This window comes from Melanerpes formicivorus, unplaced genomic scaffold (assembly GCF_026170545.1).
Source record: "Melanerpes formicivorus ecotype bairdi unplaced genomic scaffold, bMelFor1.0.p_v2 SCAF_171, whole genome shotgun sequence".
Taxonomy (NCBI): Eukaryota; Metazoa; Chordata; class Aves; order Piciformes; family Picidae; genus Melanerpes; species Melanerpes formicivorus.
Window position 1 is genome coordinate 1 of NW_027142523.1, and position 137245 is coordinate 137245.

At 58.2% G+C, this 137245-nt stretch overlaps 2 protein-coding genes across 3 annotated transcripts; one reads left to right on the forward strand and one right to left on the reverse strand.

The window, feature by feature from the left end:
- Positions 1 to 28008: 28008 nt before the first annotated feature.
- LOC137457332 (lipase member K-like) lies at positions 28009 to 44609 on the reverse strand. The gene is made up of 9 exons (XM_068169197.1): positions 44586 to 44609; positions 44317 to 44431; positions 40023 to 40221; positions 38876 to 38985; positions 36395 to 36531; positions 34704 to 34841; positions 34526 to 34597; positions 30313 to 30381; positions 28009 to 28376 (listed from the first exon to the last, which is right to left on the reverse strand). Exons 1-9 carry the CDS (start codon positions 44592 to 44594, stop codon positions 28143 to 28145), a joined length of 1083 nt encoding a protein of 360 aa, XP_068025298.1. The 5' UTR covers positions 44595 to 44609; the 3' UTR covers positions 28009 to 28142.
- An 18123-nt stretch (positions 44610 to 62732) lies between these two features.
- On the forward strand, positions 62733 to 106453 carry RNLS (renalase, FAD dependent amine oxidase). Of its 2 annotated transcripts, XM_068169195.1 has the most exons (7): positions 62733 to 62853; positions 62940 to 63045; positions 64040 to 64182; positions 66334 to 66492; positions 82218 to 82391; positions 93365 to 93540; positions 105973 to 106453. In XM_068169195.1, the coding sequence occupies exons 1-7, from the start codon at positions 62742 to 62744 to the stop codon at positions 106123 to 106125; spliced, it is 1023 nt and encodes a 340-aa protein (XP_068025296.1). In that variant the 5' UTR covers positions 62733 to 62741; the 3' UTR covers positions 106126 to 106453. The 2 variants fall into 2 exon arrangements, with proteins under 2 accessions (XP_068025296.1, XP_068025297.1); XM_068169196.1 differs by lacking the exon at positions 66334 to 66492.
- The last annotated feature ends 30792 nt before the right edge of the window (positions 106454 to 137245 follow it).

The following is a 137245-nucleotide window of genomic DNA, read 5'->3' on the forward strand; positions in this document are numbered from 1 at the left end:
AGTGCCAGGGCCTGAGGCAAGGCAGTTCCAGGCCTGGCCAGCCAGAATCCAGCCAAGCAATGGTGGGGGCAAGAGGGAGCCCTGGGGTGTATGTTAGACCCCAGGTGAGGAGAAAATGAGAGCTGGGGTCTGTGGTTTGGTCTGGTTGGGGGGAAGGTTGTTGGGGATTTTCATGCATCCTCTATGTAGACTCACAGAGCTGGCAGGGCTGGAAGGGACCCCAAGGCTCAGCCAGCCCCAACCCCCTGCCATGGGCAGGGACACCTCACACCACAGCAGCTTGCTCACAGCCACCTCCAGCCTGGCTGCAAACACCTCCAGCCAGGAGGCTTCCACCACCTCCCTGGGCAGCCTGGGCCAGGCTCTCACCACCCTCCTGGCCAACAACTTCTTCCTCACAGCCAAGCTCCAGCTCCCCACTTCTTTTGCTCCATCCCCCCCACTCCTATCCCTCCCTCACCCCCTCCACAGTCCCTCCCCAGCTTGCTTGCAGCCCCCTGCAGATCCTGGAAGGCCACCAGAAGGTCTCCTGGGAGCCTTCTCCTCTCCAGCCTGCACAAGCCCAACTCTCTCAGGCTGTCTGCAGAGCAGAGCAGCTCCAGCCCTCTGCTGCTCCAGCTCATCATAGATCAGGTGCTGAGGGTTCATCTATTCTCTGTTTTCCTGTATCTTTCTGAATACAGTTTCTGTCCTTCCCTCCAAGCCTCTTGAGTTTGCTTCCTCTGGGAGCAGAAGATTTTCTGTCTGCTCTTTAAACCAGGACACCTGGGCATGGATCAGCCTGGGGTCTCACATCCATGCCTGCCATGGCCTACCAGCAGCATGTGGGTTGTGAAACACAGCCCAAAGCAGGGAGCTGTTGCTCCATCCCCCAGGCTGGAATTGCCTATCAGCACTGCAGCCAGCTGGCACCGCGGGAGGCGGCGTGGGGACACTGCCTCCCACACCACGGGTGGGGCCACAGCCTTCCCTCTTTCATTACCTTGTTCCTGTCCTTGTGTCACAGGCTCACAGGATGGGAGGGGAAGCTCTGGAGAGCTTCCAGCCCAAGCCCTGCCAGAGCAGCACCATAGAATCCAGCACAGGTCCCACAGGAACACATCCAGACAGGGCTGCAAAGGCTCCAGAGCAGGAGGACTCCACAACCTCTCTGGGCAGCCTGCTCCAGGCCTCTGGCAGCCTCCCAGGCAAGAAGTTCCTCCTCCTGCTGAGCTGCAACCTCCTGGCCTGCACTTTCCATCCCTTGCCCCTTGGCCTATGCCAGGGCACAGTGAGCAGAGCCTGGCCCTGGCCCTTCCTTCCTGCCCCCCAGCCCTCAGCTCTGGAGAGACATTGAGCAGATCCCTCTCAGCCTTCTCCTCTCCAGCCTCAGCAGCCCCAGGGCTCTCAGCCTCTCTCCACAGGGCAGATGCCCAAGTCCCCAACTCCTCCTCCTGGCTCTCCCTTGGGCTCTCCCCAGCAGCTCCCTCAGCCTCTCCTCACAGCCCAGGGGCTCCAGACCCTTCCCCAGCTCTGCTGCCCTTCCCTGGACAGACTCCAGCCCTCAATGTACTTCCTGCAGGGAGGGCCCAGAGCTGAACCCTGCACTTGAGCTGTGGCACAGGGGATGGTCACCTCCTGGCCCTGCTGCCCACCCTGGTTCTGACCCAAGCCAGCTGGGCAGGGAGGGGGGAGTGGAACAGACTCAGCTTTCCCAGGGGGGAGACGCCCTTCAGGGAGTGTAAAGTACCCGCAAGCCCTCCACCCTGCTTTCTTCTTTTGTTTTCAGAAAAAGGTGTTAACCCACCACAATCCACCCCTCTGTTCCACTTCCTCTTTTCTTCCTCCTCCATCAGCCGGTAACATGGGGGAGAGATCTCCTGGCTTTGGGCCTGGCTAGGCCCAAGGCCACGGGGGGATGGGCAGTCTCAGATCTGGCCAGCTGAGACTAGCCTAGCAATGGGAGGGGGAAGAAGGAGCCCTGAGGGTCTTGGGTGTACCCTCAGGTAGGGATGGGTTTCTCTGGGTCTGTTTTTGGGTTTCTCTCTCTTGTCACTGTATTTTTAGTTTTTTTTTCCTGCACGCACTCACTGTTCTGTTTAAACTTTCCATCACCTTTGCAATCCGTTTGTCTGAGTCGTTATTTCTGCGCTTGGTGGGGAGGGGGCCTGCCCCAACCCATTACATTTTGGCGCCCAACGTGGGGCTGGCTGTTGTGCCCACTCTGCAGATCGATTGCAAAGGATGGAGAGTTTAAATTCAGTTCTGGGCGTCGGTTTGGGTTTGGCAGTTGGGGGCTCAAGTGATGTTGCCGGGGCGGCCGTGTAAGCTCTTGTGGATTGTGGGGGGATGACTGGTGCGCTGCCGGTGGCACGGACCCTCTGCTATTTCAGGCAGGGGTGGTTCTCGACCATCGGCATCGGGGGGGTACCGCTTGAGAACGCGGAACCTGCCCCTCCTCCGCGGCGGGCAGTGAAGTGGGGGAGGGGGCAGCGGCGAGCAGATCAGAGTCAGGTCCATTCTCGCTGCGGGGATAGAGCCAGCCGCTGCGAGCGGGCGAGCCAGCTCCCGAAGCCCCGGGGGGCCGACGGGGACTCCAGCTGGAAAGCCGTTTTCAAGGGCTCTGAGAACGCGCGTATGGCTTTCGCTGGAGAAGCCGTTTGAGTGTCCGAGGGGTGGAGGTGATTTTGATTCTGCGCCGCGGCGGCAGAGGTGGGCGGAGCCCTGCTGCGGGGCGAGCGGCGCCGGCGGACCCGGCCGTACGCTCGGGCTGCGGCGGGCCCAGCCCTAGTCTCTTCCCCGACTTTTTCGGACGAGTTCCGAAACTGGCGCCGAGCACCTGGCTCCACCTCCCTTCTTCTCAGTGAGCTGTGGTGCAGCCCCTCCCTTTCTTGTGGGGGGGGGTGTGCAGCCGGATGCTGTCTTGCTTTGGTACGGGTACGCCTAGTGGGGGGGGCGGAGTACCTCGGACAAGCATCCGTTGTAGTGGGACCGCAGTTGGAAGCGGTTGGTTGCGGCACCCTGGTTGGATTGAAAAAGGCAGTCGTGGGTTGGATGGTTTCGACTGGCCTGCCCCAGGGGTGGAGAATATGCCGCCGAGTGATGATCTGTGAAAAGTAGAGGCTTGGCTGAGAAGTCGTGAGGCTGTTCCAGGTGACCAGGATGCCCAACGGATCCATGGAGAACTTGCACCGCAGGAGAATGAGTTCTGCATCGCCGGGAGGTTCCACTGGATGAAGGAAGAAGAACTGGAATGAACAGACACTAGAGCCTGACTGAGAGACTGAGTGGACGCCCAGATGAAGACACGGACTTCGCCGGACATGTCATCAGTTTTCTGATTTGATGATGTGTTTGGGTGCAGGCATCATGGTTTGAAATAAAGGGGTGGCTCCTGTCGTAGTTTGGGCTGGGTGCCCTTCTGCTACAGGGGTGCTTCCTGTGTCCAGAAGTCCAGCCCAGTGGGTGGACACAGGAAATTAGGTTATTTCCTACCATGATCCCTTGCACCACTATAAGTTTCGCGGCGGGGTCTGGCACTTCCTCTTTCCTTCCTCCTCGCCACCGGGTAACTGGGGTGGAGATCTCCCGGCCATGGGCCTGGTTAGGCCCAAGGCCACGGGGGGATGGGCAGTCTCAGATCTGGCCAGCTGAGACTAGCCTAGCAGTGGGGGGGGGGAAGGAGGAGCCCTGGGGGTTTGGGTGCACCCCCAGGTGGGGATGGGATTTTCTCTGGGTCTGTTTTTGGGTCTCTCTCTCTTGTCACTGTATTTTTAGTTTTTTCTCCTGCACGCACTCACTGTTCTATTTAAACTTTCCATCACCTTTGCAATCCGTTTGTCTGAGTCGTTATTTCTGCGCGTGGTGGGGAGGGGGCCTGCCCCAACCCATTACAGATGCCATTGGCTTTCTTGGCCCCCTGGGCACTGCTGCCTCATGGTCAGTGGCTGCCAACCAACACCCCCAGGGCCCTCTCCAGGCTGCAGCTTTCCAACCACATGTCCCCAAGACTTGAACTCCCCATGGGGTTGTGGTGACCCAGGTGGAGGCCCTGACACTTGGCCTTCAAACAAGTGGCCTTGGCCCATGGGGCTTACATGCCCAGATCCCACTGTAAGTCTTCCCTACCCTCCAGCAGATGGACACAGCCACCCAGCTTGGGGTCACCTGCAAATCTACTGAGGGTGCCCAAGAGGCCTGGCCAGGGTCACCTGAATGTGACATGGAAGCCTTTGGCTGCCAGCTCCTCCTGGAAGCCTTTGGCTGGCAGCTCCCCATGGAAGCCTTTGGTTCTCAGCTCCTCATGGAAGCCTTTGGTTCTCAGCTCCTCATAGAAGCCTTTGGCTGAGAGTTTCTCATGGAAGCCTTTGGTTCTCAGCTCCTCATGGAAGCCTTTGGCTGCCAGCTCCTCCTGGAAGCCTTTGGCTGGCAGCTCCCCATGGAAGCCTTTGGTTCTCAGCTCCTCATGGAAGCCTTTGGCTGAGAGTTCCTCATGGAAGCCTTTGGTTCTCAGCTCCTCATAGAAGCCTTTGGCTGAGAGTTCCTCATGGAAGCCTTTGGTTCTCAGCTCCTCATAGAAGCCTTTGGCTGAGAGTTCCTCCTGGAAGCCTTTGGTTCTCAGCTCCTCTAGGAAGTCCTTGGCTGAGAGTTCCTCATGGAAACCTTTGGCTGTCAGCTCCTCATGGAAGCCTTTGGTTCTCAGCTCCTCATGGAAGCCTTTGGCTAAGAGTTCCTCATGGAAGCCTTTGGTTCTCAGCTCCTCATGGAAGCCTTTGGCTGAGAGTTCCTCATGGAAGCCTTTGGCTGTCAGTTCCTCATGGAAGCCTTTGGCTGTCAGGTCCTCATGGAAGCCTTTGGCTGTCAGCTCCTCATGGAAGCCTTTGGTTCTCAGCTCCTCATGGAAGCCTTTGGCTGAGAGTTCCTCATGGAAGCCTTTGGCTGTCAGCTCCTCATGGAAGCCTTTGGTTCTCAGCTCCTCATGGAAGCCTTTGGCTGAGAGTTCCTCATGGAAGCCTTTGGCTGGCAGCTCCTAAGTGCTCCCAGTGCTCTCTGGGTTATGCTTGAGGCCCAAAGGCCAACTGTTCCTTGGACTCTAAGGTGCTTTAGGAGCCAGGACTGACTGCAGCCTGGTGTTTTGCTTCCCCTTGGTGTTAGCTTGGTGCCTCACCTCCATCAGGCCAGCCTGCTGCTCTGCTGTTGTTTGTGGTGTCACTGGAGTGCAGCCCATCCCGCCCTCCAGATCACAGGAAGAGAATCAGCCCTGAGGGGTGCTGTGTCACCACTGCTGCCCCTCTGTGAGCAGTCTCAGGTGCTCTCTCCTCTTGAGTCACCTTCTGTGTGGTGCCTCCCAGTGCCAGCAGCACATTCCTGAGCGCTTAGCAGCCTGTGATCGGTGGTAATCATGGCCTGGGCAAGCAATGCACAGCATCGCCCTAGCTCCTGCTCTGCTGCTGCTCCTTGCTGCTCTTGCTTGGACCAGCCACCAGAATGTGTTGCCAGGATGCTGGTGGCTACCTCCTGTCCATTACCTCTTGCCAAGCACAAGGGTGAGCCAGTCACCAGCACACTTCCCTGGCTGTCACCACCTCACAGAGTCACAGAGTCACCGAACACAGCTGGTGGGCAGAGCCCTCCAGGCTCCCCCAGCCCCAACCCTCCAGCCAGCACTGCAGGCTCAGCACCAAACCCTGTCCCTAAGCACCAGGGCCACACACTGCTGGAACACCCCCAGGGATGGGGACTCCAGCACTGCCCTGGGCTGCCTCTTCCACAGTTTGGGAACCCTCTCTGGGAAGAAATAGTTCATAACATCCAGCCTGGGGCAGCTTGGAACCATTGCCTCTGCTGCTGTCTCTTGCCACCAGGAGCAGAGGCTGCCCCCTCCTCGCTGGGCATCCTGAGCTGGGAAGGGACACTATCCTGACTTGAGCAGGAAGGGAGCATCAGCTCTTAATGCCTGCTGGAGAGCCTTGGAGAACTCAAGTAAAGAGCCTGAGAGGGACAGCAGTGGCATCTGCTTGTGCTTCTCCTAATTTAAAGCTCCTCAGCTAGGCTGGGATATCACCAGCATGAAATCACAGACTCACAGAGCTGGCAGGGCTGGAAGGGACCTCAAGGCTCAGCCAGCCCCAACCCCCTGCCATGGGCAGGGACACCTCACACCACAGCAGGTTGCTCACAGCCACCTCCAGCCTGGCTGCAAACACCTCCAGGCAGGAGGCTTCCACCACCTCCCTGGGCAACCTGGGCCAGGCTCTCACCACCCTCCTGGCCAACAACTTCTTCCTCACAGCCAAGCTCCAGCTCCCCACTTCTCCTTTTGCTCCATCCCCCCAACTCCTCTCCCTCCCTCACCCCCTCCAAAGTCCCTCCCCAGCTTGCTTGCAGCCCCCTGCAGATCCTGGAAGGCCACCAGAAGGTCTCCTGGGAGCCTTCTCCTCTCCAGCCTGCACAAGCCCAACTCTCTCAGGCTGTCTGCAGAGCAGAGCAGCTCCAGCCCTCTGCTCCTCCTCCTGGCCCTGCTCTGGACACCTTCCAGCCCCTCCAGAGCCTTCCTGAACTGGTCCCAGAGCTGCAGGTGGGGTCTTGCTTCCTGACCCCCTAAAATATCCCTCCTCAGTACTAATACACAACCAGGAGAGAAGTCCAAATACACAACCCCCCCAGTGGCATGGACACCAGAGCCCAGGGCTCTCTGCCAAGCATTCATTGAGCAATCACTAAAGAAATTGTGGGAACAACATGGAAAACAACACAGGAATTGCTCCTTGCTCCTGGAACTGCTCCTTGCTCCTGGAAGAAGAAAGAGCTGGTGGGCCAAGTTCAGTGGAGGCTACAAAGATGTTCCAGGGGCTGGAGCAGCTCTGAGAACAGGCTGAGGGAGCTGGGGCTGTGCAGCCTGGAGAAGAGAAGGCTCCAAGGGGACCTCAGAGCTGCTGCCAGGACCTGAAGGGATCCTGCAGGAAGGCTGCAGAGAGACTTTGCCTGAGAGTGCCTGGAGACAGGGCAAGGGGGAATGGTTTGGAGCTGAGGCAGAGCAGGGTCAGAGTGGAGCTGGGGAAGAAGCTCTTCAGTACAAGGGTGCCCAGGCTGCCCAGGGAGGCTGTGGCTGCCTCCTGCCTGGGGGTTTTCAAGGCCAGGCTGGATGAGGCCTTGCGTCACCAAGTGTAATTCAGAGGCATCCCTGCTCATGGCAGGGGGCTGGAGGAGATGATCCAGGGCTCTGGGCAACCTGGTCTAGTTGGGGATGTCCCTGTGTCCTGCAGGGACTGTTGGACCAGATGAGGTCCCTTTAGAGGTCCCTTCCATCCCAAACCATTCTGTGATGATCTCTGAGGTCCCTTCCATCCCAAACCATTCTCTGATGATCTCTGAGGTCCCTTCCATCCCAATCCATTCAGTGATGATCTCTGAGGTCCCTTCCATCCCAAACCATTCTGTGATGATCTCTGAGGTCCCTTCCAACCCAAACCATTCTCTGATGATCTCTGAGGTCCCTTCCATCCCAAACCATTCTCTGATGATCTCTGAGGTCCCTTCCATCCCAAACCATTCTCTGATTATCTCTGTGTTCCCCTTCCAACCTGAGGCATTCTATGATTCTAGGACATGTCCTCAGCAGAATAACCTCTGCATGTCCCCAGCTGTGCCAGTGACTGCTGGAAGCTGTTGTCAGGCTTGCTGTCACAGGCCAAACCCACCAGGAAATGTCAGAACCTCATCTGGTATAGCTTGATGAAACCTAATCCTGGATTAGTCCTGGTGCACAGCAGTTTGCAGAGCACAAGGCAGGCCAGCAGCATGCTGCTTAGAGCAGACGGCAAAGAAACATTAGGGCTTGCTTACAAAAGGCACAGCTCCAGTTTAAGGAAGAAGGATGCTGCAGTAGACCTGCCCACTGCTTCTCCAGTGTGAACACAGCCTGGAGCTCCCTATGTGCTTCCTGTTCACCAATGACATGGATGAGGGGATAGACAGACCCAGTCTGCTCAGCAGGGTTGCTGATGGTACCAAGCTGGGAGGCTTGGCTGAGACAGCTGAAGGCTGTGAGGCCATTCAGAGCCTTGGACAGGCTGAGAGCTGGGCAGGGAGGAACCTGCTGAGGCTCAGCAAGGATGAGAGCAGAGCCCTGCAGCTGGGCAGGAAGAATAACCTGCAGCAGCACAGCTGGGAGGGGATCTGCTGGAGAGCAGCCCCAAGGAGAAGCACCTGGGAGTGCTGGGGGGCAGCAAGGTCTGCAGGGCACAGCAGTGTGCCCTGGGGGCCAAGAAGGCCAAGGGGCTCCTGGGCTGCACTCAGCAGAGTGTGGCCAGCAGAGCCAGGGAGCTTCTCCTCCCCCTCTGCTCTGCCCTGCTGAGGCCCCAGCTGCAAGATTGCAGCCAGCTCTGGGCTCCCCAGCTCAGCAGGGACAGGCATCTGCTGGGGAGAGGCCAAGGGAGGGCTGCAAGGCTGCTGAAGGGCCTGGAGCACTGCTGCTGAGGCTGGAGAGGAGAAGGCTGAGAGGGATCTGCTCAATGTCTCTCAAGAGCTGAGGGCTGGGGGGCAGGAAGGAAGGGCCAGGGCCAGGCTCTGCTCACTGTGCCCTGGCATAGGCCAAGGGGCAAGGGATGGAAAGTGCAGGCCAGGAGGTTGCAGCTCAGCAGGAGGAGGAACTTCTTGCCTGGGAGGCTCCCAGAGGCCTGGAGCAGGCTGCCCAGAGAGGTTGTGGAGTCTCCTGCTCTGGAGCCTTTGCAGCCCTGTCTGGATGTGTTCCTGTGGGACCTGTGCTGGATTCTATGGTGCTGCTCTGGCAGGGGCTTGGGCTGGAAGCTCTCCAGAGCTCCCTCCCAGCCCCTCCCATCCTCTGAGCTGTGGTATGCCTCAGGAGCTGGTGGAGCTGGCCACATGCTCCAGAGCTCAGGCAGATTTCTTTGCATTGCTGGTGCTGATGACAGAGAGTTCTAGGTCAGTACAAGGTGGTGCAACTCCTGTGTCTGGCAGGGGGTGTGACAGGGTTTGAACCCCTCCTGTGCTCTTCCTAAGCAGGTCACAAGTGGCTTTCCATGACCACATCTGGAAGAAGATGAAGTAATGGCTGAGACCAACACCCTCCACAGGTGCAGAGGTCTGGCTGAGGCTGCTTTGCTCCCACACAGAGCCTGGAAAGGGAGCATTGCTGTGCCATGAACCCAGCCACCAGGAGGGTGAATATCTCTTGCTGCATTGCAGAGGCCAAGGGCAAGAGGTGGAGTTGATCTAGAGCCTGACCACAAGGGCTGAGGTCCCAGGGCTGACCTTGAGCCTGTGCCATCAGCACAGGCCTGCCCTGTAAGAAGGCAGCTCCAGGGCAGAGCCCTGCAGGGAGTGATGACAGAGAAGATCTCATTGCCAATAGCCTAATGGAGGGAGCTCCACACTGCTGCTCTGGACAGATCATTTCCAACCTCTGTCCCAATTCTTAGCCCTCTGTGACTGCCTCCCCTGGTCAGCTCTGGTTGCAGAGAGGGAAAGTAACACCCCTGTACAGCTGCTCCTCTTGGGTGACCACTCAGACAGAGCCCTACCCCCCCTTCTGAGCCCTGCACACTGCTACAGACCCCTGGGGCCCTCTGCAGACCCCTACCGACCCCTGTATATGCCTGCAGACCCCCAAAGACTCCTGCAGAGTCCTGCAGACCCCTGTGGACCCCATCAGAACCCCTACAGACCCCTGTGAACCCTTGCAGACCCCTGTGGACCCCTGCAGACCCCTGTGGACCCCATCAGAACCCCTACAGACCCCTGTGAACCCTTGCAGACCCCTGTGGACCCCTGCAGACCCCTGTGGACCCCATCAGTAACCAACCCCCACCTGGCTACAGCCTCCCTGCAGGTAGTCTCCCCTGAGCCTTCTCACCTCCAGGCTTCCATCTCTGTTTCCTGCCCTCCTCCAAAAGACTCTTGGTCCCCTTCTGTTGGAAGTCATGCCCCAAAGAGCTGCCTCTGCCCTGGTGCTTCCCTGCCAGCTTTGCCCTTTCTCTTCAACACAGCTCTGCAGGGTGAGCAGGGAAGGATTACTCCCAAGTTATAGGGAGGTGATTAGACCCGAGGTCGAGGGAGGTGATTCTCCCCCTCTACTCTGTTCTGGAGCTCTGGGGCCAGTGCTGGAGCCCCCAGCACAGGAAGGCTCTGGAGGGGCTGGAAGGTGTCCAGAGCAGGGCCAGGAGGAGGAGCAGAGGGCTGGAGCTGCTCTGCTCTGCAGACAGCCTGAGAGAGTTGGGCTTGTGCAGGCTGGAGAGGAGAAGGCTCCCAGGAGACCTTCTGGTGGCCTTCCAGGCTCTGCAGGGGGCTGCAAGCAAGCTGGGGAGGGACTTTGGAGGGGGTGAGGGAGGGAGAGGAGTGGGGGGGATGGAGCAAAAGGAGAAGTGGGGAGCTGGAGCTTGGCTGTGAGGAAGAAGTTGTTGGCCAGGAGGGTGGTGAGAGCCTGGCCCAGGTTGCCCAGGGAGGTGGTGGAAGCCTCCTGCCTGGAGGTGTTTGCAGCCAGGCTGGAGGTGGCTGTGAGCAAGCTGCTGTGGTGTGAGGTGTCCCTGCCCATGGCAGGGGGTTGGGGCTGGCTGAGCCTTGGGGTCCCTGCCAGCCCTGCCAGCTCTGTGAGTCTAAGTGTGGCAGTCCAGGCTGGGTGCCTTTAGAAAGAAACCCTACAGGGCTGAGACCTGCAGTGCCCAGAGTCTGCAGCCCCGTGGGTGGATGCAGGAAACGAGAGTTATTGCCTCCCCTAACTCCTGCACCCCTATAAACCTGGCTGAGAAGACAGTTCCCTTCCCCTTCTTCCCTCTCTCCTCACCTGGGAGGCATCTCTCTCGCCTCCTGGGATGGTGACTGTGCAACTATGGCCTGGCCATGGGGGCTGCAGTGCAGCCCTGATGGGCCCCTGGAGGGAGAAACAAAGTGAGGCAGTTCAGGCCTGGCCACCCTGAAACCAGCCTAGCAATGGGGGAGGGGGAAGGAAGAGCCCTGGGGGCTCATACTAAACCCCAGGTGGGGAAGAAAGAGCCCTGGGGGCTGATGGCAACCCCCAGGAGGGGAAGAAAGAGCCCTGGGGGCTGATGGCAACCCCCAGGAGGGGGAAGGAAGAGCCCTGGGGGCTGATGGTAACCCCCAGGAGGGGAAGGAAGAGCTCTGGGGGCTGATGGTAACCCCCAGGAGGGGAAGGAAGAGCTCTGGGGGCTGATGGTAACTCCAGAAGGGGGAAGGAAGAGCCCTGGGGGGTGATGGTAACTCCAGGAGGGGAAGGAAGAGCCCTGGGGTTTTGGTCTGACTTGGTTGGCCTGGTGTAAAGGGAGCTCTGTGTCAAGCTTTGGCTCAATGCTTTGTGTGCCAAGGCCAGAGTGTGGCTCTCTCTGTGCCTCCTCTGCTGTGCCTTGCTCAGCACTGTGGAGCTGCAGCCCTGCAGCTGCTGAGCAGCCTTCCCTGCACACTTGCCATCACTTATCCAACTGCTGTGAACAGTCTGCCTTTGCCCCCCCTGGAGCAACACAGCCAGCTGCCTGCCCCTTAAACCCCCACCCCAAGCATCCAGAGGAGGTCCTTGGCAGCTGAGGGAAGACCTCCTGGGCCCTGCCTGCAGCAGTTAGGCTCACCTGGTGCCAGTGCAGGATGTTCCTGAGGGAGGGCGAGTCAGGGTAGTGGAACAGGTAGACATCCACACAGCTCGGCAAGAAACCAGGGGAGACATTTATTGACTGCAGGGTGGGGGCAAGCCCTGTGGGAAATCAAGCCAGGCAAAAATCTTGCTCACACAGGCTGGCTGGAGCTTCCATTTGTGCCAACTGCTTTGCCTTAGCTCTGTGAAGCTGCAGCTCAGCCATGTGTTGTATGGACACCCACCACAGAGAGCAGTGTTCCTCCCTGCCCAGCTCTCAGCCTGTCCAAGGCTCTGAACGGCCTCGCAGCCTTCAGCTGTCTCAGCCAAGCCTCCCAGCTTAGTATCTTCAGCAACCTTGCTGAGCAGACTCTGTCTGTCGCCTCATCAATGTCATCCAGTTCACAGAGCCACAGAGGGGTTTGGGTTGGAAGTGACCTCCACAGCTCATCAACCCCTGCACTCAGCAGGGACATCCTCCACTAGATCAGGTTGTCCAGAGCCCTGTCCAGCTTCACCTGGAACATCTCCAGGGATGGAGACAGAAGAGGTTTCTGCTAGGAGGAGGGACTCTAAACCAATGTACAGAACCAGCTGTGGTTAGGGCTGGGCAGGAGGATGAGTCAATACCCTGCAGGAGCTCAAGAGCACAGGCAGCAGAGTACCTGCCCAGGGCCAAGGGCTCCCAGAGGGCACAGAGGGAAATGGAAGTGATGTGCAAGAACCACATGCAGCAGGTGAGGAGCCCTTCCCCTTCCCTCCTTCCCCTTCACACCAGAGGAGCATCTGGCTAGGACCTACTTTAATCAGCCCTTCAGGAAGGTCAAACACCCTCACCAAGGATGTCTTCATGTTTGAGTTTATGGTGATAGGAGCCAAGGCAAAAAACATCTTGATTCTGGAGTCCAGCTCAGGCATGGAGGAGAAGGTAATGAAACCTGCAGGGGAGGGGGAGCAAGCACACCCTGACTGCTTCTGTAGGAAGGAGCTGGTGGCTCCAAGCTGTGTGTGCCTGTGGTGAAGGCACATCATGCCCAGATGTTGGATCTTGTCCCAGCATGTGGACAAGTATCCCCTCCTTCAGGAGGAAGACAAAAGCCAAGGCGTTGGCCAGGCCAGCAGGCACCCAGCGCACGCAGTGCTGGTGCAAACACCAAGGATGGCTTAATTCCAGCTTCACACTTCCTATAGGCTGAAGCCAGTTGTTTATGACAGTGCCCAGTGGTCCAACCCAGCCTCCAGGAACCTATAAGGATCACCCCAGTGGGTAAACAAGTGCCCCCCTCTTTCACTTTCTCTCTCTCCTTGCTGGAGAGGACAACGCCTTAGCCTCTGCCACTGAGCTCATTGTTGTTAGCTTCTCTCATCCATCCTTGCAGGCATACTGGAAGCCTCTGCATCCTGAGAAGGAGCCCTGAGGATCATCTCCAGAGGGAGGACCTTGTGACTGTTTTAGGCTGTACCTTGTTGTGAGAGGCTAAAAGCTTGTCCCTCTTGGTGTGACTCAACAAAGATAAAATCACTTGATGCTTGCCCAGACAATGGCTGAGATGTGTTGGGCAGAGCCACTGGAAGGAAGGTGCAAAGACCAATCCTGGATGCAGATCAGCTTGTGATTGCATCCTGATAACACGGGACTGCAACAGTGGACCCAAGGACCCAGCCGTCACGCCTTTAGAGCAAGATAATCTCCACCCATCAGGTACCCTGGCCAGGGTGACACAATGGATTCAGCACCTGTTTCCTGATGTGTAAGGAGTGTGGGGGCTTGTCTGGATGGAGACGGAGGAGGCGGAGGCCCCCCCTCCATCCAGATCTCTTGCCCAAACACACAGCAATGCACAGAAAGATTTCTGGGGGGAACAATACCTGGACACTTACCTAAGGATTATTTCCTGCCCCTGGAATTCCTGAGGGACAATACTTGGGCACATACCTAAGGACTAAAAACTGTATAAAAGACTGGAGCCACTACTGGCTACTTTGGAGAAAAACGGAGATGAAGGAAAGCACAGGAGACAGAGCATGCTGCTGAGGAGGGAAAGCCGGGACAACGCTGCTCCGGAGAAAAGAGGCTGCCCAGAGGACCACAGCTCTTCTCCAGCCAGAGCCTCAGCACCCTTTCTCTACCCAGGCTGCCCAGAGGACCACAGCTCTTCTCCAGCCGGAGCCTCAGCACCCTTTCTCTACCCAGGCTGCCCAGAGGACCGCAGCTCTTCTCCAGCCAAAGCCTCAGCACCCTTTCTCTACCCAGGCTGCCCAGAGGACCACAGCTCTTCTCCAGCCAGAGCCTCAGCACCCTTTCTCTACAGACCCAGGCTGCCCAGAGGACCACAGCTCTTCTCCAGCCAAAGCCTCAGCACCCTTTCTCTACCCAGGCTGCCCAGAGGACCGCAGCTCTTCTCCAGCCAAAGCCTCAGCACCCTTTCTCTACCCAGGCTGCCCAGAGGACCACAGCTCTTCTCCAGCCAGAGCCTCAGCACCCTTTCTCTACAGACCCAGGCTGCCCAGAGGACCACAGCAGCCAAACCTCCAAACCTCCCAGGGACCTCCCAGGGACCTCCAAACCTCCCCAAGACCTCCAATCCTCCCCGAGACCTGCAGGACAGGCAGCACAGGGAAAGCAGCATGGTGGCAGCGCAGCAGCCAGAGCCCCACTCCTGGCACAGGGAGGGTTCGCTGCCCAGCCCGGGCTGGCGGGGCAGCCTGCGCCGTGCCGCCCGGCAGCTCCGCGCCTCCTTACAGCGCACTGCTGCTGCCCTCCACGCCCGGAGAGGGGCACCCGAGCGGCAAGGCGGAGGTCCAGGGGCTGCAGAGGAGCAGCCGGGGTGGGAGGTTGTCCTTCCTGACGCCCCCCGAGCAGGAGGTGCTCTGCTCACCCCCCAGGCCGGTCGCCGCTCTGCGCTGCCCCTGCCAGGCTGCCTCGCAGCTGAGGGCTGGAGCCTGCTCGGCAGGGGCACGCCCGGCCCAGCCCCTCCGGGCCCTTGGCACTGCTGGTGTGGCGCTGCAGAAGGGCTGGGAGCTGGAACACATCCTGCAGCTACCTGCAGGGAGGTTGGAGCCAGGTGGGGGTTGGTCTCTGCTCCCAGGCCCCCAGCACCAGAACAAGAGGACACAGTCTCAAGCTGTGGCAGGGGAGGTTCAGGCTGGAGGTGAGGAGAAAGTTCTTCCCAGACAGAGAGGTTGGCCCTTGGGATGTGCTGCCCAGGGAGCCCCCATCCCTGGAGGTGTGCAAGAGCCTGGATGAGGCCCTTGGTGCCAGGGTCTGGTTGCTCAGTCAGGGTTGGCTGATCTGTTGGAGCTGATGATCTTGGAGGGCTCTTCCAACCTGGGAGATTCTGTGGCTGTGATTCTGATTCTCTGATTCTCTGAATCTGTGTTCTGGGCACAGGACAGGGCACAGCAGCAGCTGATGGCAGATGGCTGGCACCTGGGGGCTGCAGAAGTGGTCTTGGTGCAAGGTGGGAGGTGTTGGTGCTGAGGGTGCATGGGGCAGAGCCAGGTTGCCCAGGCTCAGCCTAGCTCTTCCCAGCTGGGCACCCTGCCCATCTCTGGTGTTCCTTGAACCCCCCCTGGCAGCTACCAAACCACTGCCTGGAAGCAGAGAACCTCCCAGACCCCACAGGGACTGCTGAGGGCTGCTTAGGAAACAGAGAAGAGATCCAGCCCCAGGGAGAGAAGCTGGGGATGAAGCTCCCTGATGGAGACCTGCCAGGACCTGAAGAGGCTACAAGAAGGCTGCAGAGAGACTGCTCCCAAAGGCCTGCAGGGACAGGAGCAGGGGCAAGGGCTGCAGAGCAGAGCAGAGCAGATTGAGATTGGCTGTGAGGAACAAGTTGTGCCCCAGGAGGCTGCTGGAACACTGCAGCAGGCTGCCCAGGGAGGTGGTTGAGGCTCCCTGCCTGGAGCTATTGCAGGGGAGGCTGGAGAGGGCTCTGGGCAGCCTGCTCCAGTGGAGGATGTCCCTGCTGAGTGCAGGGGGCTGGGCTGGCTGAGCTCTGGAGCTCCCTCCCAGCCCAGAGCACTCTGTGACTCCCTGATTCTGTGATTCTTTCTCTGCCACCTCCTGTGGGTTGCCCTTCTGCTGGCACAACGTTGCCCTCTTGCTGAGCTCCAAGGATGCTCATCTGGCCCACAGTAAGAGATGACTTTCCCTGATCTGGATGCCTGTACCACCCTCAGCCCACCCTGCTCAGTCATCTCCCTGTGAGCTCCTCACAGCCCCCCTTAGGGAGGGTTTTGCCCCCCTGCACTCCCCCCATTGCCTTCACCTCTTCCCTGCTTGCAGTGCCTGCTGCCTGAGGAGCTGCCCTGGGGGCCAAGGGGTGGTGCAGACCCTGGGTATCACTGCTGGCAGCTCCTTGCCCAGGTGCCCAGGGGCAGGCCCAGGGCAGTGCCCCAGTGCATGCTCGGTGTGCCAGGGGCACCTGTGGCTTCTGCTGCTGCTAACAGCTGCCAGGCCTGGCCAAGCTGCTTCTGCTGGCCAGGAGCAAACCTGCATTGCTTTAGAGAGCAGAATGGTAGGGGCTGGAAGGGACTTCCAGAGGTCATCCAGTCCAACCCCCTGCCAGAGCAGGGACACCCAGGGCAGTGCACACAGAACACATCCAGGAGGGGTTGGAAAGTCTGCAGAGAAAGAGATTCCACAGCCCCCCTGGGCAGCCTGCTCCAGGGCTCTCTCCACCTGGGTCTGGAGCTGCAGTGACTAAAGGCTAGCTGGAGGCAGTGCCAAAAGCACTTCCCAGCCTGCCTCAGCATCCTGGGAGCACTGACTCAGACCTCAGTCTGATTTTACCCTGCAGGGAGAGGAGGAGAGGTGGAAAAACAGGATCAAAGGCAAGGAAACACCCTGCCCTTCCTGCCAGCAGGGACTGCACCAATGCATCACAGACTCCCAGAGCTGGCAGGGCTGGAAGGGACCCCAAGGCTCAGCCAGCCCCAGCCCCCTGCCATGGGCAGGGACACCTCACACCACAGCAGGTTGCTCACAGCCACCTCCAGCCTGGCTGCAGACACCTCCAGGCAGGAGGCTTCCACCACCTCCCTGGGCAACCTGGGCCAGGCTCTCACCACCCTCCTGGCCAACAACTTCTTCCTCACAGCCAAGCTCCAGCTCCCCACTTCTCCTTTTGCTCCATCCTCTCCACTTCTATCTCTTCCTCACCCCCTCCAAAGTCCCTCCCCAGCTTGCTTGCAGCCCCCTGCAGATCCTGGAAGGCCACCAGAAGGTCTCCTGGGAGCCTTCTCCTCTCCAGCCTGCACAAGCCCAACTCTCTCAGGCTGTCTGCAGAGCAGAGCAGCTCCAGCCCTCTGCTCCTCCTCCTGGCCCTGCTCTGGACACCTTCCAGCCCCTCCACAGCCTTCCTGTGCTGGGGGCTCCAGCACTGGCCCCAGAGCTGCAGCTGTGGGCTCAGCAGAGTGGAGCAGAGGGATGGAAGTGGGGGCTGTGGATGTGGTCTACCTGGCCCCCTGCTCCCTCAGCCTCTCCTCACAGTAGAGCTGCTCCAACCCCTGAGCATTTCCATGGCCTCCTCTGGAGCCTCTCCATCAGCTCCAGGTCCTTGCTGTGCTGAGGGCTCCAGCCCTGCACACAGCCCTGCAGGTGAGGTCTCAGCAGAGCGGAGCAGAGGGACAGAGTCATGACGAGTGCAGTGTTTTGCTCTGTTCAACCCACCCTCCCGCAGCCCTCCCCGCTCAGGAGCTGTCCCCTGCGGCGGTGGTTCTGCAGCCGGCCGTGGGCGCCACGGGCAGGCAGCCTGCAGGGATGGAGCCCTCTCTGTTGGCAGGATGGGAAAGTGCACTCCGGCTGGCTCCAGCCCTCTGCTCCACCCACCTGAACGACCTTCGTGATGCCTCTGCTGGGGGAGTGTTGTGTTTTCATTACCCTCATCAAGCCCTGCTCCTATTCCAGGCCCTCAAAGGCCTGCTGGGGCTGTGAAGCAGTGTCCCCCAGGGAGCAGTGCTGGGCCCCAGCCTGATCAATATCTTCATTGATGATCTGGAGGAGGGGATGGAGTCCATCAGCAGTGAGTTTGCAGCTGACACCAAGCTGGGGGCAGGAGTTGAGCTGTCAGAGGGTAGGAGAGCTCTGCAGAGGGACCTTGCCAGGCTGCACAGATGGGCAGAGGCCAAGAGGATGGCACTGAACAAGTCCAAGTGCCAGGGGCTGCACTTTGGCCACAGCAACCCCAGGCAGTGCTGCAGGCTGGGGGCAGAGTGGCTGAGAGCAGCCAGGCAGAGAGGGAGCTGGGGGTGGTGGTGGAGAGCAGCTGAACAGGAGGCAGCAGTGTGCCCAGGGGGCCAAGAAGGCCAAGGGCATCCTGGCCTGCAGCAGGCAGAGTGTGGCCAGCAGGAGCAGGGAAGTCCTTGTGCCCTGTGCTCAGCACTGCTGAGGCCACACCTGGAGTCCTGTGTCCAGCTCTGGGCTCCTCAGGTCAGGAAAGAGGTTGAGCTGCTGGAAGGTGTCCAGAGAAGGGCAAGAAAGCTGGGGAGGGGTCTGGGGCACAGCCCTGTGAGGAGAGGCTGAGGGAGCTGGGGTTGCTTAGCCTGGAGAAGAGGAGGCTCAGGGGAGACCTTCTTGCTCTCTCCAACTCCCTGCAGGGAGGTTGGAGCCAGGTGGGGGTTGGGCTCTGCTCCCAGGCAAGCAGCACCAGAACAAGAGGACACAGTCTCAAGCTGTGCCAGGGGAGGTTCAGGCTGGAGGTGAGGAGAAAGTTCTTCCCAGCCAGAGAGATTGGCCCTGGGGATGTGCTGCCCAGGGAGGTGGTGGAGTCCCCATCCCTGGAGGTGTTCAGGAGGGGATTGGATGTGGCCCTTGGTACCATGGTTTAGTTGTCATGAGGTGTTGGGTGATAGGTTGGACTTGATGATTTCTGAGGTCTTTTCTAACCTGGTTGATTCTGTGCCTGTGTTCCATGGTTCTACGCTGGCCCTGCTGCAGGCTGAAGCTGTCTCACAGAGCCCAGAAGCTGCTGTCAGCCATCAGCACTGGGATGTCCTGCTTCAATCTGTGCTTAATTTCCTTTCCTCTGTCGCTGTGGAGGGGCAGGAGGTGTCGAAGCAAAGTCTTCCCTCTGGCCTGCATGTTTCTCAGCTGCTGTTCCCCCTGATGGAGAGGAGAAGCTCAGCAGGAGCCAGCAGGGAGCACTTGCAGCCCAAAGAGCCAAGCAGAGCCTGGGCTGCAGCAAGAGAAGTGTGGCCAGCAGGGCCAGGGAGGGGATTCTGCCCCTCTGCTCCACTCTGCTGAGCCCACAGCTGCAGCTCTGGGGCCAGTGCTGGAGCCCCCAGCACAGGAAGGCTGTGGAGGGGCTGGAAGGTGTCCAGAGCAGGGCCAGGAGGAGGAGCAGAGGGCTGGAGCTGCTCTGCTCTGCAGACAGCCTGAGAGAGTTGGGCTTGTGCAGGCTGGAGAGGAGAAGGCTCCCAGGAGCCCTTCTGGTGGCCTTCCAGGATCTGCAGGGGGCTGCAAGCAAGCTGGGGAGAGACTTTGGAGGGGCTGAGGGAGGGATAGGAGTGGGGGGGCTGGAGCAAAAGCAGAAGTGGGGAGATTTTTCCACTGACAACAGTGTGGCCCCTTCCTCTTGACCCCCAGCCCTCAGCTATTGATAGACATTGATCAGATCCCTCTCAGCCTTCTCTTCTCAAGGCTAAACAGTTCCAGGGCTCTCAGCCTTTCCTCACAGCAGAGATGTTCCAGGCTCTTCATCATCCTCACAACCTCCCTTGGACTCTCTCCAGCAGGTCTCTGTCTCTCTGGAACTGGTGAGCCCCAAACTGGACACAGTATTCCAGGGAGGGCCTCAGCAGGGCAGAGCAGAGGGGGAGGAGAACCTCCCTGGCTCTGCTGGCCACACTCTGCTGAGTGCAGCCCAGGAGCCCCTTGGCCTTCTTGGCTCCCAGGGCACACTGCTGTGCCATGGATAATACCAGGAGCAGAGCTGCTCCAACCCCCTGAGCATGTCCATGGCCTCCTCTGGAGCCTCTCCATCAGCTCCAGGTCCTTGCTGTGCTGAGGGCTCCAGCCCTGCACACAGCCCTGCAGGTGAGGTCTCCCCAGAGCAGAGCCCAGTGGCAGAATCTCCTCCCTGGACCTGCTGGCAATGCTGCTTTGGATGGTTGTGCCTTCGGAGATGAGCCTTGCAGTGGCCAAAGCCATGGATCTATTTGCTTGTAGCAGCAGAGCAGCCCAGTACCAGGTATGGATGAGTCCCCTTTACATGACTTCTACTTGCTGAGAGGAGCACCTTTGATGCTGGGGGTGGGAATGGCAGAGTACTGCAATCTGAAGAGATGAAAGCAACAGCAAGAAGAAGATGGAACTGGATCAGCAGTGAATCCTTCTTGGTGTGGCCTGGTGACCAGCAAGAAGAGGTTTAGACACAGAGCAAGGGAGGTTTAGGTTGGATATTAGAAGAAACTTCTCCCTTGAGAGGGTTCTCAGCCACTGGCCCAGGCTGAATCCCCACCCCTGGAGGTGTTTCAAAGCCACAGAGCTGTGGTGCTGAGGGCCAAGGCTTAGCCCCAGCCAGGGCAGAGCCAGAGAATGGTTGGAGTGGATGCTCTGAGGGGGCCTTCCCAGCTGGCATGGTTCCATGATCGTAAAGGGGTGGGCAACCAGAAACAGCAAGTCAGGGAAACCAAAGGTTTGCAAGGAACAGACACCATCCTCTCCCCACCTGCCTGATCCTTGCCCAGCCATGGGGTGGGGTGGTGGCACCCTGTGAGCCAGCCCCATCCATTCCTTCCTCAGCAGCAGGTAAAGCAGTTGCTTGCCTGCAGGGTTGGGGCTGGTTCTGCCTGCCAGCCTCTGCAGAGGGTAGAAGGTGCCTGCAGTGATCCTAAGAGCAGAAGGTTTCAGGACCTCCAATCCTATTGAGAGAAGACAAAAGCCCCTGGCAGCCTGGCTGGATTGAGGCTCAGGAGAGATTAATTTGCATCCCTGGCACTCCAGCAGAGGGAAAATATGGTTAAAGGATAAAGAGCTGCTCTCTGTAGCCCACACTGACGTCAGCCAAGCCGCCTGGGGGGCCAGAAAGCAGGTCTCAGAGCATCACTGGCTGGAAGGCATCAGCAGGTCTCAAAGCATTCCTGGCTGGAAGGGGTCTGGTGGCGCCACCAGCAGGAGCTGCATCGCAAGCTGGCCAGGAGCAGGCAGTGTGAGCCTGCAGCACAGGAGGCCAAGGGCAGCCTGGGCTGCACCCAAAGCAGCACTGCCAGAGGTGCAGAGAGGAGATTCTGCCACTGGGCTCTGCTCTGGGGAGACCTCACCTGCAGGGCTGTGTGCAGGGCTGGAGCCCTCAGCACAGCAAGGACCTGGAGCTGATGGAGAGGCTCCAGAGGAGGCCATGGACATGCTCAGGGGTTGGAGCAGCTCTGCTGTGGGCACAGGCTGAGGGAGCTGGGGGTGTTCAGCCTGGGGAAGAGAAGGCTCCAGGGAGACCTTACTGCTCTCTACAACTACCTGAAGGTCGCCAGGTGGGGCTTGGGCTCTTCTCCCAGGCACCCAGCACCAGAACAAGAGGACACAGTCTCAAGCTGTGCCAGGGGAGGTTTGGGCTGGAGGTGAGGAAGAAATTCTTCCCAGACAGAGTGGTTGACCCTTGGGATGTGCTGCCCAGGGAGGTGGTGGAGTCCCCATCCCTGGAGGTGTTTAGGAAGAGCCTGGTGAGGCCCTGGGTGCCATGGTTTGGTTGGTTAGATGGTGCTGGGGGATAGGTTGGACTCAGTGGTCTCTAAGGTCTTTTCCAGCCTGGTTCATTCTGTGATGCTGTGATGCACCTCCAGCACCAGGAGTTTGGCTTAGGAAAGTGCCTGCCCCCCTGCTGCCTTTTACCTGGAGCCATTGAACTATCTGCTGAGTGCCCTCAGAGAGGGCATCCCAGTCCCTGGGGCTCCTCAGCCACAGTGTCCTCATCCAGGTGCTGCTGCCCCCAGAGCTGTGCCTCTGCAGGCACCCCAGGCACTGGAGCAGGTGCCAGTCACCATGGAAATGACTGAGTGGAGAGGGTGGGGGCTGGTGAAGCTGCTGGGGCCTGGGCAAGACCAAGTGGTCTGTGTAAGATTGTCTCCTAACTCCCTGGGTATGGCTTGGGTCAGAGCTGATGGCTGCCAGGAAGGGAAGGACAGCAAGAGCTGGGGTTGCTTGTGCCCACTGGGGAGAAGCCAAGAGGGCAAGCTGGGGCTGTGGCAGTGTTCAGCATGCAACCAGACCACTGCTTGCCCAGAGCTCAGCCAGAGACATTCAGGGGACCAAGATGGATGGCCTCTGGTCACCAGCTGCCTGTGACCTGCCCTCCAGGATGCCTGATGTGGAATCAAGGAACTAAGAGCAATGCAAGGCATTGAGTGCACCCCCAGAAGGTTTGCTGATGACACCAAGCTGTGTGGTGCAGCAGACAGCTGGAGGGAAGGATCCATCCAGAGGCACCTGGGCAGGCTGCAGAGCTGGGCCCAAGCCAACCTCAGGAGGCTCAACAAGACCAAGGGCAAGGTCCTGCAGCTGGCTCAGGGCAACCCCAGGCACCAACACAGGCTGGGCAGGGACTGGCTGGAGAGCAGCCCTGCAGGAAAGGCCTTGGGGGTGCTGGGGGAGGAGAAGCTCAGCAGGAGCCAGCAGGGAGCACTTGCAGCCCAGAGAGCCAAGCAGAGCCTGGGCTGCAGCAAGAGAAGTGTGGCCAGCAGGGCCAGGGAGGGGATTCTGCCCCTCTGCTCCACTCTGCTGAGCCCACAGCTGCAGCTCTGGGGCCAGTGCTGGAGCCCCCAGCACAGGAAGGCTGTGGAGGGGCTGGAAGGTGTCCAGAGCAGGGCCAGGAGGAGGAGCAGAGGGCTGGAGCTGCTCTGCTCTGCAGACAGCCTGAGAGAGTTGGGCTTGTGCAGGCTGTCTGTCAAGGTCTCTCTTGTACATTGTGACAGTTTAAGCCCAGCCCAGAAGGAGTGAACTGGATAAACCTAGCCCCAGGTGAGCAGGGAGACCTGGCCTGCCCCCTACCAGGGAGATTGCACCCCACTGGGACAAAGTTTATTCCACTCCCATTCCTGTTCACAGCCCTGCCCACACTGGCCCAGGCTGCCCAGGGAGGTGGTGGAAGCCTCCTGCCTGCAGGTGTTTGCAACCTGCTGTGGTGTGAGGTGTCCCTGCCCATGGCAGGGGGTTGGGGCTGGCTGAGCCTTGGGGTCCCTGCCAGCCCTGCCAGCTCTGGGAGTCTATCTCCCACTTCTGGGGGCTGATTTGTTTTAATCTCATCAAGGATTTAGGTCATGGCTTTGTTTCAGGGTTTTAGGAGAGAAAAAAAAACATTCAGGCAGGAGAAAGGAGATAAAGCAATCAGGGGAAAGCTGGCTTGGACCTATGGCAAAACCCTGAGAGAAGCTAGGGTGGGGTTGTTGGGGGGTTGGGCTGTTTGGGGGTTGGGCTGTTTGGGGGTTGGGTTGTTGGGGGGTTGGGTTTGGGGGTTGGGCTGTTTGGGAGTTGGGTTGTTTGGGGGTTGGGCTGTTTGGGTTGTTTGGGGGTTGGGTTGTTTGGGGTTGGGTTTGGGTTGTTTGGGGTTGGGTTTGAGGTTGTTTGGGGTTGGGTTGTTTGGGGTTGGGGTTGGGTTGTTTGGGGTTGGGTTGTTTGGGGTTGGGGTTGGGTTGTTTGGGGTTGGGTTGTTTTGATTTGGGTTTGAGGTCGTTTGGGGTTGGGTTTGGGGTTGTTTGGGGTTGGGTTTGGGTTGTTTGGGGTTGGGTTTGGGGTTGGGTTTGGGTTGTTTGGGGTTGGGTTTGGGGTTGGGTTTGGGTTGTTTGGGGGTTGGGCAGTTTGGGTTGTTTGGGGCTTGGGTTTGAGGTTGTTTGGGGTTGTGTTTGGGGTTGGTTGGGGTTGTGTTTGGGGTTGGTTGGGGTTGTGTTTGGGGGTTGGGTTTGGGGTTGTTTGGTGTTTGGGTTTGGGTTGTTTGGGTTTGGGTTTGGGGTCGTTTGGGGGTTGGGTTGTTTGGGGTTGGGTTTGGGTTGTTTGGGGGTTGGGTTTGGGGTTGTTTGGGTTTGGGTTTGAGGTGGTTTGGGGGTTGGGTTGTTTGGGGTTGGGTTTGGGTTGTTTGGGGTTGGGTTTGGGGTTGTTTGGGGTTGGGTTTGGGTTGTTTGGGGGTTGGGTTTGAGGTTGTTTGGGGTTGGGTTTGGGGTTGTTTGAGGTTGGGTTTGGGTTGTTTGGGGGTTGGGTTTGGGGTTGGGTTTGGGGTTGGGTTGTTTGGGTTTGGGTTTAGGTTGTTTGGGGTTGGGTTTGGGTTGTTTGGGTTTGGGTTTGAGGTCATTTGGGGTTGGGTTTGGGGTTGTTTGGGTTTGGGTTTGAGGTCGTTTGGGGGTTGGGTTGTTTGGGGTTGGGTTTGGGGTTGGGTTTGGGGTTGTTTGGGGTTGGGTTTGGGGTTGTTTGGGTTTGGGTTTGAGGTCGTTTGGGGTTGGGTTTGGGGTTGTTTGAGGTTGGGTTTGGGCTTGTTTGGGGGTTGGGTTTGGGGTTGTTTGGGGTTGGGTTTGGGGTTGTTTGGAGGTTGGGTTTGGGTTGTTTGGGGTTGGGTTTGGGGTTGTTTGGAGGTTGGGTTTGGGTTGTTTGGGGGTTGGGTTTGGGTTTGTTTGGGGTTGGGTTTAGGGTTGTTTGGGGGTTGGGTTTGGGGTTGTTTGGGGGTTGGGTTTGGGGTTGTTTGGGTTTGGGTTTGAGGTCGTTTGGGGTTGGGTTTGAGGTTGTTTGGGGTTGGGTTTGGGTTGTTTGGAGGTTGGGTTTGGGTTGTTTGGAGGTTGGGTTTGGGTTTGTTTGGGGTTGGGTTTAGGGTTGTTTGGGGGTTGGGTTTGGGTTGTTTGGGGTTGGGTTTAGGGTTGTTTGGGATTTGGGTTTGGGTTGTTTGGGGTTGGGTTTAGGGTTGTTTGGGATTTGGGTTTGGGTTGTTTGGGGTTGGGTTTAGGGTTGTTTGGGATTTGGGTTTGGGTTGTTTGGGGTTGGGTTTGGGGTTGTTTGGGGTTGGGTTTGGGGTTGTTTGGGATTTGGGTTTGGGGTTGTTTAAGGTTGGGTTTGGGGTTGTTTGGTGTTTGGGTTTGGGTTGTTTGGGGATTGGGCTGTTTGGGGGTTGGGTTTGGGGTTGTTTGGGGGTTGGGTTTGGGTTGTTTGGAAGTTGGGTTTGGGGTTGTTTGGGGTTGGGTTTGGGTTGTTTGGGGTCGGGTTTGGGTTGTTTGGGGTTGGGTGGGGGGGGTTTGGGGTTGGGTTTGGAGTTGTTTGGGGGTTGGGTTTGCCGTTGTTTGGAGTTGGGTTTGGGGTTGTTTGGGGTTGGGTTTGGGGTTGTTTGGGGTGTTTTTGTGTGCTTTATATTTTTTCTCTCTGGGCTACATTATTGCTGCAGAACTGGAAAGAGTACCCACAGGGAAAGTCTGAACCAATAAAAAGAAGATGATGTGCTCCAACAGGATTCATTTGAGCAAGAATCTGAGCTAGAGAAAGAGGCTTAGAGCATTTCTTCAAGGCTGAAAAGTAAACAATTGCCTAATCTCCTCATCTGATGACATTTCACACAAGCACAGAACAGCAGAGGCTGGAAGGGACCTCCAGAGAGCATCCAGCCCAGCCCCTGCCAGAGCAGGGCACCCAGGGCAGGCTGCACAGGAAGGCATCCAGGGGGGGTTGGAAAGTCTCCAGAGCAGGAGACTCCACAACCTCTCTGGGCAGCCTGCTCCAGGCCTCCAGCAGCCTCACCCCAAAGAACTTTCTCCTCCTCCCCTTGAGCTGAAACCTTCTCTGTTCCACTTTGCATCCACTGCTCCTTGGCTCCTGGCTGTGCACCACCCACAAGAGCTTGGCCCCCTGCCCTTGCCCCCCAGCCCTCAGCTCTTGACAGACATTGAGCAGATCCCTCTCAGCCTTCTCCTCTCCAGCCTCAGCAGCCCCAGGGCTCTCAGCCTCTCTCCACAGGGCAGATGCTCAGGTCCCCAACTCCTCTTCCTACTTGAAGCACTGCTTCACCCCAGGGGATGCCCTCCCAGGGCTGATTCCTGCAGCCCGGCTGGCTCCTGGGGGCACAGAGAGTGCAGCACAATCTGAGGGACTCAAGCTTAGGACCAAAACCTCTCTGCTAAGCCCTCGCCCCGTGGGGCTGCCTGCACAATCCCTACAGCCCCTTTTGGAGGTGGGTTTTGCACACTGTGTCAGCAGAAGCACACAGACAGGAGGCTGCCTGCCTCAGAGCTGCTTCTCAGGACTGATTGCTTTCCCAATTCCTCCTTTTCTTTCTGCTTCTCAGTCGCTGAGAGGCAAAAACACCCCAAGGCACCCCTGTCCCAGCTGTGGTTAGGGGCAAGAGCTGGTGGAAAAGGGAGGAAAACAAAAAGAAGGAAAAGGAGAAGAAAAGAGAGGGAAAAAGGAAAAAGGGAGGAAATGAAGTGTTGGACACAGATTTTAGTGAAAAGGGAAAAATGAGGAAAAAGGAAGCTGAAAGAGGGGGGAAAAGAGAAAAATGAAAATAAAAGAGAGGGAAAGGGAAGAAAATGAAGAATTGGTCACAGATTTTAGGGAAAAAGGGGGAAAATAGAGGGGAAAAAAGAGAAAAGGAAATAAAAGAGAGGAGGAAAGGAAGGAAATGAAGTGTTGGACACAGATTTTAGTGGAAAAGGGGGAAATAGAGGGGAAAAACAGAGAAAAACAGAGAAAAGAAAATGAAAGAGAGAAAAGGGAAAGAAATGAAGGGTTGGTCACAATTTTTAGTGAAAAAGGGGAAAAAAGAGGGGGAAAAGAGAAAAAAAGGGGAAAATGAAATAAAAGAGAGTGGAAAAGGAAGGAAATGAAGTGTTAGTCACAATTTTTAGTGGGAAAAGGGGAAAAAAAGGGGAAAAAAGAGAAAAGGAAAAGAAAAGGGGGGAAAGGAAGTCAATGAAGGTCACAATTTTTAGTGAGAAAGGAGGAAAAAGAGAGAAGAAAAAAGAGGAAACGAAAGCAAAGGTAAAGAGAGGGAAAAGGGGGAAAGGAAATGAAGTGTTGGTCAGAATTTTTAGTGAGAAAGGGGAAAAAGAGGGAAAAAGGATTAAAAAAAGTGTGTGGGGAAGTCAAAAGGAAGGAAATGGAGAGTCAGACACAATACTGAGGGGAAAAAGGAGGAAAAAGAGGCCAAAAAAAAAGAGGAAGAAAGGAAACAAGAAAAGGAGGGAAAAAGAAATGAAGTGTTGGTCAGAATTTTTAGTGAGAAAGGGGGAAAAAGAGGATAAAAAAGAGGAAAAAATGGGAAAAAAAGGAAAGGAAAAGAGGAAAAATGACAAAGAAAAGAGAAAAAAAAGGTTAAGGAGGAAAATGAAGGATTGGTCACAATTTTGAGTGGAAATGGGGAAAAAAGAGGGGGAAAAAGAGAAAAGGGGAAAGGGAAAGAGAGGAGGCAAAGAGGCAGAAGGAAGGAAATGAAGTGTTGGTCAATTTTTAGTGAGAGAGGGGAAAAAAAGAAGGAAAAAGAGAAAAGGAAGGGAAAAAGAAAAGAAGGAGGGAAAGGGAAAAGGAAATGAAGTGTTGGTCAGATTTTACAGTGAGAGAGGGGAAAAAGGAAGGGGAAAAGAGAAAAAGGAATAAAGGAAAACAAAAGAGAAGGGGGAAAGGAAGGAAACAAAGTGTTGGTCACCATTTTTAGTGAAAAAGGGAGGAAAAGGGGGGAAAAAGAGACAAGAAAGGGAAAAAGAAAAGAGGGGGAAAGGGAAAGAGGAAATGGAATGAAAAGCAAAAGGAAATGGGTCACAAATTTTAGAGAGAAAGGGGAGAAAAGAAGGGAAAAAAGAGGAAAAAATAATAGTAATAAAAGAAAAGAGAGGGCAAAAAGGCCAAAAGAAGGCAATGAAGCATCAGGCAGGAATGAAGCCTCCTCCCCAACATCCCCCCAATGCTCCAGCCCAAGGCAGAACATTTGAATCAGTGCCCTCCAGGTGGCCCAAAGAGGCCCAAAGGTCAGAGCTAAGAGAGGAAGAAAAGGCCATTTCCTAGACCCCTAGAAGGGAGCTGGGGTTGGAAGGGAACTGTTAAAGGTCATCTGGAGGGGCTGGAAGGTGTCCAGAGCAGGGCCAGGAGGAGGAGCAGAGGGCTGGAGCTGCTCTGCTCTGCAGACAGCCTGAGAGAGTTGGGCTTGTGCAGGCTGGAGAGGAGAAGGCTCCCAGGAGCCCTTCTGGTGGCCTTCCAGGATCTGCAGGGGGCTGCATGCAAGCTGGGGAGGGACTTTGGAGGGGGTGAGGGAGGGATAGGAGTGGGGGGGATGGAGCAAAAGGAGAAGTGGGGAGCTGGAGCTTGGCTGTGAGGAAGAAGTTGTTGGCCAGGAGGGTGGTGAGAGCCTGGCCCAGGCTGCCCAGGGAGGTGGTGGAAGCCTCCTGCCTGGAGGTGTTTGCAGCCAGGCTGGAGGTGGCTGTGAGCAACCTGCTGTGGTGTGAGGTGTCCCTGCCCATGGCAGGGGGCTGGCACTGGCTGAGCCTTGGGGTCCCTCCCAGCCCTGCCAGCTCTGTGAGTCTACGAAGGCAAAGATCTCCCAGGTGGCCTTCCCCTTACAAGCCCTGCCTGGAACAAGCCACCCCCAGCCCCAGCTGCCCCCCAGCAGCCTCAGGGATGCTGCTTCATCACCTCCACCATTTCTTGGTACAAGAGCTGGGTGGCACCCAGCCCCAGGACGAAATCCAGGTGGTTCCACTGGGGAATCACCTTGTGGTGGAGCAGGTTGCTGAGCTGGGGGAGCAGCAGGGCAAGGTCCTGGGGGTCAGCCAGGCAGTCCAGGCCCCCGTTCCAGATGGCTGTTGGCACTCTCATGGCTGTCACGTTGTAGTGGGGTGGCCCCACCTGCAGGGGAGGGAGAACAAGGAGGGCTTGCAGAGGGCTGGGATGAAATCCAGGTGGGGGCAGAGCTGCTCTTTGGGAATGGAGGGGGGAAAGCCCACCCCAGAGCTCCTAGGGTGAGCACTAGAAACTGTGGGGTCCCCTGCTGCACTGCAGTTGAATGAGGCAATGCAATTAGGCAGCTTGGAGTTAATTGCAGCATCACACAAGCACAGCACAGCAGAGGCTGGAAGGGACCTCCAGAGAGCATCCAGCCCAGCCCCTGCCACAGCAGGGCACCCAGGGCAGGCTGCACAGGAAGGCATCCAGGGAGGGTTGGAAGCTCTCCAGAGCAGGAGACTCCACAACCTCTCTGGGCAGCCTGCTCCAGGCCTCCAGCAGCCTCACCCCAAAGAAGTTTCTCCTCCCCTTGAGCTGAAACCTTCTCTCTTCCACTTTGCATCCACTGCTCCTTGGCTCCTGGCTGTGCACCACCCACAAGAGCTTGGCCCCCTCCCCTTGCCCCCCAGCCCTCAGCTCTTGACAGACATTGAACAGATCCCTCTCAGCCTTCTCCTCTCCAGCCTCAACAGCCCCAGGGCTCTCAGCCTCTCTCCACAGGGCAGATGCTCAAGTCCCCAACTCCTCTTCCTGGCTCTCCCTTGGGCTCTCCCCTGCTCCTGGAGGTTGTGGAGTCTCCTGGTGTGGAGAGCTGCCAACCCCCCCGGGCACTGTGCTCCTGGGCAAGCTGCAGGGGGGGCCCTGCTGCAGCAGGGGGGTTAGGCTGAGGGATGCCCAGGGGTCCCTTCCAACCAGCTCTGCTGTGGCCTGTGGTTACACCACGTGCAGGCCCTCCATAACAGCAGGGAAGTGCCTGGAAGCAAGTTCTTGACAGCAAGACATAGCTATTGGGTTGCTACAGCTCAGTACCAGGAGGTAATCTGTCCTCAACTGCAGTGCAACTGCTCCAGGCAAAACCAGGCCATGGTCTGGGCAACTCCATTTTTCTTGCTTAAGGAAGAAGGAAGCTCTGAGTGCAGCCCCTGGTATCCCTCTTGCCTCAGAAGCAGCTCTGAGTGCAGCCCCTGGTATCCCTCTTGCCTCAGAAGCAGCTCTGAGTGCACCTCTGGTATCCCTCTTGCCTCAGAAGCAGCTCTGAGTGCAGCCCTGGTATCCTTCTTGCCTCAGAAGCAGCTCTGAGTGCAGCCCTGGTATCCTTCTTGCCTCAGAAGCAGCTCTGAGTGCAGCCCCTGGTATCCCTCTTGCCTCAGAAGCAGCTCTGAGTGCAGCCCCTGGTATCCCTCTTGCCTCAGAAGCAGCTCTGAGTGCAGCCCCTGGTATCCCTCTTGCCTCAGAAGCAGCTCTGAGTGCAGCCCTGGTATCCCTCTTGCCTCAGAAGCAGCTCTGAGTGCAGCCCCTGGTATCCCTCTTGCCTCAGAAGCAGCTCTAAGTGCAGCCCCTGGTATCCCTCTTGCCTCAGAAGCAGCTCTGAGTGCAGCCCCTGGTATCCCTCTTGCCTCAGAAACAGCTCTGAGTGCACCTCTGGTATCCCTCTTGCCTCAGAAGCAGCTCTGAGTGCAGCCCCTGGTATCCCTCTTGCCTCAGAAGCAGCTCTGAGTGCAGCCCCTGGTATCCCTCTTGCCTCAGAAGCAGCTCTGAGTGCAGCCCTGGTATCCCTCTTGCCTCAGAAGCAGCTCTGAGTGCACCTCTGGTATCCCTCTTGCCTCAGAAGCAGCTCTGAGTGCAGCCCCTGGCCCCAGCCCAAGCCTTGCCCAGGCTCCCAGGGCCAGCAGGGGCAGCTGCTCAGCACCAGTGCCAGCAGCTCTCTGCACCTTCTCTTCCCCCCTGCTTGGACAGTTTGCCAGCACACAGTGAGAGAGGAGCCCTTGGGCTGGCTGCTGCCCAGGGGTCTCTCCCAGGCCGCTGGGCTGTGCCCCCTGTGCCCCCTGGGGCTGCTCACCTGTCTGTACCTCAGGCTGTTGTACCTGCTGCCCCCATCGTAAGCTCTCAGTGCCCCACTCTGGGCTCCCTGCAGAGAAAGGAAAGCATCCAGATGCAGTCAGAGCTGTGGGGAGGAGGTTGCAAGGAGGGGACTCAGGAGCTGGGTGTGTGTCACTGAGCTGTGAAGATTCTTCCTCCCCCAGCTCCCTCTCACAGGTCTGCCACAGGTCCACTGCAGCTAAGGGCTGGGGAGGATGCAGGTAAAGCATTAGGCTGAGGTGAGTGGTGGTTAGGAACCAGGCTGGGAGGAAGTGGAAATGTTCCAGGAAATGGCCTGGGAATGCCAAATATTCCCTGTGGGGTGAAGCACTGACCTGGGGGGGCAGAGTCAGACTGCTGGGGGGGTAGGAAGGGCCTCTGGAGAGCAGCCAGCCCAACCCCCCCTTTCCAGAGCAGGGGCACCCAGCAACACCTCCAGCTGGGTTAGGCTAGACTAGAATTAACCAGGCTGGAAAAGAGCTCAGAGATCATCAAGTCCAACCTATCCTCCAACACCATCTGATCAACCAAACCATGGCTCCAAGGGCCTCATCCAGGCTCTTCCCAAACACCCCCAGGGCTGGGGACTCCACCACCTCCCTGGGCAGCACATCCCCAGGGCCAATCTCTCTGGCTGGGAAGAATTTCTTTCTCACCTCCAGCCTAAACCTCCCCTGGCACAGCTTGAGACTGTGTCCTCTTGTTCTGCTGCTGGGGGCCTGGGAGCAGAGCCCAACCCCCACCTGGCTCCAACCTCCCTGCAGGGAGTTGAAGAGAGCAAGAAGGTCTCCCCTGAGCCTCCTCTTCTCCAGGCTAAGCAACCCCAGCTCCCTCAGCCTCTCCTCCCAGGGCTGTGCCCCAGACCCCTCCCCAGCTTGGAAAGTCTTCACTCACCAGATTTGGGATCTCTCCTCACCAGGAGACCCCACAACCTCTCTGGGCAGCCTGCTCCAGGCCTCCAGCAGCCTCACAACAAACAACTTTCTCCTCCTGCTCAGCTCCAACCTCCTGCCTGCCACTCTGTGCCCCTTGCCCCTTGGCCTGGCCCTGGGCACCACTCAGCAGAGCCTGGCCCCAGCCTCCTGCCCCCCACAGCTCCTTTAGCTCTTGCTGAGCATTGCTCAGCTGCCCTCTGGGGCTGCTCTTCTGCAGGCTCTCAGCCCCAGGGCTCTCAGCCTTTGCTGCTCCCAGAGCTGCTCCAGGCCCCTCAGCAGCTTCCCAGCCTGCCCTGGGCTCTCTCCAGCACTTCCCTGCCTCTGGAACTGGGGAGCCCAGAACTGGAACCAGGGCTCCAGCTGTGGCCTCCTGTAGAGCTCATCCAGTCCAGCAACCCTGCAGTAAGTTGCTCAGAACTCTGACCAGCCTGACCTGGAACAGCTCCTGGGATGGGGTGGGGTAGGATGGGATAGGGTGGAGTGGGAGGGGGTGGAATGGGATGGGGTGGGATGTGATGGTGTGGGGTAGGAGGGGGTGGGGTGGAATGTGATGGGGTTGGAGGGAGTGGGCTGGGGTGGGCTGGGGTGGGGCTTCTCCCACCTCTCTGGACAACCTGAGCCACCTTCAGTGTGAAAAATGTCTTCCTTAGATCCTAGTTTCAGTCTCCCTCTTGGAGTGCAAATCCCTCAGCCCTTGTGCTGCTGCTGCATGGATTTGAATCCATGATGGACAAAGCTGAGGGCCAACAGCCCAGGCAAGAGAGGCTGAGGGCAGCACAGCACAACTGCAGTGTCAGGGGGGCTCTGGGAGTCCCTGTTCTCCGTGCTCCCAGGGGTAAGAAGGTGAAGGACTCTGCAGCTGGCAGCAGATGGCACTCAGGCTGCAGGGCTGGAGCTAGGCTGAAGCTGACTCTTCAAAGCTGTCTGCTGTGGATGCAGGCACCTCAGCTGCCAACCTTTCTCCTTGCAGATCCACTCCTTTGGGGCCACTCTGCTTGATGATGTAGCTCAAGAAGCTGCTGAGCATTTTATGGAGGGGTGAAACCCATCCCCCCACAGGCAGGGCTGGAGTGTGGCAGCAGCCACTTGGGAGGGTGCCAGAGGCCTGGAGCAGGCTGCCCAGGGGGGTTGTGGAGTCTCCCTCTGTGGAGAGATTCCAACCCCCCCTGGCTGTGTTGCTGTGTGCCCTGCCCTGGGTGCCCCTGCTCTGGCAGGGGGGCTGGGTTGGATGAGCTTTGGAGCTCCCTTCCAGCCCCTCACACTCTGTGATGCTGTGATTTCCCCTCAGCCTCCTCTGCTCCAGGCTGAACACCCCCAGCTCCCTCAGCTGCTCCTCCCCAGCCCTGCTCTCCAGACCCTTCCCCAGCTTTGTTGCCCTTCTCTGGGCCTGCTCCAGCCCCCCAAGGCCATGAATTTGGATGGAAGCTGTGTCCACACTGCTCACCCCGGGCAGGGATTTGGCCAGCCTGGTTCTGCTGTACTTCAGGAGGGATGACCCAGGAGAGAGGGAGAGAGCCTCACATCCTGGGCACAGGCCCTTCCCTGGGCTAAATGAGAGAAAGAAGAAGCCTAAAAGCAGTGGTGTACGATGGAGGAACCATCCAGGATGGGACCTCACTTTGACCATACCCTGGGCAAGGGCTCTGAGGGCAAGCAGAGAGCATTTATCCTGGGCAGAAGGCTTTAGCCTGCTTGAGCTGGCAGTGCTGCCTTCATTGTGGGGCTTGACGATCTCAGAGCTCCCTTCCAACCAACCAAAGAGCAAAGGATGACTCCTCAGGGGCATTAAACCACCCAGTGCCCCCTTTTTGTAGCTGGGGATTTCTACCTGGCTCACTGGAGAGGTCCCAGGTGACTGAAACTGGCCAAGGTGGTCCCCATCCACAAGAAGGGTCGGATGGAGGAACCTGGGAACTCCAGGCCTGGCAGCCTGACCTCAGTGCCAGGGAAAGTGATGGAGCAGATTATCCTGGGGGCAATAACTGCACCTGAAGGATGGCCAAGGGCTCAGGTCCAGCCAGCATGGACTTAGGAAGGGCAGGTCCTGCCTCTCCAACCTGATCTCCTTCCATGCCCAGGTGACTACCTGGTGGCTGTGGGGCAGGGTGGGGATGAGGTCTGCCTGGGCTGCAGCAAGGCCTTGGACACTGTCCCCCACAGCAAACTCCTGGCTAAGCTGTCAGCCCCTGGCTGGGACAGCAGCTCTCTGAGCTGGGTGAGGAACTGGCTGGAGGCTGAGCCCAGAGAGTGGTGGTGAATGGTGCCACAGCCAGCTGGCAGCCAGGCACCAGTGGTGTGCCCCAGAGAGCAGTGCTGGGCCCTGTGCTCTTTAACATCTTCACTGATGATCTGCAGGAGGGGATGGAGTCCATCAGCAGTGAGTTTGCAGATGACAGCAAGCTGGGGGCAGGAGTTGAGCTGTCAGAGGGTAGGAGAGCTCTGCAGAGGGACCTTGCCAGGCTGCACAGATGGGCAGAGGCCAACAGGATGGCACTGAACAAGTCCAAGTGCCAGGGGCTGCACTTTGGCCACAGCAACCCCAGGCAGTGCTGCAGGCTGGGGGCAGAGTGGCTGAGAGCAGCCAGGCAGAGAGGGACCTGGGGGTGGTGGTGGAGAGCAGCTGAACAGGAGGCAGCAGTGTGCCCAGGGGGCCAAGAAGGCCAAGGGCATCCTGGCCTGCAGCAGGAAGAGTGTGGCCAGCAGGAGCAGGGAAGTCCTTGTGCCCTGTGCTCAGCACTGCTGAGGCCACACCTGGAGTCCTGTGTCCAGCTCTGGGCTCCTCAGGTCAGGAAAGAGGTTGAGCTGCTGGAAGGTGTCCAGAGAAGGGCAAGAAAGCTGGGGAGGGGTCTGGGGCACAGCCCTGTGAGGAGAGGCTGAGGGAGCTGGGGTTGCTTAGCCTGCAGAAGAGGAGGCTCAGGGGAGACCTTCTTGCTCTCTCCAACTCCCTGCAGGGAGGTTGTAGACAGGTGGGGGTTGGGCTCTGCTCCCAGGCACCCAGCACCAGAACAAGAGGACACAGTCTGAAGCTGTGCCAGGGGAGGTTTGGGCTGGAGGTGAGGAGAAAGTTCTTCCCAGCCAGAGAGATTGGCCCTGGGGATGTGCTGCCCAGGGAGGTGGTGGAGTCCCCATCCCTGGAGGTGTTCAAGAGGGGATTGGATGGGGCCCTTGGTGCCATGGTCTAGTCATGAGGTCTGTGGTGCCAGGTTGGACTCAATGCTCTTTGAGGCCTCTTCCAGCCTTGGTGGTGCTGTGTGCTACCTGTATCCAGTGGATGATGTTCTGGACCGAGGTCCCTGCGGGGCTGTGTGCTGCATAGACATCCACTCGGCTCTGCAAGGGGAGGGGGGAGAAAAAGGAGAGCATTGCACAGGGACTTTGACCCTGGACAGCCAAGGCTTGCCCCCCTCTGAAGGACATCAGATTTATCCCCACCTACCATGTTTGTGTTCTTCCAGTTAAACCCAAACAGCTTAGACAAGAAATTCCTGCAGGTCTTTGAGCAGGGGCAGAATCTGGACAGGATCAGCTCCCCCAGGGCAGTGTGTGGCAGGACCTCCTTGGTGCCAAACATCTCCTGCAGCGTTGCAGGGGAAGTCATCAAGCACAGAGAGACTGCTGGTCAAGCATCAACACCTCCACAGTTTCTGTTTCACCCCCATGTTGAGCTATGAGGACCCCCACATTGAGCTAGGAGGTTGCCTACAGGTGGCACCAACCTCCCTGCAGGGAGTTGGAGAGAGCAAGAAGGTCTCCCCTGAGCCTCCTCTTCTCCAGGCTAAGCAACCCCAGCTCCCTCAGCCTCTCCTCACAGGGCTGTGCCCCAGACCCCTCCCCAGCTTTCTTGCCCTTCTCTGGACACCTTCCAGCAGCTCAACCTCTTTCCTGACCTGAGGAGCCCAGAGCTGGACACAGGACTCCAGGTGTGGCCTCAGCAGTGCTGAGCACAGGGCACAAGGACTTCCCTGCTCCTGCTGGCCACACTCTTCCTGCTGCAGGCCAGGATGCCCTTGGCCTTCTTGGCCCCCTGGGCACACTGCTGCCTCCTGTTCAGCTGCTCTCCACCACCACCCCCAGGTCCCTCTCTGCCTGGCTGCTCTCAGCCACTCTGCCCCCAGCCTGCAGCACTGCCTGGGGTTGCTGTGGCCAAAGTGCAGCCCCTGGCACTTGGACTTGTTCAGTGCCATCCTGTTGGCCTCTGCCCATCTGTGCAGCCTGGCAAGGTCCCTCTGCAGAGCTCTCCTACCCTCTGACAGCTCAACTCCTGCCCCCAGCTTGCTGTCATCTGCAAACTCACTGCTGATGGACTCCATCCCCTCCTGCAGATCATCAGTGAAGATGTTAAAGAGCACAGGGCCCAGCACTGCTCCCTGGGGCACACCACTGGTGCCTGGCTGCCAGCTGGCTGTGGCACCATTCACCACCACTCTCTGGGCTCAGCCTCCAGCCAGTTCCTAACCCAGCTCAGAGAGCTGCTGTCCCAGCCAATCTATCCAACCTCCTCTTCAGTAAGCAGGGACATCCTCACCTAGGCTACAGATCACCTTGAATATCTCCTGACCACCTCCCTGGGCAAGCTGTTGCAGTGTTCCACAACCCTCAAGGTGCAGAACTTGTTCCTCACATCCAATCTCAATCTGCTCTGCTCTCATTTCAAACCATTGCCCCTGCTCCTATCACTGCAGGACCTTTGGGAACAGTCTCTGTGCAGCCTTCTTGTAGCCCTTTCAGGTACTGGATGGTCATCATTAGTTAGTTTCATCCCCAATACTGCAGCAGGGTCCATGAACACCTTGAGCATGAATCCTTCACTGGATCAGAATGGGCTGGCTTGGAAGGGGCCTCCAGAGCTCAGCCAGCCCAGCCCCCTGCACTCAGCAGGGACATCCTCCACTGGAGCAGGCTGCCCAGAGCCCTCTCCAGCCTCCCCTGCAATAGCTCCAGGCATGGAGCCTCAACCACCTCCCTGGGCAGCCTGCTGCAGTGCTCCAGCAGCCTCCTGGGGCAGAACTTGTTCCTCACATCCAATCTCAATCTGCTCTGCTCTGCTTTGCAGCCCTTGCCCCCAGCCCTAGGAGGTTTCTCAGTCTCTCTGAAGCTGCACACAGGACAGAGTCTGAAGCCACCTACCTTCAGCCCATAGTCAGAAAAGATGGCAAACTTCCTGACTGGGCTCGGAGCAAAGGCAATGGTGAACACTGGTGCCAAGGCTAAGTACATCTTGATCTTCTGAGCCAGCTGAGGCATGGTGGAAAAGGCTATGAAGGCTGGAAGGAAGGAAAACAAGAGAGCTCCCCCTTGCAGGCTGTTGCTGTGTGCAGTTCAGCTTTGGTGCAGACTTCTTGCAAATCCCAAAGACACTGCAGAGCTCCTCAGCAGTGCTGGCAGGGCTGGCAGCCCTCTGCTGGCAGGCCAGGTTTTGCCTGCTTTATTTCTGCTCCTCTCACAGCTCTGCCACTGACTCTGGGCCCAAAAGCTTCCCCCCTCCGCTACCCCCACCCCCATAATCACCCCCAAGGGCCACAGAAGATGCTTCTGATGTGCATGGCACCCAGCTGGGAGCAGTGGTGACAGCCCTCAGGCTGTGCTGCCAGCCAGCCAGAGCTGGGCAGGCTGAGAGCTGGGCAGGGAGCAAGGGAATGAAAGCCAACAAGGGCAAGGGCAGAGCCTGGCAGCTGGGCAAGAACAAGCCCAGGCAGCAGGAGAGGTTGGGCACTGAGCTGCTGGAGAGCAGGGAAGGGGACAAGGAGCTGGGGGTGCTGCTTATTTTCCAGCAGCAAAGCTGGGGCAGAAGCTGTCATCCCCTAGTCCTCAGCTCAGCCTTTGACCAGGAAGGTTTCTCTCCACCTTCTTCATGGTTTGCCTGCTTTATTTCTCTTCCTCTCACAGCTCTGCCACTGACTCCATGCCCAAAAGCTTTTGCTACTTCCTTGGGGTGTTCTGGGCAAGACTTGACCTGCAGCACCTCAGTGATGTGCTGGCAGCAGGCACAGCTGTGCCCCTGGCATGGGTTGGTGGCACAGCAGCTCTGCCTGTCTCAACAGTCAAAAAGGAAACTCTCTGGAGAAAGAGCAATTGAGATGTTTAGAGTCTGGGTTAGCAAAAGCAGCAGGGGCAGGAGGGGATTCTGCCCCTCTGCTGTGCTCTGCTCAGCCCCCCAGGCAGTGCTGGGGCAGCTCTGGAGCCCTCAGCACAGGCAGGGAGCTGTTGGAGCAGGGCCAGAGGAGGCCACAGCAGTGCTGGCAGGGCTGGGAGCCCTCTGCTGGGAGCCAGGCTGGGAGAGTTGGCCTTGGGCAGCCTGCAGGGGAGAAGGCTGCAGGGAGCCCTCCTGGTGGCCTTGCAGTGCTCCAAGGGCCCAGCAGAAGGCTGGGGACAGACTGCTGAGCAGGGCCTCTTGTGCCAGGCCAAGGGGGGATGGTTTGGCCTGCAAGAGGGAGCTTGAGAGTGGAGAGAAGGAGAAATGTTTGGTGCTGAGGGTGGGGAGAGCCTGGCCCAGGCTGCCCAGAGAGCTGGGAGCTGCCCCCTGGCTGGCAGCAGTGCAGGGCAGGTTGTGTGGGGCTGTGAGCAGCCTGCTCTGGCTGGGGCTGTCCCTGCTGGCTGCAGGGCTTGGAGTGGATGAGCTTGAGAGCTCCATTCCAAGGCAAAGTGCTCTGTGATTCTGTGACTGATGTCTAGGGTGAGCAGAACTGAAACCAGAGCCTGGTGAATGTACACAAGGTCTGTGCTGAAGGTGATGAGCTGTGCTCAAGAGAAATCTCTGTCATGATCACAGCTGATGTGCAGCTATGTGCTGAGCAGCAGGGCAGGGAGGGCTGGACATCTACTGCCCTGCACAGCTCCCTGAGAGGAGGCTGCAGCCAGCTGGGGCTTGGGCTCTGCTCCCCAGTCTCAGGTGAGAGGAGGAGAGGAACTGGCCTGAAATTGTGCCAGGGGAGGCTTAGTTTGGAGCTGAGGAACAATTCCTTTGGTGCCAGAGTGGTCAGGGAGTGGCAGAGGCTGCCCAGGGCGGTGGTGGAGTCCCCATGCCTGGAGATGCTCCAGCAAGCTGTGGCCATGGCAGCTGGGGCCATGGTTGGGTGGCCATGGGGGGGTTGGGTTGGTGCTGGAGTGGGTGATCCTGGAGGGCTGTCCCAAGCCCAACAACTCTATGACCTGGTTAAGCATCCCAGAGCCCTCCTGCAGGCCCCTGTGTGCACAGCTGCATTTCACATGCAGGCAGCAGTGCAGAGCAGAACCTGCATTTCCTGGAGGTTCTACAAGCAGCCACTGTGCAAAACTCAGCCAGGCCCTTCAAGGCACTCCAGACCTGGCTGGGGACCTGGATTTCACCTGCTCCTTAGAGGTCAGTGCTCGCCACACCACCACCACACCTTCACACCGAGCTCATCCAGCCCTCCAATCCTCCAGGGGAGGAAAATCTTCTTGGCTGCCAGAGTGGTCAGGGATTGGCAGAGGCTGCCCAGGGAGGTGGTGGAGTCCCCAGGCCTGGAGGTGCTCCAGAAAGGTGGTGGGGTTGGGTGGATGGTTGGACTGGATGAGCTTGGAGGTCTCTTCCAAGCCAGCCCATTGTGTGCAGGCTGTCAGCCAGGGCAGTCAAGAGGCCACACTTACCTATGGTGGTGCCTTGAGAATGACCAATGTAATACAGCTGCTGCTGCCCTGTTTTCTGCTCAATGAAGTTTATGGTTGCTGGGAGGTCATATTTAGCCATTTCATCAAAGCTGCAGGAGGGAGAGCAGTCATCTTAGCAGGAGATGTAGCAGGTGAGACCCATGGGCCAAGGCTCCTGGGGTGGAGTTCAACAAGGCCAAGTCCCAGCGCCTCTACCTGGGTCACCACAACCCCATGGGGAGCTGCAGACCTAGGGAGGTGTGGTTGGAAAGCTGCAGCCTGGAGAGGGCCCTGGGGGTGTTGGTTGGCAGCCACTGACCAGGAGGCAGCAGTGCCCAGGGGGCCAAAAAGGCCAATGGCATCTTGGCTTGGGACAGAACCAGGGTGGGCAGCAGGGCCAGGAGGTGACCATCCCCTGTGCCACAGCTCAAGTGCTGGGTTCAGCTCTGGGCCCTCCCTGCAGGAAGCACATTGAGGGCTGGAGCCTGGCCAGGGAAGGGCAGCAGAGCTGCAGGAGGTGCTGAAGCCCCTGGGCTGTGAGGAGAGGCTGAGGGAGCTGGGGGTGTTCAGGCTGGAGAAGAGGAGGCTGAGGGAGACCTCCTTGCCCTCTGCAGCTCCCTGCAGGGAGGTTGGAGTCAGGAGGGGGCAGCCTCTGCTCCTTGGTGGCAAGAGGCAGCCCCAGAGGCAATGGTTCCAAGCTGCCCCAGGGGAGGCTGAGGCTGGAGCCCAGGAAAGATTCCTGCCCTGGAAGGGCTCTCAGCCATTGGAATGCTCTGCCCAGGGCAGTGCTGGAGTCCCCACCCCTGGGGGTGTTCCAGCAGTGTGGAGCTGGTGCTTAGGGACAGGGTTTGGTGCTGAGCCTGCAGTGCTGGCTGGAGGGTTGGGGGAGCCTGGGAGGCCTCTTCCAACCAGAAGTATTCTGTGAGTCTGTGACCTACATCTGAACAACCACCCCCCAAGAAGCCACAAAACCAGAGGGGAGGGCAGGACAGCCCCACAAACCCCCTGCTGCCCCCCACCCCAGGCAGCGCCTGGGGCTTCGCCCTCCCCTCAGCCCTCCCTCAGCCCTCCCCGAGCTAGGGCAGCGTCACCCTGTGGGAGATGAAAGGCTTCAGTGTTGTCTGGGAGCCTTGAAGCTCCTCTTTACCTGAAAGCCCAGAACTCCTCCTGTTTGGGAGAGAGGACCAGATGCCTCTTGGACCAAGTGTTGCCCCAGCTGTTGCCCAGCCAGACGTCGTAGCCGGCGTCGGCCAGGACGAAGCCCAGGCTGCTGTTGGGCAGGTTGGTCACCCAGATGCTGCCTTCTCCTAGGAGGCCATGCTGCAGGAGCACAGCAGGCCTGGCACCTGCAAGACAGCCAGCAGGGGCACCTGGGGGGTTGGGTGCTGCCAGCCTTTCGGGCAGGCCAGGGACTCTGTGTGTTCCCCTTGCTGGTGGAGGCTGCCAGCTGGCTGTGGGTGCCAGGCAGGGCTGCTGCCCCTCATGGCCAAACCTGCAGCCCCCCCTGCCAGCCCTGCTGCCCCCTACAGCCAACCCTGCTGCCCCCCACCGCCAGCCCTGCAGCCCCCCACCGCCAGCCCTGCCGCCCCCTACAGCCAACCCTGCCGCCCCCCCACCGCCAGCCCTGCTGCTCCCCACCGCCAGCCCTGCTGCCCTCCGCCGCCAGCCCTGCTGCTCCCCACCGCCAGCCCTGCTGCCCTCCGCCGCCAGCCCTGCTGCCCCCCCGCCGCCAGCCCTGCTGCCCTCCGCCGCCAGCCCTGCTGCCCCCCGCCGCCAGCCCTGCTGCCCCCCGCCGCCAGCCCTGCTGCCCTCCGCCGCCAACCCTGCTGCCCCCCCGCCGCCAGCCCTGCTGCTCCCCACCGCCAGCCCTGCTGCCCCCCACCGCCAGCCCTGCAGCCCCCCACCGCCAGCCCTGCTGCCCCCCCCCCCCGCCAGCCCTGCTGCCCCCCCCCACCGCCAGCCCTGCTGCCCTCCACCACCAGCCCTGCTGCCCCCCCCCCGCCAGCCCTGCTGCCCCCCCCCACCGCCAGCCCTGCAGCCCCCCACCGCCAGCCCTGCTGCTCCCCACCGCCAACCCTGCTGCCCCCCCACCGCCAGCCCTGCAGCCCCCCACCGCCAGCCCTGCTGCCCCCCCCCGCCAGCCCTGCAGCCCCCCCGCCCGCCCTGCTGCCCTCCACTGCCAGCCCTGCTGCCCCCCACCGCCAGCCCTGCAGCCCCCCCCCCCCGCCAGCCCTGCTGCCCTCCATGGCCAGCCCTGCTGCCCCCCCCCCCGCCAGCCCTGCTGCCCTCCACCGCCAGCCCTGCTGCTCCCCACCGCCAGCCCTGCTGCTCCCCCACCGCCAGCCCTGCTGCCCTCCATGGCCAGCCCTGCTGCCCTCCACCGCCAGCCCTGCAGCCCCCCCCCACCGCCAGCCCTGCTGCCCTCAGCATGTGGACAGCTTCAGGCCATTGCTTCTCTCCCTATCACTTGTTCTTGGAAGAAGAGGGTCCTGGGTCACCTGGGCCAGGGCTTGAGAACCCTTTCAGGGAAGCGGTTTCTTCTGATGCCCAACCTAACCCTCCCCTGGCACAGCTTCAGGCCATTGCCTCTCATCCTATCTCCTTTCCCTAGGAACCCCCCAGCTGGCTGCAGCCTCCTCTCAGGAGCTGCAGAGAGCAAGGAGCTCTCCCTCAGCCTCCTCTGCTCCACACTCAACCCCCCCAGCTCCCTCAGCTGCTCCTCCCCAGCCCTCTTCTCCACACCCTTCCCCAGCTCTCTTGCCCTTCTCTGGCCCTGCTCCAGCCCCTCAGTGTCTTTCCTGTAGATAGAATCACAGAAGCATTTTGTTTGGAAAAGATCATCAAGAACAATAAAGAGCATGGGGAGACTTGGAGGCTTTCCTACACCACCCCTCAGTTCTAAGTGTCCATTTTCTTAGTGATAGATCATCTGCAGAGGAGCTGGGAAGGAACAGGGACAAAAAGAAGCCATTGTAGATGACTCACTTGCAACTACCATGTCTGCTGGTCATGCATCCAAGGCTGGAGCACTCAGCACAGGAAGGCCATGGACCTGCTGGAGAGGGTCCAAAGGAGGGCCAGGAAAATGCTCAGGGGGTTGGAGCAGCTCTGCTGTGAGGACAGGCTGAGGGAGCTGGGGGTGTTCAGCCTGGAGAAGAGAAGGCTCCAGGCAGACCTCAGAGCAGCCTGCCAGGACCTGAAGAGGCTCCAAGAAGGCTGCAGAGAGACTGCTCCCAAAGGCCTGCAGGGACAGGAGCAGGGGCAAGGGCTGCAAAGCAGAGCAGAGCAGATTGAGATTGGATGTGAGGAACAAGTTCTGCCCCAGGAGGCTGCTGGAACACTGCAGCAGGCTGCCCAGGGAGGTGGTTGAGGCTCCCTGCCTGGAGCTATTGCAGGGGAGGCTGGAGAGGGCTCTGGGCAGCCTGCTCCAGTGGAGGATGTCCCTGCTGAGTGCAGGGGGCTGGGCTGGCTGAGCTCTGGAGCTGCCTCCCAGCCCAGAGAACTCTGTGATTTCATGATAGAGTTAAAACCCCTGAAGCTCAGAGAAGTTCACATCTCTTCCCTTTCTACTCTCTGCTGCAGGATGGCTGAGGAGGAGCCAGAAGGAGGGAATGCCACAGATGAAGCCAGGTGGAGGTTTGGTTCTTCTCCCAAGGAACAAGTGATGAGATAAGAGGAGATGACCTCAGGTTGTGGCAGGGGAGGTTTAGTTTGGACATAAGAAAGTCCTTCCCTGGAAGGGCTCTCAAAGAGTAGAATAGCTTCCACCATCCCTGGAGGTGCTCCCAAGAGGCAGAGAGGTGGTGCTGAGGGCCCCACCTTTGGCATTTAAAGCATGGTTGGACTGATGAGCTTAAAGTCTTCTCCAAACAAAAGGATTCTATGATTTCTCCCAGCCCCTGACCAATGCTGGAAGGGTTTTCTCCCCCCCCAAGCTGTGCTGCTGTGTTCTTTGCTGGAGTGACAAAATTCACCAGCAGACAGAAGAAGTTTTATCATCTGGCCCGAGCTCTACTTCAGCCACGCTCCTGGGGCTGAGGGGGAAGGGTTTGAACAGCCAGAGAGGAGGAAGAGAAGGGAACCCTTGGCTCCCTCACCCTGTGGCAGGCCCCTCATAAGTCCTAGTGCTGTGTCAGAGCTGCTCCCAGCAGCCTTGGGGTGCATTGAGACCCAGGCAGAGCAGTGCTTCAGCTCTGCATCTCAGCAGGCCTTTAGCTCCCAGAGGCCTTGCTGGGAGCAATTGGCAGAACCTGAGCTCCCCAGGAAGCTCCAAGAGCACCCTTGGAGGTGCCTGGAGATGTGACAGACTGAAAGCTTTGCATGGCTCTAGGCACTCCTAGCTGCCACTTTGCAAAGGACAAGAGGGAAGCTCCCCAAGGAGTATTAAACTGGGTTGCTGCTCCAAGAGGTGGCTCCAGAAGCAAGCTCCCAGAGAGAGCCCAAGGTGAGTGTGTGGCACCAGTGGGGAGGAACAATCAGCTGCTCCTCACTGCCTGGAGTGCAGCCTGCTGGGTGCCTGGGGCATCATCCACACTCAGGTTCTCTACACAGGGAGAGCAAACATCACTTCAAAGGATCAACCTTCCCAACCAAATTCTTGTTGGCCAAAACAGAGGCTACAGACACCAAGCCATGGAGTTGGGGGTGCTGGGGGAGGAGAAGCTCAGCAGGAGCCAGCAGGGAGCACTTGCAGCCCAGAGAGCCAAGCAGAGCCTGGGCTGCAGCAAGAGAAGTGTGGCCAGCAGGGCCAGGGAGGGGATTCTGCCCCTCTGCTCCACTCTGCTGAGCCCACAGCTGCAGCTCTGGGGCCAGTGCTGGAGCCCCCAGCACAGGAAGGCTGTGGAGGGGCTGGAAGGTGTCCAGAGCAGGGCCAGGAGGAGGAGCAGAGGGCTGGAGCTGCTCTGCTCTGCAGACAGCCTGAGAGAGTTGGGCTTGTGCAGGCTGGAGAGGAGAAGGCTCCCAGGAGACCTTCTGGTGGCCTCCCAGGCTCTGCAGGGGGCTGCAAGCAAGCTGGGGAGGGACTTTGGAGGGGGTGAGGGAGGGATAGGAGTGGGGGGGATGGAGCAAAAGGAGAAGTGGGGAGCTGGAGCTTGGCTGTGAGGAAGAAGTTGTTGGCCAGGAGGGTGGTGAGAGCCTGGCCCAGGCTGCCCAGGGAGGTGGTGGAAGCCTTCTGCCTGGAGGTGTTTGCAGCCAGGCTGGAGGTGGCTGTGAGCAAGCTGCTGTGGTGTGAGGTGTCCCTGCCCATGGCAGGGGGTTGGGGCTGGCTGAGCCTTGGGGTCCCTTCCAGCCCTGCCAGCTCTGTGAGTCTAAGAGCCTCTTGCACTGGAATCCCAGTCAGAAGCTGCTGGGTCGGAGGTTGGATTCAATGATCCTGAAGGCCTCTTCCAGCCAAAGGCATGACTCTGTGGATGTTTTCTGTGTGACACAGATATCAAACTCACCTTGGCTTGCACTGCCTCTCCCATAGGGAATTCTGTTCAGCTGGAGGATGTAGCCATCTTCTGTCAACACACTGTACTCCTCGCTGGGGTATCCCCAGTAGGAGACCATTTCACTCTGCAAAAAAGGAGGGGGCCACAAAGAAAAAGCCAAGGATAATGTTCTCCAGGCTCCAAGGTAATCCCTGAAGGGCAGTGTTTAGCTCTCAGCATTTCATTCTGGCTCCTGCCCAGGCACTTAGCTGCCTCTGCTCCCAGGCCCTCCTACTTACGATGTTCATCCGTGCTTCGGGGTTCTTAGCATGTGGGAACCTGAAGAGGCATTTCCCAGACACCATCCCATGGACCATGGACACCAGAGCTAGGGCCAGCCACAGCCTCCCTTTGCCTGCAACAACACAGCCACAGCCTCAGTGCCATTGGAAGCAGGGGAGACCCAAACCAGACCTGCACTTGTCACACAATCACAGAAGGCTCTGGGCTGGAAGGGGCCTCCAGAGCTCATCCAGGCCAACCCCCTGCACTCAGCAGGGACATCCTCCACTGGAGCAGGCTGTATCCTCTCCTTCTGTCACTGCTTGCCTGAGAGAAGAAGCCAACCCCTACCTGGCTACAACCTCCCTGCAGGGAGTTGTAGAGAGCAAGGAGGCCTCCCCTGACCCTCCCGTTCTCCTAAGCAACCCCAGCACATCTGCTGAGCCTTCCTGCAGCCTGGCAATGCAGCTGTGCCCTTCCATCACCTCATGCCTCTCTGCAGCAGTCCCAGTCACTGCCTTACTGCTGTTAGTGCTGCAGCTCCAGGGATGCACTCAGCAGGGACATCCTCCACTGGAGCAGGCTGCCCAGAGCCCTCTCCAGCCTCCCCTGCAATAGCTCCAGGCAGGGAGCCTCAACCACCTCCCTGGGCAGCCTGCTGCAGTGTTCCAGCAGCCTCCTGGGGCAGAACTTGTTCCTCACAGCCAATCTCAATCTGCTCTGCTCTGCTCTGCAGCCCTTGCCCCTGCTCCTGTCCCTGCAGGCCTTCATGAAGAGTTAAGGCACAATGCAAGCCACTTCTGCCCTGTCTCTTCCCAGACTGAGAGGGAGAGCTTTGTAACATTGCCCTGCCATCTGCACCAGCCCTTAGCACAGCTGTCCAAGACTTCTCAGGAGGCAGAGGGGAGGACAGCCAAGCAAGTAAAGAGCCAACATTGTGTCCCTTCCTCCCTACAGAAAAAAGAAGATCACCAAAAGAAAAGCTCTACCCACTTGCCCTTCTCCTTGGTCATAGTGATGAAGACAAGAATTGGTTGCATTTCATTCAGAGAAGGAACCTTGCAGGTGCAAAGTATCTCCCTTTGCCAGGGAGAAATGCATCTTAATCATAAACTCATGGAATTCTCAGGGCTGGAAGGGACCCCAAGGCTCAGCCAGCCCCAACCCCCTGCCATGGGCAGGGACACCTCACACCACAGCAGGTTGCTCACAGCCACCTCCAGCCTGGCTGCAAACACCTCCAGGCAGGAGGCTTCCACCACCTCCCTGGGCAGCCTGGGCCAGGCTCTCACCACCCTCCTGGCCAACAACTTCTTCCAGCAGATCATAGAATCACAGAATCAATAAGGTTGGAAAAGACCTCAGAGGTCATCAAGTCCAATTTGTCACCCAACACCATCTAATCAACCAAACCATGGCTCCAAGTGCCACATCCAATACCCTCTTGAACACCTCCAGGGATGGGGACTCCACCACCTCCCTGGGCAGCACATCCCCAGGGCCAATCTCTCTGTCTATGAAGAACTTTCTCCTCACCTCCAGCCTAAACCTCCCCTGGCACAGCTTCAGACTGTGTCCTCTTGTTCTGCTGCTGGGTGCCTGGTAGAAGAGACCAACCTCCCTCCTGGCTACAACCTCCCTGCAGGGAGTTGAAGAGAGCAATGAGGTCTCCCCTGAGCCTCCTCTTCTCCAGGCTAAGCAACCCCAGCTCCCTCAGCCTCTCCTCCCAGGGCTGTGCCCCAGACCCCTCCCCAGCCTCCTTGCCCTTCTCTGGACACGCTCAAGTGTGTCTATATCCTTCTTATATTGAGAGGCCCAGAACTGGACACAGCAGCTCTGCCATCACCTAGCAGTGCTGGGTTTAGCACAGCTGCCAAAGCACTTTGCATACTGGATAGTGCACAGGAGGTGGTGAGGGCAGGAGGCTGGACACAACGTTCTGGGGGATAGGTCCACAAACACACACTGAAAGGGCTGAGCTCCAACAACAGCTTGAGATGTTACTGACCATGAGGTGATGGACCACCAGGCAGAGCCAACTGGGCTGGCCCAAGCTCTAGATGTGACCCAGCAACTCAGCCTTTTATCCTCTCTTGTCAGACACAGCCAGGCAGTCAGCCTGGAGTCGCTCTCCTTCAGCCAGAGCCACAGGCTCCATCCACACCAGAAGGAGCCCCAGCTCTGGCCATGCTTTCCTTTCCCCCACACTCACCTTCATAGCTAAAGCAGAGGCTTGCAGCCCCGGCCAGGGGTGGCATGGCTGCTGTGGAAGGAGGCAGGGAGCTGCCAGCCCCTGGGATGGATGTAGGAAGAGGAGCTGGAGGCAGGGCAGGCAGAGCGCTGGCCAGCAGCTCAGGCTGGCGGGCGGCACAGCGCTGCGCTCTCCACCTGGCTCAGGGCAACCCTATTTGAACCCTCTGGGAGGGTGGGGTGAGCAAGGAGAGAGGAGAAGGCCAGGTGTAAACACACTGGGAGATAGATATTCACCATAGAAATCGTTGGGCAACACTGGCAGTTTAGAAAGCCCAGAATCTGTTTGTGCAGGGCTGCTTAAACACCACTTAGGCACTCCGGCGGCCCTGGCCCTTCCAAGGAGTTTCCCACCCCTTGATGTGATTTAATTGATGGCTCTGAAGGGAAACCTGTTTCAGTGGCCACTTTGATAGCCCTATTTATCTATTTATTTGCCAGGAGGGAAGCAATTAAGTCGTTAGGAGGGAGGAAGAAAAAAAACCTAAATGGGAGCCTGGCAATGGATTGGTGACGGCAGCTGCGGCGTGGCAAAGTGGGGCTGAGAGACGGCTCCTGCCTCCCCTGGGGGTGCTTCTCACACTTCTCTGAGCTTCCCCCGACGCAGTTTTCTCACCTCTGCTCTTCCCATCCCCCTCCACCAGCTGAGTGAGTGTGTAAGTCCTCAGCTGTTGGCTGGGGGTCAATGCACCACAACCCCCTTGTCCTTCGCAGCCTTAGAGAAAGGTAGGAAGGGTTCCCAAGCACCCTGCCCTCCATCCTTGCTGAGGCCAGGGGCACTTGTCCTCCTCCCAAGCACCCTGCCCTCCATCCTTGCTGAGGCCAGGGGCAGTTGTCCTCCTCCCAAGCACCCTGCCCTCCATCCTTGCTGAGGCCAGGGGCAGTTCTCCTCCTCCCAAGCACCCTGCCCTCCATCCTTGCTGAGGCCAGGGGCAGTTCTCCTCCTCCCAATCACCCTGCCCTCCATCCTTGCTGAGGCCAGGGGCAGTTGTCCTCCTCCATCACCAGGCCAGTTGGCTGTCTCCTGCCCTGCCTTCCTGGCCTGTTTTGCTTTGGCACCCACACTGCAGGTTCAAAAGGGCAAGATGTCTTCTGGCTGCCAGCGTGGGGTGGACTTGAGCCCTGTCCAACTGGGTGCAAGTTACTCTGCTTAGAATCTAGAACAAAGTTCTTCCCCATAGAGCAGTTGGATGTTGAATGACCTCCCAAGGGCTGCAGTAGATTCCCTTACACTGGGCAGTCTGAAAAGTCAGCTGGACAGGGTGCTGGGCCAGTTTAAAAGACACTATCACCAAGAAGGGTTGGAGCAGATCACCCCTGGGGTCCCCTCCCAAGCTGGCATTCTGTGATGTAGATGTGGCAGTCAGTCCCCACTCTTTAAACCAAGCCACATTACATCACTGCTTCACCATTCAGAGGGTTGGAAGTCAAGTGTCCTCTGTTTCAAGCAGGGAAGCCACACTTCACTGGCCAAGACACCTCTGAGGAAACAGAGGATGCAAGTCCCTCCTCCTCTCCAAAGGCAGCTCTGGTCCCACTCATCTCACAGCATGAGGGTGGTGAGAGCCTGGCCCAGGCTGCCCAGGGAGGTGGTGGAAGCCTCCTGCCTGGAGGTGTTTGCAGCCAGGCTGGAGGTGGCTGTGAGCAACCTGCTGTGGTGTGAGGTGTCCCTGCCCATGGCAGGGGGCTGGGGCTGGCTGAGCCTTGGGGTCCCTCCCAGCCCTGCCAGTTCTGTGATTCTATGTGAGGGGTAGGAATGGACCTCTGGAGATCTTCCATTCCAACGCCCCTGCCAGAGCAGGACCATAGAATCCAGCAGAGGCACACATCCAGGTGTGTCCATCTGGGACCACTCTTCTCCCCAAAGCATGTGAAGACCAAGGTTGCATTCAGAGTCCCAAGAGACCTGTAGTATCATAGTATCACAGAATCAGTCAGGGTTGGAAGGGACCACAAGGATCAGCCAGTCCCAACCCCCCTGCCATGGGCAGGGACACCCCACACTAGATCAGGCTGCCCACAGCCTCATCCAGCCTGGCCTTAAACACCCCCAGGGACAGGGCCCCAACCACCTCCCTGGACAACCCATTCCAGGGCTTCACCACTCTCATGGGGAAGAACTTCCTCCTCACCTCCAGCCTGAATCTCCCCACCTCCAGCTTCATTCCATTCCCACTAGTCCTATCACTGCCTGAGATCCTGAGCAGTCCCTCCCCAGCCTTCCTGTAGCCCCCTTCAGATCCTGGAAGGCCACAATGAGGTCACCTGGGAGCCTTCTCTTCTCTAGACTGAACAGCCCCAACTCCTTCAGTCTGTGCTCACAGGAGAGGTGCTCCAGCCCTTGAAGAGTGAAGCATTACCACATGGCCTGCAAGATGCTCAGGTCTCGCAAAGGTCAACTGCAACTCTTGCCACTGTGGAGGCTGACTAGGATCAAGGAGAGCCCCTCTCAAGCTTCATGGTGCTCAGAGCATCAAAGAAATGGTGTTGGGGAAGGCTCTCCAGAGGTCTTGACCCACTGCTCCCCGAGGAGTGAAACTGTTCCCAGTGCTGCCTCACATTGGCTTCAGCTTGTGAATAGCCAAGTTCTGTTAGCCAGCCAGGCTGAAGGAGCCTCAGCTCTGTGCTGACCCTCCCAGGGCTGCTCCCCACTCCCCAGAGAAACACCTCTGTAGCTTCAGCATCCAAGGATGCCACTGCTTTTTCCTTTAGGATGTCACCTGCCCCTAGGGAGAGATCTCACTCTCTCCCCTCTTCCCCTCCAAGGAGTCAGAGGCTGCTCTCAGACCACTCTTAGCATCCCCACAGCCAGCCTCAACCAACTCAGCTTTGACCACCTCCCACTGTAGGGTCACTGCCAGTCTGCCAGCCTGTGCTGGGGCCTCACTGTAGAATTAGAAGAGAGAAGAATTAACCAGATTGGAAAAGACCTCAGAGATCATCAGGTCCAACCTATCCCCCACCACCATCTGATCAACTCAACCATGGCACCAAGAGCCTCAACCAAGCTCTTCCTAAACACCTCCAGGGATGGGGACTCCACCACCTCCCTGGGCAGCACATCCCAAGGGCCAATCTCTTCCTCTTTCTGGGAAGAACTTTCTCCTCACCTCCAGCCTAAACCTCCCCTGGCACAGCTTGAGACTGTGTCCTCTTGTTCTGGTGCTGGGGGCCTGGGAGCAGAGCCCAACCCCCACCTGGCTCCAACCTCCCTGCAGGCAGTTGGAGAGAGCAAGAAGGTCTCCCCTGAGCCTCCTCTTCTGCAGGCTAAGCAACCCCAGCTCCCTCAGCCTCTCCTCACAGGGCTGTGCCCCAGACCCCTCCCCAGCTTTCTTGCCCTTCTCTGGACACCTTCCAGCAGCTCAACCTCTTTCCTGACCTGAGGAGCCCAGAGCTGGACACAGGACTCCAGGTGTGGCCTCAGCAGTGCTGAGCACAGGGCACAAGGACTTCCCTGCTCCTGCTGGCCACACTCTGCCTGCTGCAGGCCAGGATGCCCTTGGCCTTCTTGGCCCCCTGGGCACACTGCTGCCTCCTGTTCAGCTGCTCTCCCCCACTACCCCCAGGTCCCTCTCTTCCTGGTCCCTTTCTGGCTTGTGGTCCCTCCACTTCCAGCCAGATCCAAACTGGGCCCAGCACCCCCAGGTGGCCTCCCTTGCCCCAAGCAGTGGGGCTGCCAGCTGGGAGCAGGCAGGTCCTGGAGCCCTCAGTGTTTTTGCAGGGAGAGCACATTGTTGGCTGGGGTTGAGCTTGCCATCTCCCACCCTTCCCCCAGGGCCTTTCCAGGCAGGCTGCCACACCACAGCTCCTTATCAGAGCATCATGGTGCCCTGCCCTCAACCCAGGGCTGCCTGCCACCACCACCACATACTTCAGGTAGGTGTTGGGCCCCACAGCAGGAACATCTTCACCCATCTGGGAGTTCTCACCCAGGGACATGCAGCCCAGAGCCTTTTCCATGGAAATCTTCTGCAATGCAGCTTCTTTAGATGCTTTCCCTCCCCATCCTGCTCCACTTTAAGAAGCTTTGATCTTCTTCTTCTTCTTTATTTGTTCTTCTTTTGGTGTTGAATTTCTGCCAGAAATTCTCTCCTGATTCTTGATGTTTCTCTTTATTTTTGGTCTCAGTCCTTTGCCTCTGCACAGTTTAGCAAGAAAATGCACATTTAAGGAAGTCTGCTGAACCATTCCCAAGTTCATTTAACCCCATGGTCACAGGCCAAAGAGTTAGGCTCCTCATGTGAGGAACCACAGACAGGCTGGGCAGGGACTGGCCCTAAAGAAAAGACCTTGGTGGCAGAGGTGGGGCTGGGACGAGAAGCTCAGCAGGAGGCAGCAGGGAGCACTTGCAGCCCAGAGAGCCAAGCAGAGCCTGGGCTGCAGCAAGAGAAGTGTGGCCAGCAGGGCCAGGGAGGGGATTCTGCCCCTCTGCTCCACTCTGCTGAGCCCACAGCTGCAGCTCTGGGGCCAGTGCTGGAGCCCCCAGCACAGGAAGGCTCTGGAGGGGCTGGAAGGTGTCCAGAGCAGGGCCAGGAGGAGGAGCAGAGGGCTGGAGCTGCTCTGCTCTGCAGACAGCCTGAGAGAGTTGGGCTTGTGCAGGCTGGAGAGGAGAAGGCTCCCAGGAGCCCTTCTGGTGGCCTTCCAGGCTCTGCAGGGGGCTGCAAGCAAGCTGGGGAGGGACTTTGGAGGGGGTGAGGGAGGGATAGGAGTGGGGGGGATGGAGCAAAAGGAGAAGTGGGGAGCTGGAGCTTGGGTGTGAGGAAGAAGTTGTTGGGCAGGAGGGTGGTGAGAGCCTGGCCCAGGTTGCCCAGCGAGGTGGTGGAACCTCCTGCCTGGAGGTGTTTGCAGCCAGGCTGGAGGTGGCTGTGAGCAACCTGCTGTGGTGTGAGGTGTCCCTGCCCGTGGCAGGGGGTTGGGGCTGGCTGAGCCTTGAGGGCCCTTCCAGCTTTGTTAATTTTCGTGGAGAAACAGTTAAATGGTGGCAAAAGCCTCCCCAGGCCACAGGCAGCTGTGCAGCCATGCAGCTCAGCAGCCATGCAGCTCAGCAGCTCTTTTAGAAGCTACAAGCCAGTTCCATGAAGGATCTCCCATGCCCCCAAGCAATGCTGGGTGCAAAGCCAGAGATGCCCCAAGCTCTAGGACCACAGTGGACTTCAGCTCTGAATCACACAGTATTTGCAGTTGGGAGGCACCTCCAGACATCCTCTGGTCCAAACTCCCTGCCAATAGAGCACCACCTGGGAAAGGCAACACAGGAACACATCCAGGCTGGCTTTGAAAGTCTCCAGAGCAGGAGACTCAAGTCTGTGTGTGCACTGAAGTCCATGTCCCAAGCACCTGATGCCCAAAGTGAATGGCCAGCTCTGAAGGGCTGCCTGAGCCATCAGCATGGTGCATGGAGAGGGGATGCCAGGGGGGATCCACAGCAGGCAGGATGCAGAGCACAGGAGGTGCTGAGCAGGAGGACACAACCTTCTACCCAGGGCAAGGGTGCCAAGGAGACAAAACTTCCCAGCAGCTGTGGATTCACAGCTCTCAGCTCTTAGGTGTTGGAGGATCAGTTCCATGCTTGGTCTTAAACAATGAGGAAGACTCAGACAAGGGGCTCCTGGGCTGCACTCAGCAGAGTGTGGCCAGCAGAGCCAGGGAGCTTCTCCTCCCCCTCTGCTCTGCCCTGCTGAGGCCCCAGCTGCAAGATTGCAGCCAGCTCTGGGCTCCCCAGCTCAGCAGGGACAGGGATCTGCTGGGGAGAGGCCAAGGGAGGGCTGCAAGGCTGCTGAAGGGCCTGGAGCACTGCTGCTGAGGAGAGGCTGAGAGCCCTGGGGCTGCTGAGGCTGGAGAGGAGAAGGCTGAGAGGGATCTGCTCAATGTCTGTCAAGAGCTGAGGGCTGGGGGGCAGGAAGGAAGGGCCAGGGCCAGGCTCTGCTCACTGTGCCCTGGCATAGGCCAAGGGGCAAGGGATGGAAAGTGCAGGCCAGGAGGTTGCAGCTCAGCAGGAGGAGGAACTTCTTGCCTGGGAGGCTGCCAGAGGCCTGGAGCAGGCTGCCCAGAGAGGTTGTGGAGTCTCCTGCTCTGGAGCCTTTGCAGCCCTGTCTGGATGTGTTCCTGTGGGACCTGTGCTGGATTCTCTGCTCCTGCTCTGGCAGGGGCTTGGGCTGGAAGCTCTCCAGAGCTCCCTCCCAGCCCCTCACATCCTCTGAGCCTGTGACAATGTCTGTCACAGACATTGGGCAGGGGAGGCAGGGGCTGCAGGCTCTCTCCAGGAAGTGCCTGTTGAACAACACCTGCCTGGAGGCCAGTTCGGAGCTGCCATTGAAGATGAGCATCACCCACACCCTCAGCAGCTCAGCCCTGTCCCTTAGCTACTGTGAGCTCCAGCTGGTGTAGCAGCAGCCTGTTGCTAAGCTCCTGTGCCGCAGGGTCAGGCTGTGGGTGTCCCTCATACCACGGTGATCCCATCAGCGGCTCCTGCATCTTCTCCTATCTCCTGTCACCTACACAGCTCAGCCAGGGGCAGCAATCCAAATCCTTCCTTCCATCGCCCACTCTGGGGCCTGGCAGGATGGGAACTTGTTTTCCTGAACGGTGGCCGCAGGGCCAAGTGCTGGCAGTGTGTTAAAGGTGACAGGGACAGCCCTGCCCCGGTGGCAGCCGCGCCGCCGGCAGCGAGCGCAGTCCCTCAGCCCCCGCCTGCAACTTCAGCGCCGTGGGGCCGGGGGAGATGCCCTTAGACACTGCAGGAGGGTACCTCCCAGGGGCTGTCTTCTGGAAGCACTGCCCAGAAAGTGTGCCCCGTCCCCTGCCGGCAGAGAGCACTGTCCCAGCAGCGAGCCGCGGCTCCGCAGGCAGCCCCCGGGGGCTGGAGGCAGCCCATCAACACTCACTGCAAGCTCTCACCACACCCTGGGGCGCTTCCTGCTGGCTGCCACCTCCAGGGGGGCAGGTTTGGCTTGTGCTGGAAGCTGCCTGGGAGGGTAGATCAGACCCAGGTGCTGCTGGGACTGAAGTCGATTCCACGGTAGGGATGTCTCAGTGCAGAACCGCAGAGAGAGCCTGGGGCTAGAAGGGGCCTCTGGATGCCCTCCTGTCTGAGCTGGTTGGCCAAGACATCAAGCTGGGGGCAGGAGTTGAGCTGTCAGAGGGTAGGAGAGCTCTGCAGAGGGACCTTGCCTGGCTGCACAGATGGGCAGAGGCCAAGGGCATGCCATTGAACACATCCAAGTGCCAGGGGCTGCACTTTGGCCACAGCAACCCCAGGCAGTGCTGCAGGCTGGGGGCAGAGTGGCTGAGAGCAGCCAGGCAGAGAGGGACCTGGGGGTGCTGGTGGAGAGCAGCTGAAGAGGAGGCAGCAGTGTGCCAAGGGGGCAGGGGGCCAAGAAGGCCAAGGGCATCCTGGCCTGCAGCAGGAAGAGTGTGGCCAGCAGGAGCAGGGAAGTCCTTGTGCCCTGTGCTCAGCACTGCTCAGGCCACACCTGGAGTCCTGTGTCCAGCTCTGGGCTCCTCAGGTCAGGAAAGAGGTTGAGCTGCTGGAAGGTGTCCAGGGAAGGGCAAGAAAGCTGGGGAGGGGTCTGGGGCACAGCCCTGTGAGGAGAGGCTGAGGGAGCTGGGGTTGCTTAGCCTGGAGAAGAGGAGGCTCAGGGGAGACCTTCTTGCTCTCTCCAACTCCCTGCAGGGAGGCTGTAGCCAGGAGGGGGTTGGGCTCTGCTCCCAGGCCCCCAGCACCAGAACAAGGGGACACAGTCTCAAGCTGTGCCAGGGGAGGTTCAGGCTGGATGTTAGGAAGAAATTCTTCCCAGCCAGAGAGATTTGCCCTTGGGATGTGCTGCCCAGGGAGGTGGTGGAGTCCCCATCCCTGGAGGTAATGAAGTCCTGTACTCCCACACAGCCCATTTCAGTTTTCCTTTGCAGAATTTAGAATAAACCTTTATTTATTTAGAATAAACCAAACCAGATTGGAAGAGACCTTCAAGATCATCGTGTCCAACCCATCAACCAATCCAACCCACCCAAACAGCTAACCCATGGCACCAAGTACCCCATCAAGTCTCCTCCTGAACACCTCCAGGTGTTTAGGAAGAGCCTGGATGAGGCCCTTGGTGCCATGGTTAGATGGTGCTGGGGGATAGCTTGGACTCGATGATCTCAAAGGCCTTTCCCAACCTGGTTAATTCTGTATTCTGTAACTTTCTCTTATACTGTGGAGCCCAGAACTGGACCCAGCACTGAAGGTCACATCCCTTGACCTGCTGTCAAGTCTTCTCCTAAATACACCCAGAACACCATTTGCCTGCTATGCAGAAGGACATTCCTGGCTCCTGTTCACCTTGGGGTCCACCTATGTCCCTCAGGCCTTGCTTCCCAGGTGGTTGACCACTGGGCATCAACTGATGCATGGCTCTAGCACTTTGTGCTTCCCCTGCTTGAACTCCAGGGTGTTTTCCAGCCTGTCCAGGTCTCTCTGGTGGCAGCGTACCAGCCCCTCAGAACCCCAGAGACATGCAGGCTGGCAAAGCCCCTCAGGATCACCAACCCCAACTGTGGTGGGTTAACGCCCTTTTCTGAAAACAAAAGAGCAAAGCAGGGCGGAGGGCTTGTGGGTACTTTACACTCCCTGCAGGGTGTTTTCCCCTGGGAAAGCTGAGTCTGTTCCACTCCCCCCTCCCTGCCCAGCCAGGGTATAAAAAGCAGGACATCACAGCTGTTGGATCTCCTTTTGGCTCCTGCCTCTGCTGGATGAGAGCTACTGCAGCTGCCCTCCTGCTCCTCAGCCACGTGGCCGGACCTGATCCTTTTCCCTGCTGCCTCTGTGCCTCCTCAGAGAAAGACTGGTTTTGTATTATTCTTTTCTGTCCCCCTCCCATCCACTCTCTACTTCCAAGCCGACTCCAGATTGTTGTTTAGTGGATTTGCTCCTTACCCCTTTTTCTCTCCCTCTCTGTTTGGAGGGAGGAAGTGTGTGTGTGTGTGGGGGGGAGTGGGGAAGAGATTGTCAGCCTTTTCCCCATTTGGGCTTTTAACTCCCAGTTAAGGCTCAAACCACTACAATTTTTGGCACCTCCAACGTGGGGCTTGGGAATTAATCCTGTATTGGGAAAGCAATACTTTTTCTGGAAAAGGAACTGGAAGTAGAAATGGCAGTTTTAAAGAACCTGATGGTCCAAGCCTTTGCATGGGCTTTTGACTGGATGTTTTGGACCCACATCTACAAATTAATAACTTACCATGTGGTGTGGTTAATGATAGAGATGCTGATCAACTGGATAAAATCTTTACCAATGAAGTTAGGCATGTATCTCTTGAATTCATTGAATTTCACTGTCAGTGGTAACTTTTCTAACATAGGAAACTTTCCTGAAGCAGGCTATGAAACCAATGGTGTAGATAAAACTGCCTGTGATGGAAAATTCCTTTACATTGCCATATGTTCAATATGCCTAAATGTAATCCTTACAGGGGCATTTGCTGTGACTGTGTTGGGTGGGGGACGAGCTAACCCATTAAGAGCTGTTTGGAGGGTGATAACACGCTCCTTTGTGCTCTTTAATGACTGGGGGCGTGTCTGCTGTGGGCTTTGTAAGCACTCTGTAAACACAAAGAGGGAGGGATCGGGTTGTAATGACTGTGCCAGCTCTCAGCCTGAGCCCCAGGCACAAGGGTTTGCCCCACCACCAGCAGTCCCACAGTTGACCCCTGATGCTCCTGCCAATGCAGTCTCTCTAGCACCGGTCACCCCACTCAGGAAAAGAAGTCAAAAATCATCTCTGAGGACAGATGGTGATGAAGGAACCTCAGCAGGTCCCAGCACCTCACAGAACCCATCGGTGGATGAAGATGATTCAGACCAGGAAATAACTGTTACATCGCTGCCCAGAAAGGAACTAAGGCAAACTTGTCTGGACTACGCAAGGAAAGAGGGTGAGCCAATACTAAGCTGGGCCCTGAGATGCTGGGATGAAGGGGTGGACACAGTGGACCTGGATAAGAGGGAGGCAAAGCTTTTAGGCTCCCTAACTCGTGATGCTGGTCTGGACAAAGAGTTAGCCAAACTTGATGGAATACACACTCTCTGGGCCCGGATTCTGAACGCCATCAAGAGCCGGTACCGCTCAAGAGATGACCTGCCCTGGGCCCCAGTTAGATGGACAACTATGGAACAGGGCATTCGGTATCTGAGGCAGATGGCCGTGATGGAAATAATCTATGGGGATGGCCAGCTCCCTTTGGACCCAGATGAGGTGCCCATGAGACGGCCCTTTGTAAAGAAACTCACTCAGGGTGCTCCTCAGAAATATGCTCACACATTAGGAGGGATACTCTTGACTGGACAGGATGGAAGTCCTAAAACTGTCTGTGAGTTTGCCAATGATTTAAGGGAATATGAGGACAGCGTAAATCAGAAACCCCTGATCTCAGCCATAGAAACTATGGCTAAAGACATTGTCAAAGAGATCAAGACCTCCATGTCTGAACTGAAAAAGGGGAGCGATGCCTCCTTTTCCCCTTCTCCTTCCGAATGGGTCCAGGTTTCGGCAATCAGGAACAGGCGACCTTCCCCTGGGAGATCACCCCAAGCCAATCGGGGGATGTCAAAGGGGTCTCTGTGGAGGTTCCTCTGTGACCATGGAGAGGACATGGACACCTGGCATGGCCAACCCACCTCTGCCCTCTGGAACAGGGTGCGGGAACTGCAAGGTGGGCACCACGGGAATAACTCATCTAGGAGAAGAGCTGCCCCAGTTTCCTGGAGTGGTCCCTCTCGCTCAAGAGACCCTTCCCCTAGTAACACAGGACCATGTGACAAGTGTGGACATTGCCGCCAGCATTAGAGGTGCCCTACCTCCAGCCAGGTGGAGGCCAGGGACAACAGAGTATACTGGGATGTGTACGTGAAATGGCCTGGCACTTCAGAAGCCCTGAAGTACCAAGCTCTGGTGGACAGAGGGGCCCAATGCACCCTGATACCATCGGGGTACAAAGGGGCTGAGTCCATAAGCATTCAGGGAGTCACAGGAGGCTCACAAGACTTGACTGTACTGCAAGCTGAGATAAGCCTGACCGGGAATGAATGGGGAAAGCACGACATAGTGACTGGTCCAGATGCACCTTGCATTCTTGGCATTGACTTTCTGCGGGAGGGATACTTCAAGGACCCTAGGGGGCACAAGTGGGCGTTTGGGGTGGCAGCTGTGGAGACTGTAGGCAAAGAACAGCTGTCCACCATGCCCGAGCTTTCAGATGACCCCTCCGTAGTGGGCAGCCATAAGGTGCAGGATTTGAAGTTACCTATTGCCTCTCGCATAGTACATCGCAGGCAATACAGGACCCACAGAGACTCTCTGCACCCCATACACCAACTGATTCGACGACTGGAGAGCCAGAAGGTGATCAGCAAGGCTCACTCCCCCTTCAACAGCCCAATATGGCCAGTGCGGAAGGCAAATGGGGAATGGAGACTGACTGTGGACTACCATGGCCTGAATGAAGTGACTCCTCCAATCAGCGCTGCCGTGCTGGACATGCTGGAGCTCCAGTACCAGCTGTAATCAAAGGTGGCCAAGTGGTATGCCACAACTGACATTGCTAATGCCTTTTTCTCCATTCCCATTGCAGAAGAATGCCGGCCACAGTTTGCTTTCACCTGGAGGGGAGTACAGTATCAATGGAATCGGTTGCCTCAGGGCTGGGTCCATAGCTCAACCATCTGCCATGAGGTGATCCAGACTGCCTTGGAGAAAGGTGGAGCCCCTGAGCATCTGCAGTTCATCGATGACATCATTGTATGGGGTGAGACAGCAGAGGAAGTTTACCAGAAGGGTAAGAGGATAATTGACATCCTGCTGGAGGCTGGCTTTGCCATCAAGAGAAGCAAGGTGAAAGGGCCTGCCAGGGAGATCCAGTTCCTGGGTGTTCAATGGCAGGATGGCCGTCGCCACATCCCTCAGGAGGTGGTGAACAGGGTAGCCACTATAGTGCAGCCCACAAACAAGAAAGAGACACAGTCGTTTTTGGGGCTTGTGGGCTTCTGGAAAATGCACATTCCCGGGTACAGTCAAATTGTGAAGCCTCTCTTCCATGTAACAAGGAAGAAAAATGATTTTGTGTGGGGACCTGAGCAGCAGGTGGCATTTGACCAGACCAAATGAGAGGTGGTCCATGCTATGGCTCTGGGACCTGTTCGAACTGGGCCAGAGATCAAGAATGTGCTGTACACTGCGGCTGGTGAGAATGGTCCTACATGGAGCTTGTGGCAGAAGGCTCCTGGTGAAACCAGGGGCAGGCCCCTAGGTTTCTGGAGTAAGGCGTACAAAGGCTCTGAGGCCAACTACACCGCGACAGAGAAGGAAATCCTAGCTGCCTATGAGGGCATCCGGGCTGCCTCTGAGGTAACTGGGACTGAGTCACCTCTATTTCTAGCTCCGAGACTTCCAGTCCTGACCTGGATGTTCAAAGGGAGAGGCTCAACCCCACATCATGCCACAGATGCTACCTGGAGTAAGTGGATGGCCCTGATAACTCAGCGAGCTCGGATGGGGAGCTTCGAACACCCTGGCATAGTGGAAGTGATCACCAACTGGCCAGAGGGTGCTGACTTTGGAATGCCAGCAGAGCAGACAGTGACCCGTGCTGAGGAGGCTCCCCCATATAACGATCTCCCTGACAACGAGAAGGGCTATGCTCTATTTACAGATGGGTCCTGCTGGCTTGTAGGAAGCAAGCGGAGATGGAAGGCAGCTGTCTGGAGCCCAACAAGGCAAGTGGCAGAAGCAAGGGATGGAGAAGGTGAATCCAGTCAGTACGCAGAGGTAAAAGCTGTCCAGCTGGCCCTGGATATAGCAGAACGAGAGAACTGGCCAGTGCTGTACCTCTACACTGACTCCTGGATGGTAGCCAATGCCTTGTGGGGGTGGCTGAAGGAATGGAGGAGGAATGGGTGGCAGAGAAAAGGGAAGCCTGTTTGGGCCGCTGACCTGTGGCAAGACATCGCTGCCCGCCTGGACAGGCTGCCAACCAAGGTACGGCACATCGATGCACACATCCCCAAGAGCAGAGCCACAGAGGAGCACAAGCACAACCACCAAGCAGACCTGGCTGCTAAGATCTCCCAAATAGACTTGGACTGGGAACACAAGGGTGAGCTGTTCTTAGCTCGCTGGGCCCATGACACTTCTGGCCACCAAGGGAGAGATGCCACATACCGGTGGGCTCGGGACAGATCCGTGGACATCTCTATGGAGGCCATCTCACAGGTCATCCATGAGTGTGACATCTGTGCTGCCATCAAGCAGGCCAAGCGCATGAAGCCTCTGTGGTATGGGGGGAGATGGTCGAAATATAAATATGGAGAGGCCTGGCAGATCGACTACATCACCCTTCCTCGGTCTCACAGTGGCAAGCAGTACGTACTGACCATGATGGAGGCAAGTACAGGGTGGCTGGAGACCTATCCAGTTCCTCATGCCACTGCTCGCAACACCATCCTGGGCCTAGAGAGACATATCCTGTGGAGACACGGCACCCCCGGGAGGATTGAATCAGACAATGGAACCCACTTCAGGAACCATCTCATAAGGGACTGGGCAAAGGAACATGGGATTGAGTGGATTTACCACATCCCATACCATGCACCAGCTGCAGGGAAGGTCGAGCGCTACAATGGCTTGCTAAAGACAACCCTAAAAGCCATGGGGGGTGGAACCTTCAGGAACTGGGAAAAGCACCTAGCTCAAGCCACTTGGTTAGTGAACAGCAGAGGATCTGTGAACCGAGCTGGTCCTGCCCAGTCCCACCTGCTGCAAACAGTGGATGGAGATGGAGTTCCTGTGACTGCTGAGAAGAACCTGCTGGGGAAGTCAGTGTGGGTTTTCCCTGCTGCTGGTGGGGGCAAACCAACCCGAGGGGTGGTCTCGGCTGAGGGGCCTGGTCACATGTACTGGGTTATGTTAGAAACTGGGGACATTCAGTGTGTCCCACAGCAGAATGTGACTCTGGCTGAGAGAGGATGAACTCAGAGGAGGCAACACTCATCAATGTAATTATGTGAATAGTTATAAGTTGTTCTAAGTTTCTCCATCCTAGTTTAATACCAGCCCAGCATCCAGGACTCAACGTACCCACTGCACACCAACCCAAAGAGCTCCTGCATCATCTCACCTGCGCCCGTTCCTGATGTCCCTACAGCAACGGACTGTTCCCGATGTCCCTACAGCAACAGACTGTTCCTGACTTTTTCCTTTCCCTTTCAAAGACAGACTGATTCCTGATTCTTCTCCACATGCCTGCCCAGTTCAAGCACCACCTACAATGATCATCACTGGAGAGAGAGAGAGACTGCCCTGGGAGAGAGCGAGCCGGGATAGCAAGGGACTTGCACCAAGGATTCAAGTACCACATGTCAAGATTATGTGAAGGGGCTGTGGCAGGAGGAAGGAAGTGGAACAGAGGGGTGGATTGTGGTGGGTTAATGCCCTTTTCTGAAAACAAAAGAAGAAAGCAGGGGGGAGGGCTTACGGGTACTTTACACTCCCTGCAGGACGTTTCCCCCTGCGAAAGCTGAGTCTGTTCCACTCCCCCCTCCCTGCCCAGCCAGGGTATAAAAAGCAGGACATCATAGCTGTTGGATCTCCTTTTTGGCTCCTGCCTCTGCTGGATGAGAGCTACTGCAGCTGCCCTCCTGCTCCTCAGCCACATGGCCGGACCTGATCCTTTTCCCTGCTGCCTCTGTGCCTCCTCAGAGAAAGACTGGTTTTGTATTATTCTTTTCTGTCCCCCTCCCATCCACTCTTGTTCCTTGCCCTTGTGAACTTTCCCTGGTATTGTCATATATATATATATATATATATATATATAGTTTAAAGAAAAATTCTTTGCCTCTCTACTTCCAAGCCGACTCCAGATTGTTGTTTAGTGGATTTGCTCCTTACCCCTTTTTCTCTCCCTCTCTGTTTGGAGGGAGGAGGTGGGGGGGGAGTGGGGAAGAGATTGTCAGCCTTTTCCCCATTTGGGCTTTTAACTCCCAGTTAAGGCTCAAACCACTACACCAACCCTGACCCTACCCTGCAAGGCTCACCCCTAACCCACAGCCCCAAGCACCACAGCCACATGTGTGTGCATGTGTGAGCAAGGGGGTGTGTGTGTGCATGGCAGGGTGTGTGTGCACGGGTGTGCATGGGTGTGTGTGCATGGGTCTGGACGGGTGTGCATGGGTGTGCATGGGTGTGTGTGCATGGGTGTGCATGGGTGTACATAGGTGTGTGTGCATGGGTGTGCATGGGTGTGCACGGGTGTGCATGGGTGTGTGTGCATGGGTCTGGACGGGTGTGCATGGGTGTGCATGGGTGTGTGTGCATGGGTGTGCATGGGTGTACATAGGTGTGTGTGCATGGGTGTGCATGGGTGTGCACGGGTGTGCATGGGTGTGTGTGCATGGGTCTGGACGGGTGTGCATGGGTGTGCATGGGTGTGTGTGCATGGGTGTGCATGGGTGTACATTGGTGTGTGTGCATGGGTGTGCACGGGTGTGCACGGGTGTGTGTGCATGGGTGTGCACGGGTGTGCATGGGTGTGCACGGGTGTGTGTGTGTGCGTGTGTGAGCATGCATGGCAGGGGGTGTGTGCGTGTGTGGGGGTGCGCGCACAGCGGTGTGGGTGCGCGTGCGCGCCTCCGTGTGTGTAGGTGCGTGCGCGTGCACGGGAGGGGCGCGAGTGCGGTGCGTGCACAGGGCACGGGGGGCGGTGTGCCCGTGCCGGTGAGCGCAGGGTCGGCAGGGTCGCCCGCAGGGCCGCGCGCACGCACAGGGGGGCGCGCGTGTGCAGGGCTCTGCGCGCGCGCGCGTTCCAGGGTCCCCGCCCCGTGGGCGTGGAGGAGCGTTCCCCTCCCGGCAAGCGGCGCGGGGCGTGGCTTCGTGGCGGGAGTTGTGGTGGCCATGGCGCGGGTGCTGGTGGTGGGCGCGGGGCTGACGGGCGGCGCCTGCGCGGCGCTGCTGCGGGGGGCGGCGGTGGGCCGGGTCTCGGTCTGGGATAAGGCGCGAGGCGCAGGTGGGTACGGGGCGCTGCTGGGGGCGGGGGAGAGGAAGGGGGCGGTGCGTGGGGCGCGCGGCGGCGCCTGACTGGCTGTCGCGCAGGGGGCCGCATGAGCACGAGCCGCAGCGCGCGGGACGCCGCCTGTGCCGCCGACCTGGGCGCGCAGTACGTCACCCTCGAGCCGGAGCGCGCGGGGCCGCGCCTCAGGTGAGAGCCCCACCCCCCGCCCCGCCCCGCCCCGCCCGGGGCTGGGCTCCCGCCCCGCTGCCGCCTTCGCTCTGCAGCCCACCGCCCCACACTGCCCCCCGGCCCCCGGGACCGAGTCAGGAGGTGACGCTCCTGCGAGTCCCCTGAACGCTCCGCGGCTGGGCTCGGCGCCGCTGACCCTTAAAATGGAATAGAGTAGAATAGAATCATAGAGGCAACAAGGTTGGAAAAGACCTCAAGGATCATCAAGTCCAAGCTGTCAGCCAGCACCTCCTGACAGCTCAACCATGGCTCCAAGAGCCACATCCAATCCCCTCCTGAACACCTCCAGGGATGGGGACTCCACCACCTCCCTGGGCAGCACATCCCAAGGGCCAATCTCTCTCTCTGGGAAGAACTTTCTTCTCCCCTCCAGCCTGAACCTCCCCTGGCACAGCTTGATACTGTGTCCTCTTGTTCTGCTGCTGGCTGCCTGGGAGCAGAGCCCAGCCCCCACCTGGCTGCAACCTCCCTGCAGGGAGTTGTAGAGAGCAAGAAGGTCTCCCCTGAGCCTCCTCTTCTGCAGGCTAAGCAACCCCAGCTCCCTCAGCCTCTCCTCACAGCCCTGTGCCCCAGACCCCTCCCCAGCTTTCTTGCCCTTCTCTGGACACCTTCAAGTGTCTCAATGTCCTTCTGAAACCGCGGAGCCCCGGGCCGGACGCAGGACTGCCGCTGGTTAGGAGCTCTCTGCCGGCCGTGGTCCTGAACGCTGCGGTCAGGCTGCCGGCAGCTGGGTGCCAGGCGCGGCGGAGGGCATCCCCTGGTGAAGCAGGGAGCTGCCTGTCCCTCCCTGGCGGGGGTTGGTGCTTCTGCACTGCCCGGCCCGAAGCACAGCTCCTACCAGCCCGTTCAATGCTGCTTGGGAGCAGGAAGGTTCCTTGTGAATAGCAGCAGCAGCTGCCCTTGGTTTCCTCCTGCTGTGTTTTCACTTGCTTGGCCTTTGCTCCCTTTCAAGCTTCTATGAGGAACTTCTGGCTGAGGGCATCTTGCAACCTCTGACTGCACCCATCGAAGGAATGGTAGTGAAGGAAGGCTCCTGCAATTACATGGCACCCCAGGGCATGTCCTCCCTCGTCAAGTACTATTTAAAACAGTCAGGTAATGCTTTAGATGCCTTTGGGTGAAGCAAAAAGGTGCTAATTGGTGTGGTTTGCATGAGCTGGCTATCAAATCCCAGTCTCCAGAGTGGTGGTGGAAGCCTCCTGCCTGGAGGTGGCTGTGAGCAACCTGCTGTGGTGTGAGGTGTCCCTGCCCATGGCAGGGGGTTGGCACTGGCTGAGCCTTGAGCTCCCTTCCAGCCCTGCCAGCTCTGTGAGTCTCTGAGTTTTCTTTCTTTGTTTCTGTGTGTCTTCAAGTTTGCTTAGATGGAGAAACATTTCCCCCAGCTCTGTTACGTTTCCAGGTCCTGCAGTTGCATTGCTGAGGACATACAGAAAGCTCTATACAAACACAGTTGCAGGCTGGGAGGGGATCTGCTGGAGAGCAGCCCCAAGGAGAAGCACCTGGGAGTGCTGGGGGGCAGCAAGGTCTGCAGGGCACAGCAGTGTGCCCTGGGGGCCAAGAAGGCCAAGGGGCTCCTGGGCTGCACTCAGCAGAGTGTGGCCAGCAGAGCCAGGGAGCTTCTCCTCCCCCTCTGCTCTGCCCTGCTGAGGCCCCAGCTGCAAGATTGCAGCCAGCTCTGGGCTCCCCAGCTCAGCAGGGACAGGGATCTGCTGGGGAGAGGCCAAGGGAGGGCTGCAAGGCTGCTGAAGGGCCTGGAGCACTGCTGCTGAGGGGAGGCTGAGAGCCCTGGGGCTGCTGAGGCTGGAGAGGAGAAGGCTGAGAGGGATCTGCTCAATGTCTGTCAAGAGCTGAGGGCTGGGGGGCAGGAAGGAAGGGCCAGGGCCAGGCTCTGCTCACTGTGCCCTGGCATAGGCCAAGGGGCAAGGGATGGAAAGTGCAGGCCAGGAGGTTGCAGCTCAGCAGGAGGAGGAACTTCTTGCCTGGGAGGCTGCCAGAGGCCTGGAGCAGGCTGCCCAGAGAGGTTGTGGAGTCTCCTGCTCTGGAGCCTTTGCAGCCCTGTCTGGATGTGTTCCTGTGGGACCTGTGCTGGATTCTATGGTGCTGCTCTGGCAGGGGCTTGGGCTGGAAGCTCTCCAGAGGTCCCTCCCAGCCCCTCACATCCTCTGAGCCTGTGACAATGTCTGTAGAATCAGGGGTCAAGGTTCTATTGATACCCTTGGCTTTAGAGGTGAACATCAGATGAGGCACAGTAAGGACAGTGGTGGTTTAGTGGGAGTGATGTGATCATGGTTGGGAAGAGATGAGAGTTGCCAGGTTGGATTAGGTTAGTGTTGGGGGTTGGGGGTGGTGGGTGTTTTTTTCCACAGGTGTGCAGAAGTTTGTTTTGCTGTTTAAGCAAGCAGCTGGGAATGGAGGGGTGAGCTGCAGCATGGGTGTTGTAGAACTGAGCCCTTGTGTGCTGTGGAGCCCATTGTGTTGGGAGCCCTTTAAAAAAGGCCTGAAGGAGGTGAAGGCTAATAGCAGCCTGGCCTGGAGCAGCCATGGTGTGGGCAGCAGGAGCAGGGCAGGGACTGTGCCCTGGGCTGGGCACTGGGGAGGCCACAGCTTGAGTGCTGCCTTCAGCTCTGGGCCCTCCCTGGCAGCAGGAGCTGGAGGGCTGGAGCAGGGCCAGAGAAGGGCAAGAGAGCTGGGGAAGGGTGTGGAGAAGAGGGCTGGGGAGGAGCAGCTGAGGGAGCTGGGGGGGTTGAGTGTGGAGCAGAGGAGGCTGAGGGAGACCTCCTTGCTCTCTGCAGCTCCTGAGAGGAGGCTGCAGCCAGCTGGGGGCTGGGCTCTGCTCCCTAGGAGCAAGGGACAGGAGGAGAGGACATGGCCTCAAGTTGCCCCAGGGGAGCTTTAGGTTGGATATTCAGAAAAGTTCTTCCTTGCAAGGGTTGTCAAGCCCTGGGACAGTCTGCTGAGGGCAGTGGGGGAGTCCCCATGCCTGGAGGGAGCTAAGAGCTGTGTAGATGTGGTGCTGAGGGAGATGGTTTAGCAGTGGATTTGCAGTGGTGGGTTAATGGTCGGAGTGGATGAACTCGGAGGTCTTTTCTGTGATCCTGTGACCTCCTACAAGCTTGAACTGTGTAACTCCTGCCTTAGCTGTAACATGGCAAAACTCCTTGCACAGCTTACTGAGGGAAACTCTTCTGCCTTTTCTCTGTGGAGCTCACTGTTACATGTCTCTTAACTGCCTCTCTTCCCATGCAGGTGCAGAGGTCTTCTACGAGCATGATGTCACTGCCATCTCGCTCCGGGGTGGGGAGTGGGAAGTCTCCCGGAAAATGGGACCTGCAGAGCGCTTTGATGTAGTCATCCTTACAATGCCTGTGCCCCAGATCCTGCAGCTGCAAGGGGACATTGCAGACTGTGAGTTCATGCCTCAGGGTCCCAGGGGTCTGGCTTCAAATGGCAATTGAGTCTTGTCCAGCAAGGAAACAGGGGTCTGGCTGCAGAATCCCAGGGGTCTAGGTTCAGAATCCCAGGGGTCTGGCTGCAGAATCCCAGGGGCCTGGCTTCAAGTGGCAATTGAGTCTTGTCCAGCAAGGAAACCGGGGTCTAGGTTCAGAATCCCAGGGGTCTGGCTTCAAGTGGCAATTGAACATCTTGTCCAGCAAGGAAGCAGAGGTCTGGCTGCAGCAGAGTGAGAGGGTCCTAGCTTCAAATGGCAACTGAGCATCTTGTCCAGCAAGGAAACAGGGGTCTGGCTGCAGAATCCCAAGGGCCTGGCTTCAAATGGCAACTGAGCATCTTGTCCAGCAAGGAAACAGGGGCCTAGCTGCAGAATTCCAGGGGCCTGGCTTCAAGTGGCAATTGAGCATCTTGTCCAGGAAAGAAACAGCTGCCTGGCTGCAGAATCCCGGGGGCCTGGCTGCAGAATCCCAGGGGTCTAGGTTCAGAATCCCAGGGGTCTGGCTTCAAGTGGCAGTTCAACATCTTGTCCAGCAAACAAACAGCTATCTGGCTTCAGAATCCCAGGGGTCTAGCTTTGGAATCCCAGGGGTCTAGGTTCAGAATCAGGGGGGCCTGGCTTCAAATGGCAGCTGAGAGTCTTGTCCAGCAAAGAAACAGGAGTGTGGATTCAAAATCACAGGTATCTAGGTTCAGAATCACAAGTATCTGGCTTCAAATGGCAATTGAGTCTTGTCCAGCAAGGAAACAGGGGTCTAGGTTCAGAATCCCAGGGGTCTAGGTTCAGAATCCCAGGGGTCTGGCTTCAAGTGACAGTTGAACATCTTGTCCAGCAAGGAAACTGGGGTCTAGGTGCAGAATCCCAGGGGCCTGGCTGCAGAATCCCAGGGGCCTGGCTCTAGAATCCCAGGGGCCTGGCTGCAGAATCCCAGAGGTCTAGGTTCAGAATCCCAGGGGTCTGGCTTCAAGTGGCAATTGAACATCTTGTCCAGCAAGGAAGCAGGGGTCTGGCTGCAGAATTCCAGGGGCCTGGCTTCAAGTGGCAATTGAGCATCTTGTCCAGGAAAGAAACAGCTGCCTGGCTGCAGAATCCCAGGGGTCTAGGTTCAGAATCCCAGGGGTCTGGCTTCAGGTGGCAGTTCAACATCTTGTCCAGCAAACAAACAGCTATCTGGCTTCAGAATCCCAGGGGTCTAGCTTTGGAATCCCAGGGGTCTAGGTTCAGAATCAGGGGGGCCTGGCTTCAAATAGCAGCTGAGAGTCTTGTCCAGCAAAGAAACAGGGGTGTGGATTCAAAATCACAGGTATCTAGGTTCAGAATCACAAGTATCTGGCTTCAAATGGCAATTGAGTCTTGAACAGCAAGGAAACAGGGGTCTGGCTGCAGAATCAGAAGGGCCTGGCTTCAAATGGCAACTGTGAGTCTTACCAAGCAAAGAAACAGGTATCTGGCTTCAAAATCACAGGTGTCTGGCTTGAAATGGCAACTGAAACAATTCATGTGCACTGGAATGGGGTGAGCCTGCCCATGTGAGTCATTTTGTGTGGCACAGTGGGCAGTAAGACCTTGGCTAGCAAAAATATCTACATACCTGAGTCACTTTTTAACCTCATCTTTAGTCACTTGCTGGCTTCTAAACCCAAACTTGCCTCTCTGTAGCTTGAAAGCAGCTGTTGAACGGGACAGGAGCCTCAGCTGGTCCCCATGTGGCAGTTATCTTGTTGCTGTGCCTTTGTCCATGTATTGTGCTGATCCCTCACTGCTGCCCTTGGTATGTGGTTGCAGGAGGGATGGAGCAGAGAGTGAGGCTGGAATTGCTGTGGAGAAAATCCCCAGGGTGATCCAGTGAGCCTGAAATTGTATGAGCTGTAAGGGAGCAAAAAGTGCAGATCAGCAACCTTTGGTCTCTGGTTTGTATGGTGAGAACCACTCAGCCTCTTGGGTTGTGTTCCTCAGCTGGGAGGTGAGAGCCTCTCAGCCTCTTGGGTTGTGTTCCTCAGCTGGGAAGTGAGAGCCTCTCAGCCTCTTGGGTTGTGTTCCTCAGCTGCAGGGTGAGAGCCTCTCAGCCTCTTGGGTTGTGTTCCCCAGCTGCAGGGTGAGAGCCTCTCAGCCTCTTGGGTTGTGTTCCTCAGCTGCAGGCTGAGAGCCTCTCAGCCTCTTGGGTTGTGTTCCTCAGCTGGGAGGTGAGAGCCTCTCAGCCTTTTGGGTTGTGTTCCTCAGCTGCAGGGTGAGAGCCTCTCAGCCTCTTGGGTTGTGTTCCTCAGCTGCAGGCTGAGAGCCTCTCAGCCTCTTGGGTTGTGTTCCTCAGCTGCAGGCTGAGAGCCTCTCAGCCTCTTGGGTTGTGTTCCTCCCAGAGCAGCAGGTCTGAGCATGCTTTGGTGCTGTGCTGGGGTGGGTCTGTTGGCAGTGCTCAGCACTGAGCAAGCAGGTGATCAGGCCCAGTCAGCACTGGTTCCTGAGGGCAGATGCTGCTTGACAAACCTGCTCTCCCCTGACAGGGTGTCCCTGTGAGTGGCTGAGGCAGTGGCTGTGCATGCTGTGTACCTGGGCAGCAGTGTAGCCTTTGACATTGTTTCCCACAGCACCCTCCTGCAGCAGCTGGCTGCTGAGGGCTTGGGTGGGTGAACACTGCAAGGGGGAAAAAAGCAGCATGAGCACCTGCCTGCTCACTGCTGTTAGCCTGGAGAGAATCACAGAGTCAAGCAGCATGGAAAAGACCTCAGACATCATCAGCTCCAACCTATGACCTAACACCCAACACCTCCTGACAACTCAACCATGGCACGAGGTGCCTCATCCAGGCTCTTCCTAAACACCTCCAGGGCTGGGGACTCCACCACCTCCCTGGGCAGTACATCCCCAGGGCCAATCTCTCTCTCTGGGAAGAACTTTCTCCTCCCCTCCAGCTTGAACCTCCCCTGGCACAGCTTGAGACTGTGTCCTCTTGTTCTGGTGCTGGGGGCCTGGGAGAAGAGCCCAACCCCCAGCTGGCTCCAACCTCCCTGCAGGGAGTTGGAGAGAGCAAGAAGGTCTCCCCTGAGCCTCCTCTTCTCCAGGCTAAGCAACCCCAGCTCCCTCAGCCTCTCCTGTGCTGAAGCTGCTTCCTTACCCAGAAAGCAGTTCTGGTTCTTCCAGACACAAAATGTGATCATTCCATGGGAATGCCAATCTCCAGCTCCCCACTTCTACTTTTGCTCCATCCACCCCCAGTCCTATCCCTCCCATACACCCTCCAAAGTCCCTCCCCAGCTTGCTTGCAGCCCCCTGCAGATCCTGGAAGGCCACCAGGCTTCATCCAGCCTGGCCGGCAACCCCTCCAGGCAGGAGGCAGCCACAGCCTCCCTGGGCAGCCTGTGCCAGGCTCTCCCCAGCCTCACTCTCAACAATTTCTTCCTCCTCTCCACTCTCAATCTCTCCTCTCCCAGCTCTAAGCCATTGTCCCTGGGCCTGGCACTCCCAGCCCTTCTCCAGAGTCCCTCCCCAGCTCTCCTGGAGCCCTTCAGCTCCTGCAAGGCTGCTCTGAGGTCTGCCTGCAGCCTTCTCTTCTCCAGGCTGCACAGCCCCAGCTCTCCCAGCCTGGCCCCACAGGGGAGGTTCTGCAGCCTCTGCTCATCTCTGTGGCCTCCTCTGGAGCCTCTCCAGCAGCTCCAGGTCCCTCTTGTGCTGGGACATTCATTCCTCCTGCAGCTCTCAGGCCTAAATGGATTTAGTTGCAAAGTCTTCTTTTTGCTTGTTTGCTTCCCCCTTTGTTTTTTCTTTCCTCCTGCTTTCCTTTCCTTCCATTCCATGTAGTGTGCAAAGAGTTAGTAACTTCCTAAGCTTATGAGCCAGCTGAGGGCTAGTACTGGCTTGTGGCAGGAGGGGCAAAGGCTTCTCTCCTTGCAGCACGGTTGGAACAACAATAGGTGGCAGCAATCAGATGATGTGTAGGAGGTTGAGCTGGGATCAGTGCATTCTGAGCTCTTCGTTGTATTTAGGCTTTCCAGGGGTTGGCAGCAACAGCTGTGGTGATGCACAGGGTGACAGGAAACCCAGGAAGCATTTGGGAGCCTTGCAGGGGAAAGTCAGACTCAGTAAAGGAAGAGATTTGCTTAAAAGCAGGGAAGGAGGAGATTGTGCAAATGGACATCAGCTGATAGGATTTCATAGCACTGCCAGGGCTGGCAGGGACCCCAAGGCTCAGCCAGCCCCAACCCCCTGCCATGGGCAGGGACACCTCACACCACAGCAGGTTGCTCACAGCCACCTCCAGCCTGGCTGCAAACACCTCCAGGCAGGAGGCTTCCACCACCTCCCTGGGCAGCCTGGGCCAGGCTCTCACCACCCTCCTGGCCAACAACTTCTTCCTCACAGCCGAGCTCCAGCTCCCCACTTCTCCTTTTGCTCCATCCCCCCACTCCTCTCCCTCCCTCACCCCCTCCAAAGTCCCTCCCCAGCTTGCTTGCAGCCCCCTGCAGATCCTGGAAGGCCACCAGAAGGGCTCCTGGGAGCCTTCTCTCCAGCCTGCACAAGCCCAACTCTCTCAGGCTGTCTGCAGAGCAGAGCAGCTCCAGCCTTCTGCTCCTCCTCCTGGCCCTGCTCTGGACACCTTCCAGCCCCTCCAGAGCCTTCCTGTGCTGGGGGCTCCAGCACTGGCCCCAGAGCTGCAGCTGTGGGCTCAGCAGAGTGGAGCAGAGGGGCAGAATCCCCTCCCTGGCCCTGCTGGCCACACTTCTCTTGCTGCAGCCCAGGCTCTGCTTGGCTCTCTGGGCTGCAAGTGCCAGGGCCAGAGGAAATGTTTTCAAGCTGCATCAGGGGAGGTGTCTCAACCCCTCCAAAGAAAACCAGGAGCAAAACTTCTACCAACAAAGAGAAGGATGGGTGAGATGCTCCTCAGGGTGGGTACTTCAAATCAACCACCTGACACATTTTCAGGACCCTGGTACTGAGTAGGGTAGGATAGGATAGGATAGACTAGACTAGACTAGACTAGAATAGAATTAACCAGGTTGGAAAAGACCTCAGAGCTCATCCAGCCCAACCTATCCCCCAGCACCATCTGATCAGCTAAACCATGGCACCAAGGGCCTCATCCAGGCTCTTCCTAAACACCTCCAGGGCTGGGGACTCCACCACCTCCCTGGGCTGCACATCCCAAGGGCCAATCTCTCTGCCTGTGAGCAGTGAGTGCCTGGAACAGTTTGGCCACAGAAGCTGAGGAGGCTCCAGCCCTGGAGCTGTTTAAGGCTGGGCTTGGATGGAGCCCTTCCCTAACCTTGTCCAGTAGGAGCTGTCCCTGCCCCTGGCAGGGTGGTGGGAACTAGATGAGCTTCAAGGCCCTTTCCAACCCAAAGCACCCTATGATTGAAAGGCCTTAACTAGACTGAGTGCAGGATCAACTCTCCAGAGCACATCCCAGCTGCTTCCAGCACAGAAGCCCTCAGCTCACCCACCCTGTGTCCCAAAGAAAGGAGGTTCAGAGTTGCCCACTTTGGCCACATGCTTTCTTTGGGGTTCTTTTTGGCAGGGAACTTTCTCCCCTTGGTTTTTCCTCCCACCCCTCTCCTCCTTGAGGCTGATGGCAAAGCACAGCTCTGAAAAAGGAAACCCTTCCTCTATCAAAACACAATCTCAGGGCAGTACCAAAGGCTGGCTGCTGCTGGGAAAGCCTGAGAGGTCTCTGTGTTTACTGTGGAGATAAACAAGCTTCAGAGCATTTATTTCTTCTCTTCCAAGCATGTCCTGTGTTCAAATACCATCACCTTCAGCATGCAGAGAGGAAGCCAGCCACGAGGGGCAGGCCCAGGGGCTCCTGTGGAGCTCAGCTGGTGTCACACACAGCCACATGATGGGAGGGGGGCAAGAGACCCTCAAGACATCCCAACCCTCACCCCCTGCCAGAGCAGGGTCACCACAAGCAGATCACACAGGACCCAGTCAGGGTGCTGGGCTTAGCAGCAGTGGTGGGGTTGTGAGTTCTAGGTGGGCACTTGGACTGCACAGGGTGGGAAGGGGCTGGGAGGGAGCTCTGGAGAGCTTCCAGCCCAAGCCCCTGCCAGAGCAGCACCATAGAATCCAGCACAGGTCCCACAGGAACACATCCAGACAGGGCTGCAAAGGCTCCAGAGCAGGAGACTCCACAACCTCTCTGGGCAGCCTGCTCCAGGCCTCTGGCAGCCTCCCAGGCAAGAAGTTCCTCCTCCTGCTGAGCTGCAACCTCCTGGCCTGCACTTTCCATCCCTTGCCCCTTGGCCTATGCCAGGGCACAGTGAGCAGAGCCTGGCCCTGGCCCTTCCTTCCTGCCCCCCAGCCCTCAGCTCTTGAGAGACATTGAGCAGATCCCTCTCAGCCTTCTCCTCTCCAGCCTCAGCAGCCCCAGGGCTCTCAGCCTCTCCTCAGCAGCAGTGCTCCAGGCCCTTCAGCAGCCTTGCAGCCCTCCCTTGGCCTCTCCCCAGCAGATCCCTGTCCCTGCTGAGCTGGGGAGCCCAGAGCTGGCTGCAATCTTGCAGCTGGGGCCTCAGCAGGGCAGAGCAGAGGGGGAGGAGAAGCTCCCTGGCTCTGCTGGCCACACTCTGCTGAGTGCAGCCCAGGAGCCCCTTGGCCTTCTTGGCCCCCAGGGCACACTGCTGTGCCCTGCAGAAGGTCTCTAACCTCAGCAGCTCTGTGCTCAGGAGGTAGCTCTGAAAATCACCCAAGTACAAGGTGCTAAAGCAGGCAGGAGGTGGATTCCCCTAGGTCAGGCAGTTTGGAGGCCCAGCTGGACCTCTCTTCTTACAATGAAAGGTTGGAGCAGGTGAGCTTGGAGGTCCCTTCCAACCTGATATTCCATGAATCTGTGAATGTCCAGGTGAGCCTTGAATGCCTCCAGAGAAGGAGACTCCAGGGCCTCTCTGGGCAGCCTGCTCCAGTGGTCTGCCACCCTCACAGTAAGGAAGTTCCTCCTCATGTTTAGAAGGAACTCCTGTGGTCAAGTTTATGCCCAGTACCTCTGGCACTGGGGTCCTCTTTTTCATCTGAGGTAGACTATGGAATCTCACAGAGTCACAGAACACAGCTGGTGGGCAGAGCCCTCCAGGCTCCCCCAGCCCAACCCTCCAGCCAGCACTGCAGGCTCAGCACCAAACCCTGTCCCTAAGCACCAGCTCCACACTGCTGGAACACCCCCAGGGATGGGGACTCCAGCACTGCCCTGGGCAGAGCATTCCAATGGCTGAGAGCCCTTCCAGGGCAGGAATCTCTCCTGAGCTCCAGCCTCAGCCTCCCCTGGGGCAGCTTGGAACCATTGCCTCTGGGGCTGCCTCTTGCCACCAAGGAGCAGAGGCTGCTCCCTCCTGACTCCAACCTCCCTGCAGGGAGCTGCAGAGGGCAAGGAGGTCTCCCTCAGCCTCCTCTTCTCCAGCCTGAACACCCCCAGCTCCCTCAGCCTCTCCTCACAGCCCAGGGGCTCCAGACCCTTCCCCAGCTCTGCTGCCCTTCCCTGGCCAGGCTCCAGCCCTCAATGTGCTTCCTGCAGGGAGGGCCCAGAGCTGAACCCTGCACTCAACGTGTGAGCTCCCCAGAGCTGAGTCCAGAGCACAATCAGTTGCTGGGTTCTGCTCATCACACTCTTCTTTAAGGACCACTTTAATATCAACAGCAAATGAATTACTGCTGCATCTCCAGGAAGCACAAATATTTGCACAGCCTGACCCTCAGCCCCTGAGCTCTGATAAGCAACTAACAGCCCAGGGGAGATGTTTACACTGGACATTGCAGATGGCTTAGGTAATGAGAGCACAGCCAAGGCCTGGCCAAGCCCTGTGGAGATTGCTTGGAACTGGAACTAGGAATTTATCCTCCTGATACCCAAAAATAAAGTCACCCAGCAAGGGAGGGCTCAGGAGGAGTGACCACAGACTCCCAGAGCTGGCAGGGCTGGAAGGGACCCCAAGGCTCAGCCAGTGCCAACCCCCTGCCATGGGCAGGGACACCTCACACCACAGCAGGTTGCTCACAGCCACCTCCAGCCTGGCTGCAAACACCTCCAGGCAGGAGGCTTCCACCACCTCCCTGGGCAGCCTGGGCCAGGCTCTCACCACCCTCCTGGCCAACAACTTCTTCCTCACAGCCAAGCTCCAGCTCCCCACTTCTCCTTTTGCTCCATCCCCCCCACTCCTATCCCTCCCTCACCCCCTCCAAAGTCCCTCCCCAGCTTGCTTGCAGCCCCCTGCAGAGCCTGGAAGGCCACCAGAAGGGCTCCTGGGAGCCTTCTCCTCTCCAGCCTGCACAAGCCCAACTCTCTCAGGCTGTCTGCAGAGCAGAGCAGCTCCAGCCCTCTGCTCCTCCTCCTGGCCCTGCTCTGGACACCTTCCAGCCCCTCCAGAGCCTTCCTGTGCTGGGGGCTCCAGCACTGGCCCCAGAGCTGCAGCTGTGGGCTCAGCAGAGTGGAGCAGAGGGGCAGAATCCCCTCCCTGGCCCTGCTGGCCACACTTCTCTTGCTGCAGCCCAGGCTCTGCTTGGCTCTCTGGGCTGCAAGCTGATGTTAGAAAAAGCCTAGGTTTGTGCCCCTGGTTCCCTGTGATCATTGATGCTTTCCCATGGCATTGGCAAACTGGATGGGTTCTGGTTTGAGTCAAGCCCACTGGCAGCAGGGCAATTAGAGATGGCAGCAATTTGCAGTAGCTTTTTATCTCTTATGTGCAAAATGCTTTCATTAAATTGCTTTTCACAGAACCTTAGGGGCTGGAAGGGAGCTCCAGAGCTCCTCCAGTCCAAGCCCTGCCAGAGCAGGGTCACCCAGGGCAGGGCACACAGCAACACAGCCAGGGGGGGTTGGAATCTCTCCACAGAGGGAGACTCCACAACCCCCCTGGGCAGCCTGCTCCAGGCCTCTGGCACCCTCCCAGGGAAAAACTTCTCCCTCCTCTTCCCATGCAACTTCCTCTGCCTCAGCTTCCACCACTGCCCCTTGTGCTGGCACTGGGCAGCCCCCAGCAGAGCCTGGCTCCAGCCTCTGGGCACTGCCCCTGCACAGCTTTAGCCCCAGCAAGGAGCTCCCCTCTCAGGCTCCTCCTCTCCAAGCTCCAGAGCCCTCAGCTCCCTCAGGCTCCCCTTTTCCTTGCAGTTGCCAGTGCCACTCCTGCATGGTTAATCTGCTAATAAAAAGGAAAGCCTTGGCTTTGCTTTCAGGCCTGACCCATTTAGTTGCTTTTTTTCCCCTCTCCCATCTGTGTGCATGCCCCACATGTTCTAAAGAAGGCAAGCTGATGAGCTGCTAGCAGCAAAGCACTGCCTGTTGCAGTAAGCTTTCTGATGTGTACTAGGAAAGGACAACTCTGATAAGCTTCAACAGGACCAAGGGCAGGGGCCTGCAGCTAGCTCAGGCCAATCCCAGGCAGCAACACAGGCCTGGGTCACAGATTTCATATCAAAATGAAGGCAAATGAGAGCCAGCTGGGCTCAGCCTTCACACCTTTGCCTCCCCAGGATGCTGAGCAGGTGTGGCAACAGAAAAGGAGGGAGAGAGGAAGGGACCTCAAGGCTCCTCTGGCAGCTCCAGAGCAGACACCAAACAGCCAGGCAAGAGCTGGGGTTTGGCCACCCTGAGCTGCTGTGCCCCAAGTGGCTTTACAAGGTGTGGCCAAGCAGAGACTCCCAGAGCTGGCAGGGCTGGCAGGGACCCCAAGGCTCAGCCAGTGCCAGCCCCCTGCCATGGGCAGGGACACCTCACAGCACAGCAGGTTGCTCACAGCCACCTCCAGCCTGGCTGCAAACACCTCCAGCCAGGAGGCTTCCACCACCTCCCTGGGCAGCCTGGGCCAGGCTCTCACCACCCTCCTGGCCAACAACTTCTTCCTCACAGCCAAGCTCCAGCTCCCCACTTCTCCTTTTGCTCCATCCCCCCCACTCCTCTCCCTCCCTCACCCCCTCCAAAGTCCCTCCCCAGCTTGCTTGCAGCCCCCTGCAGCTCCTGGAAGGCCACCAGAAGGTCTCCTGGGAGCCTTCTCCTCTCCAGCCTGCACAGCAGTAATTCTTGCTTTCACAGAGCTGAAGGCCTTTGCAAAGTCAGCTCCAGAGCAGTCTTAGTATCTAATCACTTGCTTTGGGAAGTGATTGGCTGCCTTTACCCTGCACTTTGAGTGCAGTTTTGAGACCCTCACTGCAAGAAGGACACTGAGGGCTGCCTGGGACAGCAATGTGCCCTGGGGGCCAAGAGAGCCAATGGGGGCCTGGGGGGCAGCAAGCAAAGGGTGGCCAGCAGGGCTGGGGAGGTTCTGCTCCCCCTCTGCTCTGCCCTGCTCAGACCACAGCTGCAATCCTGTGCCCAGTGCTGGGCTCCCCAGGTGCAGAGAGACAGAGAGCTGCTGGGGAGAGCCCAAGGGAGAGCCAGGAGGAGGAGTTGGGGACCTGAGCATCTGCCCTGTGGAGAGAGGCTGAGAGCCCTGGGGCTGCTGAGGCTGGAGAGGAGAAGGCTGAGAGGGATCTGCTCAATGTCTGCCAAGAGCTGAGGGCTGGGGGGCAAGGGGAGGGGGCCAAGCTCTTGTGGGTGGTGCACAGCCAGGAGCCAAGGAGCAGTGGATGCAAAGTGGAAGAGAGAAGGTTTCAGCTCAAGGGGAGGAGGAGAAACTTCTTTGGGGTGAGGCTGCTGGAGGCCTGGAGCAGGCTGCCCAGAGAGGTTGTGGAGTCTCCTGCTCTGGAGAGCTTCCAACCCCCCCTGGATGCCTTCCTGTGCAGCCTGCCCTGGGTGCCCTGCTCTGGCAGGGGGCTGGGCTGGATGCTCTCTGGAGGTCCCTACCAGCCTATAATACACTGTGATCCTGCCCCTGCACTGAGCACTCAAATAGCAGGTTCAGCTCTGGGCCCTCCCTGGCAGCAGGAGCTGGAGGGCTGGAGCAGGGCCAGAGAAGGGCAAGAGAGCTGGGGAAGGGTGTGGAGAAGAGGGCTGGGGAGGAGCAGCTGAGGGAGCTGGGGGGGTTGAGTGTGGAGCAGAGGAGGCTGAGGGAGACCTCCTTGCTCTCTGCAGCTCCTGAGAGGAGGCTGCAGCCAGCTGGGGGCTGGGCTCTGCTCCCTAGGGAAAAGAGATAGGATGAGAGGAACTGGCCTGGACCTGTGCCAGGGGAGGCTTAGGTTGGAGCTGAGGAACAATTTCTCTGGTGCCAGAGTGGTCAGGGAGTGGCAGAGGCTGCCCAGGGAGGTGCTGCAGTCCCCATGCCTGGAGGTGCTCCAGCAAGCTGTGGCCATGGCACCTGGGGTCATGGTTTAGTGGCCATGGGAGGGTTGGGTTGGTGCTGGACTGGGTGATCCTGGAGGGCTGTCCCAAGCCCAACAACTCTATGACCTGGTTAAGCATCCCAGAGCCCTCCTGCAGGCACATCACAGTCTCACAGTATCACCAAGGTTGGAAGAGACCTCAGAGATCATTGAGTGCAACCTGTCACCACAGACCTCATGACTAGACCATGGCACCAAGTGCCACATCCAATCCCCTTTGGAACACCTCCAGGGATGGGGACTCCACCACCTCCCTGGGCAGCACATTCCAATGGCTAACAACTCTCTCTGTGAAGAATTTTCTCCTCACCTCCAGCCTGAACCTCCCGTGGCACAGCTGGAGACTGTGTCCTCTTGTTCTGGTGCTGGGGGCCTGGGAGCAGAGCCCAACCCCCACCTGGCTGCAGCTTTCTCTCAGAATGGTAGGGGTTGGAAGGGACCCCCAGAGATCCCCCAGCCCACCCCCCTGCCAGGGCAGGGCACCCAGAACACACCCAGAGGGGTTGGAAGCTCTCCACACCAGGAGACTCCACAGCCTCTCTGGGCAGCCTGCTCCAGGCCTCCAGCAGCCTCACAGGGACAAAGGTTTCCCTCCTCTTCCCCTGGCACCTCCTCTGCTCCAGCTTGCCCCCAGTGCCCCTTGTGCTGCCCTTGGCCAGCCCTGAGCAGAGCCTGGCTCCAGCCCTGCACATCTTGATCCCCAGCCCTGAGGGCAGCCCTCAGCTCCTCTGCTCCCAGCTCCCAGCCCCAGCTGCCTCAGCCTGGCCTCCCAGGAGATGTTCCACTGCCTGCAGCAGCTCTGTGCCTCTGCCATGGACTCTCTCCAGCACTTCCCTCAGGCCCTTCCTGACCTGAGGGGCCCAGACCTGGACACCAGATTCCAGCTGTGGCCTCAGCAGGGCAGAGCAGAGGGGCAGGAGAACCTCTCTGACCTGCTGCCCACAGCCCTTCTCATGCAGCCCAGGCTGCCCTTAGCCTTCTTGGCCACAGGAGGCTGTACCCTCGGAGGTCACACAGAGGATGCTCTGAACCAGCTCTTGTCCATTCACTGAAGCCATCCCCAAACAGACTTCCCCCCCTGGGTTGCCCCAGCCTGCTCTAACCCCCAGTGCTGTGTGCTCCTATTTACCACAGCCTGCACCTCCTGACTCTTCCAAGGGAGGAACCAAGGGGAGGCCACAGTGCTGAAAGTGAGAGCAGAGCCTGGGAAGCCCAGAGGGCCCTGTGTGAGCAGCTGGAGCAGCCCCCTGGCAGGCACTGAGAGTGCTCTGACTTGGGGCCAGTGCAGAAGGAACCCCCCACCCTTGGCATGAGCCCTGCCAGTGCTGGGTGACCCAAGGGATGCTTGGTGTGTCTGAGGGGCTTTCAGCACTGCCTTGTGAATTGGGAAGGGCAAGAGGTCTTCTAGGCCTTTGCCTCTGCCTGATTTCTTTCTCCCCTTTCTGCCCTGCCTTGGAAGGAGGCTGCCTGTAGCCTGCTGTCAGCTCTTGCCTCTGCCAAAGGGAAGAGTCCTCTCTCAGAGGTTTGTTTCCCATACTTCAGCAGTCCCTGTGGGATGAGGCTATTCTTGACCTTCTCTTTGTGGGCTGGCTGAGGGCAGAGCCTGCTTTTCATTAGCAGATGTGGTTTCACAGAGTCATCACAGAGGGTGAGGGGCTGGAAGGGAGCTCCAGAGCTCCTCCAGTCCAAGCCCTGCCAGAGCAGGGGCACCCAGGGCAGGGCACACAGCAACACAGCCAGGGGGGGTTGGAATCTCTCCACAGAGGGAGACTCCACAACCCCCCTGGGCAGCCTGCTCCAGGCCTCTGGCACCCTCCCAGGGAAAAACTTCTCCCTCCTCTTCCCATGCAACTTCCTCTGCCTCAGCTTCCACCACTGCCCCTTGTGCTGGCACTGGGCAGCCCCCAGCAGAGCCTGGCTCCAGCCTCTGGGCACTGCCCCTGCACAGCTTTAGCCCCAGCAAGGAGCTCCCCTCTCAGGCTCCTCCTCTCCAAGCTCCAGAGCCCTCAGCTCCCTCAGGCTCTGCTCCTGAGGAAGATCTTCCCCTGCCTGCAGCAGCTCTGTGCCTCTGCCATGGACTCTCTCCAGCACTTCCCTCAGGCCCTTCCTGACCTGAGGGGCCCAGACCTGGACACCAGATTCCAGCTGTGGCCTCAGCAGGGTAGAGCAGAGGGGCAGGAGAACCTCTCTGACCTGCTGCCCACAGCCCTTCTCATGCAGCCCAGGCTGCCCTTGACCTTCTTGGCCACCAGAGCTCCTTGCTGGCTCCTGCTCAGCCTCCCACCCCCCAGCACCCCCAGGCTGCCCAGGGAGGTGGTGGAAGCCTCCTGCCTGGAGGTGTTTGCAGCCAGGCTGGAGGTGGCTGTGAGCAACCTGCTGTGGTGTGAGGTGTCCCTGCCCATGGCAGGGGGGGTGGCACTGGCTGAGCCTTGGGGTCCCTCCCAGCCCTGCCAGCTCTGGGAGTCTGTGATAATGTTCTCCCCAGCTCCCTGAAGGGAGTTTGGAGCAAGGTGGATGTTGGTCTCTTCTCCCACATTGCAATGGGATAGGTTGAGAGGAAATGGCCTCAAGGTGCAACCCAGAAGGGTTGTAAAGCCCTGGCAGAGGCTGCCCAGGGCAGTGCTGGAATCCTCATGCCTGGAGGTGTTCAGAAGCCCTGTGCTGGGGGGGCCATGGTTTAGCAGTGGCCACAGCAGGGTTGGACTTGATGGTCTGAGAATCTCAGAATCAAGCAGATTAGAAAAGACCTCAGAGATCATCAGCTCCAATCTATGACCTAACACCCAACACCTCCTGACAGCCAAACCAGGACTCCAAGAGCCTCATCCAGGCCCTTCCTGAGCACCCCCAGGGATGGGGACTCCACCACCTCCCTGGGCAGCACATCCCAAGGGCCAATCTCTCTCTCTGGGAAGAACTTCTTCCTCATCTCCAGCCTGAACCTCCCCTGGCACAGCTTGAGACTGTGTCCTCTTGTTCTGGGTGCCTGGGAGCAGAACCCAAGCCCCTCCTGGCTACAACCTCCCTGCAGGTAGCTGTAGAGAGCAATGAGGTCTCCCCTGAGCCTCCTCTTGAAGGTCTTTCCCAGACTAAAGGACTCTAGGTTGGCAGTGAGGCTCCTTGCTGGTGGCCAGGTGGGATGTGCAGCAGGGGGGAGGGGAACCTCCCCAACCCCCCTTCATAACTCTCCATGCCCAGGGGCACCATCTCCCCAGACACCCCCCAAGCTCCTCCCCAGAGCAGCCTGCTCCTCCAGCTCAGCCTTGGCTAAACCTGCAGGCAACAGCCCCCTGCTCTGCATGCCCCTGCAGCTCTGCACTGAGGATGTGGCCAGGCAGCTCTCTTCCCACAGCTTCCCCAGGGACAGAGGAGTTCCTTGGCAGTTAACATAATTGACTGGGAAAGAATCCTCTTTGCCTGGGGACAAGGAACTGGGGGATTAAAGCAGGACACATGGTGCACATGCAGGAGAGGAGGCCACGGGGAGCTGGGAGGCAGAGAGCTCTGGGAACATTCCTCTGTGGGGCAGGCACACTGCACATGAACTTGGGATGGCTGTGGGAGAAGGATGCTGAGGTTGGTTTGGCTGTTTCAGGCTCTCTCCATCTTGGTCTGTCTCAGCACAGCACAGGCTCACAGAGCTGTCAGGGCTGGAAGGGCCTTCTGCTTTTGCTCCAGCCCCCCCACTCCTATCCCTCCCTCACACCCCAGAGCAGAGGGGCAGGATCCTCTCCCTCCACCTCTGGCAATGGGCACTGGCAGCTGAGCTGCCCTTGGCCTTCTGGGCTGCCAGTGCCCATTGCTGGCTCCCTGGCCCAGGCCTGATTCCTACCCCCCTCAGAGGTGTCCCAGACCCCTACCCTCCCCCACCCCCTCCAAAGTCCCTCCCCAGCTTGCTTGCAGCCCCCTGCAGATCCTGGAAGGCCACCAGAAGGGCTCCTGGTGCCTTCTCCTCTCCAGCCTGCACAAGCCCAACTCTCTCAGGCTGTCTGCAGAGCAGAGCAGCTCCAGCCCTCTGCTCCTCCTCCTGGCCCTGCTCTGGACACCTTCCAGCCCCTCCAGAGCCTTCCTGTGCTGGGGGCTCCAGCACTGGCCCCAGAGCTGCAGCTGTGGGCTCAGCAGAGTGGAGCAGAGGGGCAGAATCCCCTCCCTGGCCCTGCTGGCCACACTTCTCTTGCTGCAGCCCAGGCTCTGCTTGGCTCTCTGGGCTGCAGGAGCTCCCTGCTGGCTCCTGTGATGATCCTGTGCTGACTCTGTGCTGACTCTGTGATTTCAGACCACTGCCCTCTCTGCCATCCCCGCAGGCCTTTGCAAGCGGGCTGACACTTCCCAGGTGCTGATGCTCACAAAGTCCTTTCTGCCGCTGCCCACTCAGATCCTGGGAGAGGAGAGGCTTTGTCAGACTCCCTCTCTTTCCACTGATGTGTTTTTTTTCACCCCCCTGTGTCCACAGTAATCCAGGAGAGCCAAAGGCAGCAGCTGGAAGCCGTGAGCTACTCCTCCCGCTACGCTCTGGCTCTGTTCTACGAGGCCGGCAGAGAGCTGCAGGTGCCCTGGGCCGGGCGGGACCTGAGCGGCGACCCCTGCCTGCGCTTCCTCTGCATCGACAGCCGCAAGCGAGGGGCAGGTCAGTGCTGCCAGCCTGCCCGGCACCCAGCACAGCAGCCTGGGCTCAGTGCTGCCAGCCTGCCCGGCACCCAGCACAGCAGCCTGGGCTCAGTGCTGCCAGCCTGCCCCAGCACCCAGCACAGCAGCCTGCCCTCAGTGCTGCCAGCCTGCCCCAGCACCCAGCACAGCAGCCTGCCCTCAGTGCTGCCAGCCTGCCCGGCACCCAGCACAGCAGCCTGCCCTCAGTGCTGCCAGCCTGCCCCAGCACCCAGCACCCAGCATCCAGCACCCAGCACCTAGCACCCAGCACCCAACACAGCAGCCTGGGCTCAGTGCTGCCAGCCTGCCCCGGCACCAGCACCCAGCACCAGCACCCAGCACCTAGCACCCAGCACCCAGCACCCAGCACCCAGCAGCCTGGGCTCAGTGCTGCCAGCCTGCTCCAGCACCCAGCACCAGCACCCAGCACCCAGCAGCCTGGGCTCAGTGCTGCCAGCCTGCCCCGGCACCAGCACCCAGCACCAGCACCCAGCACCTAGCACCCAGCACCCAGCACCCAACACAGCAGCCTGGGCTCAGTGCTGCCAGCCTGCCCCGGCATCCAGCACCCAGCACCCAGCACCCAGCACCTAGCACCCAGCACCCAGCACCCAGCAGCCTGGGCTCAGTGCTGCCAGCCTGCCCCAGCACCAGCACCCAGCACCCAGCACCCAGTGCCCAGCACTAGCACCTAGCACCCAGCACCCAGCACCCAGCAGCCTGGGCTCAGTGCTGCCAGCCTGCCCCAGCACCAGCACCCGGCACCCAGCACCCAGTGCCCAGCACTAGCACCTAGCACCCAGCACCCAGCAGCCTGGGCTCAGTGCTGCCTGCCTGCCCCAGCACCAGCACCCAGCACCCAGCAGCCTGGGCTCAGTGCTGCCAGCCTGCCCTGGCATCCAGCACCCAGCACCCAGCACCCAGCACCTAGCACCCAGCACCAGCACCCAGCACCAGCACCCAGCACCCAGCAGCCTGGGCTCAGTGCTGCCAGCCTGCCCCGGCATCCAGCACCCAGCACCCAGCACCCAGCACCTAGCACCCAGCACCCAGCACCCAGCAGCCTGGGCTCAGTGCTGCCTGCCTGCCCCAGCAGCAGCACCCAGCACCAGCACCCAGCACCTAGCACCCTGCACCCAGCACCCAGCACCCAGCAGTCTGGGCTCAGTGCTGCCTGACCCAGCACCAGCACCCAGCACCAGCACCCAGCACCCAGCACAGCAGCCTGGGCTCAGTGCTGCCAGCCTGCTCCAGCACCCAGCACCAGCACCCAGCACCCAGCAGCCTGGGCTCAGTGCTGCCAGCCTGCCCCGGCATCCAGCACCCAGCACCAGCACCCAGCACCTAGCACCCAGCACCCAGCACCCAGCAGCCTGGGCTCAGTGCTGCCAGCCTGCCCCGGCACCAGCACCCAGCACCAGCACCCAGCACCTAGCACCCTGCACCCAGCACCCAACACAGCAGCCTGGGCTCAGTGCTGCCAGCCTGCCCCGGCATCCAGCACCCAGCACCCAGCACCCAGCACCTAGCACCCAGCACCCAGCACCCAGCAGCCTGGGCTCAGTGCTGCCAGCCTGCCCTGGCACCAGAACCCAGCACCAGCACCCAGCACCAGCACCCAGCACCCAGCACCCGGCACCCAGCACCCAGTGCCCAGCACTAGCACCTAGCACCCAGCACCCAGCAGCCTGGGCTCAGTGCTGCCAGCCTGCCCTGGCACCAGCACCCAGCACCAGCACCCAGCACCAGCACCCAGCACCCAGCAGCCTGGGCTCAGTGCTGCCTGCCTGCCCCAGCACCAGCACCCAGCACCCAGCAGCCTGGGCTCAGTGCTGCCAGCCTGCCCCGGCATCCAGCACCCAGCACCCAGCACCTAGCACCCAGCACCCAGCACCCAGCAGCCTGGGCTCAGTGCTGCCAGCCTGCCCCGGCATCCAGCACCCAGCACCCAGCACCTAGCACCCAGCACCCAGCACCCAGCAGCCTGGGCTCAGTGCTGCCTGCCTGCCCCAGCAGCAGCACCCAGCAGCAGCACCCAGCACCTAGCACCCTGCACCCAGCACCCAGCACCCAGCAGCCTGGGCTCAGTGCTGCCTGACCCAGCACCAGCACCCAGCACCAGCACCCAGCACCCAGCACAGCAGCCTGGGCTCAGTGCTGCCAGCCTGCCCCGGCACCAGCACCCAGCACCAGCACCCAGCACCCAGCACAGCAGCCTGGGCTCAGTGCTGCCAGCCTGCCCCGGCACCAGCACCCAGCACCTAGCACCCTGCACCCAGCACCCAGCACCCAGCAGCCTGGGCTCAGTGCTGCCAGCCTGCCCCGGCATCCAGCACCCAGCACCCAGCACCTAGCACCCAGCACCCAGCACCCAGCAGCCTGGGCTCAGTGCTGCCTGCCTGCCCCAGCAGCAGCACCCAGCAGCAGCACCCAGCACCTAGCACCCTGCACCCAGCACCCAGCACCCAGCAGCCTGGGCTCAGTGCTGCCTGACCCAGCACCAGCACCCAGCACCAGCACCCAGCACCCAGCACAGCAGCCTGGGCTCAGTGCTGCCAGCCTGCCCCGGCACCAGCACCCAGCACCAGCACCCAGCACCCAGCACAGCAGCCTGGGCTCAGTGCTGCCAGCCTGCCCCGGCACCAGCACCCAGCACCTAGCACCCTGCACCCAGCACCCAGCACCCAGCAGCCTGGGCTCAGTGCTGCCAGCCTGCCCCGGCATCCAGCACCCAGCACCAGCACCCAGCACCAGCACCCAGCACCTAGCACCCTGCACCCAGCACCCACACAGCAGCCTGGGCTCAGTGCTGCCAGCCTGCCCCGGCACCAGCACCCAGCACTAGCACCCAGCACCCAGTACCCAGTACCTAGCACCCAGCACCCAGCAGCCTGGGCTCAGTGCTGCTCTGCCCCAGCACACAGCACAGCAGCATCAGGTCTGGAAGGGACCCCCAGAGATCCCCCAGCCCAACCCCTCTGCCAGGGCAGGGCACCCAGAACACACCCAGAGGGGTTGGAAGCTCTCCACACCAGGAGACTCCACAGCCTCTCTGGGCAGCCTGCTCCAGGCCTCCAGCAGCCTCACAGGGACAAAGGTTTCCCTCCTCTTCCCCTGGCACCTCCTCTGCTCCAGCTTGCCCCCAGTGCCCCTTGTGCTGCCCTTGGCCAGCCCTGAGCAGAGCCTGGCTCCAGCCCTGCACATCTTGATCCCCAGCCCTGAGGGCAGCCCTCAGCTCCTCTGCTCCCAGCTCCCAGCCCCAGCTGCCTCAGCCTGGCCTCCCAGGAGATGTTCCACTGCCTGCAGCAGCTCTTCCCTCAGGCCCTTCCATCCCAGACCATCCCAGCTCAGCTCTACACAGCATCTCCTGCCTTGCTCTGGGTTGGATGGGATCTCCAAAGCTCATCCAATCCAACCCCCTCTGCAGTCAGCAGGGAGATCTTCACCTAGAGCCCAGAGCCCCAGACTCATTGCTGTGCAGCTGGGAGGAGAGGGGAAGGGGAACTGGGAGCAGCTGAAAGCTTCCTGCTGCTGCCATTGCCCCTCAGCTCCTTGCCCCTCCTGCTGCCCAGTGTTCCCAGGCTTGCCTTCTCTGCCAGGCTGCTGCATCACCTGCTACCGGGAGCAGGGACACCCTTGCATCCCTGCCACCACCCGAGGGCATGCAGAGCTCGCAGGAAGCCCTGGCAGCAGCCTCAGCTGGCAGCAGCCTCAGTTGGCAGCAGCCTCATTTGGCAGCTCACTGCTGCAGCCTGTTGGGAGGCAAGTGGAGGCTGAGCTCCTGCAGCATGGTCCTCCCTACCCAGAGCATGGAGGCTGAGACCTCCCTCCCCCACTGCTGCCAGGGGAACAAAATCTCCTTTCCAGCCCTCTCTTAGCCAGTGTTTTGGTAGAAGAAAGCAAAGGGCTGGAGGCTGTGCTTGGTCCTTGCAGGCTGCATAGCTGAGCACTGGCAGGCTGTGACTCAGTGGCCTCTGGAAGCTCTCCACACCATCAGGAGCTCAAAGGCAGGGTTCAAACCTCAATGAAGTGGCTGTTCCCCTGCGACCTGTTTTGGGCCATAGGAGATGTGAGGGGAGGCAGACCTGCCCAACAGCCACTGCCTGCAGCAAGGCTCAGCTAACAGTGAAGACCTGTTCTGCTCCAGGGCTCAGCTGCCTGCTCATGAAGCTCTCTGGCCAAGATGTGTGGCAGGGTTTGCCAGAATCCCATTTACAGCACAACAAATCCTAAGGTTCCTTCCCCCCTTGGCCTTCTCTTGCTGACAGTCTCTAGGTAAGAGGTCAAAATCACAGCATCAGGTCTGGGCTGGGAGGGAGCTCCAGAGCTCAGCCAGCCCAGCCCCCTGCACTCAGCAGGGACATCCTCCACTGGAGCAGGCTGCCCAGAGCCCTCTCCAGCCTCCCCTGCAATAGCTCCAGGCATGGAGCCTCAACCACCTCCCTGGGCAGCCTGCTGCAGTGTTCCAGCAGCCTCCTGGGGCACAACTTGTTCCTCACATCCAATCTCAATCTGCTCTTGCCCCTGCTCCTGTCCCTGCAGGCCATGTTGTGCCTCAGCTCTGGGGAACCCGCAGCCTCAGCCTGTCCTCATAGCTGAGGTTCATTCTACCACTCCCCAGCCCAGTTTCCCAGGCCAGCACAGGACACAGCTCTGTTGCCATCAGCTTTTCCAACTCAAACCTGCTGCTCAGCCTCTCCTGCCTGTTTTGGGGGGACAAAAGAGGACTGTTCAGTGGGTAAGGAATTGGCTGGCTGGTCACATCCAGAGGGTGGTACTCAGTGCCTTGGGGGTCTGTGCTGGGACCTGTGCTGGTCAATATTTCTCTCAGTGCTATAGGCAGGGGGATCCAGGCACCAGCAGCAGGGTGCAGAGGGCACCAGGCTGAGTGGTGCTGTCCCTACAGCAGAGGGACAGGAGGGCATCCAGAGGCACCTGGGCAGGCTGCAGAGGTGGTGCCCAGGTGAAGCTCCTGAGGCTCACCAAGAGCAAGGGCAGGGTGCTGCAGCTGGGCTGGAACCATCCTCACTGCCAGTGCAGGCTGGGGGAGGAGGGGAGAGAAAGCAGCCCTGAGGAGAAGGCCTTGGGGGTGCTGGGGGGGGAGAAGCTGGGCAGGAGCAGGCAGTGTGAGCCTGCAGCACAGGAGGCCAAGGGCAGCCTGGGCTGCAGCCAAAGCAGCACTGCCAGAGGTGCAGAGAGGAGATTACAGTATCACAGTATCACAGTATCACTTAGGTTGGAAAGGACCTCGAGGATCATCGAGTCCAACCTATCAACACAGACCCCATGACTAGACCATGGCACCAAGTGCCACATCCAATCTCCCCTTGAATGCCTCCAGGGTCGATGACTCCACCACCTCCCTGGGCAACCCGTTCCAATGCCGAATGACTCGCTCGGTGAAGAACTTCCTCCTCACCTCAAGTCTGAACCTCCCCTGGCACAGCTTGAGACTGTGTCCCCTTGTTCTGGTGCTGGTTGCCTGGGAGAAGAGGCCAACCCCTTCCTGGCTACAACCACCTTTCAGGTAGTTGTAGAGGGCAATGAGGTCACCCCTGAGCCTCCTCTTCTCCAGGCTAAACAATCCCAGCTCCCTCAGCCTCTCTTCACAGGGCTGTGCTCAAGGCCTCTCCCCAGCCTTGTTGCCCTTCTCTGGACACGCTCAAGTGTTTCAATGTCCTTCTTAAACTGAGGGGCCCAGAACTGGACACAGTACTCAAGGTGCGGCCTAACCAGAGCAGAGTACAGGGGTACGATGACCTCCCTGCTCCTGCTGGCCACACTATTCCTAATGCAGGCCAGAATGCTATTGGCTCTCCTGGCCACCTGGGCACACTGATGGCTCATATTCAGGTGGCTGTCGATCAGCACCCCCAGGTCCCTCTCTGTTTGGCAGCTCTCAGCCACTCCGACCCCAGCCTGTAGCTCTGCATGGGGTTGCCGTAGCCAAAGTGCAGCACTCGGCACTTGGACTTGTTGAAAGCCATCCCATTCTGCCACTGGGCTCTGCTCTGGGGAGACCTCACCTGCAGGGCTGTGTGCAGGGCTGGAGCCCTCAGCACAGCAAGGACCTGGAGCTGATGGAGAGGCTCCAGAGGAGGCCATGGAAATGCTCAGGGGTTGGAGCAGCTCTGCTGTGGGCACAGGCTGAGGGAGCTGGGGGTGTTCAGCCTGCAGAAGAGAAGGCTCCAGGCAGACCTCAGAGCAGCCTGCCAGGACCTGAAGAGGCTACAAGAAGGCTGCAGAGAGACTGCTCCCAAAGGCCTGCAGGGACAGGAGCAGGGGCAAGGGCTGCAAAGCAGAGCAGAGCAGATTGAGATTGGATGTGAGGAACAAGTTGTGCCCCAGGAGGCTGCTGGAACACTGCAGCAGGCTGCCCAGGGAGGTGGTTGAGGCTCCATGCCTGGAGCTATTGCAGGGGAGGCTGGAGAGGGCTCTGGGCAGCCTGCTCCAGTGGAGGACGTCCCTGCTGGGTGCAGGGGGCTGGGCTGGCTGAGCTCTGGAGCTCCCTCCCAGCCCAGACCCTTCTGTGACTCTATGACTGCCTTGGCTGAGCCTCTGCTTCTGAACAAGGCTGATCCTTGTTCCACTCTGGAATCTACCATGGCCAGGTGGCAGAGCCTGGCAGGGCAGAGGGAAGAGTTTGCTTCCACTGCTCCCTCCAGCTGCTGCTTCCAGCCTTGAGATTCCTCTAGGAAGAGAATTGTGGAGCTAGGCTGAGGTACAAGGGGGAAACCATCCCAGAGTGATGCCCAAATCCTGGGGCTCCTCTCTGTGCTTCTTGTGAACAGCTCCTGGGGGTACTCCTGGTGGAGTTAGGTGGTGGAGTCAGTTAGGGAATGATGATGTTGCAACCAGAACTCCCAGGGCTATCAAAGATGACTTCAGGGCCCTGGGAGACCTGGTTGAGGGGTCAGGGGCACAAATAATTTTTTCATCAATACCTTTAACTGCAGGAGGGAATACAGTAAGGAACAGGTCAGCAGCTATAGTTAACAAGTGGCTTAGAGGCTGGTGCAGTCAAAAGAATTTTGGGTTTTTTGATATTGGGAAACTTTCCACTGCACCAGGCCAGCTGGCAACAGATAGAGTACATCTGTCCCAGAGAAGGGGAAAGATCACTGTATATGAGAACGGACTGTCCCCCAAAGATAAAAAAATCCTGGGTAGGGAATTGGCGGGTCTCATAGACAGGGCTTTAAACTAGTTTCGAAGGGGGAAGGGGCTGAAGAGAGTCCTCTCAGACAAGAGTCTGGGGGCGACAAGCTAGAGTTGGAGGTGAAACCAGCAGCCCAGCTGAAGTGCATGTACACTAATGCACGAAGCATGGGTAACAAACAGGAGGAGCTGGAAGCCTTGATGCAGCAGGAAAATTATGATATAGTTGCCATCACAGAGACGTGGTGGGACGACTCACACGACTGGAGCGCTGCAATTGACGGTTACAAGCTCTTCAGGAGAGACAGGCGAGGAAGAAGGGGTGGAGGGGTGGCCCTGTACATCAGAAAGACACTAGATGCCATTGAGATGGAGATTAGGGATGATCGGGTTGAATGCTTGTGGATAAGAATTAGAGGGAAGACCGGCAGGGCAGACACCCTGGTTGGAGTCTGTTATAGACCACCCAACCAGGAGGAAGATGTTGACGAAGCATTCTATAGGCAGCTTAGGGCTGTCTCAAGATCTCCGGACCTTGTTCTCATGGGTGACTTCAACCTGCCTGACATCTGCTGGGAACTCAACACGGCAGAGAGGAGACAGTCTAGAAGGTTTTTAGAATGCATGGAGGACAGCTTCTTATCCCAGGTGCTGCGTGAGCCTACCAGGGGCAAGGCTATGCTTGACCTCCTCTTCACCAACAGGGAAGGACTGGTGGGCGATGTGGTGGTTGGAGGGTGTTTGGGGTCCAGTGACCACGAGATAATTGAATTCTCGGTTTTTGGTCAAGCCAAGAGGGGCGGCAAGAAGACCTCCACTCTGGACTTCCGGAAGGCAGACTTTGGGTTACTCAAGGAACTAATTCAGAGGGTTCCTTGGGATAAAGCCCTTAAAAACAAAGGGGTCCAGGAGAGCTGGACCTACTTCAATGAAGAATTGTTGAAGGCTCAGGGACAGGCTGTGCCAATGTGCCAGAAGATGAGCCGCCGGGGCAGACGGCCAGCCTGGATGGTTCATGAACTTTTAATGGAACTGAGGGAAAAAAAGAGGGTGTATCACCTTTGGAAGCGAGGGGAGGCAACCCACAGAATGTTTAAGGATGTTGCTAGGTCTTGTAGGAAGAGAATTAGGGAGGCAAAAGCACACTTGGAACTTAAACTGGCCTCTACTGTGAAGGACAACAAAAAGTCCTTCTATAAATACATTAATAGTAAGAGGAAGGGGAAGGAAAACCTCCACTCCTTGGTGGATACGGAGGGGAACATTGTAACCAAGGATAAGGAAAAGGCAGAGATACTTAACACCTTCTTTGCCTCAATTTTTACTAGAAGGGCAGAACGTCTTCCTGACAGCTGGTCTGCAGAGCTAGCAGAAGGAGCCAGGGAGCTGCACAGTTTCCCTATGTTCCATGAGGCGGTAGTTGGAACTCTCCTTAGCAGCTTGGATCCCCACAAGTCCATGGGACCAGATGGGATTCATCCTAGGGTGCTGAGAGAGCTGGCAGATGAGCTGGCCAAGCCACTCTCCATAATTTTCCAGCAGTCCTGGCTCACTGGCGAGGTCCCAGAGGACTGGAAGCTGGCCAACGTGGTGCCCATCCATAAGAAGGGCCGGTTGGATGAGCCAGGGAATTACAGGCCTGTCAGCCTGACCTCAGTGCCAGGCAAGATCATGGAACAGGTCATCCTGAGTTCAATAACACAACACTTACAGGATGGCCAAGGGATCAGGCCTAGCCAGCATGGATTTAGGAAGGGCAGGTCCTGCCTGACCAACCTGATCTCCTTCTATGATCAGGTGACCCGCCTGGTGGATGTGGGGAGGCCTGTTGATGTAGTCTACCTGGACCTCAGCAAGGCCTTTGACACCGTCCCCCATAGCAAACTGCTGGCCAAGCTGTCAGCCCATGGCTTGGACGGGAGCACACTGCGATGGGTTAGGAACTGGCTGGAGGGCCGAGCCCAGAGAGTGGTGGTGAATGGTGCCACATCCAGCTGGCAACCAGTCACTAGTGGTGTGCCCCAAGGATCAGTGCTGGGCCCTGTGCTCTTTAACATCTTTATTGATGATCTGGATGAGGGCATTGAGTCCATCATCAGTAAATTTGCTGACGACACCAAGCTGGGGGCAAGAGTTGATCTGCTGGAGGGTAGAGAGGCTCTGCAGAGAGACCTGGACAGGCTGGACAGATGGGCAGAATCCAACGGCATGAGATTTAACACATCCAAATGCCGGGTTCTGCACATTGGCCACAACAACCCCATGCAGTGCTACAGGCTGGGGTCAGAGTGGCTAGAGAGCAGCCAGGCAGAGAGGGATCTGGGGGTGCTGGTTGATGGTAGGCTTAACATGAGCCTGCAGTGTGCCCAGGCAGCCAAGAGGGCCAATGGCATCCTGGCCTGCATCAAGAACAGTGTGGCCAGCAGGAGCAGGGAGGTCATTCTGCCCCTGTACACTGCACTGGTTAGGCCACACCTCGAGTACTGTGTCCAGTTCTGGGCCCCTCAGTTTAGGAAGGATGTTGACTTGCTGGAACGAGTCCAGAGAAGAGCAACAAAGTTGGTGAGGGGTTTGGAACACAAGCCCTATGAGGAGAGGCTGAGGGAGCTGGGGCTGCTTAGCCTGGAGAAGAGGAGACTTAGGGGTGACCTTATCACTCTCTACAACTACCTGAAGGGAGGTTGTAGACAGGCTGATGATGGTCTCTTCTCCCAGGCACCCAGTACCAGAACAAGAGGACACAGTCTCAGGCTGCGCCAGGGGAGGTTCAGGTTGGATGTTAGGAAGAAGTTCTATACAGAAAGAGTGATTGCGCTATGGAACGGGTTGCCCGGGGAGGTGGTGGAGTCGCCGTCATTGAAGGTGTTCAGAAGGAGACTTGACGGGGTGCTTGGTGCCATGGGTTAGCTGTTTGGGTGGGTTGGATTGGTTGATGGGTTGGACACGATGATCTTGAAGGTCTCTTCCAACCTGGTTTGGTTTATTCTAATAAAGGTTATTCTAATAATTCACAGAGCCCCAGAGCCATCCAGCGAGGCAAAGCCCCTCAGGGTCACCAACCCCAACCCCTGACCCTACCCTGCAAGGCTCACCCCTAACCCACAGCCCCAAGCACCACAGCCAAACCACCCTGAAACACCTCCAGGCTTGGGGACTCCACCACCTCCCTGGGCAGCCTCTGCCAAGCTCTGACCACTCCTGCTGGCAAAAGCCTTTGCCTGGTGTCCAGTCTGAGCCTGCCCTGCTGCAGCCTGAGGCCATTGCCTCTTGTTCATCCCCTGTGAGAGGAGAGCAGCAGCAACCTCTGCACAGCCTCCTCTCAGGGAGCTGCAGAGAGCAGGGAGCTCTGCCCTCAGCCTCCTCTCCTGCACACTAACCATCCCCAGCTCCTTCAGCCTCTCCTCATCAGATTTCTCCTGCAGGCCCTTCCCAGCTTCCTTGCCCTGCTCTGCCCTGGCTCCAGCACCTCCACCTCTCTCTTGTCTTGAGGAGCCCAACTCTGGGCACAGCACTGGAGCTGTGGCCTCAGCAGTGCCCAGCACAGGGGGACAGTCCCCTGCCTGCTCCTGCTGGGCACAGCATTGCTGCTCCCAGCCAGGATGCCAGTGGCTTTCTTGGCCAGCTGGGCACACTGCTGCCTCCTGTTGATCAGCACCCCCAGGTCCCATTCTGCCAGCAGCTTCCCAGCCCCACTTCCCTCGTTGCCTTCTGGGCTGGAGGCACAGTTGTCAGCACCTGGGGAAGGTGAGCAGCCAGCAGCAGCCTTTCCAAGGCCTCTCTCCTCTTTTATTTCAGAGTCTCCTGAGGTTGGGCCCTCAGTTGTGGTTCACACAACTGTGACATTTGGCAGCCAGTACCTGGAGTCAGACCCTGCAGAGGTGCAGCAGTTGATCCTCAGCCACCTGGAGAAGCTTGTGCCAGCCCTGTCCAAACCAGCCAGCATCAAGTGCCACAAGTGGAGATACTCTCAGGTATTCTCTGGTGGGATCAGGCACAGAACCATAAAGCACCAGGGGCTGGAAGGGAGCTCCAGAGCTCCTCCAGTCCAAGCCCCTGCCAGGGCAGCAGCACCCAGGGCAGGACACACAGCAACACAGCCAGGGGGGGTTGGAATCTCTCCACAGAGGGAGACTCCACAACCCCCCTGGGCAGCCTGCTCCAGGCCTCTGGCACCCTCCCAGGGAAGAAATTTTCCCTGGTGTTGAGGTGGAACCTCCTGGATCCCAGTCTGTGCTCACTGCCTCTCTGACCTGCTGCCCACAGCCCTTCTCATGCAGCCCAGGCTGCCCTTGGCCTTCTTGGCCACCAGAGCTCCTTGCTGGCTCCTGCTCAGCCTCCCACACCCCAGCACCCCCAGCTCCTTGTCCCCTTCACTGCTCTCCAGCAGCTCAGTGCCCAACCTCTGCTGCTGCCTGGGCTTGTTCTTGCCCAGCTGCCAGGCTCTGCCCTTGCCCTTGTTGGCTTTCATTCCCTTGCTCCCTGCCCAGCTCTCAGCCTGCCCAGCTCTGGCTGGCTGGCAGCACAGCCTGAGGGCTCTCACCACTGCTCCCAGCTGGGTGCCAGCAGCAAACCTGCTGCCAGTGCCCTCTGTGCCCTCAGCCAGGTCATTGAGGAGCAGAGTGAGTAGGTCAGAGAGATTCTCCTGCCCCTCTGCTCTGCCCTGCTGAGGCCACAGCTGGAATCTGGTGTCCAGGTCTGGGCCCCTCAGGTCAGGAAGGGCCTGAGGGCAGTGCTGGAGAGAGTCCATGGCAGAGGCACAGAGCTGCTGCAGGCAGTGGAACATCTCCTGGGAGGCCAGGCTGAGGCAGCTGGGGCTGGGAGCTGGGAGCAGAGGAGCTGAGGGCTGCCCTCAGGGCTGGGGATCAAGATGTGCAGGGCTGGAGCCAGGCTCTGCTCAGGGCTGGCCAAGGGCAGCACAAGGGGCACTGGGGGCAAGCTGGAGCAGAGGAGGTGCCAGGGGAAGAGGAGGGAAACCTTTGTCCCTGTGAGGCTGCTGGAGGCCTGGAGCAGGCTGCCCAGAGAGGCTGTGGAGTCTCCTGGTATGGAGAGCTTCCAACCCCCTTGGGTGTGTTCTGGGTGCCCTGCCCTGGCAGGGGGTTGGGCTGGGGGATCTCTGGGGGTCCCTTCCACCCCTCATACTCTGTGGTGCTGTGAAGCATGGGAGGGGAGCTCTGTGTTTACCCAAAGCCTCTTCAGTTAAATGATCTCTGCTGAAGCTGAATGTGGAAGCTGGTGCAAAATATTTGCTTCAAGCAAGTCCTCTTAACATGTTTTTGTTCCTTTTAATGACATCTGGCAGGGAGTCTCTGCAGATGGCAGGGGAGAAGTCTGCTCCTAGCCCTTGATCTGCAGCCAGTGTAGGAGCCAGGTCTCAGCAGCACAGCAGTTTGCAATTCCCTTCCCAGGGCAGAGCATTTTTTCCCCCAGTGGTTGTGTAAAAGTGACCTCAGCAGAGGATTTCAGGTTTCAGATGACTCAAACCAAAGTCCCCCTGTGGTCACTTTGAAAAGGCCCTCACTCCCAGGGGGACACTGAGGGGCTGGAGCAAGCCCAGAGCAGGGCAACAGAGCTGGGGAAGGGTCTGAGGTGCTGAGGGAGCCTCAGTGCCACTGCTTGGCTCTCTGGGCTGCAAGTGCTCCCTGCTGGCTCCTGCTGAGCTTCTCCTCCCCCAGCACCCCCAAGGCCTTTCCTGCAGGGCTGCTCTCCAGCCAGTCCCTGCCCAGCCTGTGTTGGTGCCTGGGGTTGGCCTGAGCCAGCTGCAGGACCTTGCCCTTGGCCTTGTTGAGCCTCCTGAGGTTGGCTTGGGCCCAGCTCTGCAGCCTGCCCAGGTGCCTCTGGATGGATCCTTCCCTCCAGCTGTCAGCAGCACCACACAGCTTGGTGCTGAGGGAGCCTCAGTGCCACTGTCCCTGGCACCAACAGAGATGTTAAGCAGCACTGGTGCCAGTGCTGAGCCCTGAGGGACTCCACTTGGCCCTGGTCTCCCCTTGGCCATGGACCGTTGACAGTCAGCCTTTGGGTGCAGCCCTCAAGCCACTTCTGTATCCACTGAGTTGTCCATCCAGGGAACCTATCCTGCCCCAGCTTGGGGTCTTGGCTTCAGCTCTGGGCCCTCCCTGCCAGCAGGAGCTGGAGGGCTGGAGCAGGGCCAGAGAAGGGCAAGAGAGCTGGGGAAGGGTGTGGAGAAGAGGGCTGGGGAGGAGCAGCTGAGGGAGCTGGGGGGGTTGAGTGTGGAGCAGAGGAGGCTGAGGGAGACCTCCTTGCTCTCTGCAGCTCCTGAGAGGAGGCTGCAGCCAGCTGGGGGCTGGGCTCTGCTCCCTAGTGAGGAGAGACAAGGCAAGAGGGAAGAGCCTCAAACTGTACCAGAAGAAGTCTAGGTTGGACATTAGAAGAAACTTCTTCCCTGCCAGGGTGACCTACGGCCTGGCACTCTGTGCTTTAGGGGCAGCTGCAGCAGGGCCTGGAGGAATGAACTCCTGCTTTCCATGACCCCCTTCTCAAATCATGGAATCTGGGGATGGTCCCAGCCTGCCATGGGCAGGGACACCTCCCTCCAGCCCACCCTGCTCTGGGCCCCATCCAGCCTGACTTCCAACACTGCCAGGCTTGGAGCCTGCACAGCCTCCCTGGGCAGCCAGTTCCAGTGCCTCAGCAGCCTCCTGGGGAGGAGCTTCCTGCTGAGGCCTGCCCTAAAGCCAGCTTCTGCCAGCTGGAAGCCTCTCAGCCTCTCACCACCCGCCGCTACCAAAGGGCCCTCTCCAGCCCTTCTCAGTCCCTTTCGAACCATCAGGAGCTGTGAACCCTACCTCTCCTGTTACAAAATCACAACCAGGCATCAGACTGCTGCAAGAGGCTGACCCTCTGCACTGCTCTGCACTACTCTGCCCTGCTCTGCACTGCTCTGCTCTGAACTGCTCTGCTCTGCACTGCTCTGCACTGCTCTGCTCTGCACTGCTCTGCACTGCTCTGCTCTGCACTGCTCTGCTCTGAACTGCTCTGCACTGCTCTGCTCTGCACTGCTCTGCTCTGCACTGCTCTGCACTGCTCTGCTCTGCACTGCTCTGCTCTGCACTGCTCTGCACTGCTCTGCTCTGAACTGCTCTGCTCTGCTCTGCACTGAACTGCTCTGCTCTGCACTGCTCTGCACTGCTCTGCTCTGCTCTGCTCTGCACTGCTCTGCACTGAACTGCTCTGCTCTGCACTGCTCTGCTCTGCACTGCTCTGCTCTGCTCTGCACTGCTCTGCTCTGCTCTGCACTGCTCTGCACTGCTCTGCTCTGCACTGCTCTGCACTGCTCTGCTCTGAACTGCTCTGCTCTGCTCTGCACTGCTCTGCTCTGAACTGCTCTGCTCTGCTCTGCACTGCTCTGCACTGCTCTGCTCTGAACTGCTCTGCACTACTCTGCACTGCTCTGCTCTGCTCTGCTCTGCACTGCTCTGCACTGCTCTGCACTGCTCTGCTCTGAACTGCTCTGCACTGCTCTGCACTGCTCTGCACTACTCTGCACTGCTCTGCTCTGCACTGCTCTGCTCTGCACTGCTCTGCACTGCTCTGCACTGCTCTGCTCTGCACTGCTCTGCACTGCTCTGCTCTGCACTGCTCTGCTCTGAACTGCTCTGCACTACTCTGCACTGCTCTGCTCTGAACTGCTCTGCACTGCTCTGCACTGCTCTGCTCTGCACTGCTGTGCTCTGCACTGCTCTGCACTGCTCTGCTCTGAACTGCTCTGCACTACTCTGCACTGCTCTGCTCTGCTCTGCTCTGCTCTGCACTGCTCTGCACTACTCTGCACTGCTCTGCTCTGCACTGCTCTGCTCTGAACTGCTCTGCACTGCTCTGCACTGCTCTGCTCTGCACTGCTCTGCACTGCTCTGCTCTGCACTGCTCTGCTCTGAACTGCTCTGCACTACTCTGCACTGCTCTGCTCTGAACTGCTCTGCACTGCTCTGCACTGCTCTGCTCTGCTCTGCTCTGCTCTGCACTGCTCTGCACTGCTCTGCACTGCTCTGCTCTGAACTGCTCTGCACTACTCTGCACTGCTCTGCTCTGAACTGCTCTGCACTGCTCTGCACTGCTCTGCTCTGCTCTGCTCTGCTCTGCTCTGCACTGCTCTGCACTGCTCTGCACAGCTCTGCTCTGCACTGCTCTGCACTACTCTGCACTGCTCTGCACTGCTCTGCTCTGCTCTGCTCTGCACTGCTCTGCACTACTCTGCACTGCTCTGCTCTGCTCTGCTCTGCACTGCTCTGCTCTGCACTGCTCTGCACTGCTCTGCTCTGAACTGCTCTGCTCTGCTCTGCACTGCTCTGCTCTGAACTGCTCTGCTCTGCTCTGCACTGCTCTGCACTGCTCTGCTCTGCACTGCTCTGCACTACTCTGCACTGCTCTGCTCTGCTCTGCACTGCTCTGCTCTGAACTGCTCTGCACTGCTCTGCACTACTCTGCACTGCTCTGCTCTGCTCTGCTCTGCACTGCTCTGCACTGCTCTGCTCTGAACTGCTCTGCTCTGCACTACACTGCACTGCTCTGCACTGCTCTGCTCTGCTCTGCTCTGCTCTGCACTGCTCTGCTCTGCTCTGCACTGCTCTGCACTGCTCTGCTCTGAACTGCTCTGCACTACTCTGCACTGCTCTGCTCTGAACTGCTCTGCACTGCTCTGCACTGCTCTGCTCTGAACTGCTCTGCACTGCTCTGCACTGCTCTGCACTACTCTGCACTGCTCTGCACTGCTCTGCTCTGAACTGCTCTGCTCTGCACTACACTGCACTGCTCTGCACTGCTCTGCTCTGCACTGCTCTGCTCTGCACTGCTCTGCACTGCTCTGCTCTGCTCTGAACTGCTCTGCACTGCTCTGCACTACTCTGCACTGCTCTGCTCTGCTCTGCACTGCTCTGCACTGCTCTGCTCTGAACTGCTCTGCACTACTCTGCACTGCTCTGCTCTGCTCTGCTCTGCTCTGCACTGCTCTGCTCTGCTCTGCACTGCTCTGCACTGCTCTGCTCTGAACTGCTCTGCACTACTCTGCACTGCTCTGCTCTGAACTGCTCTGCACTGCTCTGCACTGCTCTGCACTACTCTGCACTGCTCTGCTCTGCTCTGCACTGCTCTGCTCTGCACTGCTCTGCTCTGCACTACTCTGCACTGCTCTGCACTGCTCTGCTCTGCACTGCTCTGCACTACTCTGCACTGCTCTGCTCTGCTCTGCACTGCTCTGCTCTGAACTGCTCTGCACTGCTCTGCACTACTCTGCACTGCTCTGCTCTGCTCTGCACTGCTCTGCACTGCTCTGCTCTGAACTGCTCTGCACTACTCTGCACTGCTCTGCTCTGCTCTGCTCTGCACTGCTCTGCTCTGCTCTGCACTGCTCTGCTCTGCTCTGCTCTGCACTGCTCTGCACTGCTCTGCTCTGCTCTGCTCTGCACTGCTCTGCACTGCTCTGCTCTGAACTGCTCTGCTCTGCACTACACTGCACTGCTCTGCACTGCTCTGCTCTGCACTGCTCTGCTCTGCACTACTCTGCACTGCTCTGCACTGCTCTGCTCTGCACTGCTCTGCACTACTCTGCACTGCTCTGCTCTGCTCTGCACTGCTCTGCTCTGAACTGCTCTGCACTGCTCTGCACTACTCTGCACTGCTCTGCTCTGCTCTGCTCTGCACTGCTCTGCTCTGCTCTGCACTGCTCTGCACTGCTCTGCTCTGAACTGCTCTGCACTGCTCTGCACTGCTCTGCTCTGCACTGCTCTGCACTGCTCTGCTCTGAACTGCTCTGCACTGCTCTGCACTGCTCTGCTCTGCTCTGCACTGCTCTGCACTACTCTGCACTGCTCTGCTCTGCTCTGCTCTGCACTGCTCTGCACTGCTCTGCTCTGAACTGCTCTGCACTGCTCTGCTCTGCTCTGCACTGCTCTGCTCTGCTCTGAACTGCTCTGCACTACTCTGCACTGCTCTGCTCTGCTCTGCACTGCTCTGCTCTGAACTGCTCTGCACTGCTCTGCACTACTCTGCACTGCTCTGCTCTGCTCTGCTCTGCACTGCTCTGCTCTGCTCTGCACTGCTCTGCACTGCTCTGAACTGCTCTGCACTGCTCTGCACTGCTCTGCTCTGCACTGCTCTGCACTGCTCTGCTCTGAACTGCTCTGCACTGCTCTGCACTGCTCTGCTCTGCTCTGCACTGCTCTGCACTACTCTGCACTGCTCTGCTCTGCTCTGCACTGCTCTGCTCTGAACTGCTCTGCACTGCTCTGCTCTGCTCTGCACTGCTCTGCTCTGAACTGCTCTGCACTACTCTGCACTGCTCTGCTCTGCTCTGCACTGCTCTGCTCTGAACTGCTCTGCACTGCTCTGCACTACTCTGCACTGCTCTGCTCTGCTCTGCTCTGCACTGCTCTGCTCTGCACTGCTCTGCTCTGAACTGCTCTGCACTGCTCTGCACTACTCTGCACTGCTCTGCTCTGCACTGCTCTGCTCTGCTCTGCTCTGCACTGCTCTGCACTGCTCTGCTCTGAACTGCTCTGCACTGCTCTGCACTGCTCTGCTCTGCACTGCTCTGCACTGCTCTGCTCTGAACTGCTCTGCACTGCTCTGCACTGCTCTGCTCTGCTCTGCACTGCTCTGCACTGCTCTGCACTACTCTGCACTGCTCTGCTCTGCTCTGCACTGCTCTGCACTGCTCTGCTCTGAACTGCTCTGCACTGCTCTGCTCTGCTCTGCACTGCTCTGCTCTGAACTGCTCTGCACTACTCTGCACTGCTCTGCACTGAACTGCTCTGCACTGCTCTGCTCTGAACTGCTCTGCTCTGCTCTGCTCTGCTCTGCACTGCTCTGCACTGCTCTGCACTGCTCTGCTCTGCACTGCTCTGCACTGCTCTGCTCTGCTCTGCTCTGCACTGCTCTGCTCTGCACTGCTCTGCACTGCTCTGCACTGCTCTGCTCTGAACTGCTCTGCACTACTCTGCACTGCTCTGCTCTGAACTGCTCTGCACTGCTCTGCACTGCTCTGCTCTGCTCTGTTCTGCTCTGTACTGTTCTGTTCTGCTCTGCTCTGCTCTGCACTGCTCTGCACTGCTCTGCTCTGCTCTGTTCTGCTCTGCACTGTTCTGTTCTGCTCTGCTCTGCTCTGCACTACTCTGCACTGCTCTGCTCTGAACTGCTCTGCACTGCTCTGAACTGCTCTGCTCTGCTCTGCTCTGCCCTGCTCTGCACTGCTCTGCTCTGCTCTGCTCTGCACTGCTCTGCACTGCACTGCTCTGCTCTGCACTGCTCTGCTCTGCACTGCTCTGCACTGCACTGCTCTGCTCTGCACTGCTCTGCTCTGTTCTGCTCTGCTCTGTTCTGCTCTGCTCTGCTTTGCTCTTCACTGTTCTGCTCTGCTCTGCACTGCTCTGCACTGCTCTGCTCTGCTCTGCACTGCTCTGCACTACTCTGCACTGCTCTGCTCTGCTCTGCACTGCTCTGCTCTGAACTGCTCTGCACTGCTCTGCTCTGCTCTGCACTGCTCTGCTCTGAACTGCTCTGCACTACTCTGCACTGCTCTGCACTGCTCTGCACTGCTCTGCTCTGAACTGCTCTGCACTGCTCTGCACTACTCTGCACTGCTCTGCTCTGCTCTGCTCTGCTCTGCTCTGCACTGCTCTGCTCTGCTCTGCACTGCTCTGCACTGCTCTGCTCTGAACTGCTCTGCACTGCTCTGCACTGCTCTGCTCTGCACTGCTCTGCACTGCTCTGCTCTGAACTGCTCTGCACTGCTCTGCACTGCTCTGCTCTGCTCTGCACTGCTCTGCACTGCTCTGCACTACTCTGCACTGCTCTGCTCTGCTCTGCACTGCTCTGCACTGCTCTGCTCTGAACTGCTCTGCACTGCTCTGCTCTGCTCTGCACTGCTCTGCTCTGAACTGCTCTGCACTACTCTGCACTGCTCTGCACTGAACTGCTCTGCACTGCTCTGCTCTGAACTGCTCTGCTCTGCTCTGCTCTGCTCTGCACTGCTCTGCACTGCTCTGCACTGCTCTGCTCTGAACTGCTCTGCACTGCTCTGCACTGCTCTGCTCTGCTCTGCACTGCTCTGCACTGCTCTGCACTGCTCTGCACTGCTCTGCTCTGCTCTGCACTGCTCTGCACTGCTCTGCTCTGAACTGCTCTGCACTGCTCTGCTCTGCTCTGCACTACTCTGCACTGCTCTGCTCTGAACTGCTCTGCACTGCTCTGCACTGCTCTGCTCTGCTCTGTTCTGCTCTGTACTGTTCTGTTCTGCTCTGCTCTGCTCTGCACTGCTCTGCACTGCTCTGCTCTGCTCTGTTCTGCTCTGTACTGTTCTGTTCTGCTCTGCTCTGCTCTGCACTACTCTGCACTGCTCTGCTCTGAACTGCTCTGCACTGCTCTGCACTGCTCTGCTCTGCTCTGCTCTGCCCTGCTCTGCACTGCTCTGCTCTGCTCTGCTCTGCACTGCTCTGCACTGCACTGCTCTGCTCTGCACTGCTCTGCTCTGCACTGCTCTGCACTGCACTGCTCTGCTCTGCACTGCTCTGCTCTGTTCTGCTCTGCTCTGTTCTGCTCTGCTCTGCTTTGCTCTTCACTGTTCTGCTCTGCTCTGCACTGCACTGCTCTGCTCTGCACTGCTCTGCTATGCACTGTTCTGCTCTTCTCTGCTCTGCTCTTTTCTGCTCTGCTCTGCACTGCTCTGCTCTGCTCTGCATTGCTCTGCACAGCACTGGTCTTCTCTGCACTGCTCTGCTGTGCTGAGACCTCACCTGCAGGGCTGCATCCAGCTCTGGAGCCCTCGGCACAGGAAGGACCTGGAGCTGCGGGAGAGGGTCCAGAGGAGGCCATGAAAATGATCAGGGGGTTGGAGCATCTCTGCTGTGAGGACAGGCTGAGGGAGCTGGGGGACGCCTCAGAGCAGCCTGCCAGTGCCTGAAGAGGCTACAAGAAGGCTGCAGAGAGATTGTTCCCAAAGGCCTGCAGGAACAGCACCAGGGGCAAGGGCTTCAAAGCAGAGCAGAGCAGATTGAGATTGGATGTGAGGAACAAGTTGTGCCCCAGGAGGCTGCTGGAACACTGCAGCAGGCTGCCCAGGGAGGTGGTTGAGGCTCCATGCCTGGAGCTATGCCAGGGGAGGCTGGAGATAGCTGGATAGCATCTCCAAAGCCCTTTGCAGCTAGTGCCTCAGAGTGCTTCCAGGTGCCTGTGGGTGACCTCAAAATTGAATGAAACTCAGGAGGACACAGGAACTGATGGCTTAAATGGCCCTGGAATGGGTTGCCCAGGTGGGTCATGGCTGCCCCCTCCCTGGAGGTGTTCAGGGCCAGACTGGATGAGGCCTTGAGCAAGCTGGGCTGGTGGGAGGTGTCCCTGCCCATGGCCAGGGGATGCTCTTGTGAAGGTCCCTTCCAACCCAACCCATTGCATGGATCTCTGATTTGGCTTGCTCTCTGCAGTCAGAGGCAGGTACCAGCTCCAGGCAGAGCTCTGTCCATTGGTCTCTAAGGGAAGTGGAACACTGCACAGGGCAGGGACAAGTGTAGGCTGGGGGAGCTGGGGGGTGTTCAGCCTGGAGAAGAGAGGGCTCTGGGGAGACCTCAGAGTAGGCTGCCAGGACCTGAAGAGGCTACAAGAAGGCTGCAGAGAGACTGCTCCCAAAGGCCTGCAGGGACAGGAGCAGGGGCAAGGGCTGCAAAGCAGAGCAGAGCAGATTGAGATCCCTCTCTCTCTCCCTCTCCCTCTCCCTCTCCCTCTCCCTCTCCCTCTCCCTCTCCCTCTCCCTCTCCCTCCTCCCTCTCCCTCTCCCTCTCCCTCTCCCTCCTCCCTCTCCCTCCACCGTCTCCCTCCTCCCTCTCCCTCTCCCTTTCCTTCTCCCTCTCCCTCCTCAAGCCATCTTTGCTTTCAGCTGTGGCCCAGAGGAGCCGAGGGCCCTGCTGAGCTGTGTGCATCCTTCCCCCGCTGCCCCCTGGGGCAGGGATTTATGCTGCTTGTTAATTACATCTGGGGAGGACCTCCCCCTCGGGGCCCAGCCCCGGTCCCGGGATTAAAGAGCAGCCATTGAGGGCAATTCCCCCTGCGGGAGGAGGGATTAGGGCTCCCAGACCGCCCCTGCCTGCTCTGCAGCACAGCTGCGCTGCTGGCTGCCCTCCTTGGATGGCATCAAGGGCACCCCCCGGCAGTCAGAGCTTCCCAACCCATCCTGCCCCTGTGGCAGGGGCGCTGGGGAAACACAGCAGCAGCGGCTGCCCCCTCCCCGAGGGGTCCAAGCTGGGCTGCTGGGAGGTGTCCCTGCCCGTGGCAGGGGCTGGAGCTGGATGAGCTTTGAGCTCCCTTCCAGCCTGAGGCATTCTGTGGCTGTGTGTGGCTGTGAGGGACTGGACCCCTCCAGAGGGCATCTCAGAAGGGACCTCTCTGCAGGGCTCTGGGCCAAGCTGCTGCTCAAAGCAGATCTGCTGCCAGCAGTAGGTGACCTCAGCCATGCCTTTGTCGAGCTGAGTGTTGAGGTCTTGGAGGGTGGAGGTCCAAGAGGGCTGTGCCACACAGCCAGGGCTGAGCTGGGATTTCAGGAACCATAGAGTACAGAATGGGTTGGGTTGGAAGCTCCACTTCGGGTCAAGCAGCCAGCAGGGACAGCCCCAGCCAGAGCAGAGCCCCAAGCTCCCAGCCCCACACAACCTGCCCTGCACTGCTGCCAGCCATGGGGCAGCTCCCTGGGCAGCCTGGGCCAGGCTCAGCACCAAACATTTCTCCTTCTCTCCACTCTCAAGCTCCCTCTTGCAGGCCAAACCATCCCCCCTTGGCCTGGCACAAGAGGCCCTGCTCAGCAGTCTGTCCCCAGCTTTCTGCTGGGCCCTTGGAGCACTGCAAGGCCACCAGGAGGGCTCCCTGCAGCCTTCTCCCCTGCAGGCTGCCCAAGGCCAACTCTCCCAGCCTGGCTCCCAGCAGAGGGCTTCCAGCAGATTGAGATTGGATGTGAGGAACAAATTCTGCCCCAGGAGGCTGCTGGAACACTGCAGCAGGCTGCCCAGGGAGGTGGTTGAGGCTCCCTGCCTGGAGCTATTGCAGGGGAGGCTGGAGAGGGCTCTGGGCAGCCTGCTCCAGTGGAGGATGTCCCTGCTGAGTGCAGGGGGCTGGGCTGGATGGGCTCTGGAGCTCCCTCCCAGCCCAGAGCACTCTGTACAGAGCAGTACAGAGCAGGGGAATGGTCTTTAAATTGAGTGCAGGGCTGGCTTTGAGAATGGCACAAAGGCATTCCCCAAAGCAAGCTGGTGCAGAACCTGCCCTGCTGAGACAGGGGCAGGGGTGGTTGTGTCTCCAGCACTGCCACTCCTGCCAAGGAGAGCCCTGCAGCAGAGCTGGAGGGAGCAAGGCTTGTCCCAGGGCTCTGGGTGTGCTGGGCAGGGCCTCTCGGCAGCTGCTACTCTGAAGTCCACCTCACTTCCCACCCAGAAAGGTCATCTGGTCAGTCCCAGGCTGCCTTGAAAGTGGCCAACTGCCTTGCCTTTGCTGAACAGTTCCATGTCTGGGGTGGGGAGAGAGGTTAGAAGCTCCCTGCCTTTGCTGCTGTGAGCTCACAGTGCCTTCCTAACCTCTGCTCTAGGGATCTCCCCCTCTGCTCCACTCTGCTGAGCCCACAGCTGCAGCTCTGGGGCCAGTGCTGGAGCCCCCAGCACAGGAAGGCTCTGGAGGGGCTGGAAGGTGTCCAGAGCAGGGCCAGGAGGAGGAGCAGAGGGCTGGAGCTGCTCTGCTCTGCAGACAGCCTGAGAGAGTTGGGCTTGTGCAGGCTGGAGAGGAGAAGGCTCCCAGGAGACCTTCTGGTGGCCTCCCAGGATCTGCAGGGGCTGCAAGCAAGCTGGGGAGGGACTTTGGAGGGGGTGAGGGAGGGAGAGGGGTCTGGGACACCTCTGAGGGGGGCAGGAATCAGGCCTGGGCCAGGGAGCCAGCAATGGGCACTGGCAGCCCAGAAGGCCAAGGGCAGCTCAGCTGCCAGTGCCCATTGGCAGAGGTGGAGGGAGAGGATCCTGCCCCTCTGCTCTGGGGTGTGAGGGAGGGATAGGAGTGGGGGGGATGGAGCAAAAGGAGAAGTGGGGAGCTGGAGCTTGGCTGTGAGGAAGAAGTTGTTGGCCAGGAGGGTGGTGAGAGCCTGGCCCAGGCTGCCCAGGGAGGTGGTGGCAGCCTCCTGCCTGGAGGTGTTTGCAGCCAGGCTGGAGGTGGCTGTGAGCAACCTGCTGTGGGGTGAGGTGTCCCTGCCCATGGCAGGGGGTTGGGGCTGGCTGAGCCTTGGGGTCCCTGCCAGCCCTGCCAGCTCTGTGGGTCTGTGATTTAATTTTGCTCCCTTTCTGCTCCAGCTCTGTGGAAAATGTTGAAGGCAAATGCTGAACCTACCCCAGCAGCTCCCTCTGAGCTCTTCCTTGTTCACTTTCCAGGTCACCAGAGCTGTGCCCAGCAGCCCAGGGAGGATGATCCTTCACACTGAGCCCCTGCTGCTCTGTGGGGGGGATGGATTCACTCGCTCCACCGTCGATGGCTGCCTGGAGTCTGCTGTCAGCCTGGCCGAGGCTGTGAGGTCTCATCTCTAGCAGCTGCTGAGCCCAGGCCGGACTCCTGCTGGAATCCTTTTGCCATGGGTTGGATGCTGCTGCCAACATCCCAGCCCTCTATCTTGCAGGAAGAAAATTAAAGGCAGGAAGAGCTGCTGGGGTGCCCTCAGGAGTGCTGGGGGCAGGGTGGGTTGCTCTTGGCCAGCTCTGTGCTCTCTGAGCTTGCTTTGCTTACAGTGAAGCTTTTGGGGGCTTCCACGTCCCAGCCCCTGAGCTCCAGCAGCCTCCCAGGACTCTGATCCCTGCTTAGGATCCAGGGAAGCACTGGGGAGGAGAGGAGCAGCCTGGCTTGAAGCAGCACTGAAACCCCTGGGGATGCAGAGTCCACTCCTGCTTGGAGCATCAGGAGCCATGGCAGGGGCAGGGCTGGCACAGAGCCTCACAGGGCACATGTCTGCTGGGGCACACCAGCCCTGGCCATGGGCATCAGTGCTGGGGCAGCTCCTGGCACTGCTCTCCAGCCCTGGCCATGGGCATCAGTGCTGGGGCAGCTCCTGGCACTGCTCTCCAGCCCTGGCCATGGGCATCAGTGCTGGGGCAGCTCCTGGCACTGCTCTCCAGATGGGCTGCCAGGAAAGGTGTAAACAACCCAAGCTCTGACCATCTCCCCTCAGGCTCTGACCATCTCCCCTCAGTCTCTAACCATCTCCCCTCAGGCTCTGACCATCTCCCCTCCAGGCACAGACACATCTCCATGCACAGACAGCTTTGCAGTGAGGCAGAGGAGTTGCCTGCCCAGCAGATGTCACAGCCCAACGTTCTCTGCCCCCCTGGTTCCAGATGCCTGCCAGAGCTCCTTCAGGAGCCTGATGATGTCCCTGGCAGTGTTGTGCCCCTGGGCTGCCTGTCCTGGGTGCAGTGCAGTCAGCAGCAGCCCAGTTGTGCTCATGAAAGCAAGCATGGGGAGAGCTTCTGGCCTGCTGAGAGCCAGGGCAGAGCTGCCTCTGCTCAGGGCTGTGACTCCCAGCCCAGGCTCTGCTCCCTCAGGCACTCTCTGCAGCTCAGGGCAGCTTGGCACAGCCAGGGGCTGCTGCTGGCAGGCACAAGCTGATGGCACAGTCGCTGCCAAGGGCTGGGCTGCACACCAAGGGCACTGCCACAGCTTGGGCCCCACCCTGGGGGGCAGCAGGGCAGAGGTGGCAGCTGTGGGAGGAGCAGACAGCACAGGGGACCCTCAAGTGCCCCCCAAGGGGTTGCAGCCCACGCAGGGCCTCTTCAGGGGCAGGCTGAGGGATGCCCAGGGCCAAGCACCAGCAGGACTCTGTCCCTGCTGCCTTGCCTTCAGGTCCTGGCAGGCTGCTCTGAGGTCTGCCTGGAGCCTTCTCTTCTCCAAGCTGAACACCCCCAGCTCCCTCAGCCTGTGCCCACAGCAGAGCTGCTCCAACCCCTGAGCATTTCCATGGCCTCCTCTGGAGCCTCTCCATCAGCTCCAGGTCCTTGCTGTGCTGAGGGCTCCAGCCCTGCACACAGCCCTGCAGGTGAGGTCTCCCCAGAGCAGAGCCCAGTGGCAGAATCTCCTCTCTGCACCTCTGGCAGTGCTGCTTTGGCTGCAGCCCAGGCTGTGGTCTGCTGTCTGGGCTGCAGGCTGCCCCTGCCATGCTCACATTTGCCCAGCCTTTGACTTTTTGTTTTGTTTTGTGTTGTGATGTTGTTTTCAGCCCAGATTAGGGAGTGCTCAGCAGGGGAATATAGGTCAGGCTGGGTGCCAGCAGCTGCTTCCCTCACCCAGAGCAGGGGGAAAGGGGCTGGCCTGGCAGGGGGGCAAGGGCTCAGCCTCTCTCCTTCCCCAGCTTCTCCCAGTGCACAGAAAATCCCAGCTCAGCACCTCCCAGCTCAGAGCTGCAGCTGGCAGCTGCTGAGCAGAGAGCCTGCACATGGCCATTCCCCAGCAGGGCACAATGGGAGGCTCAGGAAGCACAGAATCACAGAGTCAAGCAGCTTGGAAAAGACCTCAGAGATCATCAGCTCCAACCTATGACCTAACACCCAACACCTCCTGACAGCTAACCCATGGCTCCAAGGGCCACTTCCAATCCCTTCCTGAACACCTCCAGGGCTGGGGACTCCACCACCTCCCTGGGCAGCACATCCCAAGGGCCAATCTCTCTGGCTGGGAAGAACTTTCTCCTCACCTCCAGCCTAAACCTCCCCTGGCACAGCTTGAGACTGTGTCCTCTTGTTCTGGTGCTGGGTGCCTGGGAGCAGAGCCCAAGCCCCACCTGGCTCCAACCTCCCTGCAGGGAGTTGCAGAGAGCAAGAAGGTCTCCCCTGAGCCTCCTCCAGGCTAAGCAGCCCTGAACCTGCCAGCACAAAGAGCTTGTGGTGCTCCAGCTGCTCACAGGCTGTTCCAGCAGTGCCCCTGGGCTGTGCAGGGCTGATGCTCTTTAGAGATAGAGGCTGGAACAATTCTAGGCCAAAAGCTGAAGTCTCACTGCCCTACACCCTGCTGGGATTAGCAAACCTGCAAAGTGTGGCCAGCAGGGCCAGGGAGGGGATTCTGCCCCTCTGCTCCACTCTGCTGAGCCCACAGCTGCAGCTCTGGGGCCAGTGCTGGAGCCCCCAGCACAGGAAGGCTCTGGAGGGGCTGGAAGGTGTCCAGAGCAGGGCCAGGAGGAGGAGCAGAGGGCTGGAGCTGCTCTGCTCTGCAGACAGCCTGAGAGAGTTGGGCTTGTGCAGGCTGGAGAGGAGAAGGCTCCCAGGAGACCTTCTGGTGGCCTTCCAGGATCTGCAGGGGGCTGCAAGCAAGCTGGGGAGGGACTTTGGAGGGGGTGAGGGAGGGAGAGGGGTCTGGGACATCTCTGAGGGGGGCAGGAATCAGGCCTGGGCCAGGGAGCCAGCAATGGGCACTGGCAGCCCAGAAGGCCAAGGGCAGCTCAGCTGCCAGTGCCCATTGGCAGAGGTGGAGGGAGAGGATCCTGCCCCTCTGCTCTGGGGTGTGAGGGAGGGATAGGAGTGGGGGGGATGGAGCAAAAGGAGAAGTGGGGAGCTGGAGCTTGGCTGTGAGGAAGAAGTTGTTGGCCAGGAGGGTGGTGAGAGCCTGGCCCAGGCTGCCCAGGGAGGTGGTGGAAGCCTCCTGCCTGGAGGTGTTTGCAGCCAGGCTGGAGGTGGCTGTGAGCAACCTGCTGTGGTGTGAGGTGTCCCTGCCCATGGCAGGGGGTTGGCACTGCCTGAGCCTTGGGGTCCCTGCCAGCCCTGCCAGCTCTGTGGGTCTAATGAAACCCCCAGTTCCTGTTGTGGAAAAGGCAGCTTTGGAGAGCAGCTTGGGGATGTTTGCCTCAGAGCCAGCAGGATGGAAGCAAGGATCAGGCAAATGCTGAGCATCTCCCAGGCTGGGCTTTAACCTGGCCTCTGCCACAGCACTGCTGAGCTGCACACAGCAGCTCTGGGGTAGGGAGCAACCTGGGGATCCCCCCCCAAGAGCTCATCCTCTCTGCACCCCCAGGACCCTCTGCTGGCAGCAGGAAGTGAAACAGCTAATGGAAGAGAGACTTCTGCTCCTTTGCTTCTCTGCAGAGGCTCCTGAGGAGGCAAAGAGGGATGGGCAGAGGTCAGCTGCCACTCCCCCAGGCTCTGCTTTCCCTGTGCCCCCCACCCCATGGCCGTGCACACAGCTCACTGACTCCCCCACTTGAGTTTCCAGCAGCACAATTTGAGTCAGGCCAAGCTGGCACCATCCTGGCAGAGCCAACACTCTGAGACCACTGTCCTAGGGCTTTTCTGGTGACAGTGACAGCATCTCAAAGGGTCTCTCCTGCCTTCACCCAGAGCCACACCAGCCCCAGGGATGCTCCCCTCCAGGGATGCTCCCCTCCAGGAATCCTTCCTTCAAGGGATGCTCCCCTCCAGAGATGCTCACCCCAGGGCCAGGGGGCCAAGGCAGCTCCCCACAGAGAAGGAGTGGTGGCCATTAGAGGACAGAGTTGTCCATTTTCAGAGGTGTGGGAATCATTTTCCCCCTGCTGGTCACACCTGGCCCATCCAATGTGCCCTGCTGGGATGGGCAGGCTCAGAGGCCAGGAGCTGAGCTCTCTGCTTGGAGAGGCTCTTGTTGGAAGAAGGGCTTGAGGAGGGGAAGCATCCAGGGAAGGGAACAGGGGCAGAGGACCTTGGCAGGCACTGGAGCAGGCTTTGAGTGTCAGTGTGGGCAGTGGAAAGTGAGTGGAGCCAGCCTGGAGAGGAGATCTCAGGCCACAGTGGTGCAAGAGGAGGAAGCCACAGACAGGACCCTGACACTTGAGCTTCTCCTCTTGTGAGTGGCAGGAAGGAGATGGGACCAGAGGCAAGGGCTGCAAAGCAGAGCAGAGCAGATTGAGATTGGATGTGAGGAACAAGTTGTGCCCCAGGAGGCTGCTGGAGCACTGCAGCAGGCTGCCCAGGGAGGTGGTTGAGGCTCCCTGCCTGGAGCTATTGCAGGGGAGGCTGGAGAGGGCTCTGGGCAGCCTGCTCCAGTGGAGGATGTCCCTGCTGGGTGCAGGGGGCTGGGCTGGCTGAGCTCTGGAGCTCCCTCCCAGCCCAGGTCATTCTGTGATTCATGTGAAGGGTCATGCCTGAGGTGCTCATGGAGCCAGCAGCAGCGCTCAGCTTGCAGCCCTGCACCCTGAGCAGCCCAGGGCTCAGCCAGGGGCTGTGCAGAGGGCTCCCTGCTCCACACAGGGGTTGCAGAGTCACACAATGGGTTGGGTTGGAAGGGACCTCAAAGACCATCCAGTGTCAACCCCCCCTGCCATGGGCAGGGACCCCTCCCACCAGCCCAGCCTGCTCCAGGCCTCATCCAGCCTGGCCTGCAACACCTCCAGGGTTGGAGCCCCCACAGCTCCTCTGGGCAACCTGTGCCAGGCTCTCCCCACTTCCCCCTAGTATCTCATCTCTGTCCAGCTTCCAGTTTGAAGCTATCACCCCTTCCCCTGGCACTCCCAGCCTTGGACCATAGTCCCTCCTCAGCTCTCCTGGAGCCCTTCAGGTACATCAAGGCTGCTCTGTGGTCTGCCTGGAGCCTTCTCCTCTCCAGCCTGCACAAGCCCAACTCTCTCAGGCTGTCTGCAGAGCAGAGCAGCTCCAGCCCTCTGCTCCTCCTCCTGGCCCTGCTCTGGACACCTTCCAGCCCCTCCAGAGCCTTCCTGTGCTGGGGGCTCCAGCACTGGCCCCAGAGCTGCAGCTGTGGGCTCAGCAGAGTGGAGCAGAGGGGCAGAATCCCCTCCCTGGCCCTGCTGGCCACACTTCTCTTGCTGCAGCCCAGGCTCTGCTTGGCTCTCTGGGCTGCAAGTGCTCCCTGCTGGCTGCTGCTGAGCTTCTCCTCCCCCAGCACCCCCAAGGCCTTTCCTGCAGGGCTGCTCTCCAGCCAGTCCCTGCCCAGCCTGTGTTGGTGCCTGGGGTTGGCCTGAGCCAGCTGCAGGACCTTGCCCTTGGTCTTGTTGAGCCTCCTGAGGTTGGCTTGGGCCCAGCTCTGCAGCCTGCCCAGGTGCCTCTGGAGGGATCCTTCCCTCCAGCTGTCAGCAGCACCACACAGCTTGGTGCTGAGGGAGCCTCAGTGCCACTGTCCCTGGCACCAACAGAGTTAAGCAGGACTGGTGCCAGTGCTGAGCCCTGAGGGACTCCCCTTGTCAAATGAGAGCCCCCAGACTGCTGTGGCAGTGCCAGCAGGATGCTGGACTTCAGCACATTTGTGTTGTTAGGTTTGTGAGTGAATAAAAAGGACCCAGAGGACACTCACAATCCACTCCTCCCTGAATGGACCTGGTGAGCAGCAGCCAGAGGATAAAAGCTGCTTCCACCCAGGTGCTGAATAAGCAGAGGCAGAAGTGCAGCCTGCAAGGTGTGCTCAGCTCCTTTTGCCAGCAGGGAGGAGTCTCAGCCCCCCTGGGTGCCTCACTGGGTGCCCTCTGGCTCCACTTCAGAGGGGAGGGTTTCAGAATCACTCACAGCCCCAGGCCAGTCAAATGCTAGAGAGGTGTCAGCCCCACACAGCTTGGTGTCATCCCCAATCCTGCTGAGGCTGCACTCTGTGCCTCTGCCTCCCAGCATTGCTGTGGCTCTTTTCTTGGTCATTATTGGTTCTTTTTGGTTTGTGTTCTGCTAGCCACCCCAGAGCTGCCCCAGCACTGCTTGGGTGCCTCAGCAGAGCACAGCAGAGGGGCAGAATCCCCTCCTGCCCCTGCTGCCCACCCTGCTGGGGCTGGGCTGTCAGCGCTGGGTGCCAGATCCTGGACAGCTCTGCACCCCCAGCACCCCAAAGTCATAGAATCCCCGAGCATTAGGGGCTGGAAGGGACCTCCAGAGATCATCCAGTCCAAGCCCCTGCCAGAGCAGGGGCACCCAGGGCAGCTCACACAGGAACACATCCAGGTGGGTTTGGAATCTCCCCAGAGAAGAAGACTCCACAACCCCCCTGGGCAGCCTGCTCCAGGGCTCTGCCACCCTCACCGGGACAAGGTTTTTCCTTCTGTTCCCATGGAACCTCCTTTGCTCCAGCTTGCTCCCAGTGCCCTGTGCCAGGAGATGCAGCATGTGCCCCCAGTGGAGAGTCTGAAGTTCAGGAGCTGAAAGGGGTCCAGGAGCTGAAAGGGTTCAGGAGCTGAAAGGTTTCAGGAGCTGAAAGGGGTCCAGGAGGTGAAAGTGGTTCAGAATCTGAAAGGGGTTCTGGATTTGAAAGAGGTTCAGGAGCTGAAAGGGGTTCAGGAGTTGAAGGTGGTCCAGGAGCTGAAAGGGAGTCAAACAGGATCTGAAAGGGGTCCAGGAGCTGAAAGGGGTCCAGGGGGTGAAGATGGTCCAGGATCTGAGAGGGGCTCAGGATCTGAAAGGGGCTCAGGATGTGAAAGGGATCCAGGAGGTGAGGGTGGTCCAGGATCTGAGAGGGGCTCAGGATCTGAAAGGGGCTCAGGATGTGAAAGGGATCCAGGAGGTGAGGGTGGTGCAGGATCTGAGGGGCTCAGGATGTGAGAGGGGCTCAGGATGTGAAAGGGCTCCAGGGGGTGAGGGTGTTGCAGGATCTGAGGGGCTCAGGATCTGAGAGGGGCTCAGGATGTGAAAGGGCTCCAGGGGGTGAGGGTGGTGCAGGCTCTGAGCTCCTGCAGCTTCAGCCAAGTCCCTGGGTGGGTTTTCCCCGCTGGTGGAAGCGCCCCTGGGGGTTGCTGCCCCGGAGCAGCAGAGCTGCAGCCGAGCAGGGAAATGTTTCCCCAGCTGTTTACTAATGTTTGGTGCTCCTCTCTGGATGGTGTCCAAACTGAAACCCAACCACAGGCCTCAGCCACTTCCTCTCCTCCTCCTCCTCACTCTCTGCTCCTGCACCCAGGGGACAAATCAGGGGTGGGAAGAGCTGGTGGGAAGCAGCTGAGGGAACAGGGTTGCTTTTTTCATCTTGCTGAATGGGTACTAGGAATCATCACAGAATCACAGCACCACAGCATGGAAGGGCCTGCAAGGGACCTCCAGAGCTCCTCCAGTCCACCCAGGGTACCCAGGGCACCCAGGGCAGGGCACACAGCAGCAGAGCCAGGGGGGGTTGGAATCTCTCCACAGAGGGAGGCTCCACAACCCCCCTGGGCAGCCTGCTCCAGGCCTCTGGCACCCTCCCAGGGAAATGCTGGGATGGGCTCTGCCTGGAGGGGCATTGAGAGCACCAGAAGCACATCTCTGTGTGCAGTGGCCCCAGGGGCTCCCTCACACCCCAGGGCATGGCAGGGGTCCAGGACAGGCTTTGCTTGCCCAGCCCCTTGGGCCACCTAAGCCTCTTCAGGCTGGTTCTGGATGGGAACTCATTAGAAATTCTTCCCAGCCAGAGAGATTGGCCCTTGGGATGTGCTGCCCAGGGAGGTGGTGGAGTCCCCAGCCCTGGAGGTGTTTAAACACAGCCTGGATGAGGCCCTGGGTGCCAGGGTTTGGTTGCTCAGATGGTGCTGGGGGATAGCTTGGGCTGGATGATCTCTGAGGTCTTTTCCAAGCTGGTTGACTGTGAGCTGAATCCTGTGACTGTCTGTGACAGGGAGCTCTTACAGCTGGCCCAGCCTGTGGGGAGGGAGAGCACAGCCAGCCCAGTCCCCAGCCACCCAGAGGCCAGCGCAGCACAGGCAGCAACCAGAACCCTTCAACTCTCTCAGGCTGTGACACAGAATGGTTTGGGTTGGAAGGGACCTCAAAGCTCATCCAGCTCCAAGCCCCTGCCATTGGCAGGGACCCCTCCCCCCAGCCCAGCCTGCTCCAGGCCTCATCCAGCCTGGCCTGCAACACCTCCAGGCAGGAGGCAGCCACAGCCTCCCTGGGCAGCCTGTGCCAGGCTCTCCCCAGCCTCACTGCCAACAATTTCTTCCTCCTCTCCACTCTCAATCTCTCCTCTCCCAGCTCAAAGCCATTGGCCCTGGGCCTGGCACTCCCAGCCCTTGTCCGAAGTCCCTCCCCAGCTCTCCTGGAGTCCTTCAGTCCTGCAAGGCTGCTCTGAGGTCTGCCTGCAGCCTTCTCTTCTGCAGGCTGCACAGCCCCAGCTCTCCCAGCCTGGCCCCACAGGGGACCCAGGAAGGTTTTTTCATCAATACCCTTAGGTGCAGGAAGGAATCCTGAAGGGCACAGGAAATCAGGAGTGATGAACAAGTGGCTCAGAGGCTGCTGCCTCCAACTGAATTTTGGGGGTTTTGATGTTGGGGAACTTTATCTGGCAGCAGGCCTGCCAGCAGCAGCTGGAGCACATCTGTCTCGGGGTGGCACCTGAGCTGGCAGGACTTGGTGAAAGGACTTCAAACTAGGCTCAGAGGGGGAGGGGGTTAAACACAGATGCAATAGAGAGGAGTCTAAGGAGAGCCTTCAGTCTGCCATTTCACTTGAGGTGAGTGATGGTGGCAATATCCAAATGGTCTGTAGCAAGTGTCAGGGTGACATAGCAGGGCTGGAAGGATGGGGTGATACTAAGAGCCTCCAACCTGATGCCTTGAAGCAAGCTGTGAACACTGCAGCAAAGGCAAGGATCCATGGGGCAGTGTTCAAGGGATGAGCTCCAACAGGGCCAAGGGCCAGGTCCTGCACTGGGCTCACAACAACCCCTGGGGAGCTACAGCCTTGGGGCAGTGGGGCTGGGAAGCTGCTGGCAGAAAGGGACCTGGGGGTGCTGATCAACAGGAGGCAGCAGTGTGCCCAGCTGGCCAAGAAAGCCACTGGCATCCTGGCTGGGAGCAGCAATGCTGTGCCCAGCAGGAGCAGGCAGGGGACTGTCCCCCTGTGCTGGGCACTGCTGAGGCCACAGCTCCAGTGCTGTGCCCAGAGTTGGGCTCCTCAAGACAAGAGAGAGGTGGAGGTGCTGGAGCCAGGGCAGAGCAGGCCAAGGAAGCTGGGAAGGGCCTGCAGGAGAAATCTGATGAGGAGAGGCTGAAGGAGCTGGGGATGGTTAGTGTGCAGGAGAGGAGGCTGAGGGCAGAGCTCCCTGCTCTCTGCAGCTCCCTGAGAGGAGGCTGTGCAGAGGTTGCTGCTGCTCTCCTCTCACAGGGGATGAACAAGAGGCAATGGCCTCAGGCTGCAGCAGGGCAGGCTCAGACTGGACACCAGGCAAAGGCTTTTGCCAGCAGGAGTGGTCAGAGCTTGGCAGAGGCTGCCCAGGGAGGTGGTGGAGTCCCCAGGCCTGGAGGTGTTTCAGGGTGGTTTGGCTGTGGTGCTTGGGGCTGTGGGTTAGGGGTGAGCCTTGCAGGGTAGGGTCAGGGGTTGGGGTTGGTGATCCTGAGGGGCTTTGCCTCCCTGGATGTCTCTGGGGCTCTGTTTCTGTGAAGGTCCTGCAGAGCTGAATCAAGAGCCTTTGGGGGAATAGGAGACAGGAGGGTAGCTGCCACGAAGCACCGTGGGGGATCAGTGGAGTGCCCCTCTACGAAGGTGACGTGGCCAGCAGCCCAGCTGCAGAGCCTCTGCACCAATGCACACAGCATGGGCAGCAAACAGGAGGAGCTGGCAGGTGATGTGACACAGGAAAGCTACAACGTGGTGGCCACTGCAGAAACTTGATGGGATGAATGCCATGGCTGGAGTGTGGCCACCCATGGCTCCAAGCTGCTCAGAAGACACAGGAGAGGAAGAAGGGGTGGAGGTGTAAAGCAGTGGACAGAGTCACTAAAGAACAGCCATGAGCACCTTGGGGGTGCCCCTGCTATGGTGGGGAGGTCAGACTGGGTGACCCTTGGAGGGCCCTCCTGGCCCAGACCATTCCATGATTCTGGACTGGATGACCTCTGGAGGTCCCTTCAGACCACTTCTGACCTGGAGCATTCTCTGATTCTCTGATTCTGATTCTCTGATTCTGATTCTGATTCTAATTCTCTGATTCTGATTCTCTGATTTTGATTCTGTGATTCTGATTCTGATTCTCTGATTCTGATTCTCTGATTCTGTGATTCTGATTCTGTGATTCTGATTCTCTGATTTTGATTCTATGATTCTGATTCTGATTCTCTGATTCTGTGATTCTGATTCTCTGATTCTGATTCTGATTCTCTGATTCCGATTCTCTGATTCTCTGATTCTGATTCTCTGATTCTGTGATTCTGATTCTCTGATTCGGATTCTGTGATTCTTATTCTGATTCTGATTCTCTGATTCTGATTCTCTGATTCTGTGATTCTGATTAGGTAATTCTGATTCTGATTCTCTGATTCTGATTCTCTGATTCTGATTATGATTCTATGATTCTCTGATTCTGATTCTCTGATTCTTATTCTCTGATTCTGATTCTCTGATTCTGATTCTGATTCTCTGATTCTGATTATGATTCTCTGATTATGATTCTCTGATTATGATTCTGATTCTCTGATTCTCTGATTATGATTCTGACTCTCTGATTCTGACTCTCTGATTCTGATTCTCTGATTCTGATTCTGTAATTCTGATTCTGTGATTCTCTGATTCTGATTCTCTGATTCTGTGATTCTGATTCTCTGATTCTGATTCTGATTCTCTGATTCTCTGATTCTGATTCTCTGATTCTGATTCTGATTCTCTGATTCTGACTCTCTGATTCTGATTCTCTGATTCTGATTCTCTGATTCTGTGATCCTGATTCTGTAATTCTGATTCTGTGATTCTCTGATTCTGATTCTCTGATTCTCTGATTCTGATTCTCTGATTCTGATTCTGTAATTCTGATTCTCTGATTCTCTGATTCTCTGATTCTGATTCTCTGATTCTGATTCTGTAATTCTGATTCTCTGATTCTCTGATTCTCTGATTCTGATTCTCTGATTCTGATTCTGATTCTGTGATTGTGATTCTGTGATTCTCTGATTCTCTGATTCTGTGATTGTGATTCTGTGATTCTTTGATTCTGACTCTCTGATTCTGATTCTGAGATTCTGATTCTCTGATTCTGATTCTCTGATTCTGTGATTCTGATTCTATGCCTCCCTGATTCTATCACTGGCTGGTGAGCTGCTGATGTGCATCAGCAGTGCAAGCTTCTCCAGAACCCTGACCTTGGGGGGTGTGTGTGTTTTATTTTTAAGAGTACAGTGAAAATATTTACTTGGTTAGGACAAAAGTGAGCTCTGAGTCATACCAAGAGCTTTCTACATTGGAGAAATGTTCTACAGGTCTGAGCAGGCTCTGCTTTGCCTCTCCTACCAAGACCCTCATATTCCTGCTCGGGTCTGGCATGCAGCACAGCCTCCTCTAAACCTTGGCTCATTGGAGGCCAAGAAGGCCAAGGGCATCCTGGCCTGCATCAGCAGCCAGGCAGAGAGGGACCTGGGGGTGCTGGGGGAGAGCAGCTGAACAGAAGGCAGCAGGGTGCCCAGGGGGCCAAGAAGGCCAAGGGCATCCTGGCCTGCAGCAGGAAGAGTGTGGCCAGCAGGAGCAGGGAAGTCTTTGTGCCCTGTGCTCAGCACTGCTGAGACCACACCTGGAGTCCTGTGTCCAGCTCGGGGCTCCTCAGGTCAGGAAAGAGGTTGAGCTGCTGGAAGGTGTCCAGAGAAGGGCAAGAAAGCTGGGGAGGGGTCTGGGGCACAGCCCTGTGAGGAGAGGCTGAGGGAGCTGGGGTTGCTTAGCCTGGAGAAGAGGAGGCTCAGGGGAGACCTTCTTGCTCTCTCCAACTCCCTGCAGGGAGGTTGTAGCCAGGTGGGGGTTGGGCTCTGCTCCCAGGCAGCCAGCACCAGAACAAGAGGACACAGTCTGAAGCAGTGCCAGGGGAAGTGTAGGCTGGAGGTGAGGAGAAAGTTCTTCACTGAGAGAGTTGTTGGCCCTTGGGATGTGCTGCCCAGGGAGGTGGTGGAGTCCTCATCCCTGGAGGTGTTTAGGAAGAGCCTGGATGAGGCCCTTGGTGCCATGGTTTAGTTGATCAGGTGGTGCTGGGGGATAGGTTGGACTTGATGATATTGAAGGTCTCTTCCAACCTGGTTCATTCTGTTCTATTCTATTCTATTCTATTCTATTCTATTCTATTCTATTCTATTCTATTCTATTCTACTCTACTCTACTCTACTCTACTCTATTCTATCCTATCCTATCCTATCCTATCCTATCCTATCCTATCCTATCCTATCCTATTGCACAGAACCTGTGTTCCAACCATGGTTCATCTGCGATGGTCACCAGCAAGCTCTGAGCTGAGCTGTGCTGGGAGGGTTTGGCAGCTCAAGGCAGGCAGGGCTCACTCACCAGTCATGGTCACAGGTAAAGGACACGACCATGGAATGGTCCAGGCTGGAAGGGACAAGTTTCTGTGACTCTGGATAAAGACAGCCTGGATGAGGCACTTGGTGCCATGGTGGTTAGATGGTGCTGGGGGATAGGTTGGGCTGGATGAGCTCTTCCAACCTGGTTCATTCTGTATTCTGTAAATGTTTTCTCCACCAGGAGTACCCTCAGGAGCGTTCACAAGAAGCACAGAGAGGAGCCCCAGGATTTGGGCATCACTTTGGGATGGTTTCCCCCTTGTACCTCAGCCTAGCTCCACAATTCTCTTCCTAGAGGAATCTCAAGGCTGGAAGCAGCAGCTGGAAGGAGCAGTGGAAGCAAACTCTTCCCTCTGCCCTGCCAGGCTCTGCCACCTGGCCATGGTAGATTCCAGAGTGGAACAAGGATCACCCTTGTTCAGAAGCAGAGGCTCAGCCAAGGCAGTCATAGAGTCACAGAAGGGTCTGGGCTGGGAGGGAGCTCCAGAGCTCAGCCAGCCCAGCCCCCTGCACTCAGCAGGGACATCCTCCACTGGAGCAGGCTGCCCAGAGCCCTCTCCAGCCTCCCCTGCAATAGCTCCAGGCAGGGAGCCTCAACCACCTCCCTGGGCAGCCTGCTGCAGTGCTCCAGCAGCCTCCTGGGGCAGAACTTGTTCCTCACATCCAATCTCAATCTGCTCTGCTCTGCTTTGCAGCCCTTGCCCCTGCTCCTGTCCCTGCAGGCCTTTGGGAGCAGTCTCTCTGCAGCCTTCTTGGAGCCTCTTCAGGTCCTGGCAGGCTGCTCTGAGGTCTGCCTGGAGCCTTCTCTCCTCCAGGCTGAACACTCCCAGCTCCCTCAGCCTGGCCTCACAGCAGAGCTGCTCCAACCCCTGAGCATTTCCATGGCCTCCTCTGGAGCCTCTCCATCAGCTCCAGGTCCTTGCTGTGCTGAGGGCTCCAGCCCTGCACACAGCCCTGCAGGTGAGGTCTCCCCAGAGCAGAGCCCAGTGGCAGAATCTCCTCTCTGCACCTCTGGCAGTGCTGCTTTGGGTGCAGCCCAGGCTGCCCTTGGCCTCCTGTGCTGCAGGCTCACACTGCCTGCTCCTGCCCAGCTTCTCCCCCCCCAGCACCCTTTTTCCCCAGGGCTTCTTTCTTGACTTGAAACAAACAAAATCAATTTAATTTAAACATATCCCCCCCAGTTCACCAACAGGGCAGTGAGAGTCACAACTGGATCTCAGGTGCTCCTTTCCCCCACCCTTCCCTTCTTCCTGCACCCAGCTCTGCTGCCACCTGCTCCACGGTGGCACAGGGGCCAGGGCATGGAGCTTCTGCTCAGTTCCACTTCATTCCACCTTGGTTCTTCCTCCTCAAGGGGAAAAACTCCACAGACTCCTCTCTCCTACTTCTCCCCTGCCCATAGGAGACAATCCTCCAGAGGCTTCTCCAACAGGAGTCCTTCCCTCCATCAGGAAGAGTCCTCCACAAACCTCCCCTAACAATGTGAGTCCTTTCCACAGGCTGTGGTTCTCCCACCAACGAACCAGTGCAGCAGGAGCATCCCTCAGAGCTCTGGGGATCTCTCAACACTGCCCCAGTGCAGCAGGAGCATCCCTCAGAGCTCTGGGGATCTCTCAACACTGCCCAGTGCAGCAGGAGCATCTCTCAGAGCTCTGGAGATCTCTCAACACTGCCCCAGTGCAGCAGGAGCATCCCTCAGAGCTCTGGGGATCTTAGGGATCAGTCTCCTGCTCCAGAATTCCAGTGGGAGTTCTGCCTCACCGCTGATGCCTAAGGGCTGCAGGAGCTCAGTTTGCCCTCCCCCCATGGGCATGGCTCCAGTGTGCCTCCCCTTCCCCTTCCTCCCCAGCCCTGGTGTCTGCATGGCTGTCTCCACCACATCCTCCTCCTCTCCACCACCCAGGACTCCCAGCACAAAAGGAAGTTGCCCAAGAGGTTCCCCCCTCCCCCTCTCTATATGCTGTTGCAGAGGTGCTGACTGGCTTCACCTTGGCTGGAGGGAAGGCAGCTTTGGAGGCAGGGGACCTTTATGTCAGCAGCCTCCTTCCCCACTCCCAGACCTCAGCCCCAGCACAGCCCCCTCCATGGCACTGCAATGGCATCAGAGGCACCAAACCCCAGAGGGAGCTCCTACAGGATGAGGCTGTTTGGAAGGCAGTGTCAGTGAGGCCCCTGCTCAGCAGCTGGGATGTGGCCTGGGGGCATCCCCCAGCAGCACCCTGCCTGAAGAGCCTCGAGGCAGCAGCCTGCCAGGAGCACAAAGAGCTGCTGGGGCTGGGTCAAGTCAGGTTAAGATACCCAACTCTGTCAGTGTCTCCAAGGTACCTTCACAGGCTGCCCAGAAACTCCACTGCCCATTTCTGCTCCTGGAAGGCTCTGCTGGCCCCAGGGCTCCTCTGATGTCAGACCTGAGAGGGCCACCTCACAGACCCACAGCATGTGAGGGGCTGGAAGGGACCTCCAGAGCTCATCCTTCTCTTCTGCAGGCTGAACACCCCCAGCTCCCTCAGCCTGTGCCCACAGCAGAGCTGCTCCAACCCCTGAGCATTTCCATGGCCTCCTCTGGAGCCTCTCCATCAGCTCCAGGTCCTTGCTGTGCTGAGGGCTCCAGCCCTGCACACAGCCCTGCAGGTGAGGTCTCCCCAGAGCAGAGCCCAGTGGCAGAATCTCCTCTCTGCACCTCTGGCAGTGCTGCTTTGGGTGCAGCCCAGGCTGCCCTTGGCCTCCTGTGCTGCAGGCTCACACTGCCTGCTCCTGCCCAGCTTCTCCCCCCCCAGCACCCCCAAGGCCTCCTCAGGGCTGCTTTCTCTCCCCTCCTCCCCCAGCCTGCACTGGCAGTGAGGATGGGGCAGGACTTGCAGGGCCCTGCTCTTCCCCCTTGCCCACTCAGCAGCAGCTGGGGCTGCAGGCCCCCTGCAGGCTTTGCACGGCCCAGGAGATGCTGCAGTGTTGCCTCCTGCTCTCTGTGCCTCGGGGCAGCAGCAGGGCAGTGAGGGCTGCCTGGGGAGCTGGGCAGGGATGGTTTGCCCCGGGGGCTTGAGGGGGCAGCAGTGTGGCTGCTGTAGGTCCCTGGGCAGCTGCTTGTGTCCTGCCTGTGGTGTGGGAGGGGAGGTGGCAGAGCTGAAGTGCTTCTGCTGCCTGCCCTGCAGCCGAGTGTGGAGCAGGGAGGTCGAAGCCAGCAGCTCCTGTCCCCAGCACCTCTTTCCCTGCCTTTCACTGAGGCTCATTAAGAGGCTTCATCAGGAGGTGCTGGCTCTCCAGGAAGCATCTGAAGTTCCTGAGCTGCTTTAGCTCTGTTTGGGTCTAATGCTGCTGCTTTATCTCACCTGAGAGCTGCTCCTCACCTCTTTCCAGAGCATCACAGAATGCTCTGGGCTGGAAGGGAGCTCCAGAGCTCCTCCAGTCCAAGCCCTGCCAGAGCAGGGGCACCCAGGGCAGGGCACACAGCAACACAGCCAGGGGGGGTTGGAATCTCTCCACAGAGGGAGACTCCACAACCCCCCTGGGCAGCCTGCTCCAGGCCTCTGGCACCCTCCCAGGGAAAAACTTCTCCCTCCTCTTCCCATGCAACTTCCTCTGCCTCAGCTTCCACCACTGCCCCTTGTGCTGGCACTGGGCAGCCCCCAGCAGAGCCTGGCTCCAGCCTCTGGGCACTACCCCTGCACAGCTTTAGCCCCAGCAAGGAGCTCCCCTCTCAGGCTCCTCCTCTCCAAGCTCCAGAGCCCTCAGCTCCCTCAGGCTCTGCTCCTGAGGAAGATCTTCCACTGCCTGCAGCAGCTCTGTGCCTCTGCCATGGACTCTCTCCAGCACTTCCCTCAGGCCCTTCCTGACCTGAGGGGCCCAGACCTGGACACCAGATTCCAGCTGTGGCCTCAGCAGGGCAGAGCAGAGGGGCAGGAGAACCTCTCTGACCTGCTGCCCACAGCCCTTCTCATGCAGCCCAGGCTGCCCTTGGCCTTCTTGGCCACCAGAGCTCCTTGCTGGCTCCTGCTCAGCCTCCCACCCCCCAGCACCCCCAGCTCCTTGTCCCCTTCACTGCTCTCCAGCAGCTCAGTGCCCAACCTCTGCTGCTGCCTGGGCTTGTTCTTGCCCAGCTGCCAGGCTCTGCCCTTGCCCTGGTTGGCTTTCATTCCCTTGCTCCCTGCCCAGCTCTCAGCCTGCCCAGCTCTGGCTGGCAGCACAGCCTGAGGGCTCTCACCACTGCTCCCAGCTGGGTGCCAGCAGCAAACCTGCTGCCAGTGCCCTCTGTGCCCTCAGCTAGGCCCCTGCTCTGCTTTCTGCTGCAGGGTGCCTCAGCCTCTGCAGGGGTTGCAGGGCTGCTGCTGAGCAGCTGTGGCCTCAGAGAGTTTTCCTTCAGCTTTTCTCCCTCCTCCTTTGCAGCCATTGGAGCAGCAGAGCCACTCTGTGTGGTGCATGGTTGTTGATGAAGTTCCCTTCAGGTCCAGTCTGTGGCACTGGGCAGATCCATGGGATCCAACCTCCCTCTGCCAGCAAGGTGAGTGCAGAGCAGCATTGTGCCAGGGGATGTTTGTAGTGCAGCTGCCAGTCCTGATGGCTGTAGGTCCCTGCCCTCAGAGCTGCCTGGGTGCTCCTCATGCTGCTGTGTCTTGCCTGCTGGGAGCTGCATGGAGGAGCTGCTGCTTGGAGGAGCTGCTGCAGGAGTTGTTTACTTTGCTGCTTTGGATGGAAACTAAAGGTCAAATACCCAGGACTGAGGCTCTGGAGCTAACTCAGCCTCTGTTTATGTTGGTTTGGTTTTTTCCTGCTGAGGAGTATTAATAAAGAGATTTGTTTGGCCAAGGAGGCTCCATGGAGCAAACAAAGGTGGTGATGGAGTTGAACAGTGGAGACAAGTAAGCCAAGCCTCCCCCCTCCCCCAGCAGAAAGCACAGGGGCTAGGGGGGCTGTCACCAGCAGTGCTGTGTGGGACAGGGATCTTGGAGGAACTCCTTGCAGGAGCCACAGCTTCCTCCTCACTGCCCAGCAAGAGATGAGGCTGAGGCTGCACCTCTGCTGAGAGGAGCAACCAGCAGCAGAGAGGAGCCTTGGGCTGCCTGGGGGTGCTCTGGGCAGAGCTCATGAGGAGAGACCACCACAAAGAAGGCAAAGAGAGCTGCAGGAACATCCATGCTGGGTCCTGGGAGCTGTGTCCCAAGGTAGCCCAGGAATGGCAGACGGGGGAGCAGACTTATACAACCCAGCCTTAAACCTCACTCTCATTGCTAGTGCAGCACAAGGCAGCAGCAGGAAGTCTGGAGGTGGCTGCTGCTGGCACCACAACCTCCCTGGGCAGCACAGGAGGCCAAGGGCAGCCTGGGCTGCACCCAAAGCAGTGTGGCCAGAGCTGGAGAGAGGATCCTGCCCCTCTGCTCTGCTCTGGGGAGACCTCACCTGCAGGGCTGGGGCCAGCTGTGGGGCCCTCAGCACAGGAAGGACCTGGAGCTGATGGAGAGGCTCCAGAGGAGGACCATAAAGATGATCAGGGGGTTGGAGCAGCTCTGCTGTGAGCACAGGCTGAGGGAGCTGGGGGTGTTCAGCCTGCAGAAGAGAAGGCTCCAGGCAGACCTCAGAGCAGCCTGCCAGGACCTGAAGAGGCTACAAGGAGGCTGCAGAGAGACTGCTCCCAAAGGCCTGCAGGGACAGGAGCAGGGGCAAGGGCTGCAAAGCAGAGCAGAGCAGATTGAGATTGGATGTGAGGAACAAGTTGTGCCCCAGGAGGCTGCTGGAACACTGCAGCAGGCTGCCCAGGGAGGTGGTTGAGGCTCCATGCCTGGAGCTATTGCAGGGGAGGCTGGAGAGGGCTCTGGGCAGCCTGCTCCAGTGGAGGATGTGGACAGAAGGATGCTGATGAGCCAGCAAGGAGCTCTGGTGGCCAAGAAGGCCAAGGGCAGCCTGGGCTGCATGAGAAGGGCTGTGGGCAGCAGGTCAGAGAGGTTCTCCTGCCCCTCTGCTCTGCCCTGCTGAGGCCACAGCTGGAATCTGGTGTCCAGGTCTGGGCCCCTCAGGTCAGGAAGGGCCTGAGGGAAGTGCTGGAGAGAGTCCATGGCAGAGGCACAGAGCTGCTGCAGGCAGTGGAAGATCTCCTGGGAGGCCAGGCTGAGGCAGCTGGGGCTGGGAGCTGGGAGCAGAGGAGCTGAGGGCTGCCCTCAGGGCTGGGGATCAAGATGTGCAGGGCTGGAGCCAGGCTCTGCTCAGGGCTGGCCAAGGGCAGCACAAGGGGCACTGGGGGCAAGCTGGAGCAGAGGAGGTGCCAGGGGAAGAGGAGGGAAACCTTTGTCCCTGTGAGGCTGCTGGAGGCCTGGAGCAGGCTGCCCAGAGAGGCTGTGGAGTCTCCTGGTGTGGAGAGCTTCCAACCCCCCCTGGCTGTGTTCTGGGTGCCCTGCCCTGGCAGGGGGGTGGGCTGGGGGATCTCTGGGGGTCCCTTCCAGCCCCTAATGTTCTGTGCTGCTGTGACTCTCTGACACCTCTCTAGCATTTGACTGGCCTGGGGCTGTGAGTGATTCTGAAACCCTCCCCTCTGAAGTGGAGCCAGAGGGCACCCAGTGAAGCACCCAGGGGGGCTGAGACTCCTCCCTGCTGGCAAGAGGAGCTGAGCACACCTTGCAGGCTGCACTTCTGCCTCTGCTTATTCAGCACCTGGGTGGAAGCAGCTTTTATCCTCTGGCTGCTGCTCACCAGGTCCATTCAGGGAGGAGTGGATTGTGAGTGTCCTCTGGGTCCTTTTTATTCACTCACAAACCTAACAACACAAATGTGCTGAAGTCCAGCATCCTGCTGGCACTGCCACAGCAGTCTGGGGGCTCTCATTTGACAAGTGGAGTCCTCAGGGCTCAGCACTGGCACCAGTGCTGCTTAACATCTCTGTTGGTGCCAGGGACAGTGGCACTGAGGCTCCCTCAGCACCAAGCTGTGTGGTGCTGCTGACAGCTGCAGGGAAGGATCCATCCAGAGGCACCTGGGCAGGCTGCAGAGCTGGGCCCAAGCCAACCTCAGGAGGCTCAACAAGGCCAAGGGCAAGGTCCTGCAGCTGGCTCAGGGCAACCCCAGGCACCAACACAGGCTGGGCAGGGACTGGCTGGAGAGCAGCCCTGCAGGAAAGGCCTTGGGGGTGCTGGGGGAGGAGAAGCTCAGCAGGAGCCAGCAGGGAGCACTTGCAGCCCAGAGAGCCAAGCAGAGCCTGGGCTGCAGCAAGAGAAGTGTGGCCAGCAGGGCCAGGGAGGGGATTCTGCCCCTCTGCTCCACTCTGCTGAGCCCACAGCTGCAGCTCTGGGGCCAGTGCTGGAGCCCCCAGCACAGGAAGGCTCTGGAGGGGCTGGAAGGTGTCCAGAGCAGGGCCAGGAGGAGGAGCAGAGGGCTGGAGCTGCTCTGCTCTGCAGACAGCCTGAGAGAGTTGGGCTTGTGCAGGCTGGAGAGGAGAAGGCTCCCAGGAGCCCTTCTGGTGGCCTTCCAGGCTCTGCAGGGGGCTGCAAGCAAGCTGGGGAGGGACTTTGGAGGGGGTGAGGGAGGGAGAGGAGTGGGGGGATGGAACAAAAGGAGAAGTGGGGAGCTGGGGATTGGCTGTGAGGAAGAAGCTGTTGGCCAGGAGGGTGGTGAGAGCCTGGCCCAGGCTGCCCAGGGAGGTGGTGGAAGCCTCCTGCCTGGAGGTGTTTGCAGCCAGGCTGGAGGTGGCTGTGAGCAACCTGCTGTGGTGTGAGGTGTCCCTGCCCATGGCAGGGGGTTGGGGCTGGCTGAGCCTTGGGGTCCCTGCCAGCCCTGCCAGCTCTGGGAGTCTGTGACTCTTCCTGCTGCCTCCTTCAGCTGGCTCTGCTGCTGAGGCTCTGCTGGCTTGGATGGCCACCAGCCATAGGTTTGTTAGGGTAAGGTGGAGACCTTGGGCCAGTGTGCTGCAGGGATGGGATTTTGGCACTCCCTCCCTGGCTTGCCTGGGAATTTGGCCATAGGGTTGTGCTGGGAGCTCAGGCCAAGAGGGAGAAGAGAATGCATCTGGAGATGGGCACAAGGCTGCAGCAGGACCTGATTCTTCTTCAGCCATCACCCCAGGGCTCTCCTCTTGCCTTCTACCTGAGGACTCTAAGGGGAGACCTCATTGCTCTCTACAGCTACCTGCAGGGAGGCTGTAGCCAGGTGGGGGTTGGGCTCTGCCACCAGGCACCCAGCACCAGAACAAGAGGACACAGTCTCAAGCTGTGCCAGGGGAGGTTCAGGCTGGAGGTGAGGAGAAAGTTCTTCCCAGCCAGAGAGATTGGCCCTTGGGATGTGCTGCCCAGGGAGGTGGTGGAGTCCCTGTGCCTGGAGGTGTTCCAAACCAGCCTGGATGAGGGCCCTTGGAGCCATGGCTTAGTTGATTAGATGGAGCAGGGGGATAGGTTGGGCTGGATGATGTCAAAGGTCTTTCCCCACCTGGCTGACTGTGCCTCTGTGGCTCTGCCTCTCCACACCCCAGCGTGCCAGCAGTGCTCTGCAGGCTGTGCTTTGCTCTGCTGCTGCACTGGCTGCCAGGGCTGACAGGAGGAGAAGGTCCCCAGCACTGCCTCTCTCTCTCTAGGGGAAGGCTCCTTCAGTCAGCCTGACTATCAACCTCGAGGCCATGAGGCAGGCATGCCTGAGAAGCTCTGGTGTGGGGAGAGGGAAGCTCAGCAAGCTGTAGCCCTGCCTCCAAAGCCTGAGACCACAGCAAGGAATGAGGGCTGGTGAGCAGCACTCAGCAGAAGGCTGTTCCCTTGAGACAAGAAAAATGACTCTGTGCAGCTAAAAGCTGGGAGTGAGGGGAACTCAGCTCCAGCTGCTTGAGCTCCCACACTCCATAAAATGGGGGGGGGGGGGGGGGGGAAGCTTCTGAGAAGCAAGAGAAGCTTCCATCCCAGAATCCCAGAGTCACAGAATCATAAATCAGAGAGTCACAGAGTGCTCTGGGCTGGGAGGGAGCTCCAGAGCTCAGCCAGCCCAGCCCCCTGCACCCAGGAGGGACATCCTCCACTGGAGCAGGCTGCCCAGAGCCCTCTCCAGCCTCCCCTGCAATAGCTCCAGGCAGGGAGCCTCAACCACCTCCCTGGGCAGCCTGCTGCAGTGTTCCAGCAGCCTCCTGGGGCACAACTTGTTCCTCACATCCAATCTCAATCTGCTCTGCTCTGCTTTGCAGCCCTTGCCCCTGCTCCTGTCCCTGCAGGCCTTTGGGAGCAGTCTCTCTGCAGCCTCCTTGTAGTCTATTCAGGAAGGCTGCTCTGAGGTCTCTCCCTGGGGAGGGACTTTGGAGGAGGTGAGGGAGGGATAGGAGTGGGGGGATGGAGCAAAAGGAGAAGTGGGGAGCTGGAGCTTGGCTGTGAGGAAGAAGTTGTTGGCCAGGAGGGTGGTGAGAGCCTGGCCCAGGCTGCCCAGGGAGGTGGTGGAAGCCTCCTGGCTGGAGGTGTTTGCAGCCAGGCTGGAGGTGGCTGTGAGCAACCTGCTGTGGTGTGAGGTGTCCCTGCCCATGGCAGGGGGTTGGGGCTGGCTGAGCCTTGGGGTCCCTGCCAGCTCTGAGTCCATTCCTTGGCACAGTGCCTCCAGGTGACCTCCCCAGCCCTGGACAGCAGGGACAGCACATCCCTTGCTCTCCTGTGCTGAAGGGAGCCCCAGTGGTGCTCCTGTGCAGTGTGAGCACACCTTGGGTCATATCCAGCACAGCCTCTGCTGTACCCTCCAGGTGCTTTCCAGGAGAGCTGCTCAGCCAGTTGGTTTGCAGCCTGGATCTGTGCCGTGGGGGATTCCTTCCCCCAGCCAAGGGCTTTGCTGCTGAGCTTCAGGAAGTTTCCTTTGGCCAGATCCCTCAGTTTCTCCGGGTCCCTCAGGACCAATGCTCTGCTCTGCAGCACGTCAGCCACCCCTCCTGGCTCTGCCTCCTCCAGAAAGCTGCTGAGGATGTGCTGTGGCCAAGGGCACAGGCGTGGGAGGTGGGGGGCAAAGGCAGAGGGAATGAGGAGTGGCCAGGGTCAACAGCACAGTCTCACAGCAGAGAAGTGAAAAGCCTGAGTGATGCTTCCCAGCAGGGCTCAAAGGGAAGGAAGCAGCATCAGGCAGGGCATGGGTGGTGAACAGAGAGGTCTGGAGCACCACCAAGGCTTGGAATGAGGGCTTGGAGGTCCTGCTGGGCAGAGCATCACAGCATGTGAAGGGCTGGAAGGGAGCTCCAGAGCTCCCCCAGTCCAAGCCCTGCCAGAGCAGGGGCACCCAGGGCAGGGCACACAGCAACACAGCCAGGGGGGGTTGGAATCTCTCCACAGAGGGAGACTCCACAACCCCCCTGGGCAGCCTGCTCCAGGCCTCTGGCACCCTCCCAGGGAAAAACTTCTCCCTCCTCTTCCCATGCAACTTCCTCTGCCTCAGCTTCCACCACTGCCCCTTGTGCTGGCACTGGGCAGCCCCCAGCAGAGCCTGGCTCCAGCCTCTGGGCACTGCCCCTGCACAGCTTTAGCCCCAGCAAGGAGCTCCCCTCTCAGGCTCCTCCTCTCCAAGCTCCAGAGCCCTCAGCTCCCTCAGGCTCTGCTCCTGAGGAAGATCTTCCCCTGCCTGCAGCAGCTCTGTGCCTCTGCCATGGACTCTCTCCAGCACTTCCCTCAGGCCCTTCCTGACCTGAGGGGCCCAGAGCTGGACACCAGATTCCAGCTGTGGCCTCAGCAGGGCAGAGCAGAGGGGCAGGAGAACCTCTCTGACCTGCTGCCCGCAGCCCTTCTCATGCAGCCCAGGCTGCCCTTGGCCTTCTTGGCCACCAGAGCTCCTTGCTGGCTCCTGCTCAGCCTCCCACCCCCCAGCACCCCCAGCTCCTTGTCCCCTTCACTGCTCTCCAGCAGCTCAGTGCCCAACCTCTCCTGCTGCCTGGGCTTGTTCTTGCCCAGCTGCCAGGCTCTGCCCTTGCCCTTGTTGGCTTTCATTCCCTTGCTCCCTGCCCAGCTCCCAGCCCAGGTCTCCCCAGACCCTCTCTCCATCAGGGGTAAAAGCCCCTGGCTGACAGAGGGAGGGCCTGGGGGCTTTTTGCTCTGTTTTGTTTTCCTTGTCTCTTTGTTGCTTGGTTGGCTGTTGAGGGTTCTTGGCTTTGGGTTGGGGTGACCCTTGGGTTTTTGGGTTGGGCTTTGGTTCTGCTTTGATGCTTGCCTGTAGCTGCTTTGATTCTGTGCAAGTAGTTCCCTTGCCCTGTTTTACAGGATGGAGTAGGTGACCCTGAGGGCCTTTTCCAACCTGACTGTTTCTGTGTCACACATCTCCCCCTCCCCCTGCCCTGGGACTCACATGCCTTGGTTTGCCAGGCCAGCATGCTCTAATGCCACACATCACACACAAATAAACCACAGGCCAGGTTTAATCCCACAGAAAGGATTTGCTGGGGATCAAATCCATGATTCCACAGTAAATCCCTTGCCTAGCTTTTCTATTTCAGTGGATTTTTAAGCTCCAAAATGCTGCCTCTCTCCAGCAGCAGAGAGCAGAGAGTCACAGGGAATTGTCAGGGCTGGGAGGGACCCCAAGGCTCAGCCAGCCCCAGCCCCCTGCCATGGGCAGGGACACCTCACACCACAGCAGGTTGCTCACAGCCACCTCCAGCCTGGCTGCAAACACCTCCAGGCAGGAGGCTTCCACCACCTCCCTGGGCAGCCTGGGCCAGGCTCTCACCACCCTCCTGGCCAACAACTTCTTCCTCACAGCCAAGCTCCAGCTCCCCACTTCTCCTTTTGCTCCATCCCCCCCACTCCTATCCCTCCCTCACCCCCTCCAAAGTCCCTCCCCAGCTTGCTTGCAGCCCCCTGCAGAGCCTGGAAGGCCACCAGAAGGGCTCCTGGGAGCCTTCTCCTCTCCAGCCTGCACAAGCCCAACTCTCTCAGGCTGTGCCCGCTGTGCCAGGGCCTCTCCACCCTCCTGGGGAAGGACAAGGGGAAGAGCCAGGCTCAAGGCACAGGCTTCAACATTTACTTTCTTCTTTATTTTTGTTCTCCCCCTTGCCAAAAATTAAGTCTGGTCTGGACCAAAGCAGCTGCTGAGAGCACTGGGGAGGGAAAGAAGCTGCAGCTTAGTGTTTCAGCTTCCTAAGCTTGTAGGACAGATTCTCAGGTTCTCAGTGATCTGCAGCTTGTCAGCAGCTCTTTTTCCCTTGAGACTGAACCAGAGAGCCAAGCTCCAGCTTCAGCTCTCAAGCTGGTCCCTGCCCAGCCTTAAGCTGGGGCTGTGCTGGGGCAATTCTCCTCTGAGGACAGGCTGAGGGAGTTGGGGTTGTTCAGCCTGGAGAGGAGGAGACTCCAGGGATAACTTAAGGTGGCCTTCCAGTGTTTGAGTGGGGCTGCTCACAGAGAGGGCTGATGGCTTCAGGCTTGGGAGAAGCTTGGTTTAGATTAGACACCAGGAAAATTCTTCCCCAGGCAGGTGCTGAGGCCCTGGGACAGGTTGCCCAAGCCTAGAAGTGTCCAAAGCAGCTTGGGTGAGCCTTGAGCTATCTGTTCTAGTAGGAGGTGTTCTCATCTAGGTGGTCTTGAAGGTCCCTTCCAACCTCAGACCAGGCTGATTGCTGGAGAATTGTCAGCACTGTGTGTGATACAGAGCTGGACATGGGGTGAACAAGGATGAGAGCAGAGCCCTGCAGCTGGGCAGGAAGAATAACCTGCAGCAGCACAGCTGGGAGGGGATCTGCTGCAGAGCAGCCCCAAGGAGAAGCACCTGGGAGTGCTGGGGGGCAGCAAGGTCTGCAGGGCACAGCAGTGTGCCCTGGGGGCCAAGAAGGCCAAGGGGCTCCTGGGCTGCACTCAGCAGAGTGTGGCCAGCAGAGCCAGGGAGCTTCTCCTCCCCCTCTGCTCTGCCCTGCTGAGGCCCCAGCTGCAAGACTGCAGCCAGCTCTGGGCTCCCCAGCTCAGCAGGGACAGGGATCTGCTGGGGAGAGGCCAAGGGAGGGCTGCAAGGCTGCTGAAGGGCCTGGAGCACTGCTGCTGAGGAGAGGCTGAGAGCCCTGGGGCTGCTGAGGCTGGAGAGGAGAAGGCTGAGAGGGATCTGCTCAATGTCTCTCAAGAGCTGAGGGCTGGGGGGCAGGAAGGAAGGGCCAGGGCCAGGCTCTGCTCACTGTGCCCTGGCATAGGCCAAGGGGCAAGGGATGGAAAGTGCAGGCCAGGAGGTTGCAGCTCAGCAGGAGGAGGAACTTCTTGCCTGGGAGGCTGCCAGAGGCCTGGAGCAGGCTGCCCAGAGAGGTTGTGGAGTCTCCTGCTCTGGAGCCTTTGCAGCCCTGTCTGGATGTGTTCCTGTGGGACCTGTGCTGGATTCTATGGTGCTGCTCTGGCAGGGGCTTGGGCTGGAAGCTCTCCAGAGGTCCTTCCCAACTCCTCACATCCTCTGAGCTGTGATTTGGAGACTACCAAAGGTTTGGGGATCTTATTTCCCCTCTATTCTCAGCTCCTGAGTTCAAAGCAACACAGAATGTGAGGGGTTGGAAGGGATCTCCAGGGATCACAGAGTCCAACCTCCCTGCAAAGCAGGATCACCATGGGCAGGCCACAGAAGAAGGCAGCCAGGGGGGCTTTGAAAGTCTGCAGAGAAGGAGTTTGGAGCTGTTTCCTTCACTGCTCTCTCTATAGTTTGCTGCATGAAGCTGAGCAGATGACACAAGGGAGCCTTCAGCCTTGCAGTCAGAGGCACCCAGAGGGAACCCAGGCAGCTCTTTCCTTGGGCAGCTCTTTCCTTGGGCAGCTCTTTCCTTGGGCAGCTCTGTTTGGGGGCTTGGTGGGAATTTTCACAACACAAGGAAGATCAACTCCACCTCCTCCACCTCCTGAAAGAACCTCAGTGGTCCATGCAGCCTCTGTCAGGGGTGAGATGGCATCCAGAGGGACATCATGAGGTTCAACAAGGGCAGGGTGCTGCAGCTGGGCTGGAACCATCCTCACTGCCAGTGCAGGCTGGGGGAGGAGGGGAGAGAAAGCAGCCCTGAGGAGAAGGCCTTGGGGGTGCTGGGGGGGGAGAAGCTGGGCAGGAGCAGGCAGTGTGAGCCTGCAGCACAGGAGGCCAAGGGCAGCCTGGGCTGCAGCCAAAGCAGCACTGCCAGAGGTGCAGAGAGGAGATTCTGCCACTGGGCTCTGCTCTGGGGAGACCTCACCTGCAGGGCTGTGTGCAGGGCTGGAGCCCTCAGCACAGCAAGGACCTGGAGCTGATGGAGAGGCTCCAGAAGAGGCCACAAAGATGATCAGAGGGTTGGAGCAGCTCTGCTGTGGGCACAGGCTGGGGGTGTTCAGCCTGGAGAAGAGAAGGCTCCAGGCAGACCTCAGAGCAGCCTGCCAGGACCTGAAGAGGCTACAAGAAGGCTGCAGAGAGACTGCTCCCAAAGGCCTGCAGGGACAGGAGCAGGGGCAAGGGCTGCAGAGCAGAGCAGAGCAGATTGAGATTCGGTGCTGGTGGATGAGAAGCTGGCCAGAAGCCAGCAATGGGCACTCCAGCAGAGGTCACAATCAGCCTTCCCTGTCCAGGGCTGGGCCATTAGAGCTCTAATCCCTTGCAAGCTCCTTTTCCATGCACCATGCACATCAAACATCCACCTGCTGCTCTTCCTGGGGGGGACAAGGATGGAGAGAGACAGCCACCCACTCTCCTCACATCTCAAGGGAGACACAACTGGAAACAAAACTGGTTTGAACCTTTCCTCCTTGGTATATATAAATAGCACCAACTGGCCTGGCTGGGCAGATTGTGTTCCATCAGGCTGTGAAGTCAGGGGGGTTTATGGCTTCTCAACCAGCTGAGCCATATTTTTGGTCCTAACCTCAATCTGTTTGGCTTAGCTCTGCTAAAGTGTACAGAGTGATCCAGGTCAGATCAATTAATATGACAAAAACCAAATCAAATCAATGAGGGCAGTGCCATATGCAGCACTAGAAAGAGGAGGCAGCTGGACATATGGCTGAGCAGAGCAGCAGCAGGGAATGGCACAAATGTGCCCTGCACTCTGATGTCCCTTTGCTCCTTCAGTGCATCCCACAGGGACCACACTGAGAGCAGAGAAAGCTGCTACCCCTGACCTTCTGCAACACTGCTCCCAAACATCCCTCTCCAGCACCCTCCTAACAACACCAAGCACAGAGTGCTCTGGGCTGGGAGGGAGCTCCAGAGCCCATCCAGCCCAGCCCCCTGCACCCAGCAGGGACATCCTCCACTGGAGCAGGCTGCCCAGAGCCCTCTCCAGCCTCCCCTGCAATAGCTCCAGGCAGGGAGCCTCAACCACCTCCCTGGGCAGCCTGCTGCAGTGCTCCAGCAGCCTCCTGGGGCAGAACTTGTTCCTCACATCCAGTCTCAATCTGCTCTGCTCTGCTTTGCAGCCCTTGCCCCTGCTCCTGTCCCTGCAGGCCTTTGGGAGCAGTCTCTCTGCAGCCTTCTTGTAGCCCCTTCAGGTCCTGGCAGGCTGCTCTGAGGTCCGGCTCTGCTGGCTACACTCTGCTGAACAGAGCCCAGGACCCCCCTGGCTCACACCAAAGAGCAGCAACCAAAAGCAGAGCCCTGAGTGGGTTGCCCAAAGCTCCATCCCCAAGGAGGCTCTTCCAGGTTAGCCTCCACTGGCAGGCTCCTGCTTCACAGCCTTGCAGATGGTTCATCCCTTTAGTTCCAAACAGGCAGCCTGAGGCACAGCAGGGCCTGGGAGCTGAGTTGAACAGAACAGAACAGAACAGAACAGAAGAATAGAATTAGAATAGAATAGAATAGAATTAACCAGGTTGGAAGAGACCTTCAAGATCATTGTGTCCAACCCATCAACCAATCCAACACCACCTAATCAACTCAACCATGGCACCAAGCACCCCATCAAGTCTCCTTCTGAACACCTCCAGTGATGGTGACTCCACCACCTCCCTGGGCAGCACATCCCAATGGGCAATCACTCTCTCTGTAGAACTTCTTCCTAACCTGCAGCCTGAACCTCCCCTGGCACAGCTTGAGACTGTGTCCTCTTGTTCTGGTGCTGGCTGCCTGGGAGCAGAGCCCAACCCCCAGCTGGCTCCAACCTCCCTGCAGGCAGTTGGAGAGAGCAAGAAGGTCTCCCCTGAGCCTCCTCTTCTGCAGGCTAAGCAACCCCAGCTCCCTCAGCCTCTCCTCACAGGGCTGTGCCCCAGACCCCTCCCCAGCTTTGTTGCTCTTCTCTGGACACCTTCCAGCAGCTCAACCTCTTTCCTGACCTGAGGAGCCCAGAGCTGGACACAGGAATCCAGGTGTGGCCTAACCAGTGCAGTGTACAGGGGCAGAATGACCTCCCTGCTCCTGCTGGCCACACTGTTCTTGATGCAGGCCAGTATGCCATTGGCCCTCTTGGCTGCCTGGGCACACTGCAGGCTCATGTTCATCCTACCATCCACCAGCACCCCCAGGTCCCTCTCTGCCTGGCTGCTCTCAGCCACTCTGACCCCAGCCTGTAGCACTGCCTGGGGTTGCTGTGGCCAAAGTGCAGCCCCTGGCACTTGGATGTGTTCAATCTCCTGCCCTTGGACTCTGCCCATCTGCCCAGCCTGTCCAGGTCCCTCTGCAGAGCCTCTCTACCCTCCAGCAGATCAACTCCTGCCCCCAGCTTGCTGTCAGCTGCAAATGTACTGCTGATGGACTCAATGCCCTCCTCCAGATCATCAATGAAGATGTTAAAGAGCACAGGGCCCAGCACTGCTCCCTGGGGCACACCACTGGTGCCTGGCTGCCAGCTGGCTGTGGCACCATTCACCACCACTCTCTGGGCTCAGCCTCCAGCCAGTTCCTAACCCAGCTCAGAGTGCTGCTGCCCAGGCCAGGGGCTGACAGCTTGGCCAGGAGCTTGCTGTGGGGAACGGTGGCAAAGGCCTTGCTGCAGCCCAGGCAGACCACAGACTGATAATAATAAACAAGAATAAAAATCACAAATAATAAGACTAAAAATAAAAAAAATAACTAAAAATGAGACAGCAAATAAAAAATGAAAACAAAGAAGGAGAAAAACACAAATAAGAAAAATGAAAGAAAAGTAATAATTAATGAAATAAACATAAAACGAAAGTAATAATTAAGAAAGTAAATGGTAGAAAAATTAAGGCTAAAAATAATTAATAATAATGATAATTAAAATAAATATAAATAAGAACCCATAGACCAGGCCAGGTTGGAAGAGGCCTTCAAGATCATCACCTCCAACCCATCAACCAATCCCACCCCACCTGAACAACTAAACAACTGATAACTGATAGGACTGAGCAGAATAAATAAAGAATAAGATCAATAAAGAATAATAATAAATAAAGAATAATAATAAATAAAGAAAAATAATAAATAAAAAATAACCAAATAATAAGGCTAAAATTAGAAACTAATAAAAAGAAGACTCAGCAATAAAAATAAGAACCATAAAGAAGACCCACAGGGAAAAAATAAGACTAAAAATAGGAAAGGGAAAATAACTCAGGATGAAAAATAAAAATCATAAGACTCAAAAGAAAATAAAAGTAAAATAAATTAGTAAATAATAAATAAATTAGTAAATTAGTAAATTAGTAAATAAATTAGTAAGATAAATATCAAAATGAGGCTAAAATAATTAATAATAACGATAATTAAAATAAAATAATAAGACAGATGCTGGTAAATAAATAATAAAATAAATAAACAATAATAAATAAAAATAATAAATAATAAGGACTAAAATGAGAAAATAATGAGGAGGAGACTCAACTTTAAAAATGAGGAACAATAAAGAAGACCCACAGGAAAAAATAAGACTAAAAATAAAATGAATAAGAATAAATAAGATTAAAAAATAATCAGAATAAAAATCAGAATAAAAATATTATTATTAGTAGTATTAGTATTAGTATTAGTATTAGTATTATAACAGTAACAACAACAACAATAACAATAAACATATATTATATAACATATAAAATTATTATATATTTTATATATATCTAATATTATCTATACTCTATCTATTGTTGTAAATAAATAATAACAATAATAACAAATAATTATATATTATACATAATTGTTTTATATGATGTATTATATATAATATGCTTATTATTATATATATAATGCATTATTATTAGTAGTAGTAGTATATCATATATAATGTAATAATATATAACATAATATGCAATACTAGTAAGAAAATTAATATATAATATATATAAAAACAATAATGAAATAACATAATTATATATAATATAATATGCTATTGTTATTATATACAATTAATAATAATATATATATGCAATAATATATAATATAATAATAATAATGATAAAATTCACATATATAAAATAAAAATAATCATAAAATAATATAACATAATAATATATAATATAATATGCTGTGATTATATATAATTAATTATGATAAGTAGTGCAATAATATAGAATAATCTATAATAATAATAAAATCTATATCTAATCATAATAAAAAAAAAATAACATAATAATATATAGAATAGAATAGAATAGAATAGAATAGAATAGAATAGAATAGAATAG

What these genes read in the sequence shown, in the direction of transcription:
- RNLS (XM_068169195.1), top strand. Translation starts at nt 62,742, where the DNA reads ATGGCGCGGGTGCTGGTGGTGGGCGCGGGGCTGACGGGCGGCGCCTGC. An exon ending in GGATAAGGCGCGAGGCGCAG is followed by an intron (nt 62,854 to 62,939) that starts GTGGGTACGGGG and finishes GCTGTCGCGCAG; the next exon opens with GGGGCCGCATGAGCACGAGC. An exon ending in CGCGCGGGGCCGCGCCTCAG is followed by an intron (nt 63,046 to 64,039) that starts GTGAGAGCCCCA and finishes CTCCCTTTCAAG; the next exon opens with CTTCTATGAGGAACTTCTGG.
- LOC137457332 (XM_068169197.1), bottom strand. An exon ending in GAGAGGCAGTGCAAGCCAAG is followed by an intron (nt 40,222 to 44,316) that starts GTGAGTTTGATA and finishes GCTGTCTTGCAG; the next exon opens with GTGCCAGGCCTGCTGTGCTC. An exon ending in ACAGCCTGAGGTACAGACAG is followed by an intron (nt 28,377 to 30,312) that starts GTGAGCAGCCCC and finishes CCTCCCCTGCAG; the next exon opens with GTGGGGCCACCCCACTACAA.